The sequence below is a fragment of the Rosa chinensis genome, chromosome 6 (genome assembly GCF_002994745.2).
Source record: "Rosa chinensis cultivar Old Blush chromosome 6, RchiOBHm-V2, whole genome shotgun sequence".
Lineage (NCBI taxonomy): Eukaryota > Viridiplantae > Streptophyta > Magnoliopsida > Rosales > Rosaceae > Rosa > Rosa chinensis.
In genome coordinates, this window is record NC_037093.1 from 59330257 (window position 1) to 59470569 (window position 140313).

A 140313-nucleotide genomic window follows, 5' to 3' on the forward strand; every position below is an offset into this window, starting at 1 on the left:
GGGTTTGAGCTAATTTTAGATCTGGACCCTTCACTGGGTTTGGGTTCTGGAATTGGCTTGGCTCTGATCTAGCTTAGGTCTGGAACTGGCGTGTGCAATTTGTTTCTTAATTTTTTTTCTTCTAGTTTTAGTTTAGTTTAGTTTTCAGTTTGTTGTTTGTGGTTGACCCTCTTTGGGTCTTGTTGTGCTTCAAATTTTTCCTACACACCAATGCCTATCGTGATATCGATTTTTAGAACAGAATCTATCCCTTGTATTCACTGGCCGACGAGGATGGGATGATTGTTGCGCATTCTTTCTTCTTGGGTTTGAGCCACGACTCAGTTGGTATGCCGGCGTTGGTTCGAATCATGTTGTGGCCTATTGCCGGATTATGGTCATTTGTTGCCTCATTGGTGTTCTGGAAAGTTTAGCTCTTTTTTTGTTTTTAGAGTTTAGAAGGTATGTTCAGATTAGTTGATCGGACTTTGAGTTAGAACTAGGTTTTTTGGCTGTTGTACTACATTGCATCCCTGCTTGTAACTTTCATTTTGCTAGAATGAAGTGTGGATGATGATTTGATCCAAAAAAGAGTCTTCGGTTCGGCAGCTGTGCTATTTGTGTGGTACGGTTGACCAATCAGTACACATGCATGAAGTATTTTGAGTATTTCATTTTAATAAAATATGAGTAGTTTCAGAATACAATAAAAAAAATTTAGGTTTTAATTTGACATCCATAACATTTGATGTGACACGACTGTCATACGTCTTACTATAAACCTAGCTAGGCTTCTTCAAGCTTACATTAACTTGCTGGTTGATCTGATGGACTATGTCTGGGTAAAGCATGGAGATTCTCTATCCTGGTGGACTTATCCATTGTTGGATGGACTTTTCCTATAAGCCCCTTGGTTGTAATTTTGATCCACTAGCTGTGCTCACGAACAGATTGTCGGGTCCTGTACTGTGATCCTCAATACCGTCTAGAGCTAGTATTTTCCAGTTTGATATTGATACCTTTTTTCTTTTATTATTATTATTATTATTATTATCTTTTCCTTCATACAGTCTGCAAATTTGCATACGGAAATTATATGCACATGAGACAAGCTATGGTACTATGATATTTATCATACACTCATTTTACATATATTTGAACAAAAATTACAATTTATATGAATCAAAATTACAACATTAAAAACAAAGTTACCATATTCATTTATATTATTTCTATATAATTAAAACAAAATTACAGTATTGACAACGAATTTATTCAAAAACTTGTAACAAGGTCGTAGGTGGTGTAATTACCATTAATAGAACTAAGATTACACAAAATAGAACTCAGGTTACCAATTTGACAACAAATTTGTTGTCAAATTTGTAAATGTATGTATGATTATAGAATTTTCCACATGCATAATATGCATTCTTAATTTTGTGAATCATGATGTAATTATACGTCCTTAATTCACAAACATGAGTCTTTCTACCCCCTTCTACCCTCTTTAATTTCAGAAACATGAACGTTTCTGGTAGGGCTGGCCTGAGTCGGTTCTACGGTTTTAAAATCAGAACCCGGAACCGGAACCAAGAAGAGATAATCGGTTCGGGTATGCTGATTTTTGTATCAAGAACCGAAATGGAACCAAACCGACCATTCTCGGGTCGGTTCCTCGGTTTTTCGGTTCTAGTCGGTTTTCCTGTTTTTCGGTTTCACACTCGGTTTTTCGGTTTTTAGTTCCAAGTTCGGTTCGGTTCCACTTTCGGTTCCTCGGTTTTTCCATACAGACAAACTGCTTTTCAGACTTTTCTAGTATCCAGCTTCTAGTTTTCCTGATTTCCATACATATATTCAAATGATTCAATATTGCAAATACCATTCACTCATAAAACTCAATCTACAATCTACATATTCAACAATCAACATCAACATAACAAATTAGAAATTCAAAGTCTCCTACTGAAACAAACCTAAAATTGAAATAGTTCAACATCAACATCAACATCAACATTCAACATCAACAATCAACAATCAACAATCAACATCAACATCAACATCAACATCAACATCAACAATCAACAATCAACAATCAACATCAAACTGAGCAATTCAAAGTCTCAAACTGAAACAAACCAACTAATATTGAAATAGTTTATGAATGATTCAATATTTCTTCAAAGTGCATTACTGCAAACAATCAAACATTTCCAGCATGGCTTCCTCAGTTCCTCTTCATCAATGCAACAAGGCTTCCGGCCTTCCATATTCAATACCAAATCTGCACAAACAAAACTGAGCAAAACAGAGCAACAGAGCACTAGCAGTAGTAGCAGTCATATAGTAGCAGTAGGTTCTTATATAATCTATACCGCAACAGAGCACTCAAAAGAAAACTACCATTTACTAGTTCACCTCAAATGCATAGTAAATACAAAAAATCCCAGTTTGCAATTCTCAAACCATCAATCCCACACAGTCCAATCAATCCCACAGAAAATGAATATCAAATCCTATACAATTTGAGAAGACCAGAAATGGATAGAGAGAAAACTACCTGTAAAAACTGGGTTTACTGCTCTAGGTACATACTTCTTCTTGTTGAAGCCATGGCGGAAGAATGAAAGTCAAGTGTCTCAGAGTTTTGGCTGCACAGAATCTAAAAAAAAAAAAATAGATTAGGTTCTTCTATATTCACAGATTAGAATGCACTGTGGCTTAACTAAGCAAGTGAGTTGTGAGTTCTAAAGTTAAGTCTTGACATAAGAAGTGGCACTTCTTAAATATTTCCGAATAAGGCCATAAAGCATGTGGTCCTCGACACTTTAGGGAAAAACAATCTACACAGTGAGCTTGGTCGATCCTCAGTGTAAACAGTTTTACTCTCTACAGCTAAGTACAAGTGGATTTGATCATGGACAAAACCCAATGAAAGTTGTATACTCAGTGCTATTGTATTCCAAAACAGCCATGTCAAGTAGCCCTTGAATACTTCACAAAGACAAAGATGAAAGGACAAGATGTTTATTAAATATTTTCCAAGCTGAACAGAAAAATGGTCTGATCGATAAGTTTATACACACATGTTTATCCACTATGCAGAAATAGAACAAGAAGAATGTAATCATACTCACTTCTGAAGAGATGATTTTCAAGACTCCCACGGGTCATAAACTCATAAACGAGCAACCATTGATCATCTTCAATGCAGTACCCAATAAGCTTTACAAGATTTGGATGGTGGAGCTGTCCCAGAAAGTCAACCTCAGCCTGCATCAAAGTAATGGAGACTTGTCATTTCCCAATTTTCACTGCCTATACAACAATCCTTTATCAACAATAACCTACTAACCCAAGGCAGATCATTTTTGTCTTTGAATTTTCTTGAGGTCAAAAGACTCAAAGCAATTGGTCACACTGTCATAGGGTGATGGAAATTGGAAAGCAGAACTTTTATCAGCAAGTGGTTCTCATAAAGATGTTAGTTTCAAGAGCAGGCACTCGCCCTTTAAATCTTTGAGAACTAAGGAACATTAGTGTTCATCTTTAATAGTTTTATAATAGAATTTGATAGTAGAATATCCAGCTCGTGATGCACATCCCCCAAATGCATATCATATTACATCCCTACCCACCACAATTGTTATATGATCTTTGTGAATTATCAAAGTACCAACCATGACCAAGTAATTGCCTAATCAAATCGAATACATGGGTTGCCAAATTAACCACATAGGATTCCAAATCGCACCAAGTAAGCAAAAACCATCAAAAATTGAAAGTTTGAAACAAACAAGAACAAAGTTTGAATTTTTATACCACAAATCTTTAGAGGCAGAGCCTGCACCTGCACCTGCTTTCCGGACTCCGATAGTTGTCGGATCTCGGACTCCGATAGCTGCACGCCTGCATCTGCTTTCCGGGTCGGCCTCTGACTTCAAGAAGAAAGACTGAAACTTGAAGAGAGAAGAAGAAGAAGAAGATGAAGGAGAAGGAGAAGAGAGGGAGTGAAAGAAAAGCATGAGACTGGGGTCCAGACTTACATTGATGGTGGTCGAAGACTAGGGTCCAGATTGCATCAACCAAATCGCAAATCGAAGACGCAATGGTCTTGCTCGTCTGGGCGATCGTCCGATCTTTGAGTGCGATCGTCTTGCTCGTTTGGGTTTTGAATCTTTCGATCGTCTGGGTTAGAGAATGGAGTGAGGGCAGAGAGTGAGGCAGTGACTCAGTGAGCGTGTGAGGCTCTCTGGCTCTCTGCGATAGAGGGTTAGAGACTTAGAGACAGATCAGATGTTAGGGTTTGATGACTTTGATCGAATGGATAGGAATTAGACACATCAGATGTTGGCGCCGGATCAAATGAGAATGAGTCTATTTTACAGAAATAAGCTCGGCCCTAATATCCACTTATACACTGACATCTGTATTTCGGTTCCAAAGGGGTTTTAAAAACAAGAACTGAAACCGAACCGATAACACTTCATTAGGAACCGAACCGAGAAAAATGCAAATACATATGCTCTAAAACGGAACCGAACCGAGTTTTTCGGTGCGGTTCGGTGCGGTTCCTTCGGTTTTACGGTTCGCCAGGCCAGCCCTAGTTTCTGGGGTTAGGGTTTTTCTGGCTGTTACACTTTTGTTATTAGAGGATCCATCGAAGATCATTGCTTTTTCAGCTTAAGTGAAGAGAGAATTTACAAATCATGCCCCCCATATATAAGTAGACGGACTTGCGTTGGTGCGATTGAAGGGTGGTTGATCATGGTTGATAACGTATTTTGGCGTCCCGAGGGTACGGTTTTATGAATCCTAGGTCATTCTACTTATTATTCAACCAAAGCCTTACTACTTTCCCCACCGTCAACTTCCTCTTGACCTCTTGAATCCAATTTCAGGTGCCCGAGTCTTTCTCGCTTCACAATCTACCATTTCATGCCACGACAGCAATCAACCTTCATTCTTCCGCAAGGTAATTGCCTCTTCAGCTCCAACAAGCTCGAATTGTGATTGTTTTGTGGCTGCACTCTGTTCAAATGGACGTTTGGCCTTTTCTAGACCTAGTGAAAAATCATGGAGTGCACTCTCATCGACCAAGAGTTGGTACTTGGTACGGGGGATCAATTTTGTGGATATAGATATAATTGATGGGAAATTATATGCTGGACCTTGCATACTTATATGTTTTTAATGGTGTTTGAGTGTTTGACATCCAAGATATTGCCAATGGTGACGGCCCTCCTACGTATAAGGTTGAGCTCATGCTTCATGCCTTGCCAGTTCCATTATATCAAGTGAGTCCTCTCCCGTCGTGGATTGGAGTGTATGAAGAGACTAGAAGTGAAAACATTCACCTAGCGAAAAGATTCTACATCAAAGGAATTGTTCATGATTTTTCGCGAGAACAGATTTGAATTGGAGAAGGATCCAGCTAGCAATTCCTTGGTCTCTTATCATAGGTGATAATAATTTCGAAATTCCACCCAAGACTCAAGGATTTTGAGTGTTCAAACTTGAGTATGATACTCAAGGGCATCCTCAATGGGTACAGATTTTCAACCTTGGTGATCGAATATTGTTTGTGAGTGAGGCTGTAAACAAATTCATAGTTGTCAGCGATAATGACGTCCACGAAAAGAAACTCAAAGGAAATTGCATCTATTTTGTTTTTGATAACCCGTCTTTATTATCATCTGCGTTTGATAATTTTTCAAAAGTATATTTAGACGCATCACCGTTACGTGAACTTGATTGTCGAGTGTTTTCCCTAACAGACAAGAACATCAGACCACTTACTAATTTCCCCAAGGATTATGTTCGTACTCAATTACACACTCGACCTATTTGGTTCGCTCCAAATCTTCAGTAGATTGATTAGCTTGTTCTCATTGTCTACACATGTGAAAGGACTGCATTGCTGGGCAGGTAGAATTGGGGTAAATAGTGGATTGAGTTATAAACGTCATAATTTGTTTTGATTTTTAACTATGTAATACTAGAGTCAACATATATAACTAATCGTATTTGGCCCAAGGGGAAGTAAATCTCTAACGAATAACACCTATTTAATCCTTACTAATTTGAAGTATGTAGTTTACAAGTACATTTCTCTTTACATTTAATATTCTTACCACATTCACTGAAACTGAATCTGGATTACTCGTCGTACATGAAAAATTGAACCTCTTTTCCTCTTTGATGACAAAAATTGCAACGCTAGTGTCCTGCCCGGCTGCCCCCGACACTTAAGTCAAGCCCATGTGAACCGTAATAGCATCTACACCCCATTGCTTTCCACTTTCCAGTATTTGTTGGAATATCTCATTACAGAACAAAACACAAGAAAATGAGAACACCAGAAGCCAAAGCTAGGTGCTTAATTAGCTTCATCTTTATGTCAACCTAGCCAAAGAGCTGTAAAGCCATCAGCGTTAATACCCCAGTGCAAGTTGCTTTGTACTACCGACTTAGTACGTCATTTTCCTGCACAATTTTATTTTTATTTTATGACAAACACCAAAATTGGTGTTGCTGTTGCTCCTGATCGATTCTTCTAATTAGATTCCGTTCCAGTATTGGCCTTTGTAGTTTCCTTTTCGGGTGTTACATTTCATGATGAGCTCCACATGGTGTGTTACCGGAAAAATCAATAGACACGTAATGTGTATATGTACAAATAGTATGATATCTCTTGCTAGCTAGATACGTGTCAAGTTATTTTGCCAAGTTTTACTGCACATGTTATTAAGAGTCCACTTTACCGTAAGTGTAGATTGATAGTCTATCTTGGATGTTTGTTAAAAATCTCATTACTCTCATTAATATTACCAGTGGATAGTTGCAAACCTGCTATATATATATATTTTCGCTAATTTGGGATCAATGCTCTATAGTCAGCTATGCCTACGGATACTCCTAAATCCTTAATCAACAAGGAGCTGAGGGTTTATCAGTTTATATCCGATTGGTGTGCTAAGGTTTTGATCGAGTTTTAGAACTTTCTCGCTCGTGCTGCATCACCTTTGGTTAATCGATCATCGTTTGATGTACAGAAATTTCAGTATTCAAAGGGTAGTGGGAAACTGATCGAGAATATCTAGTTTGGTACCTAAAATATCACAACTAGCTAGTCGACTAAGAAGAGCTAGAACCCAAATTAGATTGCTTCACTTCATCAACATGCACTAACTTACAAATAACTAGCTAATTTCAGCTGGTACAGTATCACCTCTTTTTTTCACTCTCTTTCAATCAATCAGATTCTCAAAACAACAAGTTCATTGCTAAACCTCACCATCTTCTCGCCTATAAAACAAGGCATCCCCTCCCTCCAGTGAAGCACCCAAACAACCCATTAATATCCCACTTCGATCACTTTTAGCAATGGCTTCTTCTACCAATCTCTCTGCAACCCTTCTCGTCTTCTCAGTCCTTCTCTACTCTTCAACATTCTCCAGTGCTTGCGGCACATGCAACCCTGCACCTAAAACCCCAAAACCACCAAAACCGGCACCAACACCAATAACACCGGTACCAACAACACCAGCACCAGCTATGGAAACTTGCCCGAGAGACACGTTGAAGTTAGGGGTTTGTGCAGACCTTCTGGGACTCGTGAACGTTCAAATTGGATCGCCAGTAACCAGTCCCTGCTGTGCACTGCTTGAAGGCTTGGCTGATTTGGAGGCTGCTCTTTGTCTTTGCATCGCGCTTAAGGCCAATGTGCTTGGTATTAACTTGGACGTGCCAATTGCTTTGAATTTGCTTGTTAGTGCTTGCCAGAAAACTGTCCCTCCTGGTTTTAAATGCAAATAAGATGATTATTCTTGTGCTTTGTTTCAGTGGTCTTAATGTTGGGGTTTGTTTGGGGAGTGATGCCTAATCTGGTACAATAAAGGCAAGCCTGTTTGCCTGAATAAATCTTCTGTAACGCTCCTTGTAATTTCGTAGTATTTATTATGCTTTGTCTACTTAAATCTCCATGACTTTACATATGATCATTTCTTCTCTTCTTTAATTTGTTTCTTTTGAGTTGTGAGAAAGACAACAAGAACAACAATAAAATAAACCCCGTAAGGGAAATCGGGGATTAAGATGAGTACTGATTAAAAGGAGATTGATTCTGATATCCTGTTCAGATACCAATTTGATATTAAAAATTTGGAACGAAAACTTATCAATTAACCGACCAATAAACAATCCAATCTTAGCTATAAATGGCACCAACTTTTACGAAACTTTTATGCCTCTCTAGCTCGAGAAAATACAGCTACAAGCATATCCCGGATCCTCTCCTTGGCTACTCCTCATCCTTGTTCTTGGCTTTTTGCTTCAACCGTTGATTCAATATTCGAGGGTCTGTAATAATCCACGTCAACAAATGACCGTTGATGACTCCAATTTTGGCCTTTTCAAGACTAACGACGTCTGTATCCGTCATCTGAGTCTCAATCCCGTTCCTGTACGTTCTTCTTCTTCTACTTTCTCTATTGTCGGTTTTTGTTTTCTACTGTAGTTTCCTGAAATTCAATCTATCACCTTCTGTCTGATCTGTTTCATATCTTCGCCTCAGACTATTATACTTGCAAAATCCCAAGCCACAATACCACACTTTAGCAACACATGGTTGATTTACTTCATCGGCTTGTGAATCTCACTCACCAGACGAGTGATCAGAAGAAGACAGGTAGAAGATGTTGTCTTTGAAACTTGAGTGCAATTTATATATCTAATTACAGAGAGGAGATAGAGTCATATTGAAAGTGAAATTAATCTATCCATTTACAGGGAGGAGATAAGAGTCATAGAGAAAAGCCATATATACCACTGTTAAAAGCTGCTTGGTTTCTTAAATTTGAAAGGATATAGAATCATTCCCGCTGATGGTTTCTCGCATATGATGGTGGAGATATGAATATTTGGAATGCCATCAACTATATTTACTAATTTTTTCAATAAAAATAAAATAATTGATAATCTTTTATGATAGAATCCAGGATTTCTAATTCACAATACCAGATTAATGGAAAATTACATAATAACACATGACCAAATATGTAAACACATAAAATAGGACTGTAAATTAATAGGCTCGATACAGCTCGTGTTCGACTCGTATTCAACTCGATTTTAGCTCGTTCAGCTCGTGTTCGTAAGATAAATGAGCTGAGTTTGAGCTCAATAATAAGCTCGACAAAATAACGAGCCGAGCTTGAACAATAATATATTCGACTCGTCTAACTCGTGAGTAGCTCGAGTTTGTTAAAACTCAACGTGTATTAAAACTCGACTCATGAAAATTTATAATATAAATAAAAATATAATTTTCTAATCTTCAATCTTTAATTTTTTTTATTATCTTTATTTTCAATTGGAAAAGAATCTGATCATTTAAGTATAACATATTACAATAAAGTCAAAAGGGATTTGTGTGATGGTTAGTCATCAAATTTGGATTATTATTTTAAATTTACTTTCTTCCTTTTTAAATTTTTTTTTTTTAATTTAGAGTCAAATGAGCCAAGACAAGCCTGTTCAAACACGAGCTCATCCAATAAATTGAGCCGAGCCTAGCTCGGGTTTAAGAAAAATATTCAAGCCAAGCCGAGCTTGAGCATGGAAAAAAAATTTCAAACTTTAGCCTGGCTCGACCTCGATAAAAAAACAAATGAGCTGAACATGATCACCTTGGTATTCGCTTCGGCTCGGCTCATTTACACCCCTAACAGAAAACTCATTTTCAAAAAGATTTATACAAATAAGGACATGAGTCTATGCCAAAAAATCAAATAATGCAAGTCTGACTATTAATTTTAATAGAAAAGGACCAAATTGCTCGGGTTTCATCACAATTTATGAGTATTGCCACTAACCCAATCATGAGAGAGAGGCAGGGGCCGCTGGGTCCCGTACCCCACTCAATTTCTCCGTAAAAATTTATATATATATATATATTAATATTATACTAGAATCAAATTTTGCTATATATTTTTATATTAATTTATCAACTTGACTAATGATGATGGACCATCTTCAGAGTACTTCACATTTTTTTTTAATGTTTTTTTTTTTGTTTTTGTGTGGGATTGTTTGAGCAGAGTGCTCCCAACATTTATAATTAATATCATATAATATTTTCCTTTTCCAAATCTTTTTGACATCCAATATATAACCCATTCTATATTAATGATTTCTATTTCTTTCTTATTTACATATTTTCAAGTCCAATACAGAAACGATTAAAAAAATATTTATTACATCAATATCGATAACCCAAAATGTTCACCTGGTCAGTTATTGACCAAGAAAATAATGCTTAACCACCATTGGATGTAAATCCAATGGCAGAGAGAATTATTATTAAGTTGAGGTGTTTTGTTTTCCACCATTGGATGTAAATCTAAGGGTTATTGAGCATAAATTATTTGGTCAGCAACTGACCAGGTAACCAACACTGAATGTGCGTCTATATGTGTGTGTGTGTGTGTGTACTTTGTCAAGTAATGATTCTCAGCTAATTCTTTTGAGACATTGATATTGATTTTACCAGTTGCGACTGCAAGTGTAGAGAGCATATTTTTTGTTATCAACATTGTGAAGACTCGATTCCAAAATCGAATGGGAGACGAGTTTGTGAATGATAGCTTGATTTTATATATTGAAAATACATTTTTACTAGCATAAATGATGAAACTATCATGCAACAATTTCAATGATATGCTCTGCTATTGTTCAGTGATATGATCTGCAATTTGGTTCAATGATATGATCTGCTACTGTTCAAATTGAATTAATTTGTCATTCATGGATTGACAGATCTAATTGCTCGTGATATTGCTACTGTAAATGAAGCTGCTACTGAACCAATGACACGTTTAGCAATAAAGAAGAAAAAGAAGTTTGAAGAAGAGTTCTGAGATTCTCTCTCTTAGCAATGTGTAAAAGGAAGAGATTTTTTTTTGCTATTGAGAAGTAACATAAAAGGATTGTTGACACCCAAAAATCCAGCTAACAAGCCCAATTCATGCCTTACGGCCCAATTCATATTTTGAAGCGAATTACACCCGCAAACATCACGCCACGCATGTGGACCCAAGCCACATTCACACACTTGGGGCTTACAAGAATGGGTGTGGTGTGGAAGGTAACGGAATAGCATGAAACCCGTTATTAGTTTTAGGCTCGTTGATAATTTTGGACTTGGGACCAAAATTCATGCCCAACGGCCTAACTCTTAATACGGGTAAGTGAAGAAGAGAAAGAGCCCAAAAACCCAAGCCCAAATCCTTTAGAACCAAACAAAATAGTAAATGCTAAACACAGGATTCTTGATCCTAGCCACATAGCATAATCCCATAATCCCAGCAGCACATAATCCCAGCAGCAGATTTCATGGCAGAAAATCTGCCAAACCTATTCCACAATCTTCTTTAGACAAAACCTGACAGGCCAAAGAGGCATTACAAAAACCAATACATGCATTTAACCCAAGCCAACTCTTTACCCAGCAGTAGAGACCTTCCACCGAGATTCCTTTAGCTGCTGGAATTGCATATAAATAGCTATGTTACTAACCAAGCAGAGGGGCAGAACGGGGTGTGCTAGCAAGCTCTCTAGCACTCTTCTTCCCCCATGCTTCCTCTCTCCCACATCCATCCATAGTTTTCCATCCTTTCAAACTCATCTTCTGTCCAAACCCCCTTATCTCACAAATCTCAACCAGTATACAACACTACTGGGACCTCTTCTTCTCAAACTCATGCTTTTCTAGCTCCCACGCCACATGCATCTTGCCAAGCCTATCTTGGAATGTTCAATTCACTGCCTGCATATACAAGGAGCTGCCGGGAAGAACACAACAACAAGCTTCCTAGGATTTTTAATCCTTCGAAGTTTGCTGGGCCTAGTCTTCGCTAACTCAGACAAAGGGGCAAAGTTTTGAGTCCTTACCCATGAATATCCACTGCCGTACAACTCCGATCAAAGTGCCCCCTACAAGGATTAGGACTTTACTTCGCTAACCAGGGCTGGTTAGCGAGTGCTGACTTCTGCCATAAAATGATTGACACGTGTCCATTCCAGAAAAGAAAAAAAAAACAGATCGACACAGCCACAAACAGATCAACACAGTTCCAGTTAACGTCAAAAATATCCTAACCCATAAATCCCTTTTCCTTTCCGATTAATGAATTACATCTGTTTTCAATACATTTATAGGAATTTGAAAGCATAGGTGCCAGTTCAGAAACACAACCGAATAGTGAACATGATGTTCAATTTGCTGATGTTTTGACTCAAGTAAGTGATTATCTTAATTGAGGAGTTCATGTAACTTATGATCTGCTGATGTTATGAGTATTACTATACTGATAATAAGCATGCATGTTCAGGGTGATATGACCCAGGGGGATTTGGATGGAACCTCAAGTTGACAAGGGGCATGTTTTGATGAAGGTTAGTGGAAGTATCTCATGTCCTGTTTTGATAAAGAGCTTAGTAGTCTATTTTGAAACAAACTAGTTGATTAATCTCATGTCCTGCTCTGTTTCTTTTGACATTGGTAATTGGTTACCGGTGCTTTTAGGGATTAATCCCTTACATTATGATGAATATGTTGCTATTGCAAAGTGAGGCTTGTGTCTTGTGTTATATGTCTCTGAGGTTTTTGTAGATATGTATTGTCTGTTAATTACCAAAATAAGATTGTTGGAATTGAATGAAATCGGAATAAACCTACTAAACTCCTCATTTTACTTTCTTTGCAATGACTATTTGTAAGAAAAGATGAAAGTGAGTTGGGACCCTTTTCTACATGAAACATAACAGGAACTTATAGAGGTTTGTAACTTAATTATGGCCATATTTTTTGTTCAAAGTTGCGGCTTAATACCCAGTTCATATGATATTCTTATTACTTTTCATAGAAATGTGTATTTTGAAACTTATGCCTGGAGTAGTTGCTCAAGAATTTAAAGTTGTAAAATTTAGCTGATTGTGTAAGCACTACCAGTACTAGTCAAAGACTTTGCAAATTGTTGTTGTACTTGGTTAATCTCAATGTCCTACTTTGTTTTTTTTTTTTGGACAGATTTTCATTGTTATTCCTAATCTTTCTACCCATATATATGGCCGTTGGTGTATGGCCGACCTTCATGTTTCTGAAAGAAGGGAAGATTGTGGACAAAGTGGTGGGAACAAAGAAAGAGGAACTGCAGCGGACTTTACAAAGAAAGAGGCCACAAAGCTTATGATCACTGCTATATAAATCTAGACATTTATATTTAACCTTTTGGCTTGTAAAAGTCTGCTGTGGTACTTGTGTTTTTCATCTGATATCTGCAAACCTGATCTTATTGTGCTTGTATCTATATCTTAGCTCTTTTCATGGTTGGAAAGAACTCTAGTAGGTGGTATATAAAACGGTACCATTGCATATATCACATCATGACCATATTACTGTTCCACAGAGCAACATAGGTGGTATATAATTTTGCTTATATCACTCAAATCATGAACTTGCTGCTAGTAATTCATGCAGTGATACAGATATTGCAAAACAAAATTGAACCATCACAATTAAACAAGTTCGAACAAGAGCATGCCAATTCAATTGCTCAGTAAAATTGAACATCCACACACTTGTAAAACTATGCAGATTACAGCAACATTCCTACTGAGTATAACAACCAAAATCCCAAGATAAACAAGAAGTCAAATTTCAACTCAGCATTGTTACACAAATTGCAAAGACAAATTCGAACAATCACAAAACAAAAATAGAATTCTACACTGAAAGTAGACTACTTTGTTCTTCAATGGAACCCAGCAACAAATACGACAAGAGCCAATCATCAGAATCAGACCATGGCATCGCTGGTCCATCAAAAGGCGAATTCCTTAGCGAGTGCTCCGATACTCCATTGAGTCTTGAATACCCCTTTTGTCAATGCAGACCCCAAGAAAAAGGGCCCGTCTTTGATCCCAACCAGCATTCGCCGGCAAAGAAGATCGACGTGGGTCACGACCTCATGACATCCGAGTAAGCTGGGTCTGACCCGAATGAGCTATTAAAATCATCGAGTCGCTGCTTCTTGTTCCATCTTCGTCGGGTTTAGAGTCAAATCGTACCTTAAACCCCATAAACCGAACAAAACTGATTGAAATCTAGTACCCATCGTCGAATTCCTATGGGTATTGAAGAAATCCAGTACTCATATTCGAAACCAATACCTAGGGGTCATCATTTGGCCCTTCGGCCCTAAGCCCGCCCGGCCCATAGGGCCGAAGCCCTACCTGGCCCTTGCATTAGGGCGGGCCGGCCCGACCCTTTCTCAAATAGGGTAGGGTAAGGGCCATGCAATTGAAACCCGGCCCAGCCCTTCGGCCCTACCCGTTTGAGCCCTTTAGGGCCAAGCCCGGCCCGGCCCTCTAGGCCCGCCCATTTAAGCCCTAATATTTTCTATTTTAAAAATAAATTTTTCTTTTTTATCTCTTTTTTGGTAATTGATTTCCTAAGCTTTATTTTCTTTAATTCTTGTTTCCTTTGTTAAATAAAAATTAATTTAGAGATTTAGAGAGATAGTTAATTAAATATAACCTCATTAACTAATATTTATAAATGTTATAACTTATAAGTTAATCTCAATATATATATATATATATATATATTAAATATGATCAACAAAAAATAATGAGTCTTATATTGCCTATATGACAATGGAGCCACATTTTAAGGGAAAAAAAAATAATGTATTTCTTTTTGTTAAACAAATTAAAGCCCTTTTAGGCCCATTTCGGTCCTATTTGGCCCTATTTGGAAGGCCGGCCCGACCCGGCCCTTTTGGCCCTAGTGACTCGGGCTTTTCGGGCGGGTAAGGGTTAGCATATTTAAGCCTCGACCCTACCCTACCCGGCCCTAAATTTTGTTGACTTTGACTAGGCCCGGCCCGGCCCTACCCTAAGCCCTAAAATTTAGGGTAGGGCCGGCCCTAGCCCGGCCCATGATGACCCCCACCAATACCCATCGCTTCAAATCCCTATGAATTTTACTGAAGAATGCAGCAGGAAACCCAATTTGGAAGGAAAAGGAGTTTCTGGGTGGGGATATTTTTGACGTTAACTGGAACCGTGTTGATCTGTTTGTGGCTGTGTCGATCTGTTTTTTTTTTTTTTTTTTTTTTTTTTTTTCTGGAATGGACACGTGTCGATATTTTATGGCTGAAGTCAGCACTACGCTAACCAGCCCTGGTTAGCGAAGTAAAGTCTAAATGATTATTCTCAAGAAAAGAAAAAGTAACATAAATGGATTATTCTCAGAAAAAAAAAAAAGTAACATAAAAAAAAGTTAAAAGTAGTTAATGGTAAAAAAGTAAATTAACTCATGAAATGTGGCGAGTGGAAAGCATATTGTCCTTATTTGTAAGATTTAGTCCTTATAAAGGGATAAGAAGTCAACTTTTCCAAAATATACCAAGATCTGGAACGCGCCTCACGCGCCATCCCAAAGCGATTCCTCCTGTGAGACTCATCGTTCTCTAATACTCTCTGTTCTTCAGTGCCGGTAGCTGACATGTATTCTGCTCATCGGCGACGGAGCAACAACATGTCTTTGCTTTCTCCGCCCTCCCGAATGGGAGTGGCGGAGAAGCCAATACTCCACCACACTTTAAACGAATTCGCACTGATGATGTACTCTGTGATAAATTCCAGGCAACCAAAATCACGTCTACGGAGTTGGATGCTCCACTTCTTGGTGGCGATACTAGTTCACAAAGCTATGCTTCGAAGCTCTTAAACCAGCTAAGTCAGTACAGAAAGGCTGCTATCGAGGATTTTGAATTTTCTGATGAAGATTGTGTGTACTCTCAAGGGAAATTGGGTCATAATATTTGCTTCTCTCAGAGGGTTAATGAAAAGCTTGACATTGAATGGCGTTGTGCAATGATTATAAAGCTTATGGGTAAGCCTAAATCTACCAATGCTTTTAAATTCATGTCTGATAGCTTAACCAGGAAATGGAAATTGCAAGGTCCATGGCAGCTAATCGATCTGCCCAATGACTACTTTATTGTGAAATTCCAATTAGATGAAGATATGAAAACTGCCTTATGTGGGGGGCCTTGGATAATTGTTGGGCAGACCTTGGTGGTTCAACAATGGAAGCCAGAATTTAACCCACTTGTTGATACTATGAACCATATGGTTGTCTGGATTCGAATATTGGGACTTCCTTGCAAGTATTATAAGGACTACACCATGCGGATGGTGGGGAAGATTTTAGGCAATGTTGATAAGGTTGACAAGCTCACTCTAGCACAGGCACGAGGTAAGTTTGGGAGACTCTGTGTTGAAATTGACCTGCAAAAACCTTTATTACATTTTGTTGAAGTAGAGGGACTTGCTTATGGAGTGGTATATGAGGGTATATCAATGATCTATTTTAATTGTGGGTGTTATGGCCATGTGAAAGCTGCTTGCCCTTACCATGCTGATACAATGACTACTGTTAATACTGATTCTATTGAGAAAAATGCTGATATTGAAAAAAATGGAGACCCTGCCAGCACTCCTATGAATATGGACTCAACTGAATCGATTTCAAAGATTCCTGAGACCCTAAATCAACCTGAAAATCAAAATCCTAGTGGTCATGGACCATGGATGCTAATGTCTTATAAAACCAGAAAGAATGGGTCTCCTTTTATAGGCAGTGCTAATCAACACTCTCAATTGGGATCAAGATTTTCTGTGTTGCAGAATGACTCTGACGACAATAATGCTCCTTGCACTAACCTTGTGAAGAATGTTGAAACATCGTAAGCAAAGGCCCCCAAAGTCAGTGAGGCTAAGCCCATAAAAATCTGGAAACTAGCTCAAAAGAAAGCAACTTCGAAAGATGGCAACATCAATCGCCATGCTTCAGTGAGTAAAACTACTCAAGATCCTCAAATTGCAACTGATCAAATTGGGGGTGGCAACATTAAGCCCCCTCTCAAGGATGTCACAAATGGCAAGAACTTAGTGGGAAGTGACAAACCAACTACCACTTCTAGCAAACCTAGAAAGATTAGTACTGGGAGTAGAATTTTCAAAACTCCAGCTACACTACCAATGCCTTTCAAAGTTCCTTTTCCGGACTTGAATTCGCTCATCAGCAGTACTCCATCCAAACCCATTGTCAAAAACACCTCAGCTAATTTTGGCCATACTCCTTCTGAGAATGAGCCAATGGTAAAGGTCACTAATGATTGCATCTCTAGGGCTATTGGTTCTACTAGCAATGTCAGGATAATTCTGATCTTGCTTCTGATGTTGATAAGCAGATATCTGCTATCGATCAAGATAAAGTGGCTACGATCTCTAGTATCATGTCCTCCTCATCTAGGGAGGATTTGGTTGTCTCTTGACCTTAGGGCTATGCCCTCTCCTTCAAACACCTGGATTATGGATAATCTTCTATTCTGGAATGCTCGGGGTGCTGGAGGTAAGAAATTTAAATCTGATATATCTGACTTGGTGAAATTACATAGAGTTGGTTTTCTTGTTATTTGTGAGCCTCGTGTTCAGTTTAATCCTCATAAAGATTGTTTGCTTAACTTGGGATTTGATAAGTTTGTAATTGAAGAAGCAAGGGGCTTCAGTGGAGGAATTTGGTTACTTTGGGATAGTAATATTGTTTCAGTGGATTTTATTGATTCAAATGCTCAGTCTATTACTGTTAAAGCTTGCTTTGGTGGGGGACAAACGTGGATGCTTACTGCCATTTATGCTAGTCCTTGCAATCAAATTAGAGCTTCATTGTGGAATTATTTAGACGTTATCTCTAATCTACATGATTTACCTTGGCTTGTCGCTAGAGATTTCAATGAACTTCTCTCCATGCTGATAAAAGTAGTGGGTCTATTGCTAGAAGAGTTACTGGATTTAAAACTTGGGTGGACATGAATACAATCATTGATATGGAATTTCAAGGCCCTGAGTTCACTTGGACAAACAATACTATCAAGGAGAGATTGGATCGATGTTTTTGCAATAGTGATTGGAGGCTTCTCTTCCCTGAAGCCAAAGTTTTTCATTTAGCTAAATGTCTTCTGATCATTGTCCTATCTTGGTGAAGTTTTCTCCTAGGTCTCATTACATGCGGCAGAACCCTCCTTTTCGCTTTCATGCCATGTGGATGCACCATGAGGGATATAAGGAGTTCATAACTGATATTTGGAAGACTTTGCCTGGGAATTTTGTTCAGAAATCTAAGGGCCTTGCTTCTGCTTTACAACATTGGAACAAATATGTGTTTGGCATGCAATATCTTTAGACAGAAGAAGATTCTGTTAGCTAGACTTGCTGGTATTCAAAAAGCTCTTTGTAGAAAGCATAATCCTTTCCTTGTCAACTTGGAGTCTGATTTGACTGAAGAATATGGGGTCCTCAGAGAAAGGGAAACTATTTACTGGAAGCAAAAGTCAAGAGAGAAATGGGTGAAAGAGGGAGATAGAAACACCAAATTCTTTCACCTCACCACTATGATTAGAAGAAGAAGAAACAAGGTTGATGGCCTCTTTGATGCTAATGGTAATTGGTGTGACACTCCTTCTGCTATGAGAACTATTGCAGTTGACTTCTTTAGGAATATTTTCTCTGGAGCTGATTGGCATGATCTTGGATTTTGTATTCCTATCTTATTTCCTAGCATTGATCAGCTCACCCTGTAATCTTTGAATCATGATGTGGATCTTGAAGAAATTAAAAAGGCTATGTTCAGCATTGGAGCTTTAAAGCACCCGGATTCGACGGATTTCCTGCTAAGTTTTTTCACCAACACTGGGATTTAGTTGCTGATGAGGTCTACTCCCTCGTTTCTCAGGCGTTCGAAACTGGTAAAATTCCTGATGGTCTCAACCACACTCTCATTACTCTGGTACCTAAAACTAACTCTCCTCAGCGTATGCATTTATTTAGACCCATCAGTTTATGCTCAACAGTTTATAAAGTTATCTCAAAAGTAATTGTTGCCAGATTAAGACCCCTTTTGTGTAACCTCATTAGTCCTAACCAAGTGAGCTTCGTTCTAGGCAGACACATATTAAATAACATAATGATTGCTCAGGAATTATTATATAAATGTAGAAATACCAGAGGAAGGAAGGGATTTATGATTTGGAAGATTGACCTTTCCAAAGCATATGATAAATTAAGCTGGAGCTTCATTGAGCAAAAACAATTGATCACCAATTTCTTGAAAAATTATCCAAACTCATTATGAGTTGTGTTACTTCAACCTCCTTTCAAGTTATTCTAAATGGTTCAGAGATTTTTACTGCTAGCCAACTAGCCAAGGGATTAGACAAGGTGATCCCTTATCTCCTTATGTTTTTGTCTTGTGCATGGAAAGACTGTCCCACCTTATTTCTTCTGCTATTGAGGTTGGTCAATGGAAACCTATTCATGCTTCACATACTGGTCCTGCTGTCTCTCACTTATTCTTCGCAGATGACCTGGTTCTTTTCTCTGAGGCCTCAACTTCCCAAGCTCGTGTTCTAAAATATATGGATATTTTCTGCAAAGTCTCGGGGCAATCTATCAACTTTGACAAGTCTATGGTTTATTGTTCCCCAAATATAAATAAGCGGGTTGCTAAGAAGATTAGCAGAATCTGTGGATCCCCTCTAAGTTCTAACTAATGACTTGGGAAAGTACCTAGGGATGCCCTTAATCCACTCAAGAATCACCAAATGTACCTATGCTTGTTTGGTGGACAAGGTTCAACAGAGGCTAGCTAGCTGGAAGAGTAAGAACCTAAGTATGGCTGGAAGATTGACTTTAATCCAAGCTGTTACCTCTTCCATTTCTACCTATGCCATGCAGACTGCTAAACTCCCCAAGTATACTTGTGAGGATATTGATAAACTTAACAGGAACTTCTTTTGGGGCGATTTGTAGACCCCGTGAAATTCCGAACGTCACTTTTTGACAGGAAAATTTTTCGCGACCTTTGTTCGGCTAAATACTTTTGGAAATAGTTTGGGCTTGGGCCTTGGGCCCGAGAATAGCGTAAGGTTAGAGTCCAAAATTTACTCTGGACACCCAACAAACGGGTATGCTAGTGAACCTAGCCCAATAAGTTAGTCGACCTTTGACCCAAACCTCTTCCTTGATCCAATATGGTTGTAGCTCATAATGACATCTTTGCATAATTTTGAAATATACTTGTGCGTGCGTTTACGATTTTCTTATTTTACCTCCCTTAATAATTGGCGAAATTTCTGCTCGCCTTACCCGAAGCTTACTCGTCAAGCATCTCACCGACTTTCAAAAGCACAATTTATTTACTCCTTATGTTTTTCAAACTCGAGCAAAACTCTGACAAAACTTGTCTTGCCATTTTTCTATCCAAAAATAAGTTTTGTGAGGCCCGATCCTTATTTGGCATTGTCAGTACACTTTAATTTGAGTTTTCTTGTATTTACTTATTTTACTTTTATTTTCCCCATCATTTTGGTTTTTACCACCTTATTTTTTTTTTACCCCAAATTTATCTGCCCAAGTTGAGCCTTCTCCTTCACACGCAAAACTAAGCTTTTCCTCTTTCCTTGTTCACGTCAGAGTTGGGCAGAGAGAAAGGGAGCCTCGTTCAGCTCTTCCCCTCCACGTTTCCATCATGCAAAGGCCAACTCCTTCTAGAGAACCATCTCAGACCTTCAAAAGAGAGAACCCAGGCCATAAATCGTCATTCACCCTTCTCTTCTCACCTTTCCTCTCGTCCCTGGACACATCAGTCTGTTTACGAGCCCCAAAACGCCTAGTTAGAGACCTCCGATCAAAAAACTTTCTACACCAAAGTTGTTCGTCTATGTCTCCTCTATCTAGCCTCAAAATTACAGCTCCATTGGAGTCGATTTTAGTCCTGTACACCCCTCGAAGCTGAAGCTGTTCTGAAACGAGCCTGTTCCGGATTTCTGCTTGAATTCCCTCTCTTGCTCTACCCGAATCCCCAACACCTTGCTTGAGACTGATACCAACAGTTGGTAAGATTCTTAAACTATCAAGTTCCTAATTCATTCCTCAATTTTTAGGCTCAATACGTTCAAAACAACCCATCTACATATAGAGCAGTCTCTGTTTCACTTTGCATGTTCGAGATTGAGCGAACTTCTTGGCTTGCGGCTGGACTCGATCCAACCAGCTCCCTCAGCTCTCTTTCCTGTTGAAATCCTCAAGAGAAACTCACATTTTTGGATTAGTCTTTGGTGAGTATCATCTTTTCCATAAAACTCTATGTATTTTTGGTTGTTATTACGAATTCTTGAAGAGTATGAACTTGTCACTGCTGTTGTTGTTATCTTGCTGCCTTAATTTTGACTTGTCATCCATTCTAATGTCTAGGGATTCTGCTAGGTCATGGCTACACCTTGAGTATTAGAATCGTATTTGGTTCAAAGGTTATTTGTTGTTTGTAGCTGTCCAAATATCATGTTTCAATGCATTTTGTCATCGAGCTACAACACCTGCCCATATAGTATTAGAAAGCAACCTGAGCTATAGATCATTAGGAGCATTAGACATGCCTCTTAAGTGTGTTAGATTTGTGCTAGAACATGGTTATTTTGAACATTCAAGTCATGCTTGATCATAGAGTTTATTTGTGTTATTGTTGTCCAAACACCATGTCTTCAAAACATCATGTTAGTGAGCTACAAGACCTTCCCCTTATAGTATTGAAGGGTGACTGAGACTTTAAGCTTTTAGAAGCTTTAGATACTTTCTATAGGTGTCTTAGAGTCTACTTAACCAGCCATTTTGGGTACCAAAAGAGCTTTACACAAAAGAACCAGTTTCTGCAGATTTTCAGTTTTCAGTAAAATCTGACCCAGTTTCATTCATTTCAAAACTGGAGCTAAACCGTTGAGAATTTGGGTCAGTTTCTTCTAGAGAAATATATTAGACGCATGTATGAACATTCCAGAATTTGAATCACCCCAAAATCATTTTTCTAGAATTAGTTATGCAATTTTGAAATAGGGGGACAGAAGCTTGTATTTCTGGAAAGAATCTGCACATTGTTTTACTTCATCCTTTAAAACCTTTACTCTTTGTTTGGTTTCACTTGAAATTCAATAACCATTTCAATCTTACTGAGTTGGTTGTCAAGCCATCCTTCTTTCAAAATTTCTCATGAATTTACCTCAAGTAATTTGAACAATTTCGTGACCCTTGACAGCTCCTTTAAAACTCTGTTTTCGGTTTTCGGCAACTTGTCTTTTAAAAAGTGTTCTTACCCCCTCTTCCTAACAACAAACCCCTTATTGGAACCCAAATGGTCTGGTTATTAGTTAGTAATTAGGTTAAAGGAAATGTTTTCTTCAGAGAGTTTGTGAGTGAATAGCTAGTCTCGTTTATCGTGATTAATGTCACTTATTTGGCCTAGGCTTGATATCTTGGTAGGATCTTGTGAAGTGGTGGTTGCTACAAGGTTGCATTGAGGCCAAGTGCTGCAAGAGAAAGCTCGAGTTCCAGGTAGGGGATGCCTTTAACTCTATCTATGCTTTTCTTGCATATACTATGTTTTATATGAGGCCTCTTGCATGTTTTGGAAATTATCTGTTTTTACAACTTGAAATGGTTTGCGTGGATTGGATTGTTGTGTTGGCAATTGATGGGGATGTAAGGAGAGGTCAGTTCCTCCCAGGGTCGGTCTTGAGGTTTTTGATGCCCCGGGCAAAAAAAAATTTGGTGCCTAACTACCCATATATATATATATATATATATATATATTCATATGTAAAACAGTACAACTTTAAACGATAAACATTCGAGCACAGAACAATAAAACTAGGATTGCGATGTAGCAATTGTAAAGACGTATGCATCAACATATCAACCTGCAACTTCTGACTTCCAATTAATGCATCTAAAGATGCTATGTTTGTAGAGAAAGAGAGCAAAAAAAAAAAAAAATTCCATTGTAGGGGAAAAAAAAAGTCGATCTTCTAGTGTTCAGTATAGATTGAACCTGTAATTAACTGATTAAGGATGTTGAAAGCTGCAAATTGAACATCAGCGATGACAGTATAGTCGAGATTTTGATATTACAGGCATAAAAATTTATAATAGTTGTTAGAATAATCAACAAATACCACAAAATGCCAGTAATAGAACTTATAATGTCCAAAATTTCAACGAATTTAAAAATTGAAGAACACCCACCATAAAAAATAAAAAAAATTTAAAGAACACCCAATTTAACTATACCTATTTTGATCGATCTCTATTGCAGCCTGAATCGATGGAATGCCAAAAATTGTGTCTGATCACCGTAGAAGAAGAGAAAAATATAGGAGAGAAAGATTGAGAGGAAGTGACAGATGATGAAAATAAATTGCTTGATTGAATAACCATTGAAACCCCAATATTTCAAGAGAAATTTGTTTGTTTTTAAAGTTTTAGAGAGAGTTAAGAGACTCTTGAAATTCGTCTGCTATAATTGTGTGTACAATTCTCAAAGTGAGGAGAAGAGAAAACCATTTCGAAGTGAGGAGAGGAGAAGAGAAGACACTGCGTTTGGGAACAAAGCAATTTTTTTTTTTTGTTTACCGTCGACATATACTATATATAATTTTTTTTTATATATATATAACCTTATTTAAAAAAAAAATTTGTGCCCCCCTCTCACTTGGGCCCTGGGCCGTCGCCAAGCCCGCCCTTGGGCAAGGCCGGCCCTGGTTCCTCCTTGAGCCACCGGTGGTGGGTAGTGTGCACCATGCCCTTGTTATCTCCCCTTTGTCTCTAGCCTTGTGATTAATGAATTCCGGAAAGTGATTGGCTAGATGGACGGTTGTGATGGAAGTGTGAAAGATGATCAATTGCCGTGGGATTGTAGTTACGTGGTGACGATCACGTGGAAGCGCAAACTGGTTTTTATCTACTTCTTTTATTCAAAATGATAACTCATGTTTTTAAACTTAGATATTGGGGCGGGCATGGGCAATGACTGGATGTAGGAGCCTAACCCCTACTTTAGTTTGTTTTGCAGGCTGTTGTTGTCGAAGCTTGGGTACGGAGGATAATCCTTGGAGGCCAAATTTTGTTCTATTTAAAGTTTATTTTATTTGGCTTGTTTGATTTCATTAATTTTTTTTGTTACGTTATGTATGGTTGATGATGTGTGTGATTGCTTACCACCAAAGTGGAACCCTAGGGTTAGAACCTCCATTTGAGTTTAGGTCCTAGTGGGCTAGACCTAGAAGACTCACATAAATTACCATTTAATGAACTTAATGCAAACTTGGGCTAAGAACTAAAAATTGACATAGGTTCTAAAACTCAACTCAACACCACATTCCTTTCCTCTTATTCGCCTAGTTCGTAATCTTGTGATTACGAGCCAAGCCCACTATACAAGCCCAAGAATTTCGGGCTTATAGATTTCTTGTTTTTCCAACCTAAAGGCCTTGTCTCTTTGAGGAATTCTAGGCCCAAAACACTTACTCCAAGTGTTGCGGGTGTAGGGTTCCTTGGGGAGGCGGCGCTGTGGTAATCCGGTCTCCGGGTCGCCACACGATTCCACTGAGAAAAAGAAAATACACCTCCTCAAGTGGGATACTGTATGTTTGCCTAAATGCAAAGGTGGGGTTGGTATCAAAAGAACTACAGATATGAACAGAGCTATGTTAGCCAAAGCGAGTTAGAGAATTATTAAAGGGGATGACGATCTGTGGAATAAGATCTTTTATCATAAATATCTTCAAAATAAATCCTTGACAATAATTATAATCATCATAATAATACCTCCAACACTTGGAGCAGTATTCTTTATGGTGCAAGTCTTTTGAGGAATGGGATTACTTGGAGAGTTGGTAATGGTCAGACCATAAGATTTTGGCATGATGAGTGGACTGGTTATGGTGCACTTTCTAATCTTGCTCTGGATGTTTCTTTAGTTGATATTAATATCCTTGTGCAGGATTTTTGGTCTACAAATGGCTGGGATATTCCAATGCTTCAAGCATGCATCCCCAATTATGTAATTGATAAAATCCTTATGATCGCAATCAGCAATAATCTCAACACTGAAGACGAGATCATATGAAAGCATAACTCTAATGGTGATTTCATTGTTAAGAGTGCTTATGCTAGCATCTCTATTGATGACTCCACCCCTGATCGTGCCTGGAAGGGAGTATGGAGTTTTCATCTTCCCCCCAAACTAAAACTCTTTGCTTGGATTATGCTTCAAGGCAGACTTTTAACTAATGCTCAAAGGCATAGAAGGAATCTTACTACTGATCCAAGTTGTAAGTTCTGCCCTGGTATCACTGAATCCATGCTCCACTTACTTAGGGACTGCCCTAAAGCTCAACATGTTTGGTCTTCTATTTATAGGCCCACCAGAATGCTCGGTTCCTTCCAACTTAATTGGAATGATTGGATAGCGGCTAACACTCTTCAGCAGAATTGCAGATGGAATTCTTTCAAGTGGCAAGAGATCTTTTTGTTCATATGTTGGTATATACGGAAGTGGAGGAATGAAGGGGTTTTTGATGTTCATTTCCAGGGTCCTATCTACCCTCTGAAAGTCATTCAAGATTATGTGACTAAATGGTACAAAATATCTAAGGTTTCCAGTCCTAAAGAAGGCCAAAGCACAGTGCTTATGCATTGGGTCAAACCCCATAGAAACTATTTCAAATTAAACATTGATGGGGCTCGTTCTTGTACTGGTGTTATTGGGGCCAGTGGAGTTATTCGCAATAGCTCTGGAGAATGGATTAATGGGTTTATTCATCATGTTGGGACCGGTGAAGTTATTCAGGCTGAGGCTTGGAGTCTCCTTACTGGCCTAAAACTTGCTCTTGAACTCCATATCAAAAATCTTGAACTTGAAAGTGACTTTGTAATTGTGGTCCACCTCATGCAGCTGAATTCGTATGACACTCATCCCCTTGGGACTCTTCTCTCTAACTGCATGTCCATGATGCAACTCTTTGATTCTTATACTCTCCAACACATACACAGGGAGAGGAATACAGTTGCTGACATCCTAGCCAAGGAAAGCTTAAATTGTTGTAGAGGAACCCGCTTTATGAACCAACCTCCTGTGCATGTTATCCAGGCTTTGCTTGATGACATTGCTGGGATTGCTAGAGTTAGAACCTTCAGGCTTCGGCCAAGTTGGATCTCATATTTTTTAATTTTCTTTCTGCCTAGGTACTTTGGGCCTCTTTGTAACCAAAAAAAAAAAAGGGATAAGAAGTCGAAAGAAATGGTTAAGGGTAAAAAAGTAAATTAACTCATGACATATAGCAAGTGGAGAGCAGATTGTTCTTATTTGTAAGATTTAGTCCTTATATGTTTAATTCAATGTTTAAATGATGTATTTGTTAAGTCATTTTTTATCAATAACTTATATGTAATTTGTTAAAAATTTAAAACCTACACTCCATCTCAATCCAATATATCCTAGTGATCCCCGAGAAGTATTATATGCACCGACGAGCGACGGTGTGCCTTACACCTGCATTTTGACCGTTGATCGGTGGGCCATGGAGGGGCCCGTTGGTTTGTCTGTCACAAAACCGTGAAGCTACCATTTGTAGTAAAATTTAAAGAGAAAAATGCACCAACAGTCCCTCAACTCTTGTGCACCGGCCAATTTGATACCCAGACTCACAATGGTATCAATGTGATACCTAGACTCAAAAATTGTTATCAACGACATACTTCCGTTAATGTTCTGTCAATCGTCTGTTAAATATGATGATGTGGCATACACGTGAGACAAAAGATAGGGGCAAAAATGTCTTTTAAACTTGTTAATAAAAAAATTGAGTACACTAAAAAAAAAAAAAATCGTTGGTGATAATATTGATTTTTTTTTCTTCCTTTCTTTTGCTCCTGCTTGATTTCTGGAACGATTGTTTTTCCTCTCTCTTTTGTTTTGAGCTTCAGCATGAATTCTTTGTAAACCCAGCAGGCTATCAAACCAAAACACAATTCACACCTCAAATCAAAGAAAATAATCTATCGATGGCCTGTACGAAAGTCCACCACTCCACCAGCTGCAAGGCTCCCAAGAAGCAACTGGCGACGAAGGCTGCACGGAAGTCGGCCCCGACCACCGGAGGAGTGAAGAAGCCGCACACCCTGGAACGGTGGCTCTCCGTGAAATCCGATAATATAAAATCCTTTCAGAGGCTTGTTCGTGAATCACACCTCTGCGCAATTGGGGAGTAGTATTACCATTAGTATTACTCTTGCCTCCAGCCATGGTTATTCAAACTGGAATTACAATTGGAATTAAAATTAAGATTGGGTATTGATAATAATAATGGATTGAGGGCTTTCTTCTCGAATTTTAACAACGAAAGAGAGGCAATGAGACTTATAATGGAGACTAAAAATCAAGAGACACGTAATGAACTGATTGGAATTGGAATTCGATATTCTCTTTATAAAACCCAGCGTCCCCAACCAGCTCATGCGCCTCTCTTTGGCTTGACGACTACGATTTCAGAAATTCGCTCTTCACTTTTCAATTTCCGACTAGAGAGGCAATGAGACTTATAATGGAGACTAAAAATCAAGAGACACGTAATGAACTGATTGGAATTGGAATTCGATATTCTCTTTATAAAACCCAGCGTCCCCAACCAGCTCATGCGCCTCTCTTTGGCTTGACGACTACGATTTCAGAAATTCGCTCTTCACTTTTCAATTTCCGACTAGCCGCGATCGGATTTCGGTTCCCGGACAAGCTCGAAGCCAGAAGAGTCGCCCAAATTGCGAAGATCGGGAATCGGAAATATGGGATTTAGGATCCTACTCGGGAATCAAAGCTCGGATTGTGAATTCGCAGAACCGAAGTTCGAGGATTTAGTGACGATTTGGTGAATAGAGCTGCTAATCAAGAAGCTTCCCTTTCAGAGGCTTGTTCGTGAAATCGCTTAGGACTTCAAGACGGACCTGTGTTTCGAGAGCCACGCCGTGTTGGCGCTATAGGAGGCGGCGGAGGCCCATCTTGTTGGGTTGTTTTGAGGAGACTAATCTGTGCGCCATTCATGCCAAGAGTGTCACAATTATGCCCAAGGATTATTCCACGTGTTAGGAGAATCAGGGGTGAGAGGGCTTAAGCATGCATCTGTGTAAAGAGTAGGGTTTAATTGTTTGAATCTGGCAATCGATCATGAATACATGATCAGGGAAGTGCTTTTGTTTTGAGGAGGAAGAAGAAGAAGAAGAGGAGAGAGAAATTTTTTTTTTTTTTAAAAATCATGTAATTAAATAATTAAGCTGTTGGTAGAAGTTGAGGGTTATTTTGGTCATTTGCCATTTTTGTTTTCTCCATGTGTCTGCCACGTCAGCTTTTTAACGGAATCGTTATGAAAATTTAACGGAAGTATGTCATTGATATCAAATTTTGAGTCTAGGTATCACATTGATACCATTGTGAGTCTGGGTATCAAACTGAGTTGAGGGACTTTTGGTGCATTTTTCTCAAATTTAAATGCAGAAGGTAGAAAAGGATGAGTTAAGGTGAATTGAGTTTAGGGTTGGGTAAGTACAGATCCGATCCGGGTAGCCCTTCTCGGAACCCATCCAAGCGGATGTGGAGGACGATAGTGTTGGAGCGACATAGACTTTGATCGTCCCTCCCCCCTCTCTCTGCGATTTCATTTCAGATCGGCCAGTGGGGCAGATCTTGTAAATTTTCCGATCGAACAAAATGTACGGCTTCAAAGCTATGACCTTCAACATTCACAACGGCTACTTGGAGGCCATCATCCGGAGACACCGTGCCGGTTTTCTCACTGCTGCTAATTACAACAATCTCTGCCAGTGCGAGACCCTCGACGACATTAAGATTGACCTCTCTGCCACCGAGTACAGCCCCTACCTCCAAAACGGTGCGCTTTGGAACTATATATATATATATATATATATATATATATATATATATATATATATCTCTCTTATCTTGGATTTGTGTTCTAATTTGTTCGTAGCTGAGGAAATTGGTGATTCAGTTGTGGATTTTATGGTTTGATTTGATGTATTTTTTTGCTGAAATGCTACTTATTGATCTGGATGTTTAGTTTTTGCTAGGTAATGATTTGGCTTCTGAATGGGTTTTGTGATTCATCAAGTAGAATAGATGAGTATTTTGAATGAGTTTTGTGATTCATCATGGATCATTTTTGTTGCTGTGATGCTATTAACAGTGGATTCTATAATTAAATGTCGTTATGACATGGATTTCTGTTTCATATTGTATAATTGAAATAGGCTACTCTAATGAGATTGTAATTTGATATGAAACAGCTTTGATTGCTTTAATTTGGGTCCGAGATTGTATTAAAGAAGCTTCAGTCTTTGCAGGTTTGATCCAATAGCTTCTTGATTTTGCTTTATTTGGTTATCTTTGGAGAAAGTAAAGATTCTAACTTTGTTTTTATTTCACTTTTCCTCTCTGTTTGATATTCATATTTCTGTTACTTGTATTGTGTTTTTAGAGTAGTTAGTAGCCAGTAACTTAGTGATCAAGAGGCTTTGAAGAAATTGGGAGAAGTATATGAGAAATCACAAGAGGTACATTTTGAATCGTCTGCAATATCCTGCTATATATTAGCTTTATTTGAATGATTTGTGTACTGTATGTAATCAACTAATCATAAATTGATGTGGAACTGGATTGCTCATCATTACTCAGAATGTAGAAGTATGTATCTGATTTAGACTCCTTGTGCAACTTGTGTGATTCCTTGTAAAAGTCACATGTGAGTGATTGAATATACTTGAAAGACTAGTGGAAGGTGTGAGTCAAAAACAAGAACTTACAAAATGAGCCTAATTAACAAATAATCATGCCCAGTATTTAATGCCTCCCCAATAATCCCTTGCCTTGAAAATCACAAAGGTTCAGTCTTCATTTCAAATGCATTGACTTGTATTATTATGGGAAACTCACTAGGGAACTAACATCCCATTTCAATTCAGAATTGTTAACTTTAAATACGTTCTCTGGTCTATTTGTTTTCTATAAGTTCATCTGCTAGGTGAATGTGATAGGTGATATAAGAGTTGTAATACCTTTTTAGTAAAGACCAAGTAGATCTATGCAGGATTCAAATCGAAGTAAATAGACAACTGAAGGAAGGAAAGTTCTCAGAAAGAAGGGTTGAACCTAGTGTCATTTCATCTTTCACTAGTATGATTTTCTATAGAAAACTCCTGTGGTGGTCATAATTTAGGTTCGTGAAGTAGTGAATTACTATTGGAACAGTATAGTCAGTACTCAGTCTCACTCCCCCATACACTTGATGCACTTATAGTTACTGAAAAGTCATACCTAAGGTGCTATTCCTGCTTTCCTAAAATCCCATGTCGAAACAATGGAAGTTCATGAAATCCCATAAGATATGTCTTCCCATGAACCGCCAGTTTCCGGCTCTTTACTTAATTTTTGTAGACTCTGATTTAAATTGTTTTCCTATATGGTCTATTTGACTTCCTTTCACATATTTCCATAATCGTTTCCTTATTTCTCAAGTTTTGTGTGTCCTTTCCTTTCTACTTTCAGGTGGATACATGTATGTGGTTGTAACTATTGAACATATAGACCTATAACTGCATTGTCCTTTCCTTTATTACAGTAGAAAATATATCACATGGAATGCATTCACTTAATTGTAGTGTTCACTTTTTTTCCCCGCATAAGTATCTACATACAAGTGTAACTTATAATGGCCTCGGAACTAAATTTACGTTTATGCAGATTTGCTTATCTATCGTGAATAGTGAAAATTTTAAACTAGAGATCTATACACTGTTTCTCATTGTTCTTGACATGACTTCTTATCAGTGTTTGGCTTTCAATTTCTGTCATCTACACTTGATGAACAACCTGAGCTATCGTTTTCAACTTCCAATATGATAAGTAGATGGTAAAAGTTCTTATCCATTTTCTTTGTCTTCTTTTTCAGCAGAATAATCCTCCCACATATCTGTGTTTGGCTGAAGTATATGTTGATCTATACCATACATCAAGGTGACGATGAGGGTTGCCAACTCACATCCAGGTACAATAGTCCTCTCTATTATTCTTTTTAGCTAGTTCAATATTTGTATTATGTGGGTCTTGCAGAAACTACCTACAACTAAGTAGTAAAGTTGTACTTTAACGGTAATGAATGCTCATACGTACAAGTAAATAAATTTTGTTGCCTTTCAGGTTCTGTGTTATTGGAAAGAAATAGAGGAAACTATAGAGAGTTAGGCTCATTTCCGGCAATGATTCAACTAAGCTTCTGAACTTGTTCGAATATTATTCTTTTTAGCTAGTTCAATATGTGTATTATGTGGGTCTTGCAGAAACTACCTACAACTAAGTAGTAAAGTTGTACTTTAACGGTAATGAATGCTCATACGTACAAGTAAATAAATATTGTTGCCTTTCAGGTTCTGTGTTATTGGAAAGAAATAGAGGAAACTGTAGAGAGTTAGGCTCATTTCCGGCAATGATTCAACTAAGCTTCTGAACTTGTTCGAATATTATGATTCTTGAAGAGAAAAGAATAGGGTTGTTCCACATTCTAAAGATGAGGAACTGAGCTTATTAATAATTTTAGAGAAACTATAAAAAAAATAAAAATAAAAAAATAAAAAAATTCATTTAGAGTTTTCTATAGAGGACAGAAGATGGTGAACTTGGAGTTTTAATACTTTTAGATATAGAAGGGGCATAACAGTTTTTCGGAAGTGATCTTATGGAACCTGAAATTATATTTTCAGAGACAGGTTTTCATTATTACTCGTTAGCATATTCTCTAGTTTATGTCAATTGATAGGTGGATAAATAGGGTTTTTAAAAAAGTTCCTCGATTTAAAATGCAAGCTTAACCAATTAGTTCATTAACACGATAGAAATTTTTTTGTAATCCCATGAAGTGAAGGAACTCAATTGTTGAGAGGGTGACAATTTATAATGCATTTATTCAATGGTACTTTCTGAGAGACCATTTCTTATTCTAGAAAGTAACATCCCGAAATTGCAGCCCAAGGGTTACTTTATCTTGACTGATAATGAATGCATTGAAATAAAATGTGAATTTTTGTAGTGTGTGATTTAGTAATAAGCTAATACTCCTTTCAATTCCTCTGGATCCTCTTCCTTCTTGTCATTTTATTATTTATGTTAGTATCTCTATACATATGCAGGCTTGAAGAGGATTGAGCTGTGTGCATTTGGAACCAAAATGGGCGATACCAGCTCCTTTGGCATCAAATGATCATGTCAGTAGAATGCTTTCTTCCCAGGCCTTGATTCAACTAAATGGCAAGAGATATATTCTTTTTTATAAGATTTCTTCTTATTGTTGCTGCCAAAATTTCAGGCAGAGACGTCTGGTGAGCTTACTAATTCAGGGGAGAAGGTTTCCAAACCAAATATGGTCTTAATTATTGTTATTTTCGAGTTCTAGGTACTTGGTATGCTACTAGCTTATGATCTTCGAGCGCTAGCTTTTTGTTGTTACTTTTCTTTCTGTTACTAATGTTCTTGTCTCTAACATGTCTTGCTGCCATTTTTTTTTAATTGGAATCTTGCTGCCATGTTGGATGGAAAAAATTTCGAGATGTCAGAAATTGCAAAGTTTTTCCTAGCATCGCTTTATGTAAGTTTTTGGTGGTTACTGACCATGGCTTGCAGGATACGGATACATCTTAATAGGGGAGCCAAAGAGGGCTTCAATCACAACTTGATGCTTAATTCAGACACCTTGGGCTGTTCAACGTTCTCTTCAAATTTCTTGAAAAGCTACCACCTTTAATTTCTACTCCAGTGATGACAAGAGCTCTGGATCTGGTCACCATGTCATCTCTCTACAAGGTGTTTCAACATCCAAATTCCTTCCATGCTAAAACAAGACAACAAATGGCTTTTAATGCGAGTCTTCCAGATTGGAAGAATTTATCTGGATGAGTTTGGAATTATGTTTTGGAGAAACAGATAATCATTTCAGAAGGTTGCGTATTTAATTGGCTCTAAAAGAAACTTCAGTGTAGAGAGTTTCCGCTTATTGTAAATTGTTAAATGAAGCTGAGAGTTCGTTGGTCGTTAATATGTTTCTTATGTTCAAGTTGATGACATTAAGTAAACACTTTTTTATTGTATTCAGTGGGATATTGCAATGCAATGGCATATAAAGTCGCTGAAATATGAATAAACACAATTTTACAAATTCAAATACTGTCAAACAGGCCATTTTAATTTCTAAATGGTGATCACAACTTCCTTTTCAGACGGTTAATATTTACAGGAGGCTAGTTTTCAAATTTGGAAAATTTTGTCATAGTTATGAGTTCGATCCACTCGGTCAACCGATTAAGGCTTAATAACCATATTTTTGTTCACTACAAGCTTTAAAGGGCAAGGGCGTCATCGGATCGTACGTTTTAAACACATACCGTTAGATGTACTAAGTACATTATTTTAGTTTTCGAGTTCAAAAATCGGAAAATTTCGTCATATTTATGACTTTGATCCACTCAATCAACCAATTAAGTCTTAATAACCCAATTTTTGTTCAATACAAGCTTCAAAGGGCAAGGGCGTCATTGAATCGTACAATTAAGACATCGTTCATTAGATGTGATAAGTAGAATATTTTAGACTTTTGGTTCAAAATTCAGAAAATTTTGTCATAGTTATGACCTCGATCCACTCAGTCAATCAACTACGGCTTAATAACCCTGTTATTCTTCACTACAAGCTTTAAAGGGCAATGATGTCATCGGATAGTACACTTGAGACATTGACCTTTAGATGTGACAAGTACATTATTTTAGGCTTTCGATTCAAAATTCATACAATTCCGTCATAGTTATGACGACGATCCACTCAATCAACCGACTAAGGCTTAATAATCTTATTTTAATTCACTAGAAGCTTTAAAGGGCAAAAGCGTCATCAGAACGTATACTTGAGAAACCGACCATTAGATGTGACAAATACATTACTTTAGGCTTCAGGTTCAAAATTTGGACAATTTTGCCATAGTTATGAAGTCGATCCACGTAGTCAACTGACTAAGGCTTAATAAGCCTATTTTTGTTCACTAAAAGCTTCAAAGGGTAAGAGTGTCGTCAGATCATACACTTGAGACACTGACCATTAGATGTGACAAGTATATTATTTTAGGCTTTGGGTTCAAAATTCGGACAATTCTGCCGTAGTTATGACTTCTGTACATACACAACACTTGCCGGCTATAATCAGCACTCATACTTAACCATGTCACCTTATCGGAATGACTTCAACGGTGTGACCCCTGGAAACACAGCAAGACAACCTTCACCGGCAAACCAACTCCAGGCCAAAATATGCCTCGACGAGCCAACACACGCCACCCAAAGTTGTCTCTGCATAAAGGACCAAAACTCAGCAAATTGAAGTATATCAGTCCCACATCGAAAACAAGAGTAAGGTAACTCACTATTTCACCTATATATGTCCACTTCTCTCTCTTCATTCATTACGTATTTAATAGCTATCTACTGCTACATTTGTCAATACAAGTACATCGTCTAACTTTAGCATCGGAGGAGCGAAGACCGCCAACCGCGGTCTCCCCTCTTGACGCCATTGTATTTCTCTTGACAGATTAGTGGGATTTCGTGAACTCTATACATACCGGAAGATTGGACCCCAGTCCACGTTATCGGAAGCTGACATCATATGGCGGTATTATGAACATTAACAATTTCGATCCACTCAGTCAACCGAATAAGGCTTAGTAATCATTTTTCAGTTCACTAGAAGTTTCAAATGACAATGGTGTCATCGGATAATACACTTGAGACACCGACCATTAGATGTGACAAATACATTATTTCAGGCTTCGGGTTCAAAATTCAGGCAATTCCTTCATAGTTATGACTTCGATCCATTCAGTCAACCGACTAAGGCTTAATAACCCTATTTTAGTTCACTAAAAGCTTCAAAGGGCAAGGGCGTCATCGAATCGTACACTTGAGACACTGACCATTAGATGTGACAAGTACATTATTTCAGACTTTGGGTTCAAAATTCAAACAATTCCGTCATAATTATGACGTCAATCCACTTAGTCAACCGACTAAGGCTTAATAACTCTATTTTAGTTTACTAGAACCTTCAAAGGGCAAGGACGTCATCGGAGTACACTTGAGACACAGACCATTAGATGTGACAAGTATATTATTTGAGGCTTTGGGTTCAAAATTCAGACAATTCCGCCATACTTATGACTTCGATCCACTCAGTCAACCGACTAAGGCTTAATAACCCTATTTTAGTTCACTAGAAACTTCAAATGGCAATGGAGTCATCAGATCGTACACTTGAGACACCGACTATTAGATATGTCAAATATATTATTTTAGGTTTTCGGTTCAAAATTCTGACAAATATATTATTTTGTTTGTGATGTATAGATTGTTGGAACTCTCTCCATGTTAATTTACAAAACTTCTCAATATTTTTTTGAATAACAGTGAGTAGTTCATCATAATCATAAACAATATATGAGAAATAAGTCAAGAGATAAGAAGGAATAGTTATACTCATATTTCTCAAATTGAGATCTCCCATATTGTCTAACGGTTTCTCTTGAGTACGCTCTATCTTTTTTGAATCTCCTTAAAATTGTTGGTGAAATTACAATAAAATTATAATTTTTATTTGAGAAACTCGTTGACAATAGGCTGAGGCGCGGGTATCTCGATCTCTTTAAGGAGATTCATGCCATCTGCGAAACAATGTCGGTGCATCAGAAATCTCTTGACTTGTCCCTTCCAGGATACAACAGCCCAACAACAAGTTGTACAGCTCACACTAATCTGCACAAATTGGAGGAACCCAAAGCTCCACCAAAAGAACACATTTCTTTGGCCAAAAACTACACAAAACACTTTGGGGGATTTTGGAAAGAAAGTTGATGGGTGAATAGTAGTGTTTTGTAATAGTATTACATAAAAGTAAGAAAATTTTTTAGCATGCAATAAATGGTGCTATTTATAGGCTCTTAGGACACTCCCTACAATTAATAGGGTAGTAACCAAATGTCATAGGTTACAAAAATTAAAAACCCAAAATAAATCACCATGAGTTACAAAATAAAATTCAAAATATATTCTGAATTTAAACACACAAATAAATTCAGAATTTAAACACAAAATAAATTTACCCAAATTTAATTTCAATAATAAATAAAATATTAAAATGTTACAAGTCACTTGGGGAGGATGGGTTCTCAGCAAGATTTTACCAAACCTACTGGCAACTGGTGGGTAAGGAGGTGACTGATATGTGCCTAAAAGTGTTAAATGAAGGAGGTGATGTGGTTGTGCTTAATCATACGTTAATTGCTTTGATCCCCAAAGTGGAGATGCCCCAGCAAGTTGCAGACTTTCGGCCAATTAGTCTGCGTAATGTGATGTATAAGTTAATTTCCAAGGTGATGGTTAATAGGATGAAGCCAATCCTTCCAATGGTCATTTCGAACTTCCAAAGTGCGTTTGTTCCTAGCATAAGCATACATGATAATGTCATTTCAGTATTTGAATTGATTCATTCTATCAGAGCAGGGCAAACGTTGGGGGAATCTCATTGTGTGCTAAAGTTAGATATTAGTAAAGCCTATGATAGGGTGCAGTGGAGTTTCCTTCAAGATATGATGTTAAAGTTGGGTTTTGCTGAAAAGTGGGTGGAGCTTCTAATGAGGTGTGTGTGTTCTATTTCCTTCAGTGTGCTTTGGGAAGAAGAAGCTACAGGTTTTATTAAACCTTCAAGGGGTCTGAGGCAGGGTGACCTGCTATCACAGTATTTGTTCTTGTTGTGTTCTAAGGGACTAACAAGGTTACTACAACCAGTGGATAATGATGGAAGTATACATGGGGTTAGGGTGGCGGAGAGTGCACCTACTATCTCACATCTCTTGTTCGCCAATGATAGTTTATTATTTGGTAGAGCGGATGTTCAGGAAATTGTGTGTATAAAACAGTGTTTGCTTCTTTATGAGAGTGCAGCTGGTCAGAAGATAAACTTTCAGAAGTCTGCTCTTTCTTTCGGTCCAGGTGTCTCAGAGATGGTGAAGGAAGAGATTATGAGAATGTTAGAAATTTCAGAGTTATCTTCTTAGGAGTAAGGTGATTGTCCACGCGGATCATGCGGCATTGAGATATTTGTTGAGCAAGAAGGATGCCAAGCCCTGTTTGATTCGTTGGGTGCTATTGCTTCAGGAGTTTGATATAGAGATCAAGGATAAGCCGGGTAGAGAGAACCTTGTTGCAGATCATTTGTCTAGACTTGAGTTTGGCAGAGACTCTTCTGATATACCATTGACTGAGCATTTTCCCGATGAATACTTATTTCATGTAGACACTGAGATGCCTTGGTTTGTAGACATTGTGAACTATTGGGCTAGCAATTATACTTTTATTCCGGATAACTATGATGCACAGGCCAGGAAGAAGTTTCTTAGAGATGCTCGGTCATATATTTGGGATGACCCGTACTTGTGGAAGGTGGGTAAAGATCAGGTGATTAGACGTTGTATTCCTCAATGGGAAGCCCCTGAGATTATATCATTGTGTCACTCATCTCTATGTGGAGGACATTTTGGTGGAAAGAGGATAGCTTTTAAGATCCTTCAATCCGGTTTCTTTTGGCCTACTTTGTTTCGAGATTGTCATTCTTTTGTGCTTCAATGTGATAGATGCCAGAGGACTGGGAATATATCCTCCAAGGACCAAATGCCTCTCACTAACATTATGGAGGTTGAGATTTTTTATTGTTGGGGCATAGATTTTATGGGACCGTTTCCAAAATCTCATGGGAATGAGTATATCATAGTCGCGGTTGATTATGTTTTGAAGTGGGTTGAAGCTAAAGCCACACAGAAGAATGATTCTAAGGTAGTCACCAAGTTCTTGAAAGAGCACATTTTCTCTCTATTCGGGACTCCTAGGATTATTATTAGTGATGGTGGCACACATTTTATCAACCGGACTTTTGATGCTTTGTTGAAGAAATATGGGGTCAAGCATAAGGTTGCCACACCTTACCACCCTCAAACTTCCGGTCAAGTAGAGGTGTCAAATAGGGAGATTAAGAAGATTTTGGAAAAGACGGTCAACTCTTCTAGGAAGGATTGGGCTATTAAGCTTGATGATGCTTTATGGGCCTATCGGACCGCATATAAGACTCCTATTGGCATGTCTCCCTTTCGCTTATGCTATGGAAAGAATTGTCATCTTCCGGTTGAACTTGAGTACAAAGCTTGGTGGGCTATCAAATTTTTAAATTTTGACTCGGAAGCTAGTGGTGACAAGCGGAAACTTGACCTTTGTGAGTTAGAGGAAATTCGGGATGAGGCATATGAAAATGCCAAATTGTTTAAGGAGAAGACAAAGGAGCTACACAATAGAAAATTGGTGAAGCAGGCCTTTGAGCCCAAACAGAAGGTTCTCCTATACAACTCTAAACTTCATCTCTTTCCCGGTAAATTAAAATCAAGATGGAGTGGACCCTATGAAGTAGTGGAAGTGTTCTCTCATGGTGCTATTGAAGTAAGAAATTTGAATGATGGGAGAATTTTCAAGGTAAATGGGCACCGGCTTAAACCATATCATGACTCCACTTTTGATTCTCATCATGAGGTGACTTACCTCGATGATGCTTCTTGAATAATGAAAAACTCTATGGACCGGCAATGAAGTCCTTAAACAAAGCGCTCGCTAGGGAGGCAACCCTAGCAATACTTGTGATGTTTCCTTTGTTTGTGGTAGTTTGTTGTAGTTTCATTCTTATCGTTTTTGGGAGGTGCTTGAGGTGGGGATAATAAGGAGATATTTTGAGCTACAATTCTTATATGGAGGTCATGGAGGACAATTTTGGGTTGTGAGTTGATGGGATGAAGAATACGAGCTTAATGGAGGACCCTTGTCCCTATTCCTTGATGGGCTATTTGTGATTCATTGCTCTTGGACACTACACATTTCTCAATGGAGTTTATCTTTTCATGAGCACCTAGAGCTATTATGGAGCATACGTAAAGGAAGTCAAGGCTTTGTGCCTTGAGGTTGGTGTCTCATATTGGTCTTCTCCAAAGGTCATGAGCAATTGAGGTGTCTACAAAAGGGGTTTCCGTATCTTTTCTCCGCATTTAGTTTGGTATATTTGTGTAGGTTTTTCTTGTGCCTTCGCCCGGACTTCACTCTCATGCCTAAATCCAACATGGATTTTAGCTTTTGAGCTCACTTTACAACATTGAGGACAATGTTGGTTTTAAGTGTGGGGGTGAGGGCTCGGGTGGCCTTATCAAAAAACAAAAAAAAATTAGATTAGCTTTTTGTAATTATATTTTAGTGGTTAATGCCTTTTCCAACCCAAATGACGAACTATGGACTTAACTTGTTATGATTGTGAATAGATTAAGCATGATCTAAGACTTTGAATTTGTTTTGTAATTGAGCGTATATGTGATCTATGCTTAACTATATGTGTGCACATAGCCTATGGTTAGGTTGGTTCATTATAATTAGAGAAGCATATAAATGATTTGATTAACTTGCATGCCTTATTTGTGAGCTTTTGAGCCTAAAATAGTGTATGCATTGTTCATTCACTTTTTATTTCATGTGTGTACAATTTCATGACATTGCGTATCTAGAACTTGCTTAAGACCTCTCGAGGCTACTTTTAGCTTGCGACGGGATAGAAAGGATTGAGGCAATTAGGTTAATACCACCATGGCCAAAGAAGCATGTGCCCAAAAATATTTACCACTAGATTGCCACTTTGAGCCTATTTATATATTTAGCCTTTTTGTTCCTTACCACCACAAATTCCTACCTAGCCTATACACTTTTATCCTACCCTTCCATGGTAGTTGATGAAGCGATTCGAGAGAATGACTTTATGTTTGAGTGCTTCAAAAGAAAGAAAAAGTCAAAAGTGTGAGGTTACAAAAAAATAAGTGTGGGGTGCGTGATATTGTTTAGAAAAGAAAGTTTAAAAAAAAAGAAAAAGAAAGAGAAAAAAAAAGAAGAGTTGTTTGAAAAGAAAAAAAAGAAAAAAAGAGAAAGTCAAATAGAAGAAAATCCAAAAATATAAAGAAAGTAAAGTATTGTATATAGTTTAGCGTGGGTTGTATATTGAGTTTTAGAGTGAGTGACTTAGCATTTGAAAGCAAAAGTCATATATTCTACAAGAGAGAGTTGCTTCACCGATTTCCATGGACTTTATATTTCCTTATCCTTCATTTCTATTAGCCACTTGCCCTTAGCCCCTTTACAACCAAATAAAAGATCTCTTGATCTTGAATGTTGTGGGTTACCTAGCGGAGATGAGATCGAAGAGCAAGCATATGGCGGCGCATGTTGTGAAATTGCTTTTGAGTGAAACACATATAGCCTCTAAACACTTGTGCGGTAATATTTAGTGAACCTATATATGTGAGTTTAGTGAGTTATATTGGGTCTTCTATGTGCCTATTTAATAGTGGTGGATTGATTTGACACATGGTCAACACATGCATATACTTGAGCATTTCTCACATGTGCATCTTAATTGCCTTACAAATCCAAAAATCTTATGTTGTGCTTTGTCAACCTCATGGTCATATACATAATTAGTTCTCCGAGGGTTATGGTTGGAAAGGCTAATGCTACACTATCTTTATGTTTGTGAGTTATTAGATTTTCGGATTATATTTCATTTTGTTTGCTTGAGGACAAGCAGAGTTTAAGTGTGGGGGTGTGATTACACGCATTTCTATGCATGTAATTGTATCTAAAATACTATAACTAAGCTAATCCTCGAGTTAATTATTATGTAATTAATCCATTTTTATTTATTTTGTAGAAAATAAGCTGAGTTGCGGAACTAAGATAATATGGTGCGAAATTGGAGAAAATGAGAGTTTCCGATAAAAGGACAAAAAGTCAACGCCAAGTTAACCGTGATCAATGGAATCGGATTACCTCCGATAATGCGCGAAAGGGAACCGACATGAGAAAAAGAAAAAAAGAGAACGAAATAAGAGGAAGCACAGCTTGATTAATTAAATAATTAATCAAGTGGTTGATTAATTACCTTAATTAAGTAAGCAAAAAAAAGGGAACAGCATGCACACCCCCCATTTGCATGTGATGCGGCCAATTAAGAAAAGAAAAAGAAAAACATTTTTTTTCTTTGTTTCTTTTTGTCATCCAACCAGATGCTAGCATTTCCTATCCCTCCTCACCAACTAGCACGTGGAGACTATCAATTATCCTCACCACCTATATATATATAAATATATATATATATATATATATATATATATCCCCTCCTCTCCAAACAGCCGGAACCACCCCAATCCTCTCCCCAGATCCATTTTCTCTTTCTTCTTCTCTACAGCCGCAGATCCATAACTCTCTCACCCACTCTCCCATTTCACTCACTCTTCCACATTAAATTATTGGGCTCTTCTCAAATTTCATCAAGGAAGATTATCAAGACCTTAATTTCATCTTGGTAGTTAGGAGGACTCAAGCTAGCTTAGTTTTCTTTGCTTTCTAGCATTGTTGAAATTAAGCAAAGCTTATCCTCTCTCTTCTCATCTATTTTAATTGTGTATGGTTTTGATGTTAAATCTTGTTTCAATTATGAGTGAGTAGTTCAATTTTGGGAGTTAGGGTTGTGAAGCCCTAACTTATCTTGTATAAATATTGATGCTTTAATTTTAATAAATGCAATTTCCATTGTGTATGCTTTAAATCCGAATTTATTGGTCCTTAGAAGCATGTTTCTAGGGTTTGTCACCCTTTGAAATTATGTTGTGGGCAATTGTGATGAGTAGATTGATAAATTGACAACTTATTGGTCTTGTTGCATCTAGGATTTAAGTGTGGTGACCATTAGCTAGCTTAATTGTAGCTAAGCTTGCTTGGGTCTCTATTATCTTGCTCTCTAGGCCTCTAATTTTGGATATTGCAGCCTTAACCGGCGTAATGCCCAAGTTAGAGAGTTGATTGTGGCCTTAACCGGCATAGTCAATACACCGAAAGGATAATTGGTTTAGTAGCCTTAACCGGTACTAGATACGGGACTCGACACATTTAGGAAATGCATGCATTTGTGAAATTGGCGTCGATATTTGCAAGATAGTTAGTGAGAATCACCCGACACTCCTATGTTCCCATTAATTTGAAAATCCAAATTTAATTTCTTGCTTGATAATTAGTTGTTTGCTTTTATTTTAGTTTGTATTTAATTTAGTTAATTCTCAATTCAAAACTCCCAAACAAAATTCTACATTCCATTGTGCATAACTCATTTGGGCTACAAGTTAGTGGCTTTGATTAGGCTTAGTGTGGGCTATGCCGAGCATTGCCGAGGCTTGGTGCCTTGTGAATATTATTTTACTTTATTTTATTTTTATTTTTCATTGTATGCATTTGAGTGATTCTAGCGCCTATTACCTCGGTTAGGTCCAACACCTAATCCTCGAGGTACGATAATCAAGGTTTTAATACTTCTCTTACTTGACAACGATTCGTACGCTTGCGAGAGTTTATGAACCAAGTCAAATAAATGTCTTCTTTTTGGTTTTATGGTATGGATGGATACATGAATGCTACATCTTTTGGTACATTAGATGGTTGAATTAGAGTATTTCAATGCCTACATCTTATATTGTGCATTATTTTTGTGCAAATATTTCAGGTAAAGAACCAAAAATAATCAAATAACAATCAATTATATTACGTAGTATGAATACGCATATATCGTATCACACAACAAATCAATTTTAATCACACAACGTACTTGTAAAATTTTGGCGTCTCATTAATACTCACACAACAGAACAAATAGATATCAGTTGTCCAATGTTAAATCACACAATGGTCCCTATAAAATTTTGTTGTCTCATTAGTACTCACACAACAGAACAAATATGTATCAGTTGCCCAATGCTAAATCACACAACGGTCCCTATAAAATTTTGTTGTCTCATTAGTACTCACACAACAGGTTCCATATTTTTCTGTTGTATGATAATTTAACCAACAACAGTATAGTATTACTTTCGTTGTCTGAGTGTCATAGTGGATGGAGTGGCCCAAACCCTTATAAACCCACAAGCAAGGTCCTATTTTTCCCATATGGGATGTATATATTCTCAACACGCCCCCGCACGTGTGGTGAATTTTCAAGCCATACACGTGGACAACTTTTGGGTGACGTGGAGCCTGTGTGACCGTTAGGCATGCACACGTGGGATAACCTGGCTCTGATACCATGATAAAGTAATTTGGGGTTCACATCCAAAACCAATTGGTAATGGATGGAGTGGCCCAAACCCTTATAAACCCACAAGCAATGTCCCATTTTTCCCATGTGGGATGTATATATTCTCAACATTGGTTGGGAATGGAAAGAAAGCAGATGGAGATGAGTGCAAGCAGTAGAGGTAGGAATGGTGAATCAAACTCCACCAACATTTGGAGTATTCTTTGGAATCTTTGAGTTCCTAACAAAGTCAAGATCTTCCTTTGGAGGGCTTGCCACACATTTCTACCATGTTCTGAGCGTTTGTTTAAACGCAGGATTGGTGCTCATCCGGGGTGTGGGAGATGTGGATACTCAGAGGAAACTGTTATGCATAGTCTCTGGGAGTGTGATTATGCTCGTCAGGTCTAGAAGTGCACTTGGTTATGGCCGGTGGTTAAGAAATGGAGGGAGCCTAGTTTCGTTGATTTATTGCTGCATGTCGCTGCTGAAAGTCAAAACAGGGAGGTTGAGTTGTCTGGATTGTTGGCATGGTGGATATGGAAGGATAGGAATAATGTCTTGCATGGTAAGAAAGCTACTGATCCATTAGTCATATTTACAAGATGTGTGGAATGGCAGATGGAGTTTGAGAAGGTTAAAGTATCTAAGCAGGGAGGTCAAGTGAATTTGGGTGCCAGGTGTTTGGCTCCAAAACCAGTTGGCTTGCAAACTGTCTCTTTTGAGCGAGTGTGCGCAGGAGTGCCAGCACCGTGGGGTGCAGTAGTCGGGGGAGTCCCTTGACCTGACTTCTTCTTCAAGCGGTTGTGGACGAGGAGAGCACCAACCTCGCCACAAGGTTCTTCTCTAGCCTTCCGAGAAAGGACTTTTGCCTTACGGATAAGGACTTTGGTTGTGATCTCTTCGCATTCACCGTATCGATACTTAGTGTTGTAGACTAAGCAGAGCAATCACTGGGAAGTTGTGAGAAAGCATGGGTTTTGCTAAAGCGTGACTTTAGCTTCACTGGGTTGCGAGGGCGTTACCCTTGCTTCGCTGGTTGTATCGGTGGCAGTAGTACTGGCAGTCGGCTCGCGAGGAGACTAGGACTGGAAGCACGGTCGCCGGGTTGATCTGGTGAGGCTGACAGTCGGCTCGCGGGGAGACTAGGACTGGCGCGCGGTCACCGGGTTTCAACGAGGTTGAAGGTTTGCTCCGGGGAGGCTTTGTAATCGCTGGGATTGATTGATTCGAGAGAGGTCCTTCCTTTGTCCTTGAAACCTAGTATTTATAACTAGGGTTTCGACTGTTCCTTTCCATAGAAGGATTATTGATTGAAGTTTCCTATTCAATCTCTGCTACTTGACTCCAATAAGGTTTCGTTTTCCTTATGGATTACGGAATGGGCGAAGCTGTAACCCAAACCCAAGCATGCTTATTTTTAGGCCGCCGGTATCGGCCTGCTATGCTAAATCCACTAGAGGATCTTGCCAAAATTACTTTTGGGCTCAAACATTGCCCCCAGGCCCCGAAATAAGGCCCACGAAGATGTAACTGATTGAAGGGGACTAAAACGACGCGTCGGTCGCTTGAAACGATGTCATTAATGAGGGTCGCGTCCCTTCGTTTGCAAAACGCCTTTCTGTCGTATCGTTTCCCTCACAAAATTCCTTATTTAAACCCACGACCTCAAGACCTGTCACATCAGAAGCCCTTCCAGTCTCTTAAACCCAGAAAAAACCCATTTCTTCCGATATCTCCTTCGCAGAAACCCAGAAATGGCTCCCCCGAAGAAAATAGTCATCGATCAAGAGGAAGAGTTAAACGAAAAAGTCGCCCATACTTGGGGAACCAACATCGGTGCCCGCATTCATCTCCAAACATCTATCCATCGACCCCTGCTCCTTCAATTCTCCGACCACCAAACCGGACTGGGGCCAGCACCACAAGATGCTATTCCAGCCGATGCTGCCGCTCTCTACGGCCTACCCATCCGGCGGCCTATTCCAGTCCTCCGAAGGACTCTTGGAGATTTCAGTAGCTGGGGCGCCCAAAACCATATAGCCAAAATAGGGCATTGGCCGTCCTCCATCAGTGCAGCGGAGACCTCTTGGTATCGGAAACGCGGGCGCAGGATCTGGCTCGCTGGAATGCAGCAGGTATCACACACACCATCGATCTATGTTTCCATCTTCCACGAAGCGGCAACCCTTCGCCGCTCGCTGCCTTTCTTTGTTTCTGGAATACCGCCACCAACACTTTTGACTTTAGATTCGGTCAAATAAGTATCACCCTGCTGGATATTCTTGCCATCACGGGCTTGCCCATCGATGGCGAGCCCTATTTGCATGGTCAATTCGATTCTGTGAACTTTACCTCGACCATGGCCCAACACGGTCGCAGCGCCCACAGTGGCTCCTACCCACGATGGTTGGCGTATTACAGCCGGGAGCACAATGCGACCGGCCGAATCTCTTTCCTGGAGTATTGGCTCTGCAAGTTCATATTCTGCACCTCTTCCTGCAAGCCCACTGGTACTTGGACTCTTCTGGCGACGGCCCTCTACAACAGCCGCAACGTCAGGCTCAGGCAACAGGTACTAGGAGCCCTCTACCGCATGTTATATCAAGCCACGATGCATCCATTTGAGACTAGCATGTCTGGCCCCTTTTGGGTCTTGGACTTCTGGATCCAAACTTACTTTCCATTCTTCCGTCGCGATGACATCCCGCTACTTCAGCCGGCCGACCAACTCATGGGTCAGTGGTTCAGCCGCGAGGGAAGGTACTCATCCCCTCCTTACTCCGAGTGTTTTTCTTACCTGTACCTCCTAGATGAGATCCCATACTGCGATATAATTTTGGATAGAAGATTCCCACCTTTACTTGAATATGGCTTCCTTCCTGGTGATCCTCGCTACAGTGATCGCCCGCGCTTGGCCTTTCGCCGCGCGATCTCCTGCTCAGATATCAGGATCACTGCTGAGGAACTTAGTTACGAGCTCTACGCTCTGAACCATTTCGCTTGCCAATTCGGCCTCGTCCAATTGGTGCCATTTCCTCTGTACGATGCTTAGAACTACAACACTTCTTGGCGTAGATTCGGGCCCCCTTCTGGGCCTGTGCCAGCACAAAGTATGCTCGCACTGGTTGATCTTCCTGACTGGGCTCAGGTTATAGACGCCGTGGACGGGACTGAGGAAAGATATGAAGCATGGTGGGAAGAGGTCTCCGTTAATTGCTGGACTCAGCGGGATGATGAACTTTTTGCGGCCATCTTCGGAGAACTGAAAAACCCCTATCCTGCCGATGTTGAAATGCTCGCTCGCTTTTCTGAGGACGCTACACGATCCCAGCCTCTTCCGGCAACACAACCGGCGCGAACCCCTCGCCCGGCCCAGGCTGGTATCGTAATCCGCGAACCCCCTCTGGAGGTAAGTATCTTAGTTCTATCTTATGTATCTTTCTTCATTACTTTTTTTTTACTCACCCTTCATTGGATCAGGGAAACGCGCCACGTTCTGGCAGCCGCACAATCCGCGCTTCCCCGGCCGCTGGCCAGCCTAGAAAGCAGAAAGCGGTGATTGAGGAGCCTGAAGTTGAAGATTCCTCCTCTGACGATGATAATCCGCAGACCGTAAGAACCCTCTATTCTTAGGATCATGCCTTCTCTATGAGCTAAGTCTGACCCTTTGATTTTGGCAGGTCGCCGCTGCTTTGGCTCGCTAGCGCAGCCGGTCGGATCCTCGCGCTGACCCATGGGAAGAGGATGAACCAATCGCTGATCGACTGGTAAGAGATGGGAAACCCACGTTAGAATTTACTCACCCTTTATTTTAATTCCTATAACTGTCTTTGCTCGCAGGTTCGTCGCCGGTCTTCTGGACAAGCTGGGGAAGGCTCTTCAGCTACTGGTGAAGGGACATCTGCCTCGCAGGCCCAAACACCCACGGATTCGAGTAATCTTCCACCTCCTGCCAGCACCGTGAGCGACGCGTAATTGGCCTCAATTCCGGTGCAAGTCATAGCCAATAGTTCGCCCGAATTGGAAGAAGGAATATCCCTTTCAGACGCGCCGCCTGAGGAACCGATCGCCGCACAACCCTTAACGCAAATAGCGCTTGATCCCCTTCCTGATGAAGCAGCCCAAGAGCCTGCACCGATAGCAATCCTGCACGAGCCTCTGGCCGCAGAGGTACACTCTCCCCTGAGCATAATGCCTTAGTCCTTATTTTATTCTCTGTGCACTCTAATAATTCTTCCTTACCCACAGAGTCCTGATCCTGTCGGGGAAACAGCTATCGTTGCGGAGGTACCTGTCGCTGATCCATGAAGATATGGTGATCCAGGAGCCTGCCCCCCATGTTCCTGAAGTGGGAGAGGGAGCGAATGCCGAACCAGAGCCGGAAGCGGTCCCTGTTATAGAGCCTCAGGAGGCCCACGCTGCTGCTGCTCCTCTACCTGAGCCTCCTTCCAGATTGGAAAGGCTTGTTCGCATACTCGAAGTGGCCCCTCCCAGAGTTATAGATGAAGCGAAGGATGGGCTACAACGACTTCTGAGCCCTGACATCTTACTGTCGGGAGCGTCCGCCAGAGCGCAGGAGTACTTGATGGTTCTTCGCCGCGAGCGAACTATCACTGAGGCCGAGTTCACCGAGATATATGAGCTGTTACAAAACCTTCCTGAGCGGATCAATGAAAGAACGACCTCGACCGCACAAGCTAGGCAAGCTCAGGCCCACTATCGGGGCCTTGCACAACAGACAGAGACATCTCGCGACTTCTTGGGCGATAGAGCTATCCTCGTCAGAGATTTGCGGATCACACAGAATCATCTTCGGACCCAAATCTAGGAACTGCAAGCCCAATTGACTGCGGTGACGGCCCGGCTTGAGCATGAGGAACCTCTGCTAGAGCAACCCCTAGCGGCCTTCGAAACGATGTCTCAAAACTTAGCTTAGGCTCGCGAAGCAGCCCGACAAGCGGAGCGAGCTGCTGCCGACGCTAGTTTTCGTCTGGATGAACATTTACTTCGCTTGACCCATGCGGGCCGAAAACTTTAGGCCTCTTATGTTTAGGCCCTTTTTGTTTTGTATGAACAATATTATAATTAATATTTATGTCTTGGCCCACTTTGCTTGGCCCAAATATTACTTTAATTCCAGTAGTTACTGACATCGAAACTATTGAAAAGATAACCCCAATTTGGGCGGTTATCTCCTTGAAGACTGCCCCGCTTCCCACGCGTTTTCAATTCCTTTCATTTCCGAGATTCTAGCATTCAATTCCATTGATTCTCTCATTGATGGCGTTGAAAGTACTTCAACTGCCCATCGCACAGTTGGGATTACTACGACTGGCACTATAAATACCTGCCCTCTGGGAGAATAGGAAACTAAGCAATCATGTCTTTTCCAGAGATAACCTCGCAAGCCTTGCTGCTCTTCCTTCAGTTTCTAAAATCTTCTTCCCGAGCTCTCACCCTTAGCCACAAATTCATAGGCTTCATGGCTTAATCTCAAAACCTGGGTAGGCCTCATGGCCTAATCTCAGGTCCAATGGCGTGTCTTTGGTTTCTGGGACTTTGGACGAACTTGCCAGTCTCAGTTAAACCGAAGAACACGCCACGCTCCTAACGCGGCAGAAACAGATTTTGAGGGATTCATCCCCTTCAATTGTCCGCGTGGGGCAAGGGGAAGAAGGGCGGAAGGCCACTTTGAAGTCAACCGTTCTTCTTCTACGGTCTACCTCCGGGGCCTGATTACGAGGCTTCTGTTTTTCCCCTAGAGGTAGATGTGGTTGTGAGTCGCGCTTGCTCTGGATACCAACTCCATCCCGGAGGATATTCAACTAGAAGGGTTGGGATGGATTATTTCCTTCCCTATTCCTCCGGTACCGACGATAGCAGCGGCGACTCAGATCGGAGGAGGATCTGGGTGAAGAGAGGAAGAGTGCCAGCGGTACTGCCCAGATCCTTCTTACCGCAACCAGATCTAGCCACTTTTAAACTTCATGTTTCTCGCGATCTTCAAAGCCATATTTGGCCTTATAATTGCAAGTGTAACTGTTTCAATCTGTATTGCTTTTGGCCGCAAAGCCACTTTATGAATGAATGCTTTTTGAATATAGGCAAAAAATTATTGTTATAAAATAAGGCCTCATGCATAGGCCACTATATATATATTCTTAACACACATTGTCAAGGAAAAATGGAAATTATTCAAAAAATAAGGCCTCAAAAGAAGGCCTGGAAATTAATCAGGGATAAGGCCTCAAAAATAAGGCCTCATGTTACAGAGTGTATAGAGTGTTGCCCCCCTAGTGTTCGTAGGCGAAGCAAACATTAGAGATGATGCGAGCTGAGGAAAACTATGATTGCCCCCCAGTCTGGGACGAAGGTGGATCCGGTGGATCTTCGAACTCCCAAACACTAGGGTAATATTTTTTCAGGAATCGCCCATTGATGGGATTGCGATGGATTTCGCCATCCAAATCCTTGAGATGAAAAGCTCCACATTCCAAAATGCGGTGGATAATAAAGGGTCCTTCCCAGCGAGGAGTCCACTTACCGAGACCGGTCAATTTCTCGCCAAAGGGCAAGACTGCTTTCCAGACCAGGTCTCCTTCTTTGTAACTGCGACCACGTGTCCGCTTATCATAGGCGCAGGTGATGCGCTGTTTTTCCATTAATAAATTATCCAAAGCCACTAAGCGCTGCTCGCTTAAGTCTTCGTGTTCTTGCCACATCGCCTGGACATAATCTTCACCTATCAAGTGGTGCTGATCTTGCACGCGTAAGGAATGAACATTGATTTCCAAGGGTAGAACTGCATCGTGACCAAACATTAGTGCATAGGGTGTAGTAGCAGTGGGATTCCTCTTGGAGGTGCGGTAAGCCCAGACGGTCTCATACAAAGTATCGTGCCATTGTCGCGGGTTTTCTACCAGCATCTTCTTTAACAGGGTAATAATAATCTTGTTGCTGGCTTCCGCCTGACCGTTGGACTGAGCATAATATGGAGTACTATGGATAAACTGGATGCCAAAATCATTGATAAGTTGCTCAACAGGACCTCCCATGAATGCTGCCCCCCGGTCTGAAACGAGCACTTAGGGATACCAAACCTGCAAATAATGTTACGAAAGATGAACTGGCGGATGGTGGCACCAGAGGCCTCCTTCAAAGGTTCAGCTTCAACCCACTTGGTAAAGAAGTCAGTAGCCACCATGATGAACTTATGTTGGAGAGAAGAATGGGGGTGAATCATCCCAATCAAGTCCAATGCCCAGCCTCGTGCTGGCCAAGGTTTAATGATAGGTTGCATGGGAATATTAGGAATGTGCTGGACCGGACGTGTGCTTGACAATCTTGGCATCCTTTAGCAAAAGCGATATAGTCCTTCAAGATGCTAGGCCAATAATACCCATGTCTTCTGATGAGCCATCACATCTTGGGTCCCGCTTGATGGGCGCCGCATATCCATGTGTGTACTTCGCGCATCAGTCGTTTTGCTTCGTGGCCATACACACATCGAAAGTCTATGCCATCCTCTCCACGCTGACGTAGCTCGTTACCCCTGAGGAAGTAATTTAAGGCAAGAAAATGAGTCCTCTTGTCAGCTGTTTGGTCTGGTTGTTTGAGGTAATTGATCAATGGAATGCGCCAATCAACATCAATAGGCTTGAGGACTGCGACGACTGGATCATCAGGAGGATCGGGCCGTAAGAGCCATGAAGGTAGGGTGCGGCGTTCAACTTTCAGAATGCGTTCGCGAACCCCATATTTCAATGTGATGCCTGTAGCCAACTGAGCGAGTTCATTGGCCGCGAAGTTGCGCTCGCGAGGGATGTACTCCAAGCCCACATCATCAAACTGATCCAGCAACTCAATAGGGTGATTCAAATAGGGGACGAGCAAGCAGCTTGCACATCTATATTTTTCTTGAAGCTGATTTATCACAAGTAGGGAATCGCCGCGGACTTGAACATCTCTTACCCCCAGTTCCTGTAAGACTTCTAGGCCAATAATTAAGGCCTCATATTCAGCTTGGTTATTTGTACACTTAAACTCCAGTTGGAAAGAGTAAGAGAAACGATCGCCTGCTGGGTTTTCTAGAACAATTCCTGCTCCGGCTAATGCGTCAGTTCTTGAACCATAAAAAAACAATACCCAGGGCTGCAAGGAGACTGTGGCTTGATACTATATGGCGTACTCTAGAATGCACGCCAAATCTGGTCGGGTGGTAGTTATGGTCGCTATCTCTAATTCTCTCACCATCGGGATATCCAAGGTAGGGTGATGTGCCAGAAAGTCTGCAATGGCCTGTCCTTTCACTGCTTTCTGGGGAACGTATTGTAGCGAGAACTCGGACAGGGCCAATACCCATTTGCCAATGCGGCCTCTCAGGATAAGTCGCGATAGCATGTACTTCACCAAGTCGGTCTGAGCGATGATGCAGGTAGTAAAAGATAACATGTAATGCCGCAACTTACAGGCGGAGAAGTACAATGTAAGGCACAGCTTTTCCATCGGAGTATATCTGGTTTCGCAGTTTGTGAGTGTCCTGCTGAGGTAGAAAGTTGCGTGCTCAACACCTTCCGCATCATCCTGGGCGAGCAGGCTGCCAATGGACGCCTCAGCTGCTGATATATATAACTTCAGTGGAAATCCAGCTCTCGGGGGAACAAGCACAGGCGGACTTGCTAGGTAGGCTTTGATTCTGTCGAAAGCCTGTTGATGTTTAGGCTCCCACACAAACTCAGCCTGACCCTGCAGTCTCAGCAAGGGAGAGAAGGGCTGGATTTTACCTGCAGAGTTAGAGATGAAACGTCTCAGAAAGTTGATCTTACCCAGCAAACGCTGCAAGTCCTTTTTCGTTCGCGGGGGAGATGCATTGATGACTGCGCTCGCCTTGTCTTCAGGGACTTCAATCCCTCTCTGATGGACAATGAATCCCAGAAAATCGCCTGCTTGAACTCCAAAAACGCATTTAGCGGGATTCATCTTGAGCTTGTGTTGCCGCATGCGCTCGAATACCTTTCTGAGATCAGTGATGTGGTCACCTTTCTTCTGAGACTTTACCACTACGTCATCGATGTAAACCTCTAAAATCTTCCCCAGTATGTCGTGGAAGATCAGGTTCATGGCTCTCTGATATGTTGCTCCGGCATTTTTCAGTCCAAAAGGCATAACAACATATTCAAAGACACCCGCAAAGCCAGGACAGCGGAACTCGGTTTTATGTCTATCTTCTTCGGCGACTGGAATCTAGTGATACCCTGCGGTGCCGTCCATGAAGGACAACAATTCATGTCCTGCAACGGCGTCTACTAACATATCCGCGACCGGCATGGGGTAGACGTCTTAAGGTGTAGCGACATTAAGGTCTCTGTAGTGAACGCATACCTTCATCTTGCCATTCTTCTTGCGGACAGGCACTATATTAGATAGCCACTGATTGTACTTGGCCACTCTGATAATGCCTGACTTATGCATTTTTTCGACCTCCTTTTTGACTAGGACTTGGGTTTCTGAGTTCATTCTTCGCGGCTCTTGTTTCACAGGCCTCTTGTTAGGGAGTGTTGGCAGTTGATGGCAAACCAAGTTCGGTGACAGGCCAGGCATGTCCTCATACTTCTCCGCGAAGCAGTCTTTGAATTTATGTAATAGAGCAATGAGCCTCTGTTTCTCGCTAGGCTCTAAGTATGAGCTGATGACTACTTCAATAGGCTCATCAGCTGTTCCGAGATTGATCTTCTCGGTAGGATCTCTGACTTTAGGAGGTGTATCATCCAGCGCTGCTGGGCCGAGCTGAATATTAATCTCCTCATCCTGTTCCTGGTCAGAGAGTGTCTCATTCACGGCCTCTAAGGTTGCGATCCGATCATAGGCCTCTTTTTCCACTAAGTATGACGATAATCTTTCATACAGCGAGTGAAAGGCCTCTATCCCTTCCTTTGGAAGGTCGTAATCCATTAATCGCTTAAAGGTTTGGGCACAGCGTGGCCAGGCCTTTCCAAGCCTTCTTTTGCGAGCGTGAGCCCCCACTGTGCCAATTTAGAGGCCGTCACCCCTGTGGGGCGGCCTTTGTCATCGATGCCACCGACCTGCAATGGAGTGATAGGCTCCAAATAATACCTGGCATCTACATAATTCGCGGAAACAGGGAATGGCCGAGGGTCTGCTTTAATCACCTCTGCCTTATCTGTCTTCCTGTTCCACATAACGAGCTCTTGATGAAGAGTTGACGGAACACAATAGCTCCTATGGATCCAGTCTCGGCTCAAGATAGCATTGTAGGCTGCATAGCAATCCGTCACAAAGAAAGCGTAAACCCCCTCAGCAGGGCCTACCTTGATGCGCAGGAAAAGTAATCCCAAGGTTTTTGTCACAGTCCCTGCGAAGTTCTTGAGCGTAAGGGATGTGGACTGGATCTTCTCCCTCTTGATTCCGAGCAAGTGCATGGTCCTGGTAGTAATAACATTAACAGCCACTCCCGTGTCAACCATGATCTTGCTAACCTTGGTGCCGCTCACTTCTGCTGTGATATACAGAGGTCGCATATGTTGGACCATAGCAGGTGTTGGCTTGGTGAAACTCATGAAGAACTCGGTGCTGTGAGCCTCCCCTGTTTCTAGAAGCACAACTCCGTTCACAGGCGTCGTGACTGCCGACGTGATCTGCAAGGGTTGCAAACTACTTTCTTCAGCGTCAATGCAGTCCTGAGCCATGACCGGCAGTGCATACCGCGCGGGGAGTACGTAAACCATGTTGCAAGACATGTCAGTCATATCTATCTCTTCCATATCATCTTCCAGATTAAGCTTGGGTTCGTTGACGGGTATGTCAGTATTGAACAGCTTAACCAATCGATCTACTAACGACTCCTCTGTAAGGCCTGTCACCTCACACTACTCGGGCTCTTGTATCACAAGTGTCTGCTTGGGTGAGTCTGGCTTCGGCTCTCCTTCTGCGCTTACCTTGGAGGAAGCGACCACTACACTCTGGACTCTTTTTGGTCTCCATTGTAAAGTATTGGCGGTCCTATCCTTGCCCCCCAATCTCTCAAAAACCGAAGATTTAGTTTCTGGTTCTTCACGGAATAACCTGCCCCTGACATGAGGTTGCCTTGTCGGCGTACTCTCGTTTCGAGCTGGCAGAGGTATCCTTTCTTCGGTGATCCTGCAAAAAACACTGGGCTTATCTGCCCCTGTTGCTTGTTTCTGAAGGCTGCGGGGAGCCACTAATGGTTTGGCAGCAAGTGCCTCCATTTCCTTCTGATACTGCTCCGGTGATTTGACCAATTGCGAAGGCTTGATCAAGCCCTGATCCAGAGCCTCTAGAGAGCGCTTGGCTTCCCCGAACGTGCGTTGCAGTTTCCTTTTCCTGGAAGAGCTTATTTCCACTGCCTTCCCTAGTGTACCACTTTCCTTCCTTGATGGTGGCAGCTGGAGCAGGTGGGATGTAGGGCTTGGTTAGAACGTCCTTTCGTTCGTTCGTGGTCTTCTCCGCTTGTTTCTGATCGACCGCGGCTGTTTTCAGTTTCCTGAATAAGTTGGAGTCTTTTGGGGATGGTGGTGACTCCATTTTCTCTTTTCCTCTTGGGCTAGAAAGCTGATAGTTCCGCGATGGTGAGACCCACTTAATGGGCGGGAGAGAGCTAAAACGAAATGTCTGCTCGACCTCTTCATGTGACACTTGGATGCCACACTCTTCTTTACATCGCGAGCATAGGATCACGGGTGAGGCTTTTCCAGTCGCTGTAGCCTTCTGCTTTGCAGGGGTTTCACCCTCGGCAGATTTTCCTTCGCTCCCCTTGGTTCTCAAATCCAAGGTCGTTTTCCTCTGATTCTGCTTAGCCCAGCTCACATCGACCATGTTGATCCTAGTGTCGGGAAAAGGGTTTAAGTCTACGAGCGCTGCCGCCGTTACTGGGGCTTCCACCTGCAAACTGCCATTATTAAACCATACCTGAATCTGATCTTTGAGCTTCACACAGTCTGCGGTATTGTGGTTCCACAAGTTGTGGAATTTGCAATACTTCTTCCTTTTCAGCTGGTCTGGTATAGGAAAAGGTCCAAAATCAGTCTTCACCATCTTCGCGACAATCATCTCATCCAAAATCTCATGTGCCTTATTGGCATCGTAAGTATATGTCGCGAACTCAGGTTTGGTGAAGGCCATTGATTTGAGCTTGACAGGTTCCTTGGAAATCTTCAGTTGCTTCATGGCTAGATTCTTCCTCCCGGTCAGCTCATAAGCAGCGATATCATTCTCATCTTCCTCTTCGTCATCCTGAACCAACTCTTCACTGTGGTGATGGTAGTAAGGGTCATAGGTGGCCAGCTGGTAGCTCAGGGCCGCTACAGTGCGATGTTTTCCTGGCACATATGTCCCTTTAGATGCATTCTTTCTGGCGTCTGTTTCTCTGAGGAGATGTTCAAAGCTGCCTACCTCTGTGATGAGTTCTCCCATTGACTGGATCATGCTGCCATGCTGCTTCTTTCATTGACGCGGTTCCAAACCCTTGACCGCCAACTTGACTAACTCTTTCTCAGGCAGGATGACGTTCAGCTTGGCTTTCTGGATTTGGAAGCGCTGAAGATAAGCCACCGCGGACTCTGTAGGCTGCTGGGCCATCTGAGTGAGAGAAGCCAAGTCGACTTCAGGCTCAATGGCTCCGAAGGTTTCTCTGAATAATTTCTCCATCGCGGGCCAATCTGCTACGGTTCCCGGTCGAAGCTTCGAAAACCACCTAAAGGCAGCTCCTGAAAGAGAAGTGCCAAAGATCCTGCATTTAAGGATGTCATCATTCTCGTACTGGCCACATTGTACCCTAAACCTGGCCAGATGGGTAGCCGCATTCTCTGTGTCTTCTCCTGAAAAAGTAGAAAAAATGATATTTTTATAACCCCTGGGAAAGGGTGCGAGCATTACATGCGGTGGGAAAGGTCCCTCATAGACCTCATCCACTTGGGTTCTGGGGTTAGCCAGCCTGATCATCTCCTCAACCTCTTCACGTCTCACATACTCCGGACCCGGAGGTGGAGGAGGAGGTGTTGCCACAGTATGGCGAGCAGCCTGTAAGGGTAGTGCTTGGTTCAGAGTTCCTGCCCCTTCTTCTACATGTACAACGTGGGTTGTAGCTGGTTGCTGAAGAGTTAATGCTGGTATGGGCTTTTCTTTTGCCAAGGCTGTTATCTTAATTGGGTTACCCGCCTGGTCAATACCATAATAGCTTCCTGGCAGTTCCTGATATACGTTTTCGGCCCCGTCGCTGTCATATTGAACAAAGGTGGTAGAACCAGATGCGGTTCCACCGACTCTCGGTGTCTGATGCTTCTGCTTGGTGGTCTGTCCGTCTACCGAGGTGACTTTCTCTTTGTTGCCACCGATAACCAGAGCTTGTTCTTTGCCTTTCTGTGGCGTAGCGCCAACGGTTGCGGCCGGTGTAGCAGTGCTGCTGCTAGCTTTCTCTCGCTGATTAGGCGGCACGTACTTGCTAGAGCCAAATGGCTGGCCAAGTGAACCGAGGAGAGCATTAGGGTCTCCTAAAGCCTTGTTCAGCACGTCTTTTGCCTGGTTCAGCTCGGCTCTCTGCATGGCCACCTCGGTTGCGAGGCTAGCGCCATCCTTGTGAAGACCTGCCATATCTAATGCAGTCTGCTTGGTTTGGTTCGCGATGGCCTCCAGGATTTCTTTTTGGCACTGATTCTGCTCACTAGCGACACCCGTGACATGAGCCCTTACTGCACTTTCTGATTGTGCGATCTGTTTTGGGTATCTGCTGCATGTCGGGTGATGCGTTGGTCTAACTCGCGCATGAGCCGGTCTGTCTTCGCGGTTTCCCTTTCAAAATCAGCGGCTATCTTCTTGCGATGATTTTCAATGTTCTCCATGATGATCGCGAACCTCACCTCCGAGGTCGCTCCTTCTGGAATAGGCTTCGCGACGAAAGCCTCTCTTCCTCCACTTTCCACTGTATTAGGAACAGCGGTAGGGATAACAGGCTCGCTGGCCTGATGAGCAGTAACACTCGGGCCCTCAGTAGTGACCGGGTGATTCTCTTCCCGTTCAATTGACATGTTGGATGATTGAGCAGGATCAGAAAATCATTGAGTCACTTGTTCTTCAGAAAGACCACTACAGTCCGCGCGAGAGTGCGGTCTGTAACTGGAGGTCTTGTGTTTTGAGCAGTTAGCGTAAACCTTTTGGTAAGGGTTTTCGCTAGACTGCCCAATGGTTACGTTCACGAAGAAACACTATTGTAGGTCCCACTGGGCGTGCCAAAATGTTTGGCTCCAAAACCAGTTGGCTTGCAAACTGTCTCTTTTGAGCGAGTGTGCGCAGGCGTGCCAGCACCGTGGGGTGCAGTCGTCGGGGGAGTCCCTTGACCTGACTTCTTCTTCAAGCGGTTGTGGACGAAGAGAGCACCAACCTCGCCACAAGGTTCTTCTCTAGCCTTCCGAGAAAGGACTTTTGCCTTACGGATAAGGACTTTGGTTGTGATCTCTTCGCATTCACCGTATCGATACTTAGTGTTGTAGACTAAGCAGAGCAATCACTGGGAAGTTGTGAGAAAGCATGGGTTTTGCTAAAGCGTGACTTTAGCTTCACTGGGTTACGAGGGCGTTACCCTTGCTTCGCTGGTTGTATCGGTGGCAGTAGTACTAGCAGTCGGCTCGCGAGGAGACTAGGACTGGAAGCACGGTCGCCGGGTTGATCTGGTGAGGCTGACAGTCGGCTCGCGGGGAGACTAGGACTGGCGCGCGGTCACCGGGTTTCAACGAGGTTGAAGGTTTGCTCCGGGGAGGCTTTGTAATCGCTGGGATTGATTGATTCGAGAGAGGTCCTTCCTTTGTCCTTGAAACCTAGTATTTATAACTAGGGTTTCGACTGTTCCTTGCCATAGAAGGATTATTGATTGAAGTTTCCTATTCAATCTCTGCTACTTGACTCCAATAAGGTTTCGTTTTCCTTATGGATTACGGAATGGGCGAAGCTGTAACCCAAATCCAAGCAGGCTTATTTTTGGGCCGCCGGTATCGGCCTGCTATGCTAAATCCACTAGAGGATCTTGCCAAAATTACTTTTGGGCTCAAACACCAGGAATTTGGAGGATGAGGTTCAGTTAGAAAATAGTAGAATGGATGGTTTGAGTAGGCTAGTATTTGATGGGGCTTGTGATGGGGCTTGAGGTATTAGTGGAGGTTCCCTAATGGGAGCTAATTATCTCCGCAGTATTATAATCTTTTCTAAGATTAATAAAGTCATTCATTGTGATAAAAAAAAAATGTTACAACACAACATCTCAAGTCTCAAGTCAGTAGACAAGTATTTAATCTGCAATGTTCATTGCGTCAGAGTAAGCTTTCCCACTGGGCATTGGTCATTTGTAAACTCCCAAGCCTCCGACAGTTGTATCAATCCCATGTGAATTTGATTCGAGTATTTGACAGAATACCCCATGACAGAACAAAATACAAGAAAATAAGAACACCAGAAGCCAAAAGTGGTTATCTTCATCTTTGTCTCAACCTAGCCAGAAGCTGTACATACAAGAAAATATCCCATTACAGAACAAAATACACAAAATAATAGTGATGATACCCCAGTACCATTTGCTTGCTATTACCGACTTTGTAGGTCATTTTCCTGCACAACCACCAAAATTGGTGTTGCTGTTGTTTTTTATTTAATATTCATTATTTGATTCCATTCCAATATTTGCCTTCGTCGTTTCCTTTTCGGGGTATTACGCTTGATGAAGACTTGAAGAGCACACACGGAGTGTTACCGGAAAAACATTGGACAAATCTAAGATATAGAAACAAAATACGTTTTAGAGAAAGATTCAAAACCCACTAGCACAATCAATATACTGGATTCAATTCAGAACACAATCTATCTGTGTAAATGCCATCCACCATAGCAGTTTTTCGTTCTTTTTTTCCTTTCTTTTTTTCAGAAACAGAGCCCCCGATCGATCAGACCCATATTTCTTCCTCCAAATTCTCTGTTCTGTTATATCTCTTATCAGCAGCAGGAACCAACTTGGGCAGGAAATCAATATGGTATAGCCAAAATAAATAAATAATAATAATCTAGGCTAACACGAGAAACAGAGAACTCTCTCTGTCCAAATTTGCTCAACTACCGGAAAGAGAGAAGATGCATTGGTATATTGGAGGATAATTTCCCTAGTTTAGATCTATGTTTCCTATTGTGCAAATGAAAATATGGGAGCTACCACCACCACAACCCCAACAGTATCTCAACCTCCTAGTGCGCAGAAGATGACGGTCTTATTTGATTTTGTGAGGTCGGAGACCATGCGGTTCCGGACTTCGGAATTGCTGGAGGCCTCGAAGTAGAAAAGGGTGGATTCCGGGATCTTTTGGGTGGTGTTTGAGGGTTAAGACCTACGAGGGCTAATGGATTTTCAGTCATATGACTCGTATCAGAGGCGTGGTGGTACGTGGATGAGTGAAGGAGGAGGGGATGAACAACGTGGCAGGTGTTAATTGGGTGGTGAAGTTGGGTTTTTGACTTTTTTCGATGGTAGCAGAAAAGTGAATCTGAATATATATTTTGGGAACTATAACAAGCTAGTCGACTAAGACGAGACACAAATTTCATTGCTTCACTTTATCGACCTGCACTAACTTACAAGATCTTCACGCAGGTACGTACAGTATTACTTATCTCTCAATTTCACTCCTTTCTATTCACCAAAAAAAAAAAAAAACCAATTTCACTCTCTTCCAGTCAATCAGTTTCCCATAACAGTAACATCACAATCTGCGCCCCTATAAAACAAGGCACCCCCTCCCTCCAATGAAGCACCCAAACAACCTCTCATATATCCCACCTAAACCCTAGCAATGGCTTCTTCTACCAAGCTCTCTGCAACCCTTCTCATCTATTCAGTCCTTCTCTGCTCTTCAACATTCTCCAGTGCTTGCGGTACATGCAAACCTGCACCAGAACCTCCAAAACCACCACCAACACCACCACCATGCCCCACACCACCACCACCAACACCACAACCATGCCCAACACCGGCACCAACATCAATAACACCAGCACCATCACCACTAACACTGGCACCAACATCGACAGTACTAGCACCGGCACCACCAGCACCAGCACTAGCACCACTGACCCCGGCACCAACACCAGCATTAGCACCATCGACACCGGCACAAGCACCAACACCACCAACACTAGCACCAATAACACCGACACCAACACCAATAGCACCAGCACCATTAACACCTACACCAACACCAATGATACCAGCACCACCAACACTAGCACCAACACCAATAATACCACCGTCAGCACTACCAACACTAACACCGGCACCAACACCAATAACACCATCACCAGCACCACTAACACTGGCACCTACACCAATAATACCAGCACCACCAACACTGGCACCATCACCAATAACACCAGCATCAGCACCGGCTATGGAAACTTGCCCGAGAGACACGTTGAAGTTAGGGGTTTGCGCAAACCTTCTGGGGCTTGTGGACCTTCAAATTGGATCGCCAGAAACCAGTCCCTGCTGTGCACTGCTTGAAGGCTTGGCTGATTCACAGGCTGCTCTTTGTCTTTGCACCGCGCTTAAGGCCAATGTGCTTGGTATTAACTTGGACGTGCCAATTGCTTTAAGCTTACTTGTTAGTGCTTGCCAGAAAACTGTCCCTCCTGGTTTTCAATGTGCATAAGATAATTATTCTTGTGCTTTGTTTTAGTGGTCTTAATGTTGTTTGTTTGAAGTCTGTCTTCCTTTGCCTTTTAGTCATGTAGGGGCACTGATGCCCACTTTGGTACAATAACAAGGCAAGCATGTTTGTCTGAATAAATCTTTTGTAACGCTTCTTGTTAAAATTTAGTTGTATAATTATGTTGGAAAATGATTGTTGGCCTCAATGAGGTCTAAGATTTGTGGTATCAATTTTAGGTGTCATGCATGTCACCCGCACACATACATTACCTATTTACCAAATCATGTCATGTAATATTTGAAAAAAAAAATGAAAAAAAAAAATCATCTTATCATTCCACAATCTAATTGCTCTAAATTATTATGGCTTTTAAAAAAAAAAGTTTTTTTTTTCTTTTCAATACACTCATGCTTAGATTTAGACAACAATTTTTTTTTCTTCAATCAAGAATAGAAAATATCTCATGTAATTTGATCAATAGATTTGCATAACACATGTATATGAATTCAAAGTTTGTTGAGTTCTTGCAAATTATGAGAATATAATGTGAAAAATATATATTCATTTGTCTATACACAACACACAGTCTTTCTATGCTGAGGATCTCCTTAGATTTTAAAATCTAAGAATTTCCTTGAATAGACTCACTTTTCGATCGCATATCCACATGTCGACCGTTCAGTTTTTAGGTCCTAATATATAGATCACTTCAGTAAATTTTCAGCTAAATTAATGATCGTTATCAAACTAGATTAAATCAATGAACAAACTGAATCTGTCCAACCTCAACCGTTTGTGTTCATAATTGTAAATCACAGTTTTGAATGCTTTAATGATTATCAATTTGGCTGAAAATTTGCAGAGATGATCTACTCATATGTACCTAGATTAAATCAATGAACAAACTGAATCTGTCCAACCTCAACCGTTTGTGTTCATATTTGTAAATCACAGTTTTGAATGCTTTAATGATTATCAATTTGGCTGAAAATTTGCAGAGATGATCTACTCATATGTACCTAAAAACTCATGAACAGTTAAGATGTAGATATGCAATCGAAAAGTGAGTCTATTCAAGGAAATCCTTATATTTTAAAAATCTAAGGAGGTTCTTAGCATAGAAAGACTGTGTGTGTGTGTGTATCATCCAAAAAAAATTATATATATTTGAACGTTATATTTGAGTTTATTACTTTTTCCTTATATGTACATTGTAGATGATAATGAATGACTGCTACTAACATAGAATATTTTCTTACCTCTTAGTTTGGACATATGTATTTTCCAAATTTAATTTATTAATACTTTTTTTTTAGACGAAATTAATTAATATTTAAATAGAAAAGTTAATGTCTAATTCCTGTCACCTAATTCATTATATTAATACTATTTGGAAAGAAAATTTATGGGAAAGAATTTAATTAAATGAAGAAAAATATTGGTCAAAGAATCTGTAGATATATCCCTTAATTTAATACATAATTAATGGTTGTTATTAACACGCAATATTTTTTGCGTCACATAATTAAATTCATTAATATCATTGATTCACCTTCCAACATCTAAAAAAGAAATATAAAATGGTAAAATTTGGTGTTGCGAGATCTTGATTTGGTAAGATATATTATGTGGAATTGAAAATAAAATTTTGTATTTGCTTACATTACATAACAGTTAGGATTGAGGTCACAAATTTTAGGCCTCATTAAGGCTCCCTATCATTTGAAAAATGATTGTTGGCCTCAATTATGTTTTGTCTGCTTTTAATCTCCATAAATTACATATAGTTATTATTATTATTTTTTTAATTTTAAGAAAGAGATCGAACGGTCAAACGAGCCCTCTACCATAATGAAAGATGTTCAACAAGAGAGAACTAGGGTTGGAGAAAGTTAACGAAATTTGTCAACCTGTCCGGCAGTGCCTCCACGTCGGCCGTGCACGTCGGCCGTGGCTCCTTGCCTCATCGACAAGTGGTGGGTGTTGCCGGACGGGGTCTTGGGATCTCAGGGGTCCTACTCTATTCTTCGTTTCGCTGATCAAGGTTGGGTGCTTTTCTTCGCTCCTCTCAGGTGGCGTCGTCAGTGTAGAAGACGGATGGGTGGCGGTCGACTCGGAGAAAGTGGTCAGAGGCCATATCATGGCAGCGACATACCATGGATCGTATGGTGCTGACTTCTAATCTACGGTGGGTCGCTAGATGGAGGTGGCAGCTGTAGTGGATCTAGGCTTTCAAGTTGGTGGGCATGGCGGAGGTAAGGCACAGTGATTCTTTCATCGATTTCTTGGTGATAGATTTGGTGTGGTTTGCTGTATGGTTCGGGCACCTTCGACCTAGGGAGCTCGAAGACATGGGGCTGCGGTGGTGGCCTGCCGGTAGGTCACCTAATGAGAAGGATGAGGAGTACTGTGGCGGCGACTATTTTCTTTTGGTTAGAGTCTTGTTTTTAGTTAGGTTGTTGGTTAGGTTACTTTGGTCAATAGTTGGTCCTTACTCGTTTGAGCTAGGGTTGGGTCAAATTGATGTGCCATAGATGTGGTGTCTTTCCTGGGGACGAGTTGGTTTATTTTCGGTTTTATCTTATGGTCAATATGCTAACAAGCATCCTTGCATGTGGTATGGTTTCATTGGGACGCAGTGTGGAAGAGGGCGTCGGTTTCTCTGGCTGTTGTCTATGAGGTGTTATCGAGTTTCTCGGGATTATCTGTAGCCTGTAAGGTTGGGCGATATGATTGGTTAGGGGTTGAGCTCTTTTGGCTCATGGATGTCATTCTTGATGATAGTCTCGTAACTAGTTTGGTTTTTAGGGAGGAGAGTGGGGAGTTCACGTCCACCACCGGTCATTCCCATATTATGTAATCTTGGTTATTTTCAATAAAGAATTCTTATTCTCAAAAAAAAAAAAAGAGATCGAACAAGCACAACCAATAATTATTGATTCCATATAGGTCATTAACGTACAGGTACAAGCATATCTAATTTTGCTTCCTCATTTTTTTTTTTTTATGTTTAATTTAGTGAACATGAAAATGTATCTATAATATGATCACATTCACTGAAAATGAAATCTAGAATCATTCTTAATCTGGACTTAACAACATCTATATCTATACCCCATTGAGCTCGATTAATTTCAAGTAATATTATTCATCCACCTCTCGCGATCTATAATCCAAATCTGTCCCCCAACTCATTTATTTGTCTCTATTATATGTTAGCTAGCAGCATGTAATCCACCAATTCACAACTGAAACCACATTCAAGCATCACGAAGACTACAGTAAACAACATATTAAGATTCACAATCCACACACAACTGACGTAGAGTATCTCCAACCGTGATAGCTATATTATTAGCTATACTTTGCTTAAAGTGAAATATAGCTAGCTAGTTTTTTAGTTCTGCGTGCTCCAGCAAAGTATGAATTATCTCCAACAGTGATAGCCATTTTATTAGCTACATTTCGCTTAAAGTGAAATATAGCTAATAACTAGTTTTTTAGTAAGCTAAATCTTACAAGGTGATCCCCTATCACCTTATCTGTTTCTCTTGGGTGCGGAAGGATTTTCTACCTTGCTACAACAGAAATAGGAAGTAGGTTTACTTTCTGGTATTGAGGTATGCCCTCCATCTGTAAATCATTTATTGTTTGCTAATGATAGTATGCTTTAAGCTCAAGCTTCTTTAGAAGAGTGTTATCAGATTTAGGAGGTGATTGAAACATATGGTAGAGCTTTGGGACAATTGGTGAATTTTAATAAAAGTTCAGTGGTGTTCAGCAAGAATGTGTCGGCTTACATGCAGGAGGAAATTTTGAGTTATTTGGGTGTGGAGATTGTTTCTTCTCGTGAAAAATACTCGGGACTTCCTACCTATGTTGGCTATACAAAGACAACAACCTTTCAATATATCAAGGACAATTTGGCAAAGAAATTGAAGAATTGGCAAGGTAAGTTATTAAGTGGTGTTAGCAAAGACATTTTAATTAGGTTAGTATCTCAGGCTCTCCCCGCTTATACAATGAGTGTGTTCCAACTTACAAAGAATTTTTGTGAAGATTTGGATCAAATGTGTGCTAGATTTTGGTAGGGAAGTACGTTGGACAAACGTAAAATCCATTGGAAGTCTTGGGATTTTCTTTGCAACTCTAAGGAAGGACATTGTTTATCAGAATTTAATAGTGCTTTGCTTGCAAAGCAAGCGTGGAGGGTGATGAATAATCCAGATTCCCTAATTGCTTTGATTTATAAGGCTAGATATTTTCCGGAGCATTCTTTTTGGTCAGCTATGCCGCATAGTTCATGGCGGAGCACCTTCTCTACAAGAGATTTAATCCGTCAAGGTTCATATTGACAAATTAGAGATGGAAATAATGTCTCTGTATGGAGTGACCCTTGGATACCGAGGTTAACCTCTTTTACACCTACTTTAGATACTTCGGTGGTGGATGCAGATTTGAAAGTTAGTCAATTTATATTATCTCCTGGTGTTAGGAATGAAACTGAGGTACGTAACACTTTTATTCATGGAGAAGCCGAGGCAATTTTGGCCATACCATTAAGTGTTCGTGCATTAGCTTGTCTTGGAGACTCGAAGGGAATGGTAAATTTTCAGTTAAGACTGCATACCATTTTGCCTATAGTCACTCTTTCTCAAGTGTTCCTATTCTTCTTCCTATTGATTCAGACTTTAATTTGGAAGAAGCTTTGGAAAACTCTAGTCCTAAATTCTACTAAAGTTCACATTTGGAAAGTTTGTCACAATATATTGCCATCATTGGACTGTTTAGCTTCTAAAAGGGTGGAACTGGATTCTATGATACGTGTTCTTTGTGAAAATGAGGTGGAGACTATGGTGCATCTGTGTAGAGACTGTTCTTTCACTAAGCAAGTGCTACAGCCTAATGCTTCTTTTAACCAGTGATATATGCTACTCATAGGGGTCATCATTTGGCCCGCGGGCCTAAAAGCCCATGGGCGCCCGCCAGGCCCAGTGGGCAAAAGCCCGGCCCGGTCCGCAGCAAAGCCCATCTCGGCCCTGCCCATTGGGCACTAGGCAGGGCTCGGGCGGAGGGTTCAAAGCCCAGGCCCGGCCCGGCCTTATAAGCTCGCCCAAAAGCCCATTCAATTTTTGTATTAATATATTTTTATGTAGTTATATTGAACTAATTATTGCATTAGGCCATATGTTTTTTTAATTTTGTATTTTATTTTGTTCAATCATTAACATATCATCATTTTTTCATAGCTTTTTGTATTTTTTTAACAAAATAATATGACATATAAATATAATGGGCTCAGCCCTGCCCACCCAAAAAAGCCCGGCCCGGCCCGGCCCTAAAAAGCCCTTAAGGCCCTGGGCCTTGATTTTTAAGAGAAGCCCGGCCCGAAAAATTAAAAAAAAAATGTTTTGGCCCTGCCCTGCCCATTGACGACCCCTAGCTACTCATATGCTATTGTATATGTGGATGTGGTTAGTTGGTTAGATTACAGTATGAAGAACTTGTCTTCTCAAAGTATTGGAGAACTGCTCTACTTACTTTGGGGTGTGTGGAAAGAGAGAAACAATCAAGTTTGGGAGAATAAGCAAGATTTGGCAAGTGACGTGATCATCAGGTCTATATCACAACTGTCTGACTTCCGTTTTCCAAATACCAAGGCTGGCAATGATCGAAATGCAAGAGTTCAGAAGTGGAACTGTCCTCCTGTGGGTTTTCTTAAAATCAATTAATTTTGTTGGCTCTTTCAATCCGAGCTCTAGGAAGGGTGGTATTGGATTTGTGGTCCGTGATTTTGAAGGCAAGATGTTGGTAGGAGGTGGAAAACCTGTTGATAATTTGCTTTCACCTGAACATGCTGAAGTACTAGCATGTAAGATGGTCTTTGACTATATTGAGGATCGCTCTTGCTACCCTGTGATTGTGGAGACGGATGCTTTGGTGTTATAACGCCAATTAATTGCTCCTGCTGGACCAAATTGTTATGTTTTGACCAGAATCTATGACAAACTAGTGGAGTTCGCTTAACTACAAGGTTGTGAAGATTGCTCATGTTCAACGCAGCGCCAACAAAGTAACAATATGGTTTAGAAAAAACAGGTACTTTCACACGGATGGATTCTGTGTGAATACATTGAAATACACCCGAAAATCTGTGTGTATGGGCAGTTTCACACAGTACAGTCACGGATTCACAATTTGTATGTGTTGCGAGCGTTGCTAAATCACTTTCACACAGAAAACTTGTCTGTGTGAGCTATATTAAGTGGTCCCATGTGAATCAATTATATTAATTTTCAAATTTACAAACATTTAATCATTAATTTGCAATTTCCAGGTTACATATAATTCATCAATTTATTGAATTATTCAAATATTTTGATATTTATTTTTAGGTCCTCCATTTATTTTCATGTTGTTTTGGGTCCTTCATTGAGATTTTGCAAATCTGGGATCTTTCCTTCATCATTCTTCATTGAGATTTTGCAAATCTGGGATCTTTCCTCCATCGTTCTTCATTTAGATTTGCAAATCTGGGATCTTATGGCAGTAAATCATACACAAGCGTTGTTGCAAATAAGATCCACTTTTAGAATTCATCTCGGCTACTTAATCGATCTCTGACGCAATATGGATCAGTAAGTTTGAATCCAAACAAACAACAAACCAAAAGTGATTATATATACCTTTATGAATCTCGATCTATTTGCCGAGATCGATGGTGTTGATCTGTTTACTGAGGTCGATGGTGTCGATCTGTCTGAGGCGAGAAAAAATCACAAGAAATAGCAAAGTTGATCACGAGCTCGAGACATCAATTGAAAACCCACAATAAACTTACTAGCAAAGTCGATCTGTTTGCCGAGGTCGATGTTTAACCAAATCGCACCTTCCAACCATGTCAGACCCAAAACCCAGACTAGTCTGTTGCATCGGCGACGTCCACGGCTTCCACACCAAGCTCTAAAATCTCTGGTCCAATCTCGAAATTTCCATCCCTTCTTCAGACTTCGCCACCGCCCTCATCATCTTCCTTGGCGACTACTGCGGCCGCGGCCTGGACACCAACGAAGTCCTTGACTTCTTCGTCGCTCTCCCCTCCAGATACCCACATCAGAAAGACTTCTTCATCATCGGAAACCATGACTTCGCCTTCGCCGCCTTGTTGAGAGTCCTGCCTCTGCCACCGGACGGGTCCGAGTTTCGCGAGGGGTGGAAGGAGTTCGAGGACAAGGAGGAGAGAGAAAAAGATCTGGAGACAGAGAGAGGGCAAGAAGATGTAAAAAGAAAAAGAGAGAAAAGAAGATAACAAAGAGGAAATCGGAGAAAGATATGTGAGAAAGAGAGAGCGATGGAGAGAATAAAACACAGAAATCTGTGTGAAAACAAAAATAAGAAAAGGATTCACACGGTAGTTTGTGTGTAAACTGAAAAGAAAAATATTAGAATCTTATGCTTTTACATATTCACACGGAATACTGTGTGTAAATTAAATTTACACTTATTTGACATGACTAAAAACTGGTACCGGAATCTTATTAATCATATTTTTACACAGATATCCGAGTGAAACAATATTTCACACGGAAAACAGAGTGAATTTTTAATTTACCCTCTGACAAATTTACAGAATTTTCTGAATTATACTTTATTTCACACGGACTCCGTGTGTAAATTGACTTGAAAAATATTGGGTCCCAGTTTGAACCTTATGTGGCCACAATAGTCTATGTGAAAAATATATACACACAGATTTTCGTGTGTACTATAGCACTTTATAGACAGATAATCGTCCGTGTGAACCTCTGTGACAACATTATCCGTGTGAAAGGACATGTTTTTCTAGTAGTGAATATTGCTGCACATTTAATGGCAGCTTATGCTTCAAGTGCTAGTCAGGAATTGAGTATCATGTAATTTCCCCTATTTCAATAAAGAGTTGACATCCTTCTTAATTATCAAAAAAAAAAAAAAACTAAATCTCAAATTAAATTAATTTGAATGTTGGAGAATTTGAGATTTAGTTAAAGGGGTTTTGTCCATTTACCCCATTTCTAGGGATTTTTTTCCCCCTTACCCCATTAAGTTTTTTTAATTCCCTCTTACCCAATACACTCTAAGAGAGTCTTCCCTAATACCCCATTAAGATTTTTTTTTTTGTTTTTAATTTTTTTAATACCATTTTACCCCTCACCCCTTTGTTACTTAGAGAGAGAGAGAGAGAGAGAGAGAGAGAGAAACTATAGGAGACTTCGCCGGAGCTCGTCACAGGCAGCCGGATTCCGGTCACCGATCGCCGGATTCCGGTCACCGTCCGCCGGATTCTGGCCAACTTTCGCCGGATTCCGGTCACCGGCTGCCGCCCACCTAAATTTGCTGAAAATCTCACCGAAAAGTTTTTTTGCCCCTAATAGACATCTATTGCCCTCTAATATAGAGGGGCAATAGACGTCTATTGGCCCCCAATAGACGACTATCAGCCATGTATTGCCCCTTAGTAGACGTCTATTGCCCCCCAATAGACGTTTAGATTACCAAAATGGTAATTAATCTTCCTAAAACTACACAAATAAAACTTTGATTAAAGAAAAAAAACGAAGAGATTACATCAATTCAAAACGTCTATTGCCCCCCAATAGACGTATATTGCTCCGCAATAGACATTCAAAACTTTTTTTCCTTTCCTACTGTCCCATTACTTAAAAAAAAAAAAAAATTGATTTGGCCATCCAGTCTTCTCCCTTCTTCGCTGGTTGTAGAGCCTGGACCGGACCCCTAAGTTTGCAACTGTGATTCTTTACAACCTATGAACAAATCGATGATCTTCTTGTTCAAAACGACGACGATTCGATGCCGGAGCTTGAGTCCCCTGACCTCAGACTGAAACGACATGTCGTGGATGCCCAAGGGACTAGAGGTCGTCCCAGATCATGACTTGTTGGCCGGGGAGGTCGGGTCGGGTCCGCCTCCGACTATGGCGAAGATTTGGGTGGTGCCGAGCATACTGATTCGAAAGCATAAGTGGATTAAGAAGAAGAAGAAGATTGCGAGGACCTGATCGGCGATGGGAGAAGAAAACGAAGGCGGAGCAGGTTGGTCGTCGGAGCAGGAAACTTGCAGTAAGCGAGGCTGCGTCGGAGTCGGTGGTGAGAGAGATATGAGAGAGAGATCAAGGTGAGAGTGAGCGGAGGGATGTCCGGCGAGATCGTCTTGGTCAGTCGGTGCCGGAAGTCGTTCGCCGTGGTGACCGAGTTGGAGAGAGAGAGAGAGAGAGAGAGAGAGAGAGAGAGAGAGAGAGAGAGAGAGAGAGAGATCGAGGTTACTCAGGTAAGAGAGAGCGCGTATGCAGATTAGGTTGATGGCACGATGTAAATTCATTAATTAGCTTAGGGCGAAATTGTCATTTTGTTTTAAAATGGGCAAGTGAGAACAAAAATCTCTTGCTGGGGTAAGTGGGATAATTTTTTGGGGCTTTGGGTCAAGGACCCTTAGTTAAATTCTCTCTCATGTCTAGCTAAATACAGCTAGAGAATTTAACAAAAGTTAAATTTTTTTTTTTATCAAGGAAGAACTTCATTAATAATGAACTGGTTACAACAAGTTTTGGGCAAACATCTCTTACACATAAATGACCACTACACTTCACACTGGAACTCTATAATGACTAACTGAAGAGCCAACAGGCCCCGACTCCAAATAAAGCCATTTTGCCAAACGATGAGCAATTTTGGTGCCATCACGTTTCACAAAAAGGCGACTACAAACTTAAAAAAGACTGAAAGAAAACTTGCACTACGACTATATGCCAAAAACAACATGGGCTGGAACAATGAATCCTTGACACTCAACTTTGTTAACACAAAAGTTAAATTTAATTTTTGTTTAGGTATTCTACTGAAGTAAAATTTTATCATAAAATTAGCTAAATTTTAAATTTATTTTGAAATAAATAGTCTGTTGGAAATGTCACTAACTTACCTAAAGCAGTACGTCCTCCTCCCTTTTCCAACCTAATTCAGCCTGCCATGTGGCTAATTGGCCATTACAAACCTCTGATCCATGCAGTATATTTGTATATACAATACAAACTATCTTAATTGACAATCCATTAATTGAAAGTTACTGTGGCAAAATGGTTCCAGGTTAATAATCGAACCCTTCTGTAGAATCCCTAGCTCGTCAAACTTTTCGCATCTCTGGCAGGCCCGGCCTTGCCTAAGGGCAGCCTTGGCGACAGCTTAGGGCCCAAGGGAAGGTGGGGCACCCCCCCCACACACACACACATATATATTATATAATTTTCAATAATATATGCTGCAGAATATTAAAAAAAAAATTTATTTTAGAATTTTAGATGCAATAATTGTGTATTTTCTTCTTCTTCTCATTCTTCTACTATTCAAGTCATCGAGAACTGCAAAAAGTCAAGCACCATTATAATAGAGTCTCTCACTCTCTCCAAAATATTGAAATCAAACGAATTTCTCTTTAAATTTGGGGTTTCAATGGTTATTCAATCCCTCAATTCATTTTCATCATTTGTCCCTCCAGTCTTTCTCCTGTATGTTTTTCATCTCCCAATCTTTCTCCTCTCTATTTTGTTAGTTCTTCTAAGGTGATTAGACAAATTTTTTGACATTCCATGATGCAACTGGTTGAAGTATATATCAAAATAGGTATTGGGTGTTCTTCAATTTTGAAATTATGAATAGTAGAAGTTATATTTCTTTTTTTTGTGGTTCTAATAATTATTCTAAAAACTTGTTAATTTGTAACTTTACGGAGTCAAATTAATCTTAGAATCATCATCAAAAAATTCTCCACACCGGCCCTGAACACCAAAAAAAAAAAATTTCGCCCTGGGCATCAAGAACCTCAAGACTGGCCCTGATCTCTGGTATGATTGGCATAGTTAATTAGATATTTGGTAACCCAATTAAGTGCTTGGCAGTGGCGGATCCAGGATTTGAAACCTATCTAGGCTAATTATAAGTGCCCAAAAATTTCTTAATCATTACCTTGTGAATTGTGAAAGAAAGAGTTATTACCTTGTGAAGATTGATAGCTGAGGTGGGTTTGATTCTGAAATTAAGCTGTAGCTAAGGAAGAACATAGACTTGTGGCATTGGTTTGCAATGACCATCAAGAACCTGAGACACCCACTCCCACTCATCTGCCTTTCTTTTTTGCTGTAAATGAAAGAAACCCAAAATTTGATCCTCTAATCCAAAGAAAACGCCCCAAAAAAGAGCAAACTTCTTTCAAAAATAAACAATTGCTTTATTTTGGTTGCAGAAAACACTACAGGAGATGGAATGTTGTTGAGTTAAGAACTTTGCAAGTTGCATTCTTTTTCAGCTATAACAAACTCAGCCCCACAAATCCAAATGATTAGTTCTTTTCGTGTTGGTGTGTGTTTTTGGGGTTTATACCATACCAAATTTCAAGGCCAAAAACCCTGATCTCATTTGGGTTCCTAACCTTCTCATAAATCAAACACAAATTTCTACAAGAATCACAACTATCACCATCATAAAGACTCCAAATTTAACTCCCCAATTTGGTAATTGAAAAAGTTTCAACATAAAAATCCCATCTTTCTCTGAAGTTTCTCACAAACAAAAACAGAAAGCAAACAACTGAATCCAAAAAAAAAAAAAAAAACATACCACCAAGAACAGCACCACAACCACCACACTGATACACAGAGTAATAAGCTAGCTCAGGAAGAAGATTCTCACACTTTGGGCACCGAATCAACCTCACTTTTCCACCTGAGTCCCCCATTGCTCATAACCAAAGCTACCCAACAAAACCCAGAAACCTAAAACAAACAAAACACCACTGTAACTCACACCACTATTTCCATCAACAAACCCATTAAACCAATCAAGAGACTTAGAAAGAAAGAAAAGAAATACCTCCTGTTTGGAGCAACTAAGAAAACAAAGCAAGCTTGGATGGGGAAAGCCAGAGAAGATGACTACATGACTGCAAGTCTGCAATGAAAATCAATACAGCCATACAAGGAGAAGAACTGGACTCAGCTTGGATGGGGAGCCGCGGAGGAGGGTCTGACCATAGAGGAGAGAAGTGAGCTGCTGTGGGCTGTGACTGGAGAAGAACGGGACTTTTACCTCCTAATGTTTTTTTTCCTTCCCTTTGGGTATGGGCTGAAACTGAAAGTAGATATATACTTAGTGGTTTTTTGCCCAAAAAACTGTCTAAGCTTGAGCCCATATAGCTTTCTATTTAGATCCGCTCCTAGTGCTTGGTGTAACTTAATTAAGTATTCCGTCTCCGTTTTAGTATCCGGCGGACTGGAACTAAAAATTGGGTCTTAAGTAATCCTCAGTGACAGAAAAAAAAATTGATAGAGGTAGAAATGGTAGAAAGGAAAAACTTTAATTAACCTAAGACCCCAACATTGTAGGAGGTCAATGTGCGTATAGGGTCAGTTTTAGAGAAAATTTAATCAATTGTAAATCTTGCAACGATTCTCTTTTTCGGAAAACACATATTTGTTATTCGTACACAGTGATTAATCCTATGTCACTAGTCTTTAAACAATTAATATTTTTGTCAAACTAGCAACAATATTTCAAGTCTGTAGACAAATCTTTTATCTTCAAATCTGTAGCACAACAATTTTTTTTTTTTTAGGAGTGAAATCTTTTGATTTTCCTTTTAAAAATGAAAAAAAAAAAAAAGCTTTTTAGTTGGCTTTGCGTGATCGAGATCATTATATACTCATATAAACAACACATATGCATTCAAAATCTCTTAGACATCTTGATCTAATTTTTGTACTCATTAGTTATAATGTTGTAAGCATCAACGATTAAAACTAGTTATTAATTTCCTCCAACATTTCACCAATTAATTTGTAAATTTTTGTCCTGCTTGGCCACAATAGAAGATTACAATCAACGCAAAATAAAGATTATATGGTTCGTATTCATGTATGTATACTATATGAATTGTGTTCTTGATCTTCCATTTTATCGTAAACTAAAAAGCATACTATTCACAAGGTCCCAAATGACGGTATTTGATACCCACTACCACAAAACTGGCCTATAGCTACCATTGAGAATGGTGTGTGTTGATCCTATAGACACCAATGATTGGTGTGGGGATAGCAATAGACACCAGCTTTGGCACTATTAGTTTATGGTTTCTATTGCTGCTGTGACATATATTTAAAAAACCACTATCAGATTTTTGGTGACTGAGAAACTGTGGGCCCCATCACCAGAAAACACACTTTTTCTAGCAATGGTGACTGCACAATTTCATATTAAAAAAAAAACAAATTAAAATTAATATACCTATTCTTAATTGAAAAGCCCTATACTCTATGAATTGCACTTGCTGCTGCAAATTTGATGGATGAATGAAAATTGCACTTGCTGTTGCAAAGGGTCTTGATCAATGAACTGAGCCTGATCAAAAACCATGTTATAAGGGTTAGCATGTGATATGTTTAATCAATAAACCCTGTTATAAGGTAATGTCAGTTCATGATCATTTGCTAATCTACAAAGGGTCTTGATCAATAAACCCTTCACTGCATATCACATTAAAAGGTATAACGGAATCAATAAAGTTGTAACTAGCAATTGATATAAAGTATCTAATGATGACTCCATTGGAAGACCAAACCAACTCATTCTAAAGGAAGGGCAAATAACATGTTGTTCAAATTTCGGCAAACGAAATGAACAAAAAGTGACTACAAATGATACATGGAGATGAGTAATTTGGCACTTGGAGTATCATCTTTGCTATTTGTTTATGCAATATAAAAGAAGGTTTTGTTGATAGCAGTTAAAACAATTGAATCCAATGGTGATTAACATCTCAATAAACCTCTTATTAGTTTTGGTGAGATGTTGCAAGGACAAGAGAGAGAGAAAAAATAATGATAATAATAGAAAAGTCAAAATAAAAAGTCACAACCTGGAACTGAAGTAATTGAAAAGAGCAGGACTCTTGCTTACACTTATTAGAAACAAACACAAACAAACATATCAGGCATTTTTAATATCTCAAACAAGTGCACATGGTAGATATCTATAAAAAAAAATGGTCATGTTTGACACAACTCTAGGAACCATACAATTTAATGAAGTGATAAATGTCACAAGTATACCAAAAATGGTCACCTACAGCCTACTGAGATACTTAAGTTTGTGTAAACTATAAACAAGTGAGAGGTAGAATTATAAGAAGTCATCGAGCTCCCTTATTTCAAATTTTGAAAGACAAATTCACGAATCTTCTTGGTAACAGAGTATTCCACTATGTATGCAAAGGAAGTAAGCAAAAGAGGGTATCTCAATTTCTTATTTAAATTGAAGCTGAGAAACTCACTTGTTCACAATTCTCGAATCTTCTTGGCACAACAAAAATTCACGTTTACAGTGGCAATCACCACTAAGATGGCCAGCACGAATCTGTTCCAGAAATATAGTATGTAAATAAATAAACTTGAGGTTCAAATTTAAGGAAAAGAATCAATTTCTATTTGACTCACACCTCGCTACAATCATGATGAGGGCAATTAGCCCAGTTCACCATCGGAGCAGCCCGACAATCATCAAAAACATGAATTAGCTCATGTATCACTACTTGGTTGACCTCATCTTGCATGTTCATGTGATACACACCATTATCTGAAAGACAAATCATTCACAAAACACAACAAAGAAATTAGCCATTTTGTTCAAATCCCCCAAATTTCTTTCTATTATGAACCGCCACAGAACACACCCTTACAGACACAAAAGGAGAAAATTAAAAGAGCTAGAGAGCAACCCAAATGACACAAACACTCATCCTAGGAAAGACTTTAGTTCATTCCTCAACTACAAAGTGAAGTTTGTCACATTTGTAATAATCAAAATCATTCCAATTTCAACACAAAGTAGTCGAAACAAAGAGAAAAGGTAAAATGTATAGTACCCATCCGCGGCGGGTGTATACTCTGGCAATCTTCCTCTCGCAATGAACGGCCCAGCAAGACCCGTCTAATATCCCACACCCAGATTTCTCCAAATGCTCCAGCAGAAACTTCACCATCGGAGCAGATCCAAACTCGATTAAGACTGATGCTCCAGCAAAAACTTCACCGTCGGAGTAGATCCAAAATCGATTTCTCCAGATGCTCCAGCAGAAACTTCACCATCTGAGCAGATCCAAAATCGATAGTGGGGGATCTGCATGGATTTTGGATCTACTACCTTGTTCATGATTGAGAGATCGAGAGATACAGGAAGGAGAAGGAGGACGAGAGAGAGAGAGAGAGAGAGAGAGAGAGAGAGAGAGAGAGAGAGAGAGAGATCCAAACTAAGTTTCTGAGGAGAGGGCTTTGCCCTTGATTTCACGTTTCACCTTATCTACACAAAGACGCGTTTGGTGAGTTGTGAATAGTTAGACAAATATTTGTTTTAAATTGCAGGGACACGTTTATGGGCTTTGGTGAGTGTCAGACCAAAGAAAAAAAAGGAATTGTGAGTATTTTTTGGGTGCTATCACCATTGATGTAATTGTGGGGATTGAATGGTAGCTATAGGCCATATTTGTTGTAGTGACCTCATTCAATTGAAAATTTCATTAATCTTAATGTATATTTAGTATCAAATTTCCATCATTCCTTCATTACAATGATTGAGAACTTAAAGATGGCATCGTAGTTGTGATTAGTTTATGAAGCTAGGTCCTTGTGATTGCTTACAACATTAAATGTCAAAGGGTTAATTGCATTCGTTTCTTATATTGTGTCGTGTCCATTACATTTCTTTACCAGATTTTTTATGCATTCTATATAATAATTCTGCGAACTATTTCCTCGCGCAAATTATCTTCATAACTTAACCGTTCTAGCATGTTATCACATACACTAATCCTCATGCAACTTACCTTTTCAATAATCATGCAACCAATTCCACAAGAACTCAAAAAAAAAAAGAAAAAAAAAAGAGAAGTTTATCATCCTTTTTGCAATGAGCTGATTATGTACAATATATGTATTGAACAAGTCTCTCTTGTTCATTTAAGAGACAGTTTTTAAGGAAATATGAGAGACAAGCCTCTCTTGTTCATATATGTATTGAACAATATATGTACAATACATTTGTTCATTTAAGAGACAGTTTTTAAGGGACTATGAGGGACAAGCCTCTCTTGTTCATTTGCAATATTGAGCTGATTATGCACAATATATGTATTGAACAAGCCTCTCTTGTTCATTTAAGAGACAGTTTTTAAGAGACTATAATGGACAAGTGAATCTGACGGCTGAAAATAAATACATAGTTTTAAGTTATTATAATTTTATATTTTAAATTTAATACATGTGGTTGAGATACATTTACCCTTCACAATCCCTTAAAATTCTCTTAGGTGAGCAAGAGATCAATATATACTATTCATTAAATTTCCAAGACATATTCCATCTCAAAGTCTATTGCAATTTGCAAACCAATTTAATAAAATTAACATAACTCTTGAAATAAATGTCGGAGTAAACCGAAAGTAAGGAGGTTTTTCTATGGATCCAGTGGCAAAACTAGAAACTGAACTTTGGAGGGGTCGAAAAAGCTACAATAAAAAAAAAATTGGGTTCAACTTAATCATGAACCTAGACTTTTCAAACATGATCATACCAAATAGTAAGGAATACACTAAAAATCTAAAACTGAAATTGATAAACACAAATTGTTCAATGGTTTATACGCACCTTGAGCTCATTTGAATGAATAATATTGCTTAAGAGTTGAGAATGGAGAGATAAGTCCTCAAAAGATTTTGATAATTTTTGTAATTTGAAATTGGACTATAGACTTTTAGAAGAAAATTCTGAAGAAGATGATCTTTTGCTTTCTAATTTCTACACTAATGAATATTAATAATAATAAAAGATGTAGAAGCTATAGGACTCTTTCAATAGAAGGATGAGATTGGAAAATCCTAAGACATCAGTCGTGTGGGAATAACAAAAGACAACAGCTAGAAGCCTAGAAAGTAGGAAATTTTATTTAAAATAAAAAAAAAAAGCTAAGAAGTTTAAAAATGAGAAATTTTGATAAATGACCTATTTTAGACTTCCAAATTGACTTCTAACCTTATTTTATCAAATTATTGAAAAATGACCATATGAAGAGATGAAAAGTCTTAACTGTCCCCATTAAAATTCTATGTAACCATATGCCAAAAGCCCAAAACTCTATTATCTATCTCAATTCTCACAACTGCACATGCAGCTCATCTTTTCCACTCATACTCATCACCCAAGGTATTGTTTGACTCTCAGACATTCAAACTCCCTTGAAAACGACTCTGTTAGCGGACCACCCTGAACTCTTGTTATGGAGTTTGGTGTTGTAATCAAATTAGGTCAGCTTCGTTTAGATGATAATTGCTGAATTAAGAGTTTGGTTCGTTATTGCAAACAAGAGTCCAGAAATATGACTCTCCATAAATACATTAACCTCAACTATATATGAGTTCTCAACACAATTAGCATAATGTATTTCTGCTAAACACCAAAGCTTTTAGTCAAACCCACTCCAGTACTAACTAATTCTTTATTTATCTATAGAGTAGAGAATGATTAGGCCAAAAAAAAACGAAAAGGAAATAGAATTAGGGTTGGGATGAAAAAGGGGATTATTGCTGATTTCTGTTACTTGGCAGTTTCTCTCCTTCAAATTGTTCAATTGAATTGATTTGAAGCCCTAAACTCTATTATCTTTTGCGAGTTTCTCTCCAACGATTGTATGATTGAGAGTCCAGCACTATGTTGCATGAAGTATGAGAAGAGAAAAGAGGAGGTGCGTAATCATGACTCATGAGGATTAAAAATTCAAAATAGATAAGAGCATGATTTAAGCATATGGTTGACACAAAATTTAATAAGGATAGTTAAGACTTTTGATCCCTTCTTGTAGGGGTCATCATGGGCCGGGCTAGGGCCGGCCCTACCCTAAATTTTAGGGCTTAGGGTCGGGCTGGGCCGAGCCTAGTCAAAGTCAACAAAATTTAGGACCGGGTAGGGTCGGGCCGGGGCTTAAATATACCAACCCTTACCAGCCCGAAAAGCCCAATCGCTAGGGCCGAAAGGGCCGGGTCGGGCCGGCCTTCCAAATAGGGCCGAATGGGCCGAAAAGGGCCTTATTTTGTTTAACAAAAAAAAAATACATTATTTTTCTTCTTCTCAAAATATGGCTCAATGGTATATATAGGTAATAAAAAACTCATTGTTTTTTATAGAGCATATTTAATACACACACACACATATATATAGGAATTAACTTATAACATTTATTAATATTAGTTAAGGTGGTTATATTCAATTAACAATCTATATGAATCTCCCAATATTAATTGTTGTGTAACAAAGAAAATAGAAATTAAAGAAAACAAAACTTATGAAATCAATTACAAAGAAAGAGATAAATTGCATATTATAGAAAAACAGAAATATAATTAAAAAATAGAAAAAATAAAGAATTATTAGGGCTTATTTGGGCGGGCCTAAAGGGTCGGGCGGGTTTGAGCCCGTTATTTGGGCGGGCCTAAAGGGTCGGGCCGGGCTTGGCCCTAACGGGCTCAAACCCGGCCCGGGCCGGGCTTCATTTTCATGGCCCATACCCTACCCTATTTTAGAAAGGGCCGGGCCGGGTCGGGCAGGCTTAGGGCCAAAGGGCCAAATGATGACCCCTACCTTCTTGTGGTCATTTTTTAACTATATGATAAAATAAGGTCAAAAATCAATTTAAAGGTCTAAAATAGGTTATTCATCAAAATTTATCTTTAAAAATTGATTGTTGAATAGATTGGGAGGGCCACATATATATATATATATATATATATATATATATATATGGATCCTATCCAGAGCGGAGCTCCACTTTGAAACTAACGAGTGAAGTTCAAGTTTTTGGTCACTTTTACGTCACATATCCACATCTCGACCGTTCCGTTTTTAGGTACTATTGTATAGATCATCTCTGCAAATTTTCAGCCAAATTGATGATCGTTAAGGTATCTAACTCGCTTAAACCAATGGACGAACTAAATCTTTCAACCTGAACCGTACTAGCTTTAAGGAAATTATCAATGCCTTAACGATCATCATTTTGGCTGAAAATTTGCAGGGACGATCTATACATTAGTACCTAAAAACAGAACGGTCGAGATTTGGATATGCGACCGAATAGTGACCCAAAACTCGAACTTCACACGTTAATTTTCAAAGCGGAGCTCCGCTCTGGATAGGATCTGTATATATATATATATATATATATATATATATATATATATAATTTTTTACTATTATAATGATTCATGTACTATATATATATGGATTGTGGAGAAAACTCATAAACGTTAGGGGGGCCGGGGGCCATGGCTCACTCCGTCCTCCATAAAGATCCACTGCTCCATAAAGATCCACTGCATATAGGATCGATAGAGATCCTAAAAACACAGGGGGAACTCTAAAGTTTAAATTATAATATATATAAACCTTACTCATGGCTGTGAACTATGCGCATAGTGTCAACTGTCAACATCCATCCACTGCTACTGATTATAGAAACCAAAGAGATGGTAATCACGAACAACCATGTTGTGTCGTTTGCAAAAAAAAAAAAAAAAAAAAAAAAAGTGCTTAAAACTAGGGGTGGGCTCGGGTCGGTTTTGGGCCCAAACCGAATTCTACCTGTTTCTGTCAGTTGGGTCAAATTCTGGGCAGAAAACTATTTCTAAATAGAGTGGGCCGAAATATTTTGAAGGGCTGAAAATTCAGTTCGGCCCGGTTTGGGTTCGGTCTTAGTTGGGCTTTTTTTATTTTTTATTTACGGCCCAATTTTTCTAGATCAATTAATCCATTAAAACAAAACCTTGAACAGAAGCAAGCAAAAATTCATGGCCCAAGTTACTTGGAAACAACCATAAACAGTTAAAACATGGCTGAACTTAAGAGTTTATAAAGTCTAGAAATGCAGAAACCTAGTTCAATAGTCCATTAGTCATTACAGAGCTTCACAAATTCAACAAAGTCTAGAAACCCAAAGCCAAAAATCTAATTGTATCTCTACAAAAGTGTATTTCATATGAACAAGAGGAAGAGTAAGCAAAACAAAGAGGAAGGTTAGGGTCGATAGAGAGAGTGGGTCGAGAGGGAGAGAGAGTGATGGTGAAGTGGTTCACTACCAAGTCCATCTATAGAGATGGTAAAGGGAGATCGTGATGATGCAAAACGACGATTGTGAAGGGAGACCGTGATGGTGTGATAGTGAAGTCGAGAGATAGAGTGGGTCGAGAGAGTGAGAAACAGCGATGGTGAGGTCAAGAGAGAGAGTGTTAGAAAACTGAAAACGACTGAGAGTGAATGAGAGAGGATAGTGGGTCGCATAGGTTAGGTTTTTTTTTTTGTGATCAGGTAAGGTCAAGCTCACATGAAACCTGTTACAAACCAATCAGAAATTAACATCTATTTAAATTTAATTAAAATTAATATATATTATATATAATTCGGCCGGTTCGGTTTATTCCGGTCGGTTCATAGAAAGAACCCGGTTCCAACCCAGTTAGATCTGGTCTGATGCGGTCCGATGCGGTCCACTGTTTTTTCCTGAACTGTTTCTTCCAGTTCGATAACCGCAACCTATTTTCAGGTCCGGTTTGTGCCCCCTACTTAAAACTAGAGAAACACAATTCGTAAAGTCTTTGTGTTTGATAGTGACAGAGGATGTATTTAAAAGTCTTTTAAAATTTGGTAAGAGGTTCACCTTACATTACCATAGTTATGTTGGAATTTTTTATATAATATTTCAAAATACAATATTTGTTTATTGAGTTCGTAGCCAATTAATTGGTGCTTGGTTTTCCAATAATACTTCATTCCATAAGTTGATATATTTTATTGCTCACTACATCCGTTACAATTGTGAGACATGTTAATTGCTTTGTTATCCATTGTTGACCAATAAGCTTTTCCATATCAATTACAAAAGCCAACATTATGAATATTGATGATCATTATCATACCTCAATTACTAGTCTTCTTTGCTAAGCCATATATATACTCTCGTTCCTTCCTATTAGGGATGCTTGTGTATGATCACCATACATTCTCCTCAAGAGTTCTCTTATTATCAAATTCTAGTCAATCATAAGCTCTCAAATTCCACTTTCAAATGCCAAAAGAAATTATCAAGCCGTTCTAGGATCCAAATATTGTGAGTGTACGCTTACAAGGATCAACGGTTGTTGTACCCTGGAGGGTATGGCGCCATAAACCTGCTACACTGAGACATTGTCTCTGATGGGCGAAATTTACTCTTAAAGGCAGTGTTTACATGCATCAATCTTAAACTCTTTTCGAATCATTTGTCTTCCTGAAGCTTACAAATCTAAGAGATAATTAAGTTTCATATTACATGATTTTCAGCTTATTCCAACATCATTGTGATTATGTTTATTTGTTAATAATAAAATGTATTTGTTAAACTTTGTAGGAGCCAAAACTTGGTGATAAAAGTAGCATCCATCGACCTAAATTTGATAGAAAACCTTGTCTAACTTAGTTATACATACAAATATTACAAACGAAACCTAGTGAAATTATTGTTACAAGTATGGGACCATTCTTGAATGAAAGAAGGGATTGAGTTGAAAGTTGAAAGTGCAAATTTTCTCACTCCATGACTCCATGTATAGGTATCAGTATGATGTTTTTTTTTTTTTTGGGAATTCTTCTATTCATACCTCCAAAATTAGTATTTAGACCTCCCCACTTAATAGACCTCAAACTTACTTTTACAAATAACCAATACGCTATCTACACCTCCCTAATTTTTCCATAATACCCATCATCCAATAATATCAATAAAAACTTTTTTTTAGAGTGTTCTATTCATATACCTCCAAAATCGGTAGTTAGACCTCCATCAATTTTTTAACATTTCACAATATTATTTTACTCTTGATATAATTAAGCTGAAAAAAAAAAATCAATTGATATCTCTCTCCCCCTCCCTCCTTCCTTGCTTATTGTTGTATTTTGTAGGCATATGCACCTTTAGAGACCAAGATCAGTTCATTTCTTCAACTTCCTAAGATTCCCTCGTTTCATATATTTGCTCGAACAGTACGCTACAATGGATGAGTATGATTTTAAGAGAAAGTGGTATGTTGGTGTTTTGGTTAGAAAATATTGCATATCCGAAATTGAATCAGGAACTGCAAAGTAAGGAACTGGTCTGTTGATTTCTCCGCTGCTTGGTAAGGATAAAGACCATAACAAAAACAAAAGGGAAAAAATGGCATGAGAATGACCATTTGTTGATTTCATACCTCTAAAAGGGAAAAAAAAATTAATTATTTTTTCTTTTTCTTTTGTGTCTTTATTGGTAGTTTGATAATCACTTGACAAAAGAAATAGGTCCAAATGCCAATTTTGAAGGTATGAATAGAAGCTCCCTTCTTTTGGCCCTCGTTAAAAATATATAGTGAAGTAAGTGACATCTTAATTCCAAACTTAATTAAAATCTTACCACATTCACTGAAACTGAAATCTGGATTATTCGTTGTACATCAAAAGTTGAAGCTATATTTGCCTCTTTGATGATCAAACTTGGAAGAGTAGTCCCCAGCTCCCGACACTTCTATCATCCCCATGTGAACGTTAACATCTAGATCACATATATTGGTTTCCAATAATTTATAGAATATCCCATTATAGAACAAAATACAAGAAAATGAGAACACCAGAAGCCAAAAGTGCTTAGCTTCATCTTTGTCTCAACCCAGCTACGAGCTGTAAGCCATTTAGTGATAATAATTTGCTGTCAATAAAAACTTAGTACGTCATTTTCCTGCCACAACCACCAAAGTTGGTGTTGCTGTTGCCTGTGATTGTTCTGATTGGTTCCTCATCCAATATTGGCCTTCCCAGGCCAGTATCCTTTCGGGTGTTACACTTCATGATCGAAGAGCCTCACATGGTGTGTTACCAGATACATCACTGGAGATGTTGACACGATATATTTTGTCAACTTATATTGTACATTTGAACAAAAGTCTACTGCATCCTGGAAGGTAAAATGATACTCTGTGCGTCAACATAACATGTTAGATAATTTTGTATATATTGTTGTGTTGAAAAGTATAGTGAGAGCAATTTCTACCACATATTCGATTAAGCATCCACTTCATCGCAAGTGTAGATTGATTGATAATTTATTAACATAACATGTCAGACCTTTGGTAAATCAGCATGCAGTGTGAAGGACTTTCCGTCGAAAAAAGGGTAGCAGCAAACTGATATTATCTCGTGATGAGACTTGGACATTAATATTAGAGGGTTTTGTCCTAATTTCAGAATCAACTTTACTACTTGACACTACATTACAAAGAACTTCCTGCTGTTATATTATCATTTATCTCTCAATTTCACTCTCTTCCACTCAATCAGATTCTCAAACGGCAACCTCACAATGCGCCTTTAAAACTAAGGAACCCCCTCCTTCCAGTGAACCACCCTCAACCACTTAATATCCACTTCACTCTCAGCAATGGCCTCTTCCAACAAGCTCTCTGCAGCTCTTCTCATCTTCTCAATCCTTCTCTACTCTTCCACATTCTCCAATGCTTGCGGTACATGCAAGCCTCGCCCCAAGCCTACACCACCAACTCCAGCTGTCGCAAAGTGCCCAAAAGACACGTTGAAGCTAGGAGTTTGTGCAGACCTTCTAGGGCTTCTGAATCTTAAAATTGGAGACCCTCCAACCAGTCCTTGCTGTGCATTGCTTGAAGGCCTGGCTGATGTGGAGGCTGCGCTTTGTCTCTGCACTGCTCTCAAGGCCAATGTGCTTGGTACTAATTTGGATGTGCCAATTGCTTTGAGCTTGCTTCTTAGTGCTTGCCAGAAAACTGTACCTTCTGGTTTTCAATGCGAATAAGTACTTCGACTACAAAGCTAGCTTCTCCATTGGGGTAGCGGTACTAATTGATTGGTATTTTGTTGTGCAATTTGAGATAATTATTGGTGTGCTTATTTGGTTTAGTGATGTTAATTGGGGTTTGTTTCTCGATCTCTATCTTGCTTTGGTTTTTTTTCATTTGTGGATAATAGTCATGTAGGGCAGTGATGCCCAATTCATTAGAATAACAAGGCAAGCCTGTTTGCCTTATTAATTTCTTGTGTAATGCTTGTTCTTTCTTGTTCTTCTACTTTAGTGGTCTGAATAATGCTTTGTCTGTACTAAATCTCTGTAACTCACATATGGTTCTTTTTATTTTTCTTTAATTTGAAGAACAACAACAAGAACAAAATGAAAAAATCTGATGGAGATGAGCACTGAAAAATTGATTAGAGGGAAATCTGATTCTGATATCCTGCTCAGATCCCAAGAAATAAATGGACATTAAGACTTGGTACGGAAACAGTAGCAACCAATAAAAGATATCCAATTTTGGCTATAAATGGCACCAACTTTTATGCCTGCCAAGCTCAAGAAAGAGCCATCACCCACTTATTTCTGAGAATACAGAAAAAGCATACCCAGAAGCTTTTCTTTTGAACTCTCTTTTCTGGTAAGATTTTTCTTTTGGACTTTTCAATTTTATTATTATTATTTTTTTCTGATTGCAACCCTTCTAAAAAAGAGGAAGAATATTCAACGATGTTAATTATGTTCTTCATCTCATAAGTAACACTAATTGATCTTGAAGCTCAGGAAAAGTAGCATCACTAACATCACAATTGGTAGAACATATATTATTCCGTATTATACATGAAAACAACCCTTATCTTGAAATTTCTTCAATTTTCTAAAATTTAGATTGTATACATAATGTATTATAGGATACACACGAAATGCACTCTCAAAATCACTTTGTTAACAACGTGACACCCACGTGTAATGTATTCTCGAAAATGTTTTTCCATGCCCTTATGGGCTAATCGATGGGGAAGAACAACGTCATTTCAGACTTGATTATGTAAGCAAATCCACCTTGATGCAGGAAGATTTGATAAAATGAGGGAAAGAATGGGGATTTCATTTCGTGTACTGTTAAAGTTTGAGATATGGCTTCTCTTTCATGCATCTTTTCCAGTACTGTACAATGATGGCACATAGAAATACAGAGAAAAATAAATAAAAATCTATTAGCTAAGCAGGAAAACATTCCCAAAAGTTTTTTCTTGTAAAATTAATGAAAATATCTAAATAGATTACATAATCAACTCCCTTTTAATTAATTAAGCATATGTATGGGAAAGATGGTATTGCCAAGGTGGGTCCAAATTGTTCTTGCATGTGCTGATGTGCCAAAATGTAACTGGTGGATCATCAGAACTCTATGGCCTCTTGTTCTATAAATAGCCTCTCAGTTCATCAAAAACAACCAACTTGCCTCCTCTAAATTTTTCTTCATTTTCTCTTCCAAATTCAGCAGAAAATATCAGATACATTTTCTTCTAGATATATAAGAGGAAATTGTTCAAGTTTGGGTATTATATATGATCCTCCTTGTGATTTTCCACAGCTTTCTTGAACTGTAAAGTGACTTATGAACTGAGAGATTAACCTCCATGCAGCTCGAACAGAGCAAGAACAGTTCGAGAAAGCTGTGAAAAATAACAGGCAGGATCTGAATTCTGATCATAAATCCTTCTTCTTTCTCCTACTTGTCTCCCTGCAATAGAAAATCCTCATTGTAGCTCTATGCAACCAAGGTTTTGGATTGATTAATTTAGCTCTTTTGGTTTTTGATGCTGGTAATGATTTGCCTCTTTTTTTTCTTTCTGTGTCTCTTTTCTTTGAAAATTTGCAACTCTGAGAATTGACTGATTTTAAGCTTTCAGTTCTTGTTGCTGGAGATGTTGGTGGGAGATGAATTATTAATGGGTTAGCTGGGTCACTTTTCCTTTGCTTGATTGATTTAAAATGATGGCCTTATTCAATTTTAATGGCAGACTAGCCTCATCATCCTAATTGTCTTGTTCTTCCTGTAGGCTGTGGACACCTAAATTTGGAGTAGTGCCCCATCAGAAGTCAGAAAGGACACAATCACACTAGCTAGGCACTGCTTAAACGTCATTGTAGTACCTGGCACTGAACAATAGGCAGAGTTTGAAGTTAAGGGATAGCTAGTATTTCTCAGAGGCTCAGAAAGAAAGGCAGGTAAAGCCTTATTATGAGATAGCTACCCACCATGGATTAGGCATCGTTTTTAGGCTTTTTAGGTCTGCAGCTACCTAGGCATGCATGCAATCTGCTTCCAATTGTGACCCTATATATGCACAGATAATTAATTTTCATTTCCCATCCAATTAATTAAGTTTCTCTGCACCATTGTTCCCTTGTTGGCCAGTAAGTTTGCCCTTTTCTTTTTTGGTTGAATCTTTATTTCCAACTGATACTGTGAAGTTAGGATATGAGGGTTCAAATTTATTGCCATAAGGAACAATAGTAGGACAATTTTTATTTTTGGTGGTTTTCAACAGCGTGTTATTTCACACTCTCAATTTGTCATTTTGTACCTCAAAATTAAATTGATAATTTTTGGGTCAATGTCTCTTCCATGTAGAAGTGTTGTCAGTAGCTAACATTCGAACTTGAATTCATTGCCTAGAAATTAGATGCATAATATCTTTGGATGTTTGTTTCTTAGCAGATTGTGAAGATGTTGAATGTAACCTCTGTTTTTTTGAAAGAGCGCTCTGCTCATTCACGTTTTATGGGGGTTGGTCCGGTTTTCATTACAGGCATGACGCATGAGCTTAAGAATCTGAATACATTGCATGTTAAATGCTTGATATATTTTTGTGCTTGTTTCTTAACAAGTTGTACAGATAGCACTCCATTCACGTTTTAAGGGGGGTTGTTCAGGTTCTGTTACTTACATGACGCATGAGTGCATCAGTTATTAAGAAACTCGCAATGGTGTTTCGCTATTTTTTATCTTTCTTTTTTTTATCTTTCTTTTTCAAGATTATTTTATATATGACAACAAAAATGTAATATATATGCTTATGTCTTGAACTCTTATCCATCAAGTTTCATCCAAATTCTACAAGAAACTTATTGTCCACCCTATTTTCATGGATGTGCAGAACTAGCCATGATTCCTATGTCATTCCCAAGCACAAATTTTATTCGTTTCATTCTCTCTTAAGCAATGCGTGTGAGTGTGATGGATTGTTTGTGTGGCAAACTAGAGCACCACAGAAAGTTTTATGGTCCTTTTGCTCAAGCTCAGGAGACATGTGGTCTTGTCTTGCCTCTCCTCTTTTAGAGATTAGGGTGAGTCTATCATGACTCATTTACTTTTGATTGATTAATGGGTAGGTACAAAGAAGGAAAATGTTAAGATCATGTTCTTTGTAGTAATCCATTCAATTCATACACCCAAAAGAAGTCGAACAAATCTGTGAGATTAAAGATTTTCTGGGATCTTATATAAGTCATTTTGTAAAGAGAGGTGAGTCAATAACAGAGAAAGGATGGTCTCTTTTTGCCATCTGTAGAGGACTAGAGGAAAAACCGAAAAAGAAAGGGTACATATAAATCCTTGAGATTTCTTGTTGTCTATTTCAGAACATTGCTTTCTCTTTATGTCAATGAAGAATCAATTTCATTCATGGGAAATCCATCATATCCTTTTTTACTCCAAAAAAAAAAAAGGGAATAAAAATACACGTATCACATTCAACTTTAATGTTTTATATTTTTAAGACCAAACTTAGTTTAGCTCTTGTATTCAATAACTAGAATTTTTTTGAAGGAGTTTTGAATATCTAGTTTTTGAACATCTTACTCGGTTGTTTTCATGTCATGAATAAGGCGCAACCTGTGAAAAATGTAATATATATTGAGTTTTTATCATAAGTGGGATCTGAACATTTTCGGACCGGATAGAATGGTATATGGACTTTCAAAATGATCAAATAGGTACCTGAACTTTCAAAACCATCAATAAGGTGCTTCTGTCTATATTTCGTTATCCCTCCGTTAAATGCAGAGGCAAATCAGACATTTTACTCAAGTTGAGCACTAAAATGACTGTCATAACCTCAACACTATTCATGTGAAACTTTCCATCATATTTTACCTCGAATTATTGTTTCCCGATAAATAATAACGGTAATCATTCCAGCATCATGTTTTCTTGAATAATTTTTATTGGTCTTCAAAAATTATTGCAATTAATTTTTACAAAGTAAAATTAAGGAACAAAAAAAAGTGATTATACAACAAAGTATTTATTAATCTTTACTATAATACTATTTTTATATATAAGAATTTGGTATGTCTATTTGTGTTAAGATAATCACTTGGTTGAGTTACCGTAATTTTTGTTGTTTTATTATTTTATTGTCAATTAATATGCATGCTTGGCTATTAGGGTCATTATGCTTCATTTGTTCAGAATATTTTGTTGTATAATCACTTTTTTTTTTTTTTTGGTTAAACCCCGACGAAGCGAGGACAATTTATTAAAAAAGGGAAAGAAGAATAGTACAGAAGGAGGGGCCTAAATCATAGCCCACCTGAAACAAAAAACCAACCTATAACTTACAACTAACGAAGAAAACTAACAGAATCGAAAGTTGGGAAGCCCCAACCAATCGCTATTACAAAAAGAGAGAATCGAATCAGGGGGCAAGTCCCACCACGTCAAACCTGGTGAATTTATCCCTGCATTTGCCAAAGCATCTGCAACTCGGTTACCTTCACGAAAAATATGAGAAGAGCGAAACTCCATCTGCGAAATCCGGTATAAGCAGTTCCTCCACTCTACTCTTAGTTGCCAAGGCACTAAGGTAGGAGAGCGAAGGAAGTGAAGAACTAACTTTGAATCCACTTCCAACCAAATATGCTTCCACTCCCTTACCCAAGCTAATTCAATAGCTTGGATAACAGCCATAACTTCAACGGCAACAGAACTAGCAATGTCCAAATTAGAACAAAAAGCACCTAGAACCTTGCCCCTATAATCCCGAAACACCCCGCCATAGCCAGCTTTATTTGAGCTAGTTTTCCATGCCCCATCAGTGTTCACCTTAATATACCCATAAGGAGGAGGATGCCAGTTAACTTCAATTATTCGTGGAGCACGACGAGGTTTACATTGCACTAGGGGTCATCATTTGGCCCGCGGGCCTAAAAGCCCATGGGCGCCCGCCCGGCCCAGTGGGCAAAAGCCCGGCCCGGCCCGCAGAAAAGCCCATCTCGGCCCTGCCCATTGGGCACGAGGCAGGGCTAGGGCGGAGGGTTCAAAACCCAGGCCCGGCCCGCGGCCCGGCCCGTTACATGCCCATTAAAGCCCGCCCGGCCCGGCCTTATAAGCCCGCCCGAAAGCCCATTCAATTTTTGTATTAATATATTTTTATGTAGTTATATTGAACTAATTATTGCATTAGGCCATATGTTTTTGTAATTTTGTATTTTATTTTGTTCAATAATTAACATATCATCATTTTTTCATAGGTTTTTGTATTTTTTTAACAAAATAATATGACATATAAATATAATGGGCTTGGCCCTGCCCACCGAAAAAAGCCCGGCCCGGCCCGGCCCTAAAAAGCCCGTAAGGCCCTGGGCCCATGGGCGGCCCTGGGCCTTGATTTTTAAGAGAAGCCCGGCCCTAAAAATTAAAAATATATGTTTTGGCCCGGCCCGAGCCCATTAATTTTGGGCAGGGCCGGCCCTGCCCTGCCCATTGACGACCCCTACATTGCACCCCAAATTTCTTCAACACCACAAGCTCCTCACAGGAATTAAACATGCAGCCTGTAGCTATCTTACTTGATGAAATAATATGGCTAGAAATTAGAGAACATGCACGAACATCATTCACTCTAAAGCCATCATATTTAATCTTATTCCTTGAACTCCAAATAAACCAGAGAGAAGTAACAAAGCATGCTGACCACAATTCCCTTAATTGTGGACTACGAGAAGAGCTTAGACCAAGATTCAACAAATTTAATAATGAATTGGGGAAGCCACGGATGCCAAAATTGGTAGTCATGTAATGCCAAATCGCAGAAGCAAAAGGACAAAAAAGAAAGATATGATCAATTGACTCACTTTGCTGCCGACAGAGAACACAACATGAAGCTAGCGATATCCCCCTTTTTTTGAAGAAAATCATCAGAAAGGACCCGACCCTTTAGCACCTTCCAGGCCAGTAGCGACATACGGGGAGGTATGAACTTCGACCAAATGAATTTACTCCATGCCACGGGAGGAAGGTGAGAGCGCAGACAAGAATACGCATCCTTTGCAGTCAACACCCCAGAAGCTGAAGGCATCCAGATTAGGTGATCGAAAGACAGAGGCTTAATTGCAATTGGGACATGTTTTATGATCTCACACAAGTTCGGAAAATGCAATTGCAATAACGGAGGCAAATTCCATTTACCATCCTGAATGAAATCTGAAACCTTGTGCTCCATATTCTTAGCAGTAGCACCAAAAAAATCCACAAGGGGATGGCCAATAAAATTGTCTTTCCAAAATGAAACTTGTGAATTAGAACCAAGAAGCCAGCACCCATTTTCAAGAACTTGTTGCCAAAATCTCTTAATACCTGGCCAGATAGATGACGTTGCATAGGATCGACGTAAGACCCCGTTCTTCCAGAATTGATCTCTCAAAAAACGACACCCTTCTGAGGGAGAAGAGTAAAACTCCCATGCCTTCTTAAGAAGAAGAGAACAATTAAGAACAACAAGTTGTTTCAGACCCAAGCCTCCCTCCTCCATTGGAACACAACAAGTTTTCCAAGCAACCAAAGGCACTCCTCGCTTGTCTGTTGAACCTGACCACAAGAAATTACGACACCAAACTTCTAGTCGACGAAGCAGGTTGACCGGCCATTCATAAATCTGAAAACTGTACACCAACATGCTTGACATAACCGATCTAATTAACTGTAGCCGACCAGCCATAGACAATAAAGAACCTTTCCAAACTGAAAACCGAAGACGAATCTTGTCAACAATAAATTGGAAGTGAGAAGCCTTCGGTTTTCCTCTGAATATTGGAACCCCCAAGTAAGTAAATGGAGCTGTGCCTTGAGGAATACCCAATAAGTCTACAATAAGATGGTGCCTGTGAGAAAGATGCTTGCTAATAAACACTTGTGACTTAGCCTTGTTGATAACTTGCCCTGAATTGACCCCATACTCTCCCATAAAATCCATAATCACTGCCAGGTTTCGTCTATCACCACGACAGAAGACAATGACATCATCAGCACTCAGGCACCTTCTCATGCGTTATTTGCTGGTCTATTAGTTTTTGATATCATTTAAGGACCTCTCTCCAAAACCTAGGCCGCTGCCCCTAGCTTTTTCAATTTTCTTCTCGTCCGGCGGCGCTCGAAATCAGCTTTGGTTTCGCCGCACCGGTATTGGGCGGCTGCCGGACGAGTACTTGAAAGCTATGTTGGTAGTTTCATGAGTGGGATGTGGCTCAAGGTGCTGTACGGATTGGGTGATGCCCTCAATCGGATTGTGCAGGTATGGTGGTGGTCGACCGGAGTCCATGACCTATGGCGGTGGGCATCTTCGGCAGGGAATTTCCAGGACCAGTGGCGGCGTGGCTATGGCGGTTTTTGGCAGATTGGTGTGGCAGCAGGGCTTTGGTGGTTTGGGATGATCGCTGGAGCAACGTGGCTATGGTGAATCTGTTTCGGAATCGTGATGGCTGCGTAGCTGAGTAGTTTTTTTTTCTGGCAAGTTCCATGGGGAGGTCGCGGCGGTTGAAGGTCGGGCGGTGTGGTAGGCTGCTGGAGGTGGGGATGGTGGCGGACTCGGGTCATCCCTTTGTTGCTGGGCCTTGAGCTGGACCCTTTCCTTTGGGGTTGCTCTTTATTTGGACTAGGATGTTTGCCCTAGGCCAGTCTTTTGTTTTTGGCCCTCTTATTTAGTCATTTTGATTAAAATAATTCCCTACTTTGTTAGGGAGCTATGCTTCTAGTTTTTTAGTGAGTGTCATCGAGTCTTGTTTACTCGGCCTATTTACTATGTAGTAGTTAATAGTCTATAGGCTTCCTTTCGGAGAATGGAACCGTCAAATGATTGGACTTAATTTATGTATCACTGTGCTACTACCACAAACTCTTTATCTACTTCTTGATGGTAGAGAAAGGATATGTAATGGCCCTTTATGGCTTTCGATGAATAATAGTCGCCCTATTTGGGTTTGTTCTTAAATTTACTTTGTAAAAATTATAATCACTTTTTTTTTGTTTCTTAAATTTACTTTGTAAAAATTAATTATAATTTTGGGCTAATTTTTTAAGAACAATAAAAATTATTCAAGAAAACATGATCCTGGAATGTTGGATATTGTTATTATTTATCGGGAGACAATAATTGGACGTAAAATCTGATGGAAAGTTTCACATGAATAGTGTTGGGAGAAAGAGTAAATTGTTTTTGGAGGAAAACTAAGATAGAAAGGATGGAACCACGTGGTGTGGTGTGCTGGTCGAGCGGCCTAGTCTAGAACCCCTAGGTCTAGCGTTCGATTCCCAGCTCCATCCCTTGGCCAACAGATTTGATGGACCTTTGTTTGTTAACATGAGGGTTTGTGCATCTGCGGTGCAATGATTAGTCTGGCAAAGCTGGGATACACTGCATGAGGGTGCGTGTGTGATTCTATTGACATCTTCCCCCTCAAAAAAAAAAAAGATAGAAAGGATGGAAATGTGGTTATTCACGTCAGATGAGGTTATAATAGTCATTTAAGTGGTTAATTTGAGTGAAATTTTTGATTTGCCCCTGCACTTAATGGAGGGATAACAAAATATAGATGAAAGCATCTTATTGATGTGTTTTTGGAATTTCAGGTACCTATTCGATTACTTTGAAAGTCCAAGTACCATTCTGTCCAGTCTGAAAAAGTTCAGACCCCACCTATGATAAAAACTCATATATATTTGTTGAGGTCGGAAGTCACTAAGTTGAGTAGATGCCATTTTCTTCCTTGGTGTTGTCATGAGAGCATATTCATGTAATTTATATAGATAATTGAGTATGATCCAATAAATTTGTATAAATAATTGAGTATGATCCAATTTGTAGAAGGGTATCCAAGAAATAGCCATTCTCCATGTAGAAATTTTTTTAATGTTAGACATATTGATGCATTTGTTGGGTGCAAGTAGAAGTTCCTATAGTGGTTATAAGAGCTGGGGAGGGGAAGCGAGGTAAGGATTCACTCTCGTGTGGCAAATCGCGCTTACAATCAATTCTAGCTTTTTTCACAAAAGTTGCAACAAATAATTCAAGTTGGTAACAAAATCAACCCTAAACACTAAGCTCTGAACCCTCAACTCTCAATCTCAATCTCGAACATTGAACCCTAGACCCTTGCATTTAATCTCTAGATCCTTAAATCATAAACTCATGCAATCTTGAACCATAACCCCAAAATCACTAAAATCAAAAGCTACTTTCTTACTTTTCATTGACACTTTTGAGTTAAGAATGAGTTCTTAAAGGCGACGATAATAGTTTCTCTAAATATATATGTATAGAATGCGTTTGAGAAAGCTTATAAGCAGTTTAAATTAAAAGCAATGGACTATAACGTGTTTGATAAAACTGAAAGCAACTGTTTTTATTTTTATTTTTTGGGTTTTTGTCTATTTACCCCATTTTAAGAGATTTTTTTCCCACTTACCTCATTAAGTTTTTTTAATTCTCTCTTACCCAAAACACTCTAAGGAGATCTTCCCTAACACCAGTGTTCTAAAAATAGGCCGCCCAGGCCGCCTAGGCGCTGGAAGGCTGCTCTCCGACTCGACTAAGGCCAAATCGGAGCTATTGGGCGGGCTGGGAATGGGCGGCCGCCTAGACAGCCCAGACGGGCGACTAGGCGCTTGGGCGGTCGGGCTAGGCAGGTCTGCTACTGGATTTTTCTGGGCGTCGGCGTGGAATCTCTCCCTTCCCCATCAAATCTTGGAATCCGATCGTCGAGACATCGCCGTTTCTTAGCATCGTCATCCCTTTGGATCATGACACACATCGATGAATCCCTTTAAAACAGCAGCAAACAAGGTTGCTGACATAATTACAACACCACAACCACAATCAAAGACTAGAAATTTAAACCAAAAACTGAAAAACCATGAATGCCCAAAAGCAACAAGCATTATCAAAAGACAGTAATAGAGGAAAATCGTTGGTGAAGGCCATGACGGCGAGGGAAATTGACGCCGGCGAAGACAATCTGGCAAAGACGTAGAACAGATCTTAAACCCAGCAAAGACTTCACCTTTTGATCTCTATTGGACAATTGGGTTTGTTGGGATTTTGATTCTTGAACGAATTGAAAGGTAGAGCAGATCTTAAACCCAGCAGCTGTAGCAATGATATTAGAAGTGAAAAGAAGAAATGGTTTCAGACTTTCAGGTTCTCGCCTCCGATATGAGCAATGGGCAATTAGAATTAAAGATATATTTTTATATAATATTTATATTATTCTTATTTATGAATTAAAGATATATTTTTATATAATATTCTTATTTATGAATTATAATAACTCATTATATATCTATGTAAGTCTTTGTATATTCATACATATGTATTAAAAATAAATTATAAATAAAAAATAAAATAAAAAAAAACCGCCTAGGCGCCGTCTAGGCGCTAGTCGCCTGGCCACAGCCCAACTAGCGCCTAGCGATTTTTTGAACCTTGCCTAATACCCCATTAAGATTTTTTTTTTGTTTTTTAATTTTTTTTAATACCATTTTTCCCTTACCCCTTTATTACTTAGAGAGAGAGAGATAAAATAGAAAAGAGAGAAACCATAGGAGACTTCGCCGGAGTCTGGTCACCGACCTCCGGATTCCCGTCAAAGTTCGTCGGATTCCGGTCACCTGCTACCGCCCACCGGAATTTGCTGAAAATCTCACAGGAAAGTTTTTTTGCACCTAATAGACATCTATTGCCTCCTAATAAAGGTCTATTGCCCCCTAATATACGTCTATTGCCCCCAATAGACGACTATCAGCCATGTATTGCCCCCCAATAGAACTTTCGGTAGCCGGAATAGGAACTAATCTTCCTAAAATTAGACAGATAAAACTTTGATTAAAGAAAAAAAATTATATCAATTTTAAAACGTCTATTGGCCCCCAATAAACTTTTATTGCTCCCCAATATATGATATATCTCACTATTGCTTAAAGGCTGAACCCATTATTCCCTCCCCCCGTAGCTCCTTCATGATGATATGCTTAAAAGTTATTTACATCTGAGTCCCATTACAATATGGGGAATTGATTGTTATCAGTAGCAGTGGGTCCTGCAATCTTGAAACAAACAACCTCCAAAATTGCAACAAAGCCGATCCACATTCCCAAAAACAAAAAAAACAAAAACAAAGGCAATGCATAATAATTTCAACCGGATTACTGGAGGTGAGGATCGAACCACTTATGTGAAGAACTCAAACCCAGATCTCCACCACAGCAGCACCACTAAAACTCGTAGCCGTCGTCGCCATGTCAATCACTGAGCCTCCAAACGAAACCCCAAGCACTGACTCCAGCTTTTGAACCAAATCCTATTTCGAACTCATTGTGATTTCGTCGGAAAATCTTCGAGCTCGAATTCCGATTCCCTCTCTTGGTCTCTGCTAAGTGATATCGATGGAGGAGCTAAGCCCGTCCAATTACAGAGCATTGCAACGATTTTTGGTCTGAAGCAGTTGTGTTTTGTCCAAGCTCCGGCCTACTTCAGACGATGCTCCGACTTCGATGGAGAGAGAGAGAGAGAGAGAGAGAGAGAGAGAGAGAGAGAGAGAGAGAGAGAGAGAGAGTGCTGCAGATTGGGGAGAGAGACACAGAGAAGACCACATGTAATTAATTAATTAAGTTAAGAGCAAAATTGTCATTTTCATTTAAACAGGGTAAGTGGGAATAAAAATCTCTTACTGGGGTAAGTGGACTAATTTTTGTTCATTTTGGTGCTTTGGGTCAAAGACCCTTATTTTTTATTTATTAAGCCAGAGCTCTTTTAGAGCCCAAATCAAAAGCTCATTCAACATAACTTATGGAAGCAGCTTATTTTTATATTTTTTACTGTAGCACTTTTAGTTGCAAGTTAAGTAAAACACTTAGGGCTGGCATTTTGGGCCGAAGCAACCGAACCAGCCGATTTTCGAACCGGCCCGAACCAATTTGGGCCTAAATCTTGGCCTACCGACTTCCGGCTTGGCTTAGCCGTACCGTATGGCTCCCTTCGAGTCGGCTACGGTATGGTGTATGGCATACCATTGGTATACCATACCAACCGAGTATATGCCATACCGGAAACATAATGTATATATACACAATATATATACAAAATGATTTGTCGAAGGCGGGACTCGAACCCCTTACCCCTCATACAGAGACTCTGATCCCAACCACTGGACCACGAGTTGCTCTCGGTACTATATGTACATATTTTATATTTATCAGTGTCTTACACAACATATATATAAAATGAAAATTGGTAGAAGGCGTGACTCGAACTCCTCTTCTCATAGACAGAGATTCTAATCCCAACCACTGCAATACGAGTTGCTGTCAGCATATTGTCTACAAATTTTATATTTATTAGTTTCCTAAGCGATAGAAGTAAAAAACCAAAATGAAAAGCGAAAACCCATCGTTCCAGCATTGTCTTCTCTCTCATTCCAGAATTTCTTTCTGGAAACCAGCAACAATTCCAGAATCACACAAGCAATCATTTCAACTCTTACAAATAAATCAAAACCTCAAAAACCCAAATCACCAAAATCCCGTTTTCACCATGGATTGTTAGTTCTTCGATCTGTATATTTTTTTTGTTCCTTCACTGCCGTTATACTAGATGACGGAGCTGGGTGAGAGTGGTGGGGATTGGCGTCGAAGTAACAATGCTAAGCTTGGAGCGTGAGCCTCAACAGCCTCTGCTAATTCAATGGAGGAAGAACATGCCCTCTCAATTCTTCTCTTTCTTCTTTCTTCTTTCTTCTTTCTCTTCCCTGTTTTTTTCATCATCTTCTCCAACAGATCTGCAAACCATCTTCTTCTCAATTCATGGAGTTTTCTTGTAATTACCGGTTACCTACCAATACCAAACAGAGATTTTCGGTTACCGACTTGTCGGTATACCGATTATTCGGATCGGTGGCGGTTTGAAAATACTGATACAGACGGAGGTCGGTTCGGCAACGGTTTGGGGAAAAATGGATCGGTTTAGTACCGAATCCAGCCCTAAAAACACTCTAAGGCCTTTGCCACTGTTTTTAGTACTATATATAAGATAATAACAGTAAGACTTTTAAAAATCTAGTTGACCAAGTTCCAAAAAAAAAAAAAAAATTAGTTGACCAAACACTCAACAGTTTTACTTAGGGCTGCCACTTGGTTTGGTAATTACCAAACCGATCGAATACCAACCGATATTTTAAGTTTGGTAAACTGACTTTTGGTAACCGAGACCGATAGAACTAAAATAAAAAATTACCGAAAAAGTTGGTTTGGTTTTGGTAAATATCGAATCTATCGATAAATATAAATAATAGTTTTATATACTACGGTTTTCAATACACATACATGTATATTAAGAAATAAACATAAAAATTTTCATAATAGTATGAACATTACTACATCTACTACATTAATAGTATATGTATTTTAAGTAACCTAGTCAAAGATGGTTAAATAACCTAGTTTTAATGAAACTGGCTAAAACTTGATATCATATATACAAAATAAAGCTAGAATTAGCAGATGAATACAATTTTTACAACTATAAAATTAAAAAATCTAGTTTTGTTCATTATAATTTTTATTACAAAGAATTAATTATTCTAAAGTTGGTAATACCAAAAACCGAAAATTTTGGTTGGTAATTGGTAACTCAATTTTGAAACCGAGAGCTTTGGTTTTGAAATTGGTAATATATTAACCGACCGAGTGACGACCCTAGTTTTACTTAACAACCACTTATTCTCGTATATGATGCTATAAGTCAACTTATCTTATAAGCACAGCGGTACCAAACTGGCCCCTAAACTCACCGGGTATTCGGGTAATGGGCAACAATAGCAGGCCGACCCAAGGTTTAACAATAGACGGAACAGCAGGCGGACCCAATGTTAACAACGGACCCCCTATACGGCTACGCAAAAGTCCAAAATAGCCTTGTGCATCTCTATCACCGCCGTGGAGCTTAAGCCTCAATGCAGACAGTTTGGTGGAAGACACTGTTTCATGATTTTACCAAATAAAATTTAAAATTTTAAAATAATAATAATAATTAAAGAAAAAAGAAAAAAGAAAATTATGGTGCGATCGGTGTCGTTGTTGCGAAATGCGAACCAAATTTCTTTTCAGAGAAACAAAGAGAGAGAAGAAGACGAAGACTCGCGACTGACAATTAATCGGCGCAGGTGACACGCAACCGCTCCCGGCTCCGATTAGCCACGTTGCCTCATTCCCCTGCTAACGTGCGCCATACTTTGCTCTGCAACCCAACCTAACCTAACCTCTACGGAGGCCACCTGTTCGGGTCCTCTCTCTCTCTATCTCTGTATGACCGATTCGCCTCGGCCGGGTCGCCCGATCCGATCACCAAAACCCTAGCTCCCTCTCTCCCACCTTTGCTCAATTCCGGATGATCGATTTCGATTCTTAGAGAGAGAGAGAGAGAGATCGGAGAAGAATGCAGCAGAGACGGAGTCCTCCGAAGCACAGACACGATGGGACTTCGCCGCTGCCTCTTGGCATGGATTGGAGTCCTCCTCCCCGAAAATGGGTCCGTTCTTGCTCTTCCTCCTCCGCTTTCAATTCTCTAATTTCAAGCTCATTGGTTATTACCTAGCTTTCATGTTCATGTCGGTTTTCATATACAGTAACACATCACTTTAATTTCAGTTTCTTCAGCATCTATATATGATTTGGCTGAAAGGTTATCTTAGAGCTCAGTTGCTTTTGGAAATTTTATCTACATATTAATTGCAACTTATAAGATTCTGATTTGTTCCATCAGTGAAGAATATCCTTAGCTTAAGATTATCTTGAGGTAGAGCTACATTGCGGGATAAATGTATTACAAACACAGGAGAATAGATTGCTTTCTCTACAATTCCCATTTCTTAACGTGCATAGACTTTTTTCTACTCTGCCACTATTTAACTATTTGCTGTATATCGGGAAACAACTACTGCCGGAGTATCATCTCCCTGATCCAAAAGGTTCACATTCTTTTTGCAGAACGGGAGGGGCACAGTTTGGCCGCACGATCCTCACACAGGATGGAGTTATTGTGTCACCATTCCTTCCTGGGTTGTTCTTCCCAAATCAAGAAATTCAGACCCCGTTGTGGTACTCAAATTGAATGACTCTCCAGTCTTTATGCATGCTCAGGGTTAGATGTTGTTTTATTTCATCTTTTTGGGATATAATTAGGAAACCAACATCCATGGCTGATCTTTTTTGAGCTTCAAGTTTTCACATGTCTGGTGTTGCTTCAGTCCACAATCGGATGTTTAATTGCTTTTTATAGAATTGCCGTCGTTGGTATTACATTCAGTTTGATGAGCCAAGTTAAAGGTGATCCTATAAAACAATATGCATTGTCATTCTTCATGGACCAATTTTGATATATGTAGATAATCAGCTTTCCAGTCAATATTCGGATTCTTATTGGGATAAGTCCAACTGCTGTAGTTCAATAGGTATAAACATAAATAGATATAATATAATACTTTACTCAAGTAAACAGTTACACTACCTGCACGCACTACTTCAACCGGATCCGTTTCTTAGAGTGTTACATTTACAGCATACCAGTCTCTTTCAAGTTCTATTATAACATTTTAAGGGACAGTTCTACAGGGTTCAGGTGGGACTGCAATCACCAGATGGTATTACAACTACAAGTGGAGTGCTAAGAAGATTTAATGATTTTCTGAAGTTATTTAATGACGTAAGTAATACTTAAGATTGTTTTGACGAAAACCAATCTTGAGTTTTATATATTTTGAACTAATAAAAGGACATTCTTATTTATTTTCTGTCATTTGCAGCTTAAAAAGGCATTTCCCAAGAAAAATCTCCCACCAACTCCACCCAAGGGACTTCTGCGGATGAAGAGTCAAGAATTGTTGGAAGAGGTAGATAATGTGATTTTTAATATAGTAGTGTAAACATGAGTGTCATCATATGGAAAGAAGAAACTCTGATGAGTGTTGCTCATGTTCATATAAGGGATTCCTACTAACCAAAAAGTAAAATTTATTAGACAGAATGTTTTCCATCACTCAAACATGTGCTGCATGCAGACCCATGCACTTGTGTGGGAGTGGCTAATATTTCTAAGAAGTTTCAGTTTTGTTGCAGAGAAGGTGCTCTTTGGAGGCCTGGATGATAAAGCTGCTATCTGATATAGATATATCAAGAAGCGTTGCAGTGGCATCCTTTCTTGAATTAGAATCTGCAGCTAGGTCCTGTATGTCATTCTCTTGTACTAAGTGATGTTATGCATCTTTTTTTTTGTTGGACATGCTCGATTTTGTAATATCGGATCCCTAGTGTATCCAGATATCTTTTTCCTCTTGAACAATTTTTGGAAATTAGAAACTTGGAGTAGAGTTTAATGTAGTAATTCCTTTTCATAATACATTTCAGCATTCCAAGACACAAGTCAACACAGTTCAGAAGCGAATTCACTTCAGTCGCCTTCCCATCCTACCTTACCTGCCATTCTTGGTAGCTCGTCCATTACATCAGATTATGGAAGTGATACTGCTTATGAGACATCTGACCTGGGAACACCAAGGCTAGGAAGGGATGATAGTTCAGAACTGGGTATCGAAGATCTGGCATTGGATGAAGATCTAACAAGTCCAATAGAAAAGCTTGTGAAGTTTGGCATGACCAATATTGATGAGGGACTGTTTATGGGGCAGACTATACTAGAGCAACTGGAAGGCCTTCCTAAACATAAAATGCATGGGAGACATGTCAATAATGTTACAGGGAAGGACCTGTATAATGGAAGTGCTTCTAAACCGTCAATACTAGCTCGTAATGGAATGGAACTTTTCTCTCAGCCAGAGCATGGTAAAGTTTTTAGTCATGCTCGCAAGCTCTCAGATGAAAGTGTGGGAAGTGATGTAAGTTCTCTAAGAGGTAGTGATATGTCTAACTCTGGGGTTCCAAATTCAATTGGTGATGGCACCCTCGACCTTCTTGGAGGTGCTGATGTTTCAAGGATCATGGAAATGCTTGGAAGTACAGAATTACAAACTTCAGGCAGCACTCAAGTAGTTCTTCCATTGGATCAGCGTCCTAAACTGAATAGGGTTATGTTGACCATGCAGCAAAGACTAGTCACAGCTAAAACAGACATGGAAGATCTTATAGCGAGATTAAATCAAGAAATAGCAGTCAAAGATTACCTCTCAACAAAGGTATGTCAAATTTTATCAATCGTGTTATTCTTGATTTCAATGATTAGGGTCATATTAGTTTCATTTATAGATCAATCCTTGATTTTGTTTATGTTGATTATTCAGAACTGTAACTTTCAATATAATGGATGCTTTAGTAAAACGGTATATGAATAACTTGAAAGAAAATGATTGTTTGTTCTGTAACGTGTGCCAGGTGCATTAGCTTTGTAAATTCATTTTTGACCCTCTTGACTTGGAAAGAGTATATATTTAATACTTAATTGTGGACTCTCAAGGTTTCATTACCCATAGGAAGAACATGATCTCATATACAGATTGTTGGAAACCAATTCCCATTGTTGACGGGCATGAGGTCCGTGTGGAGTTCATGTAAAACTTCCATGGACATAGGTCTCCATATGATAAGCTGTTAAGAACTTACGATCTGCGAATAACTAAGTGCAATGATATTTTTGTCCAGAAAGGCAGTAGCTGCTGGTCGTATTATGAAATAATAAATGCTGACCTTTTGCTTTCGCTGAAGGATTTCATGGCCATTATTATTTGGGTCTTTGCAGGTCAAGGATTTGGAAGTGGAACTTGAAACTACTAGACAGAAGACTAAGGAAAACCTTCAGCAAGCTATTTTGGTTGAAAGGGAAAGGTTTACCAAAATGCAGTGGGATATGGAGGAACTTCGTCGGAAGTCATTGGAAATGGAGTTGAAGATGAAGTCTGAACAGGTTATATTTCCTTGAAATTTTCTTGTCTTGTGTTATCTCATTGCATCTGCAATTCATAATGATTGAATTTGCATGAAATGGTATTAGGATAACACGTCATGCCCAGAGGCAAAAGATGATTCCACTATTCAAGAGAAGGACATATCTCCACCAGAGTTAGATTCTTCTAAGGAGCAGCTTGAGAATTTGTCAAAGCGATATGAAGAGCTAGAAGCAAAATCAAAAGCAGATATTAAAGTTCTCGTGAAAGAAGTTAAATCCTTGCGTAGTTCCCAAGCAGAACTCAGGCATGAGCTTAGTAAATCTCTGAAGGAGAAATCTGAATCTGAGGTAATGTGTTACTAAAATATGTGCACTATCCGTACTATTTCAAACTAGTATTGTTTAGTATTGTTCTCTATGTTAGGTCATTTGTTTTCTTTTCTTTTTTGTACTAGGGTTTTCCTTCTATTTTTGTTCTGTTCTTAGTTATACTCCCCCGGCCCCCCAAAGCTTTATGTTTTTGTGCTAAGACGTGTTATTCTAATCAGAAAAAAAGGAAACAGATTATGCTTTTGCAGTCTAAAACGCAATAATTTCTTTCCATAATCGTCTTTAAGTTCATTTAATTGAAATGTTGCATATGATTCCCAGAGTGAATAATCCAATAATCATGATGCTTAAAGTTGGTTCTTTTCTTTTCAGAAGCTTCTCCAACGGGAACAACAGAGGAGCAAACATGCAGAAACTGCTAGAGAGAAATTGTTGCAGGAATGCAAGATTCTTCACAAACAGCTTCAGGAGTGCAATACCAATTTTCCTTCTGAAGGTGAAGATAACTTCGTTTTGGGTTCATTGATACAAGAGGCTTCAGATTTGTTGACAACATCAGACAACCGAATTAACCAACTACTTTCAGAGGTACGTTTTGTTTCTTTCCTTGTGCCTGTGACCTCTTATTTTTTGCCTTCTGCTCTCATCATTCAACACGTTGTTCAGGCACAACTTTTGGAACAAGACAACAGAGATGATGTTTCTGACGTTGGTGAAGCTGACGATGTTACAGATGATACAAGGACAACAGACGATGAGTTGAGGAAGATGCTCGTAGACATTTTTACTGAGAATGCGAGCTTGCGGAAACAGGTGAACTCTGTTATACGACACGCTCTCAAAGTGGACATCCAGTGTAAGAAAGACGATGTCCCCAACGACAAACTTCACTAGTGTAAGTAGAGAGATGTAGGGATGAATTTTGTAAATTTTCAGTTTTCTAAAGAATAATTCGGCCCAGTTGATCATCTGATGTTTCATATAGTTCTCATTAAACACGACCATATGTAAGCTTGTTACACATATACAAGTCCTGAAAAATTTATGGAATCTCTGTTAATCTCTGTTTTACCGCATTGTATTACTTGTATAATCCTCTTCTTCAATGTGACTTGTATGTTAGATAATTTTGAAAGCTATTTTTATTTTCTTGTCAACTTCCCGTCAATAGTGGCAGTGTATTTTGTACGGGGATTTAGAAGAAGATTGGCCCCTGAGCCAAAAAAGAAAGTGTATCATAACACATGGCAAATGAGCTTTGCAGATCATTGGACAGATGTTAAGTTCATGCTAAAACTGCTCACCATTTCTTGAGGTGATTTTAGACATGAAAGAGTTCAATCCAAACGTCATGTCGCGCCCAAACGAAGGCATATTTTTACAGAAGAAATATCACTTTGGTCATCGAACTATGGTTCGCTCGACACTTTGGTCAACCAACTTTTAAAAACTTCATTTTGGTCATCGAACTATATCACCGTATATCACTTTGGTCATTCCGTCAGTTTTCTCCGTTTTCTCTATTAACTCCAGGGGTATTTTGGAGACGAAATGTTTTACCCTCCATTTTTATAACTTAATCCAATTTTTCCCACCTAAACATAAAACTTCATCCAATTTTGCCAACTTTTCCCTTCTTTTATTCATGCATTCATCATCAGTAATCAAAGCATACAATGGAGAAAAATGATCAGTCAGAGAATAATAATTCAAAGTGAGAGAACATAAGAGGAAGAAAAAGATTGATTCAATACATCGAGGAATTATAAAAGGAGGGAAAAGTTGGCAAAATTGGATGAAGTTTTATGTTTAGACGGGAAAAATTGGATTAAGTAATAAAAATGACAAGTAAACCTTTTAATCTCCAACATACCCCTGGAGTTAACAAAGAAAACAGACGGAATGACCAAAGTGATATACGGTGATATAGTTTGATGACCAAAATGAAGTTTTTAAAAGTTGGATGACCCAAGTGTCGAGCGAACCATAGTTCAATGACCAAAGTGATATTTCTGCCTATTTTTACTATCAGCCAAATTTAACAACTCAACTAGGCGAAAGAAAAGACGTGCAGCTGTAGGATTTATGTTTAGTCCCTTTGAGTACTCCAGTTAGATTTGGTTTCTTAATCAGCCAAAAGATGATAGAGCAGAGATAAAATTTGAAAAAAGCTGCACTAATGCAACAATAAAGGTTTCACATTTCAAGAATAAACCAATAGCTCGGAACATCTGTTCATGCTTTGTTTGAAACTACTAATGTTACATGAAAACCTACAAGGGATGCAGACCTCACAGAAAGAAAAGTTAATCCACAATGAGCCTTGTGCAGCAGAGTTAAGTAACCCAATACATCACAGCCTCTGGCACAGGTCAGCATAAATGTTTCTGTAGTCAGCCCAAGCAGAATTGAAACAGATCTGCACGACATGATAAAAATAAAGAAATCATTTGGCGAAATTGTAAGCATGGTACAGAGGAGGTGAGGAATCCATTAATCTACGTGATTTCGTAAGATAAAATGGATAGTGGACCTAATTAATATGCTCCATGAAATGTGAAATTCAGGTTTTTGAGATCATGTTCAAAAATGAGATTCATGACGTCACAAAAAGGGACTGAAATCTTCTAAATAATGAAAGTGTGTCTAGTTCTCAGAATTCAATGATATTTCGATTGCTAAAGCTTTGATTGTGATTGAGGGCAATGGGTAGTACCTCCTCAGCAACAGTTATCTAGCTCTCGTGGCTCCACAAGGATATAAAGTGGCTTTCCATTAAGCCTGCACTGTCCCTGAAAGGTCACAATCATCAAGAGCAGATTAACTGCAACAGCACTTAAGATGAAAAAGAGTACAAGAGCATAGTGGTTTGCACTCGATACACAATGCTTAACAATATGAAACAAAATGATTTGACACTCGATGCACTCAATAACAATGCTTTTACATAATGATTACCATTAAATCTGGGCTCATGATAGAATTTTATTGTAGCAGTTAGTTTTCTAACTGACCTACATCAAGAGCTTGTATTTTGAAAAGACCCTTAATACCAGTTTTACAGTTCACCAGCCAATAAGTTCATAAAAGGTTCAAACATTACCTTAACCTCAGGCAACCCAATAACACATGCACATTCGACCACTTCAGCTCCCACGCGCTCTAGGAAAACAAATTTTTTTTTTTTTGGATGACACAAGTTAATTTTGAAGTAGGTAAACTAGTAGAAGAAAAAAGGAAACTAAATGGGACGTATCAAGAGCAACCACTTACCTAAAAGGCTTATTGCTGCCGACAATGTCCCTCCTGTAGCTATTAAATCATCAATAACCAATGCACGTTCTCCAGGCTGAACAGCACCAACATGCATCTCCAAGCAATCAGTTCCATATTCAAGTTCGTATGCTTCTGAAATTACTTCTCCTGCATAAGGAGTATCAGAAGATTCATGTTGAGCGGAAAATTAAATATAGGCACTCTGGTTAAACCAAGACAACTTCAAACATAACAATGAGGAATCCAGAGAGAAAGAGTTTGTAATTTTAATTTAGCTTGATTTAATTATTTTGTAAAAAACCTCACACCACATATATGCCTCTACTTGTAACTTTTGAAGGAATTTTTTTAAAAGGAAAATTTTTTTCTTAAGATGGTAACAACAGTAGACCTAAGAATGTATGTTAACACTAAAACTCTTGAGTTTAATAGAAATGAAGGAATAGCTTGTTTTCATATCCAGATTGCCTTTAGTTGATCTATCATAGATTAGCTTGCTCAGGCATGACCCTTCTAAAGACTTAAATGAAAGTGAGCAGTAGATAAAGTGATATTATCATGTAGCTCAACTTGTTATAGTAGCCTACAGCTTAATTTCTGTAGGCCTAATCAGCCTTTCAAACGAAACCAACTTTAACATCTATTTTCAGTAATTGATTGAGCTGGACTGGGTGGACCAGAATCAATTAGCTCCTTGACTTCAAAAAGGCACCAAAAATTAAAGTAGCATACCGGGCAACTTTCTGGGTTTACGTAAAGGAACAAACTTGGCACCAATAGCTAAGGCAATTGCAGGACCAAACATGAATCCTCTGGCTTCCACTCCTGCATATATTATTCAACAGATGAAAAAATATCCAAGCAAACCACAAAAAAGAATCAATATAATAGATCTCCAATCCAGGTCATTTTCATAGTACTATTCAGTAAACCGTATAAATTATCAACAAATAATGATTAAGGCCAATAATAGAGACAATCCTCATGTGCCTGTTCATGTGTTTTGAGGGAAGCAGCGATATCTTGGGAGTTAACAGTCAACATCATAGCTAGATTCCTCCACACAGTTAAGAGAGAGGTGAACAATAGAAATTGTCAAGGATAAGAAGGATTGAATCCTGGAAAGAAAATGTTGTAGCCCAGAATCCTAATCTGAACTGTTGTGAACTTGTGATAAAAGAACTACAAGGGGAAAACTTGAGGGTCTAATCTTCTCTGTTCTGTAATTGTCACTACAATGCATTTCAGAACAGAAAATCTCGAGCTTCAAAATAATTTTTAGGGAATAATTTGAGATCAAGTTCCAAAATTCAGAAAATTGGTCATATTTGAGAATCACAGTTCTGGAAAGAAAAATGGAAAAAAGAAATTAGTTTGCTAGGATGAATGATGCCAAAGACAAAGAGTAGTATACAAGTTGTATACAGAATATAAACAAGTCCTGGAAAGGTTTCCATACTCGATGAATCAAAACCCTTAAAAATGTTCATAGAATTGGAAGGCACTGAAGCTCCAAATTCCAGAAAGGAAAAAACCAGTTAGTAGGGGAAAAGGAGCGGCAAATCCCAAAACCAAAGAGGCAAAGATTTATTTAACCACCATTCTCTGTACACAAAACTATAAGAATCCCATAACTTAATACCACACCACTATTAAACTTGAAAAAAGAAGAAGAAGAAGAAGTAGGACTAAAATATTTATTCGTATATATATATATATAGAAAGTACCGTACCGGCAACAACAGAGATGTCCATGTCTCTGTAGCGATCAACAAAAATGTCGACAGTGTGCTTGAAGGCCTTGTGATCAAGCAACAATGTTGTAATGTCCTGAAACATTATTCCTGCAAAAACACAATAAACAAATCCCAAACACAGCCTTGTGTCAACAAAGTCCCCAAAGAACCAACACTGACAGCTAATTAAAAACAAATACCCAACAACAACAACCAAAAGAAAAGAATGAATGGAAGAACCTGGTTTTGGAAAGTGAGGCACAACCCTGATGGCTTCAGATATGGCCTGAAGCCTTGGGTCTCCTTTCAGTCCATTTTCTGAAGCAAACATTTTCTTCTCTTTTCCTCTGGTTTTCCCTCTCACTCACTTCAATGGTTTTTTTTTTTTTTTTTTTTTTTTCAGCTTTGTTTGCAGAGATTGAACTCGGGGTTTTGGGTATTTGGTGGGTTTCTTTCCCTCCCAAAACTGACCTGAAAGCTTAAATCTTCTTCTCTCTTCTCTTCTCTTCTCTTCTGTGGTTGCTCTGTTTCTGTAAGCTAAGCAGAGAGTAATTGCTGGCTAGTGGGTTTTTTGTGTCCTCATTTATTGTGTTCGCCAAACCACAGCACTTTGGAAGATACGTAGGAGATACTGATCGCGACGCGCAATTTAATGGCACGTGTTCCTCACGCTCATGGATTTGAAGACTTGAAGTCATGGACCCCTAGGAATGAAGGACACCTACCCCCTCCATTTACTTCTTTTGAGAGAGTTTTTTTTTTTTTTTTTTTTTTTTTTTTTATGCCTTTACCCACACAATGTCACAAACCAACAAATGCAAACTATTCAAAATTTGAAATGCCATGCAACTAAGATGCCTCCATACATTAATAGCAACTGTACTGCAAAAACATAAGGCTTCATAACTTTAGGTCATGTCACATCTCTTTACCCTTCAAGCCCAAACACCACATATTATCTCCCTAACTCTTTTTTTCAGGGCGCTGTGTCGCTTTTTTTTCTGTGTTTCTTATCACGGCTGTAAAATGGACCTCAACAGCTGCATAACATATTATTCATGTGTCTATTTGACCTACTCAAAGTTATTAATGTTAAGTAGACATTGCTGTTTAAAATTTGAATAATCGACTCTTACTAATAATGATCACTTGCATGTTTTTCTATCAGAATAATCTTATATATTAAAATAAAAATTTGATAGTCCAACACATGTTTTACTATAATGGTGTTCACCCGGTGAGTTACTGGTCAAATAAACTATGTTCAATCACTTTTGGGTATAAATTCAAAGGTTAACAACAAAGCAGCTCAACTTAAAAATAATTTTTTTCCATCATTTAATTTACATCCCCAAATATAGTTGAACATATTTTTCTTAGTCAATTATCGACTATATTTTTCTTAAGACCAGGTGAACATACTCGTGTTTTACTAATCATCATTTTGGTCTAAAGTTATGTTTAATAAATTTTGGAGTTCAAATTTAATCATTAAAAAAATAAATTTATCCTGCACAATTCCACATTAGTCTTTTCATATGCTCTCGTCATGGTAAGTTGTTGGAACTTGACAAATAAAGCATAAACTATTTAATTTTTTTAAGAAAAATATACTATTATGCTTGAGAGAATCTACTAAAAAATTGCTTTGAAAGATTGGCTAGGAAATAAAAATGGCCTAACCAACTGAAAAAAAAAAAAAAAGGGTCACGCGCCTTAATTGGAAGTAGGAAAAGCAGATATCCTTCTGACTCCTCGATGTTTTTCACTGTTGAGTGTATCTAGCTACTTCACCTACGCTTTCCAAATCCGAGAAAAGAAAGATTTTATGCCCTCCACCAAACCACCCCCCCCGCACCCAAAAAAAAAAAAAAAAAATCCTAATTTTAATTCCACGCTCCCATCCGACGGCCACGATCCACTCTCCGTTTTGAATACAAGACGCCACCCACTGTAACTTTTTCCCCACGGCCTCTTCCCTCTTCCCCACTTTAACTTTTGTGAATAACGAGGTATAGGGGCATTCCCGTCATTCCAACAAAATTGACGGCTAACTATAGGCAGAGAATCCAGCCGCAGGAGATTTCGGCAGATTTTGTTGTGGTCCCTCCCGCACGGTGGTCCTCCCCTTCCCGTCCTTTTCTCACGACTTACGTGGCTTTTATCCAATCCAACCCAGCCCCCCGTGCGCCGTACACGTGTCATGATGAGAGGCTCAACAACCAACTCGCCCCCGGGAAAGTGCCACGTCCCCGCAGATCCCAGACCCATCAGTTTTGTCTCTTCCCCTCTCTTGACAACATATTGTTACTTTTTAATTTCGGTGGGCCCCGGTAGTTGATACGCGTGACGTCGTGGTTTCGGACCGGTCAAAACCTGACACAACTCGGCAGAGCGCGTGGTGGGGAAGCGCCCGTGATGGGGAAGGAGCGAGTGGGTGTGACGCGCGGGGAGTGGGAGTGGTACGGAGAGTTTCCGGTCCCTACAAAATTAAAATCAGCGTACAGGATTTCTCTGTTCATATGCACGCGGGTGTGTACCAATCGGAAGAACATGATAAGATGATCATTAAGGTCTTTAGATATTTTGGACGGACCACGATCTCCATCTCCAAAGTCACCACCATCATATCTCTCTTCTTTTTACATTACTACGTTACAAATTTCATATGCTTTTTTCTTCTTTTTTGCTACATACTATTTACACTTAAAGTCAAAATGTGGAGGTGAAGAGAAGGTCCCCTATCTACGAAACTCTTACCTTTGCGTAACCCTATTCTAGAAAAAAAAGAACAAAAGAAAAAGGAATCAAACAACAATTTTCAATAATAAACTCACACGTACAAATTTTATTTAGTCCAAATACCAAATTGTACAACATTATGAGCCCCACGTATTATGTTGATCTAACGTACGTACCCAGCTAATAGGGGCGCACGTTTCTCATATATCCTAGCTTTTCATTACAAAGCGGCCTAAGCCTAATTGTCAGTTTCATAATTAAGTGCATGAAATTATTGCCTTGCTAGTTAAGCACAGTAAAGGCAGACGGTGAGCAGCCGACTCTATAAATTTTGAGTGAATTAAGTGGTGTAGCCTATACTGTTAAAAGACTTGGTTGAGAGTTGCATCCACCAACCACAATTAAAAAAAAAAAACAAACAAACAAACAAACAAAACTCCATGTCTAAGTACTTCCTGTATTTTCTCTACGTTTAGTCTGTTGTTTAACTATTATGATTCGACGACTTGACCCAAGATTTTCTTCTTATCTTTTTTGAAATTTCGTGGTTGAGAACTTGAGATGAAATCAAATCCCTTTAGGAATTTTGGGATTGGGGACCCGCTAATATTTAGCGCATGATATAGGTTTACTACTAGTTAATCCATCGGTCATGGACCTCGTACCATGAGGTTATGATGATGCTTATCTTTATAATGTCACATCCCCTTAAATACCTAACCTCAACCAAATCTCCAAGCATATAATAACAAACCAGCTACAAGATACAGTTGCTACCTGTTCCTTTCACTTTATGATGATTATCCACCATATCACAAACAAATTTATGTGTTTTGATTAATAAGTGACACTCCTAGCTAATAGCTACTTAGAAAAGTGATTATTTGGGTCCATTTATATACTACGTAGCTACTCAATCTAATCTAATAAAATCAAATTAGATAGATCCAACTTGGTTGGCCAGCCCTTCTTTCTGCGGCAACTAAATATATGGGTTTTATCCACCAAATCTGAACAGATTGATTCATTCATGTCATTTCTTATCATCTGGTTACAAATTAGGAAAAGGTGACTACTTCTTTAGGTGGCTATTGGGTCGTGTAGCTATCTCTTTTGAGATGTTCCAAAATAACAAAGTGATCTCCTTTGAGATTTCATTATTGGATTGTGGATTTATTGGTGTGCTTTATCAAATAATCAAGCATGGTTATGATTTGTCTATTTACGACTCAATGTGCCAACTGGAAGATCTGTGGGTTAGGGTTGTTTTTTTTTTCGGACAAGTAGATCACCTTTCCAACAATTATGTGGCTTGGAGTTCCTAGTTGGGTATTATATTATAGCCATGTTGATGTGGAGATTAGTTAAGAAGTAATAATTGTTTATGGGAAAAGTTGGAGACATAATTTACAACTTGGAGATTGGAAAATCTATTATTGTTAGATTGTATGAGTGTTTAGAGTTTGCACTAGATTACAACAAGACAACTTAGTATGATCATATTAGTAAGGGATACTATAGATGCCAAATTTTATTATTTTGTTTATTAGTTGTCGAGGATGACGGAACGGTGTACATTTTTTTAATAATTAAATACGTGTTTAGTTTAAATTGCTTAGAGTTTGCACTCATTCATGATAGTGGATGCTTAGAATTTCACATTAGACAACAATAAAACGATTAAAGATAATCAAAAATCACGATCACTATTGAAGATGCCAAATTCTATTATCTTGTTTATTAGCCGCCGTTGCGGATGTAATGAAATGACCTACATTTTTTTATTGAAGGGATGACCCTAGATTCTTATAATTAAATATGTATAGTTTAGACTCTGCTTATAGAATTTGTACTTATCTATATAATTATTAATAAAAGAGGTTTTATTAGTCAAAATCAAAAATTTTGACAGAAATGACCTTAAGAGATTAAAATATTTTGAGAATTAATTAAATCACAATGACTATTACGACAATTACAAATTATATTTTTATTAATAAAAATAAACAAAATAAATCTCACAACCCACTTTTCTCTCTCACTAACTTCTCTCTGCAATAACCGTTTTCTTCCATTATCTTTTCTTTTTTATTTTCTGAAGAAAAAAAAATTTACTTGCTGTGGAGCAATGCTAGTTTACAATAATGGATGTTTGGATTTCGCAGTCCATGACAATAAGACGAATTAAGAGGATAATCATCTAGTTCTGAGTTCCGAGTCTTCTGACCAAGTAGAGCAATAGTCTATGGGCTTCGTAGTGTTGGCAATGGAGCTGTCATGGGCTTCGTATTTTTTCACTGCATGGGGGCCCAAGGCGGAACAAGAAAAGCAACAGGCCCAGATTTGGACAACTAAACCAATCCAAACCTCGAATGCTAAACATGATCCATAATGAACATAAGTCCAAAATTTCAATTGAGTCGATAAAATTTCCAAATTTGTTCTAGGTCTGGTATGGCCACGTGTCACTGGAAAAGCAGAAGCTTTTCAAGTCTCACTTTCGTGCGAGCGGGGGGATCAGCAGAATAACGCCAAGTGGCAGGTAGGCACCGCCCAACACTCGTGAGTCGGCAAACACAGAATCACTCCTTTTGCCACGTAGGAAGGAACCCCTTTTTTTTTTGTTGGAAAAAGATCACGTAGGACTCTTTGTTTATTTATCCACAACTGTCATCTATTTTCTTTTCCTTTTTGTAATGTGAAAAGCCCCTGAAACAGTCAGGACGCGTGGGTCTATGCTAACGTGCGCATCCAAAAGGTAGAAGCTTCGTTCTCGGAGAGATTCTCCGATTAATTTGTCGGAAATTGGTGATTGACGATTGGTCAGAGGCATAAATTGATCCAACGGCGATGGTGGAGTCACAGAGTTGAACCGTTTCCATCATGGCCTTGTCAGCCGCCACCCGCTCCAATCTCGCCGCCACCTCTTCTCAACCCTACTGCAAGGTTCTCTTTCTCTCTCCCCCCTATATCTACATCTACATCTATCTATGTATACTGTGTGTGAACGAGAGTAGAGAAGAATAGGTGGTGAGAAAGAAATTTAGGAATTTATACTGTTGAAATGAATAGTACCAATTGCTGTAAATTCTAGGGTTTATAGTTTCGGTGAATTTACCTGGCCAGCTACATTTTCTGTCTAATCCAGCTATTTTGAAATCTTAGGCTTTTTTTTGACAATTATAGGGATTCAAATTAATGTGGCTGGGTCCAACCAATTCCTCTGTTTATGACATCGCTGCTTTATTCAGTTTTGACTCTAAAAAAATGCATCTTCTTGTGGCTTGATTGGTTCCTAATCAGAAGGCTAGTTAGTGTCACTGACATTTCTGCAGTTGTGTGCTGTTAGAGTCAATGGGAAGCAGAGTAGAGTAGCGTGTACAACCAGTGCGAAACGAAGAGGCGCTTCCTTGAGGATCTGTAAATCAGTCTTAAATGACAGGAGGTCGAGTATTAGTGGCAATGGAGCGTCTGAACCTGCAAGGATTCTCCTGGAAAGATTGTTTGCGCAGACACAGAAGCTGGAAGAACAGATGAGCAGAAATTCTCGTCATCCGCAGGATGTCCAGCTCGGGTTCAATCTTGAAACCCTGGAGTGTGACCTTCACGCGGCATTGGCCGCGTTGAAGAAGAAGGAAGAAGATTTGCAGGATGCTGAAAGACTGGTTTTCCTGGAGCACCTTGAATTGAACCGCACAAAGGAGGGGCTGGAGCGGCGGGAGAAAGAAACTGCTGCAGCTTGTTCTAGGTATGAGAAAATGGAGGAGGAACTGAAGCGGGCTAATCTGGACTTAGCTTCTCAAGCCAGCTATATAGAAGACATAAAGCTTCAGCTTCGAGAGAGAGACCAGGAGGTTGCGGCTACGCAGTCAGCACTTTCTTTGAAAGAAGAGGAATTGGATAAAATGAGAGATGAATTGTTGAAAATGAGTGAAGATGCTGCCAAGACTGACTCTGAACTTAGATCTAAGGCTCAGTTGCTGAATGAAGCCAATGAAGTTGTCAAGCGACAAGATGTGGAGATTCAAGGACTCCGGAGAGCTATACTAGAGAAAGAAGAAGAGTTGGAAGTTTCTCAGACGCAGAGGAAACTTGAAGAGGAGAAGCTAAAAGTTTCACAAGAAAACTTGGAGAAGCAGACATTGGAGTGGTTATTGGCACAGGAAGAGCTTAAGAAATTAGCGGAGGAAGTATCTAGACATGCTGGAAAAGCCAATGAAACTTTAGAGGATTTTAGGAGGGTGAAGAATCTTCTCATTGATGTGAAGTCTGAGTTGGTTTCCTCCCAGAAAGCTCTTGCTTCCTCTAGACAGAAAATGGAAGAACGAGAGGGTCTTCTGGAAAATCAATTGGAAGAACTTGAAGACCAGAAGAGAAGTGTTATGTCTTACTTAACAACTCTGAAAGATGCTCACATAGAAGTAGAGAGTGAAAGAGCAAAGCTTAGGGTTGCAGACGCTCAAAACAAGGAGCTTGAGAGGGAATTATCCATGGAGAAGGAGCTTATGGAAGATTTAGAGGAGGTGTTGAAGAAAGAGAGATACTCTCTGCAGCAGGCCATCAATGAGATTTCCGCTCTCCAAAAGAAGCTGCACAAGAAAACTGCTGAATTTGGGGAAATGCGCGATCTTCTTCAGGTTAAAGAGTCGGAAGTGGTGGAGGCTAAACTCGAAATTCAGCATTTAAAATCTGAGCTGGCTACTCATAAGCTCATTGTGGAGGAAAAGGATTTGGAACTTCTAAATGCAAAGAAGAAGCTTGAGGAAGTCAACAATGAAGTTGCAGAGCTGAAGATGCTTTTGACTAGTAAAGAGGAGCAGCTTATTCAAGCAACTGCCTTGCTCAAGGAGAAAGATGAACATGTACACACAATGCAAGATGAGTTGGATGATACAAAGCTGAAATTTTCAGAAGCCGAAACTGTGGTAGAACGGATAGCAGAGCTCACTGATAAATTGGTTAGATCTATCAAGGATGAAGACTACAATGCATCCAAATCATTTGATGGCATGGGCCATGAGTTTCTGCACCAACTACTGGAGAAACCAACTGATGAATTTAGGTTGCAGATCTTACAGCTCGAAACTGAGCTGGAATCAGCTAGGGACAGCTTAAGAAGAAAAGAAATGGAGGTCCTAGCATCTCAGGGGGCTCTCACAATGAAAGATGAGGAGCTGAAGATGGTTCTTAGAAGACTAGAAGCAAAAGAAGAAGAAGTAAAGAAGATGAAAGAAGAGTTGGAAGATGCTAATGATCTGAGAAAGCTATATGCTTTGGTTCAAGAGAGATTAGGAGAGAAAAGTATAGGAGAGTTGGCAATAGAGAAGCTTCAACTCGAGGCAGCACAATTGGAAGTTGAAGCTGCAACCAGCGCACTTCAGAAACTTGCAGAGTTGAGTGGGGAGTTTCTGAATAAAGCTAGCCTGAGCATTGAGGCTGATGGTGATACCAGTACAAGTTCCGTGGGGAATGACAAATGTTTAGTTGAGGTTACAACAGAAGTGGCTCGGATTTCAGCTTTGACTGATACGCTAGTGAAAGAGGCTGGCATTGTTGTAACTGCAGGACCGGCATGCCAATAGAGCTAATTCAAAGCAAGTGACCTAATTTTATGTATAGATTTCCAACTGATCTATTTTCTTAGATTTGCTAGAGTCATAGATTTTGTTCTACTGTTGTAGCATTATTTCACCATTTAAATTTTTATCCAGATGATGTATAAGCCGTATCTCTTCGTTCTTCGTTGTACAACACAGCTTAAGAGTGGTATAATGGTGTTTGGGCCTTCTCCAATTTATTTTTTCCCTTCAAATGTATAGAACACTTGTATTTCTTTCAACAAGATTCTTTTATATATCAAGTTCTCACAAAAAATTTGAATGAAGCATTATAGATATCCTTTTTTTGCAAGCAAATTCCAAGGAGAACGCTGAAGCAATGATATACATATTCTGGTGCAGGCCAGGGAAACAAACAGAGAGAATCGCTTCACCTCCAATTTGGGTTTGGATTCCCCCGAAGTTCAGGAGCATGCATTGAGCTAAATTAAACAATGCAAATAAACTGATAAGATATATACAATTATATACACAACAGAGCGAAACTTGTTTGCCCTAAAGTTGACATGATACTGGTTTATACTGCTCTTCACATAAGTTAAAAGAGTAAATTGCCCTATGCTAACCAATAATCTAGTTACACCAGATCTGGATGACCTATTATAGCAAGTTTAGCTAGCTCTGGGCAGATGAACGGGACATAAAGCTACCGAGCAAGACCTGTGGCAGAACTGCCACCTTCTCTGAAAAGGATCTTTGTCACCGGATTCTTCCAAGCTGGATTTCCTGAATTCTGACCATCCAAATGGTGACTCTCATCCTGTATAGCTGCACTCCATCGTTTCTTCGCTTTACACTTCCCAATTTTTGTACCAATACAGATGCCCATCTTCATAGCTGTAAATAGGCCCAATGCAATCAGAATTGGCCTCACTGCCCAATGAAAATCCTCAAGATGTTGGTACTTCTTCACCATTCCTGGACAAGTCTCAAATGTAACTGATTCGACCTCTGCAGGATCAGCCACAAATGTTGAGTTTTCATGCCCCAAAGTCAGTATTCCTGGGAACTTCACAACAAGGCACCCATTTGGTAGGATCCACCATATCTTACCAGTAGCCCATTTCCCTCCCGTCTTACGAGGCCATTCGAATCGAGGACTCAGAACATTGGCTTTCAGCCTAACAAATTGACCCACACAATAAGATTCTGCCATCTGAAACTCTGAAGAAGTTCCCTTCCAAAGAGTTTCCAACCCTATAAATCCAACAGCTACACTACCGTCTCGATTGATGGAATGGAGAATACCTACTGGCGAGTGTTTCTTGTCTTCCTGCTTCAAGCGTACCCAGTCACCAGCTGCCAAGCCAAAAGTAACCCGCTCCAGAGTTGAAGCATGAACCCTCAATGGGTCATGGATGCCATGGACCCTCACCAAGACATACCCATGTTGCTCCGTATCATGTTCTATACCCACCACTGTGCCTTCCGGAACATCCATGTTTTCAGGCTTGCAGGAGTTTGGTGACTTTCTGGAACGAACTATGTCACCCACCAGCAGATGATCCTTTGAAAGAAACCACTCAGTGTAACCAGTGCTACTCGATTTCTCTGTGATTGCTCTATTCCCGACATATGTCCAGTCTACGTCACTGACTGCATTCTGCAAGCTGTTAACATGGTAGCAATTAATAACATATGAGCACAAGTGGTAAACAAGAAAGAATCTACATGACCTTTTGATTAGATAACTAGCATATCAACTCAAACAATAAGCAATCACCACACTATTAACTATATAACCGCATCTGCCTACTTTTGTAATATTTACCAATCCTGTGTTTTAAACATCAATGTATGCACAGTTTATACATGCAATTTTCTTTCTATTTTCAATGATGACAAGAAATGTTGCCTTCAGTTGGCATACATCTTCACATCTTGTTTTAAAATTCTGCTTTGTATACAAGTAGTTCATACAGCATTATTGCTTCCACAATAATATATTCTTGCCTGATAATGACGTATTTAAGCAATGGGCATGTTGATTTGACCAGCACAAGATCAATAAAAATTTGTCTGTAATTTGTAAGGCACTTGTCTGTTCCCTAAATGAAGATGGCGTTTAACATGGACCTGAGTTCACTGCTTACAATAAGAAAAAGTACCCATAACTTCAATTGAGATACTAAATTTTAGATCTCTCCAAGTTTAAAGGAAATATATGAACACGAGAAACAATGACAGGACTTCTTCTGCACAAGACATTCCCAGATATACCTTAAAAGTCAATACTAGATATTGTCCAACCCTGTGTATTGTACATGCAACTTCTGATTTGGGTAATTAAGAATCATAATGCTTAACCAAGTACATGGCACCAAGACTTCATCCTATACTAACAAACATATGCAAGCATGCAACATGAGGAGAGCCTCACATCCTAAGGTGTTCTATAATGGCCACAGCATAATAAGTTAATCCAACAATCTAACCCTTCAGTAGAGTAGAATAGTTAGGCAATCAGCACAAGTCTAAATACGAATTGTTCTCTCTACTTATCAAAAAGCTAAAAGGAGACACTGTATACCCCTGAACAAACCCAGGACCTGAAGAGAAACATAAGAAAAATGCAGCCTAGAGGAGCACCTGCAACTACCTAGAAAGGCAACCTATTATATGAAAAGTACTTTTTGTCTCAGAAACTCAAATCAGATACAGATTCACACCTTTTGAAAGCATTCAATATGTCCATTATTGAAGGACGACTCCGTAAGTCATACTCAAAGCAGCCAAGAAGAATATTCTCAATTGCAGGAGGAAGGCCACTAGGTATGTCTGGTTTTTCTTGCTTTCTGACAACTGAAAAATGTATTTCATCAACAGATTTTCCACACCATGGCCGTACACCAGTCAACATTTCTACAATGACACACCCAAAACCCCATGAGTCAGTCTCAAAGGATATTGGACCTCTTACTTCTGGTTGCCACTGTTCAGGTGCCATGTAGTTTGGAGTTCCAATCCTCCGAGTCATGTCTGAGCTTACCAATGGAATGCCAAGCAATAGATAAGGAATGCCAAAATCTCCAAGAATTGCTTGGTCATTTTCATTTAAAAGAACATTACAAGGTTTGAGATTAAGAACCAAGATCTCTCTAGAGTGCAGTTCGGAAATCCCCATAGCAAATGTGATTCCATACCTGTGTAACCAATAGCACAAGTAAGGATTGACCGACTAAAGCTTTGACAGTTAGTAAAAAGGAGCATTATTTACTATCTCATCAAGACAAAAATCACCTCAAAACATCAAGAAGTGAGAGCTTCCCTCCTTTGAGGTGAGCCATTTTGTCACCAATGGATCCCTCGTATAATTTCATTACAATGCATACCTGAGATGAGATGACAGCCCAAAATGCTCTTAGCAAGCCAGAATTCATACAGGTAAGAAAATCTTCATATAGTGTTTAATACAAAAAAGTTGACTTACCTTTCCATTGATAATTGAAGTTCCATGTAGCCGACACAGACCTTCTACCCCTTGACACTTATAAAAAACATCTTCAAGTTTATCCAACACAGCCTTCATGTTGTCCTCTTTGATTGGTTGAAACATCTTGACAGCCACCTCATGATACTCATCATAATCTTCAGTTGACTGATGATGGGTTGCTAACCAGACATCACCAAAGGGTCCCCTCCCAATCCTGTGTCTCAGTTTCAACTTTGCAGGTTCAATCCATGCACTTTTCTGGTCTGAAGAGGCTACAACAGTTCTTAGACGATCAGGATTAGTATCCACGTACTCATACTCAAATGATGCTAACGGTTGAGCAGGAACAACATGTTTATCCATCTTTGATCTGCAGTGAATTGAATTGATCATTGAAAAGTTTGCAAATAAATAAAAACCTAAATAAGAAAATGAAAATGCAATTATAAATGATTGCTATAAATCTGCTAACCTTACAAATATGACAGAAAGACTTTTGACATCAACATTTTACCTCACACCCAAGAGTTGCACATAACTAAGAAAGAAATCCAAACACTGATCAAATCAAAGTCACATGCATAAAACATGAGATCACAGACCTTTCATTAGAATTTTAACCGGAAAACCCAGATAGCTAAACAGTTCATAATTTTCCAGGTACCCCTGTTTGGCTCTACCGATTTGATCAGTATATACGGGAAGTCCAAAAAGCTAAAACTGGCTTCAACTGATCAGCATATGAGAAACTAAGCAGAAATTTAGAGTAACCCATTAACAAAAAAGGCCAACTGGGTTCTACCCAACAGGACAGAGTACAAAGTCAGTACACAGTTGAAAAATTTCTCCCAGTTTTACCTTTGAAATTCTTGAATGGAAAGTAAAAACAAACAAACTAAAACAGCAAATAAATACAGAAATGGGTCAGAAGCAGAAAACTAGTACTACTCACTGAAACAAAGAAGAGAGAAGTCTGAGCTGAAGAAGGGTATCTAGAATCCGTGAGAACTGAGAAGAGTAATAATGGAAAATGGTCTCTGTACCCCCTCCTCCTCTGGTCCTTCCTTTCTTTATGTTTAGCCGGTACCGTGAAACTTGGGCCTGGGCCCCTCTGATTTCGGAGCTTTTTCTTTCTTTTTTTCTGATTCATTTTACTAATTAGCTGAAATTACCGGCCTGTCCCTCCCAGAAGTGTGCACGCCAAGGAAGTGCGTTAACTTCTTCGTAAATTCACAAATGCGGGAGAGGTGGGGGAGTTTGAGAAGCAATAAATATGATGGATTGAATTATTGAGAGGGTGGTGGATTGTCTTGTGGGCAAACAATTCTGCGAGGATTTGATTAGTTATAATCCGTTTCTATAAGAGAGAGATTGGGGAAGGATAGGTCACTAGAATTTGAAGGTTTTGGATTTGACAATATTATTGCCTAGCTTTCTTTTATACTTTCATAAAGATTAAGAGGTTACTTTTGTTTTTTTACCCCCCTTGTTAAGGAAATCCTGTATGGAGATAGAGAAAGAAATAAAACATTGAGAGTGACCTAAGCTATTGATTTTGAAAGACACATGTGGTCATGTTCTAAAATCTACCATGTGCACAAAGAAAAATTCTAGACTTGTTTCTCTATCTGAAAGAACAATTTCCCTAACTTTTACTATTCAAAATGTACAATGCATGAACATGAGGATTTAAATGAAGTGATCTTATTTAAACTCTAGCCGGAGATAGAAATGCATATCCGATACAAATAAGGTGTGATTTTAAAAATACACATAAAATATAAAAAGGAATGGAATATTATATGTTAGTTAGAAGGTGGAACTAAGTTGTCTCAATCAGTCAATCATCACTATCAACCGAACTTGTGATGAAATATATAGTAATAAACTGATCATCCCGCTTAATCTTTAAGCCAAACGAATAACAACTTTGAACTCAACTCCAACACACTACCACCAATTTTCCATTTCTCTCATTCCTTTCAACCTCAAAAACCTGAAAGCAAAATTGCCTTGGATTGGAAGCAAAAGCCATAAACATGTCAGCTACAAAGTCAGTTGCTGACCCAATTACTATTTGAAGAGGAGTCTCTGAAATACCAGTTCAGATTTGAGTGATTCATTTCTTCAAAGGGTACTTCACTTTGAACCATTAGCCAAAACAAACAGATAAACCTAGCTCAGAACTTGCGGAACTAGTTTACTAATATATGTAATCTTGATGCATCCATACTTTTAATGTGCCTTACACACCTTCAACCCCCCCCCCCCCCCCCCCAAAACAAAAAAAATTAGAGAGTCTCCATTGCTACAAGTTACATGAATACAATTACAAAAAATTACACTCACACCCAGTATTGAAAAGCCAGAACAAAATCAAGAAAGAATATTGATTACAGCAATAAGAAGAAGCACAGTAATTTTTCATTTAACCTGGACATGGTCCCCAAAACCATACACAAATATATTCAATTCTTACATTACATATAGAACTCTTTTTGACTCTGCTATCACAGAGGAAGAACCTTCTTGACAATTTGGTCACTGAGATTAGCAATCTGGGCGTCCAAGGACTTCAAGGTCTCCTCCTTCTGCTCCTCCAGTTTCCCCAAGGCCTCCTGCAACTCTGCCTCCACCTTCTTCCTCCCCTCCGCCAGCTTCACCTCCACCTCCGCCTGCGTCTCCTTCTTCATCTTCGACAGCGCCGCCGATATCTCCGCCCTCGCCGCCCTCATGATCGCCACGCCCTGCTCCTCCAGCTGCTTCACCTCCGCCGACGTGTCCTTCACGCTCCCCAGCTTCTCCCTGATGTCGGCGTCGCGCTCGTCCATGAACTTACCGAGCGGCGAGTAGTAGATCTTGTCGAGGGCCACCATGAGGAGGAGGAACTGGACGGCCTGGATCGGCAGGGTCAGGTCGAAGTCGAAGAGCGCCGCCTTCTCGATCTCGGCGGCGAGGGACGGCGGCGCGACGGTGAGGGAGGTGGCGGCGATTAGGGACAGGGATTTGAGGGATTGGAGGAGGAGGGGTTTGGTGAGCTTTGGGATGGAGATTTGGACGGGGAGGAGCTTGGGCTTGGCAATGGGGGAAGGGGCCGCCGAGGAGATTGGGACCTTGGACGAGGCCATTATCATGTTGGCCATGGCGAGATGAGAGCTTGAGCTTCTTCTTCTTCTTCTTCAATGGGGATTAGTTTGTTTTGATATTATGGATTTTTTTAGAGGGTGTGTAATTTGTGTGAGTGGAAATGTTGGAGAGGGGGGGGTTTATCCAATCTCATTCTTTGCCACTCATTTTGGTATGAGGTTCTCATATGAGCTAGGAGTGGAGATCAGTGAGTGACTGGGACTGGGACTGTGACTCTCCCCGCACGTGCCATACGTGCCGTCTGATCAGCCTACTCAAATCTCTAAAACCCAACCCTTTCAATATAAATTCATCGATGAAGTTGCGAGAGAGTGAGAAATTGGATTAAGACTGGGCAAAGTCAGGATTAAGGAATTTAAGTTTCCTAATGACTCTAATCGTTGTAGGGGTTAGTAGGGCATTACGCAGGAGCCCAATTCGGGTGATTGGGGTTAACGGGTTCCAAAATTCTTAAGAAAAATAACTTTTTGGAAGAGCAGTAAAAGAACAACAACACACTGAGGCAGTGGGATTAAAATCATACTTTCGCCGAGCACTAATCTATTCTCCATATATCCCTCCGAGTATAGCGTTTCTCGCGTTTCTCAAAGCAAAGCCCGAAAATCTTCCTAAAGCCAAGCAACAACCCAGTGGCTATGCCTGGGGAACAAGAAGAACCTCTTCTAGATTTTCCTCCTCCTACAGGTGACAGTGATAACCTGGAGTATGGAAACCACTCTCCCAGTATGCTCGGAAACCCGGTCTCACTGTGTTCAACACAAAGTTCATCATCGTACTCTGGGACCCTTGGATTCTCAATGTCATCACTATTGTAGTATACCTTGTCATCCTGTTCTACTCCTTTGTCCTTCTGTTCTTCCTCTAGGTCACTCTGTTCTTCCTCGTCAAAACTAAATGACCTGCATATACCCAATTGAATCGGCATGAATTACAAAGATGAAAGACAACTACACAGGCATTGCTTCTTACCAATGCTTTGAACATATGAACCCAATACACAACTGGGAATTGTACTAGTCCCATGATTTTCAGCTAAAACATACTTAATTAGATCCACAAAAGATAAATGGTAACAGAGAGAGCCTTACCTCCTGTGATGTTTTGGGCCAGAGAGCCTTTTTGATTGCTTCCTTGTCAGGATGTAGCTGATTGAAACATGCCGGACAAAATCTAGCTGCACATACCCAAAAAAAAAAAAATGAGCTGACATAAAAGAAGGGACTTCCGAAAAGAAAGAGTGAAGTACTACACAAAGGAAGTTTAAAGTCAAAATGACAAAGGAGGCCAAGCCAAATGTTAGAGTATTGCGAAGAAGTGGGGGTTTATAGCTCCAGTAAAAACTCTTTACCACTACACTCATGGCAAGAGCTCAGAGCTGGACTTTTGCTTCCTCCCATGAATCCAGAAACAAAGAAACAAGGATGGGGAAGAACAAAGATGTAACTATACGTCAAACACACGTTTGAGTCAGCTTCTTAATGATGACAATATGTCACCATCATCAACTAAGAATGTGCCTTTGCCTTCAGAAGATCAAATTAAAACAGGCTAAAACACAGAAGACTTGACAAAAGCACTTGTTAGCAAGAAAGTCTAGAACTAGATGGATCAACGAAGCTATAAACAGGCCATAGAACCTAGAGTTGATCAACAAATATAAAGTATATCTCAGCTTAATGAACCACAAGTATCATTATATCAACCTAGTTCAGGAAAATTGAAGGGAAAACAATTGATGCTTAAGAGCTATTTAAGATGAACCTTCAATGTTATTACACCTCGAAATTATAGACATGCATCATGCCTGCGGGGGCAGCCTAAAGTCTCAGTCATAAATTTCAATCAAATCAGCATAAGAGTGACAAACTGCACAAAAGATAATTTTAAAAGCTTCAAGGGACCTGCCATAAACCTGATCGCCGTCTTTGATGCCATAGTCTCTGATATGGTCGGTTTCAACGAGTAGCTTCTGACCAGCATATCCCAAGCAGAAATGCCCCCACACGTGTGGCCTCCATGAACCATTTTTGAACAAGGAAATAATCAAGTGTTAAAAATACATGCGAAAGAGTCTGATAGTGCATTGGGACTTCTCAACTGAAGAACTATAACCAATTCAATTTTTCATGGTAAGCAAACCACTTCAGGTACATTTCATAGAACAGATATCTGAAATTCATTTGAGTGCTAATATTTTCTATTACTCCAAAACATACAAATGATGATGTGAACATACCATGATATCTTTCCAGGTCCCTTCCGTGGCATGTGACTGAAAACCGCCTCCACCGCCCGCTTCAGTTCTGAAACAGTGGCCGTCTTGGGAACCTCAATATCTGTGCAAATTTGAACATCTTAAGTCATGCAAATCCTCAAGAAAAAGAAAAGAAGGTAACGAGATTAAGGTTGATATCCTAATCTTCATTCATATGGTTGACATCCAACATTCTCACAACTATTTTCCTTCTCACCAATGAAACACGAAACAATGAGAACAAAATCTCAAACAAGAAGTAAACAGACAAAAATAGAGATCAAAAGAGATGCCAAGACAATTAAATTGGAAACAATTCGCATGACACCAGGGTGAAAATTTCGAAACCTTTCCACCAATCTTTCGCATTGAAACCAAAATTTAACTACAAAAATGACTCAGAATTCATCAATGCACCACAGGAATTCAAAATCAGAGGAGTAATCCTTCCAAATTTAACTACATTCTTGTAAAACTGAACCAAATTTTACCTCAAAAGAAGAAGGGAAAAAAAAAAAGAGAAGATCAAATATCACAATTCAGCAATGCACCTCAAAAATTCAAGAGAGAAAGATTACCGAAGCTAGAGCCGTCCAATTTGAGAACGGAGAGCTTGAGAGGCTCCTGAGGGAGCGCCGAGTAGGAGAAGCTCTTCCGCGAAAGGCCGTCGATGATGAGCAGCGGCGAGAAGGGCATAGAGCGGGAGCGCCGAGGCCGCTCCGACGAGGATGATAACCTAGGGGCAAAATCGTCATCTTGGATGTTCAACGCGCTATAAGACATAGTGGCTGAACCTCACAGAGAGAAGAAGAAGGAAGAACCCTCTCAACCCATACGAGCGAGCTTATAACAAAAAAACAAAAACAAAAATTAAGCCACCGGAAATAGAGAGAGAGAGATTCCCATTGGAGGAGAACACGCTTCGCAATTGTGAAATTTACAATTGAAAAAAATGGTGAATTGCAGGAGAAGGAAGGAGGGCAAAGCCAGAAGCGTCTGGGTTAGGGTTTGGCTTTGGCTTTTGGTATCGGAGCTTGTGTCGGAGGTAATTCCAGAGAGAATAGAAAAAGAAAAAAAAGAGGGAAAGAGATGAAAAAAAGAGGAGGGAGATTTCCTCTCTCCTTCTTTTCCCTCTTTTTTTTTTTTTTTTTTTTTATTTGGGGTTTCAGAGGGAAGGGACGACAGTTGATGGAGAATTTAGCTACATGAAGTCTCGCCTTTTTCACGCTCCTCTCTATTTTAGTAAAACAGTAATAAAAAAAAATATCTACTCCAAAAAATAGAAAGTTACTATACCAATTACAAGAGAATCATACTGTCTTGGTGACTTGTCTACCGTCCGAAGCATTGTACTAGCTGGCTTCTAATTTTCGGAGAAAAGAGGGTTCGAACTTATACCTCATCAAACCATGTAGATAAGAAATATTATTCGATCGCTAACAGTTTGTATATCGTTAATTATTTTTTTCATTTGTTATCTTTTTACATAAATATGGCGCGTGGCAGATGATTTAACAGGAAATTTGTAAGACTACACAATGCAGTCATTTTCGGAAGTGCAACGATTAAAGTCATTGCATCCAAGAATTTTGACACTCAATGAAATTAAACAGTTGTTTTCAGACTCTGCAACTGGCCAACTGGGGGCTTAAACCACAGGTGACATGTAGCTCACCGGCAAATGCCCAAGGCCGGTGTGTTATAGTTTCGCAGGAAAAACAATTGTTGCTATATATGAAGCGATAATCTGTGGTTAATATACTTTTATCCAAAACTTCATCTCTTCAAAATTTGAGCATATAATGTGTCTGGAAACATTGGAAGCAGAGAGAATCATCATATACAATGTCAAGTCTAACAAATTAGATCAGCAAACAGCTGCCAACACTAAATTGCCATCATTGTTTCTAATCTAATACCTATCCTGTAGAAGAATAACTACAAGACCAAAGAAGCAGGCTTTGTTTCCAGTTAATGGTTGTGTATCCACTGAGCAGAAATCTCCTATCTTTAACAGTCGCCTCTCCCTTCTAAGAATCCATAATCACAAACCCAAAATTGGAGCGGGAACAAGGGGCAAAGGCAGCAACTAATCATCTTCAATGGAGAAAACTAGCCATCCATTGATTATGCTACTTCCCTATGAGCTTATTGTAGGCGTACAAGCCAGAACCAAGAAAACCGAGAAATTGCCCAATGACATTCAACTGCACATACAAAGAAATATATCAGTTTCCATTCATAAAAAAGAAGCAAACACTTTTCTTCTAACAGTATTGTTTCACTGTCAGGATGAGAACCGGTTGACACTTACAATATCAAATGGAAGGCCACCAAATATCACCCAGCCAAGTCCAATGGTAAAGAAATCCTATACCAGAATAATAACCAGAAAATATAAGAGCCCAAATAAAGAACTAATATATCAATTAACAAAACATTGTACACAGGCTGCTAAACTATGTTGTAATACATCCCGGAGATGCAGAAATTTAGTGGATACAAACCTTCAAGTTACCGCAAATTGTCTGCGTTAGTGCTGAATTTAGTGTCGTATTAAGAAATATACAGTAATTCAGGAAGAATGCCAGGACACAGGAACAAAGCAAGACAACCTGCCATATTGAAACAATATATCTCAATCAAAACCCTCTCAAGTTACTTGGAAGTGTACTTAAACAGTAAAAGACGCAAAATAGGCATGCTATACTTTAGTCTGTTGACTCTGTTCCTGTGATATCAGTTGAACCCATCATCCATGTGATGCGGCTGATGCCAGGTTCCAACAATCTTACAGTGACTATATAAATTCTTTATAAATTATTTCAATACTCATTCTGTATGATCAGAATTTGAACAGTCAGACAGCTGAACTGGCTGAACATGACAAGATAAATCTGTTGTCCAACCCCCCTCCCTCCACGACATTCCAAGTATAAAATCCAACCACATAGACAGCTAGAAGGGAGAAGGGGAAGAACAATGAAATGCTACATGAAACATGGTACATCTACTTCAAGTCCAAGTTCAATTGAACAACAGGGCAGCATTAAATTTCATTCAATTATATAGCTATTAGTAGAGAAGAGTTGGTGAACAAGGTACCATAAAACCAGGTGACAGCAGATAAGGAAAATCGATCGTCGTCTTCAAGTCACCATGAAAAAAAGTCAAAACAAGCAAAGCTGGTCCACATATGATTCCTATCAAAGACAAAAAGTATCACTTTATGTCAGAAAGGAAATTTAATTAATTAAGTTCTAATTATGCGCAACGCCTAAATTAACAAAGTTTCCAATTAGTTGTGCTTGGATCTTTTATCTTACCATTACACCACATAAGGCCAAAGCTATTGAGGCCACTGGATTTCCCTGACAAAGAGATATTATCAGTCAATATCTCAAAAAATGTCGAGCTAGAAAAGAGGAAATGCAGTAAAAGAATTCCATAAAGTCCAAATGTACTACCAATACGGGCTATAGTTGCAAGATATATTGCTGTTGTGATGTTGGATAAGAAGACAACAGCATAGCCATAGGCATCAAATGACAAATCCCGAGCTCCAGCAATAAATGCACCAAGAACGATCAGTCCAACACTGATAACAACCTTAAAAATTTCAGTTGAATGAGGAAATCAGGTAGATGGCCAATAAAGTAAAATCTAACTAAACATCACAAGTTTACCACTCAATTTTTCTGCCAATCATGAATCTAATTTAGTGCAGCCAGCATGTGAAGTTGCAAAACGAAGAAGAATAAGGAAAGATCTGAGATCAACTCAGACTGTTGGACACAAAGCTGGGTCCAGATTTCATCTGTACAATTTCCAAGCTTATGACTCATGCAGCGATCTAGGAATCCCAACTAGAGCCTTAAGGAGTCATGTTATCTATCATCCAATACTGCAGTGTCACTCATTCATTTTTCCCCCTCATTTATTGTATAGCAATATATAAGATACTAGATCTTCATGGTGGATTGATCAAATTTACAAATAGGAAAATAAAGAAAAGAAGTAGTGTTGAGGTAGATACTGACGTTCTCATAACACATATTCTCATCTCCTAAGAACCTTAAATAAGACCATATTTCTTATGTGACCAACTATGAACTGCTGAAACATTGTCATCTCATCCACTCTCACCTTTCCAACTCTAATCTACCAGCATTTAAAGACCTAATTTACGAACCTTAGGGAAGACTATGTATGCAGATGTGTATAGAAGACCTAATTTAAGAACCTACGGACATCAACATACAAAATATATACTTCATCAAAATGGCCCAATTACCTTCCAACAATAGGAGATGTATATCTCTGCCCAGCCAGAAAATACTCCATCACCATTGTGAAAACCACTGTAGTCCTCCTGAGGGTAGTGTACATTGGAACATTTACTCCACGGACAGACTCCATGGAGGCTAGCTTTCAAGGAGAAATAAATAGATGGGCAGACATTAATAACAAATATAACTAAGAAAACTACTGATTAAGAGTTAACGATAAAAAATAAAAATAAAAACATGTTCAACATTAAATTACAAATATATACCATGTATAGCAAATAGGCTCCAGCAAGAGGAAATGTTTTCTTCAAAGTCTTCAACGGTACAAGTGTTGTGGTGTTGATATCAGAAAAGGCTGAGGATTCCCCAGCTGTGAAAGTAATCATCTTCCAGCGTCTCAAGGTATATAGAAAGAAACATGAACATATCATCTGCAGTTGCAATCAAATATTCAAAAATCTTTAATGTTTTATTTCTTTTCTACATTTACACAAGGCATACCTGGATATCATACATATACATTGTAACAAAACCCTCTTAACTCTTTTTTTTTTCTTTTTCTTTTCTTTCTGTGAGCATATAGCTATATACAAAAAACAGATGTCAATGCTTTATAAAAATTTATAGAGAAAAAATAAGCCCTCCGGAAATTTTCTGTAACGTCAGTATTGGCTTTTTGAGTTTCCTTTGCAAAATTGTAAAGCTGCGCAAGGCGTGCCCCCCGCCCCCCCCCCCCCCCCCCGCACGCGGGGCCAGGGTGAGGGAACTAGAGTTGTCACGATAGGAAAGATAAATGACTATAAGGAACCAAACACAGTTTTAGATTGCTTAAACAGAATCTTTCATGCCTTTTGAGGCTGTTTAAGCTAGCTAACTTAGTTAGGTATCGAGAACCGCAAAGCTGGTGGAATAGTTATACTTCACATAATTAAAAGCATAATGTCCCCTAAAGAAACACTTAATTTCAAAGTAAGCTGCCACAAAATACTTTACATCAGAACAGCACAAGGAAGCAGGCAGTCACATCAATACTGACTAAGAGATCAAAGCTATTCTTCGGAATCGTGCACGACATACCTGAAAGAGTGTGATGACATTTGCACTAGGGAATCGATAAGAAGAGAGTGCTGCTTTGTTGAACATCACCAACAACACTACATAACAAAATATGAACAACTAAGCATTTAAACAACATCAAACCTTTAAAAAAAGGTATAGCAATGCAGAAAATCTAAAAATTCACAACAAAAATCACAGAGTCTCCAAATAAAAAAGCTAAGAACAAAAAACAAGCAAGCAATTCAAATCAAAGCCTTCCGATTCTCTTCAAGATTCTGATTTCCACCTCTGAAAATTTGAAACTCGAATCAAGAGCGTTGCGGTTGTGTACCTGCACAGGCCATGTAAGAAATTGCAGCGTAGGCTCCACGTCTGGTCATGGCCGATCCTTTAAAGAGCTTCTCCTCATCCTCATCGTCGTCGTCTCCGATGAGCCGGCCTAGCTCTTGGTCCCGCGGAGGATCCGATACCGGCAGCATCAAATTCTTGCCGGAACTCGACGCCCTCACAGGCATCGCTAAGCTCTCGGCGTCGCTCTCTGGCTCCGTCGTTTGTGATCGGCGAGTGAGTTCAACGGTGAGGGAAATGAATAGAGATAGTCTATTCAATAAGGAATTCAAATGTGGTGGTTATCAAGGTCATCTGGGGCGGGTCGAAATGGCCAGGTCCGATTTATGACCTAAAGGTGAAGGACTGAGGAGGAGAAAGAAAGTCGGGTCAATCGGTCCCGAACCTAACAAATAGCGGATCCGGTTCGATGTGAGTAGGGCATTATACGGGTCGACCCGATCAATATTACGAGTTTGACCCTGCAACGTGGCGCATTTACGAAATTTCTTCCGCGGAAAAGTCTATTTCGTGAAACGTCGTCGTATGGCTGTTATTGGTCCCCCTTCTGTTTTTTGGGTTACAAGCTGTTATTGGTCTTTGGATGGTGACACCACCCCATATTCAAATAGGATTCATTTTTGTTTAAATCGAAGGTCCCTTTTTTTTTCTTTTTTTTTTTTGAAATGTCACATTGGGCGACTTGGAATATATAGAGTAATTCGGCCTAATGCATTGGTTGGTCATTGACTCTATTGTATACATTTTATTGTAATAAAATTATGAAACCAACTAGCTATTAGTTTAGTGATATTTCTCTTCACAATACTTTGTTGAGATTCTAAATGTCGAACAACTTTTTGACTAAAAATAAAATGTCATTCCATTAAAGATATTCAAATTCTGTGTAGTTTTATAACTCATGATCAATCATACAAAGATTGAAATTGTGTAATGAAATAAACGAATCTAGACCCATTTTGAAAATAATTTCTACTAATTCTCTCTCTCTTTCTGTTACTTCTTCCTCTCCAGTCTCCTCCAGACCGGCAGACCCCGTTGAAACAGAAAAGGATTTAAAACAAGAACTAATGATGAAAGCTTGGTGTCCTTGAGTAGTGAGTTCAAAGCTTTTGATGACGATGATTGTAGAAAACAGAACTTGAAAGAAAAGTTGCACACGAATATGATTATATCTTATGTCATGTTTTAGAACATGGCAAAGAATCTTAGGACGTAAATTACCCCATGGTGTGTAAAAACAAGACATGATAGTTAAAAGTTTGTTGTTGGTGTCCCAACTACCCCTCAATGAAATGACCTTTTGCGGCCATTAAGTTATTCAACATGCTGCGTCTGATTACCGTAAGGAATCTAATTATCTAGTTCAAGTTCACATGATCGAGTATCGATCTGGTTCAAGTTTTTTTTTTTTTTTTTTTTTTTTTTTTTGAAGAAGAAAGGGCCGGTGCGGCTGCCCTCAAGCCTTATTGTGTCATTGAAAAATTCTTAACTGTTTTTAGTTATATACACCGACATAAATGAATGGTTACGTGCTAATTATGTGAAGAGGTGCTTGTGAGAAGAGATAATGTACATAATCTATGATATCGATCTAGAAAAGTTTCTTATATCAAATTCCAATACAATTTCGATAATATTTATCACAGAACAGCAAGTATAGACTATCAGGAATAAAAACTTTTTTAATTTTTCTTTAGGGGTGCACATAAAAGATAAATAATATGATGCTTCATAAACTCAAAGTAATTAGGTATGTGTTTGATGCTTAATTTCTCTTACAAATGATTCATTCCGACATTTGACAAAATTAAGTTAATGAATCCATCAACTATTGTTACACCCTAGCTACTTCCTTTGAGTAGAGTTTGATAGATCATTGATCGCGAAACCGTACGGGAAAGTTTGATTCTACATTTTCATCCAAAGGGACAGACATGTTCCTCTCCATGATCTTAAAGGAAACCAAGCAAAGTGGTGTGATGATTCTCATGTCCCCAGATTACAAAGACTGCTTCTGCTAGGCTGCATAGCTTAGATTTGGAAATGCCATTTAGATAGTGAACATGCAGGACATGATGAAAAACACAAGTACTTTGATTTGAGAGTTGAGGCCATTAATAGTCACTATCACTAGAGGCATCTCTTGCCCCAAAATCCAAGGAGGTCGAATTGAAGCATCTTCGAATATCTCCAGCCATGGAAACTTCATTGGAGTGAGTGCGAGGGGACCTCTCTAAAAGATAAGAATAAGAATATGAACTAACATTGAATAGTGCTGCTTCGAGCCAAACCTTGCTTCCCACTTCCACTAACATCTTCAAAGTTCAAAGCACGCATGCCAGTGGGGCAATATTGTTGCATTTTTCTAAGGGGAGGGTGACATGAAAATGGACCGGACAGACTTTAGACTTAGTTAGCTAGCTAAGGACGAGTGATTGAGTGCTACCAGTAGATTATTGCACGAATTAAGGCTCCAATTTCACCAAGATATTCAAATGTCTGGCTAATTCGGGTAAACTGGTGAAGTTCATGAACAGCTGCATATATATCTAAAACCATCAATGCCATGAATTTGGTCCCCTGGTTTTATGGAGTTGGCCCTCTCTAGCTAGGCATGCCTAGAACCATTTTATTCAAACCCTTGACGCTATTGGAGAGGAAAGCTAGGTCAAATATTAAACTTTGGCATATGAATTATTCACATATGATGTCATTCCATGGGTACATTGAATGAGAATTCGTCAAGGTTCTATACTAGACATAGAGCTTGTGACAATTCCTATTCCATCTACGTCTATCATGTGGGTATTTTAGTTTTACTTTTCCTTATTATCAAACCGTTTAACGTACAAATTAAATGTAAATAATAATAAAACTAGAGAATCCGAATCACAATCTAACAACAAAATATATTCAAAATCGAGTAGTCTAACATTGCAACATATTACTCGATATGCGCCAAAGGCCAAACTTGAAAATCAATTAGTTAGGTATCCACACTCGAGTAAAATTGTTGTGAATATTATCAACTTATGTCACAAGTAACCCATTGCTAGGATATTTTTGTCATCAACGTATGCAGTACTAGTCATCAACTTACTCAAACTTGATAAATCTGACGCTGGGTTAATGTGTTCGGATCAGATCATGAATGCCAGCAAAAGCATGATTGAACAGGGACTTAAATTGTGCTACATTATCGAGTCCCACTAGGGTTCCACCATCACTACACACGAGCGCAGTCCAGACAGGACTACCGACGGTCATTGAGGGCTGTGGGTTCAGCCACATTGAACAAGCGGGGTTCGAACTGTACGTGAAGACCCCAACATGTCCTGCCCCATGCTCATCGTCACGTGGACTTCACAAGGGGGATACCCTTTCCCTGCTTCGAACAATTAAGCAGCAGCACTACTAGTACTGGTACTACTGCCCTGAGTTCCCTCTGCAAAGGGCAAACCCTAGCTACAGACGCAGTTCGTCGAACAGGTTACCGGCCGGCACCAAACGTATCCTGTTTTGTCCAATTGTTGAGGTCATTTCCGATCCTCTGTGCTTCTTGGTTTCTCTCTCCAATCTTCGATCACCTAGAGGATTATTGGGTTTAGAGATGTAAACTCCGACAAAGAGAATCCTTTAGTAGTTTAATGGGAAAATGAAGAGGTGTTTAACTGGTGAGAGTATCGTAATCATTGCAATCAACGAGGTCAAGGGGAATGTTTCAGGAATCAATTAATACCCATTATTATGGAAGTTTTGATTAATGATTCATAGTCACATAGAGTGATCATGCATGCATCATCACGATTTTGATGGCTGTTTGCCGACTTTTATTTTGGTCATGTTTAGGAGATAACAATGGTTAATCTAACAATGGTTAATCATGCATGGGATGAAGAAACGTCATCTATATCGATCTCCATCTCTATTTGGTCGCCATCTAACTAATTACCAACTAATTATTAGTTCAGTGATATTTTTTGTTTAAAATGTTTTAACGATTTCAAAAGTCTGAATCACTTTTTATTACCTTATCCGAATTTAATTAAGTTTGTGAGGGGATACACCTTTCGTAAGTAAGAGTCGATCAAATAAACCATTGAAGTCTTGTTTCTTCTCCTTATATTTTCTTTGAAGCAAATAGCTGTTTGAAGAAATGCCTAAAGTGTCATATAAAGCGCTCATGGTCTTTCTTGTATCGTCTCACTTCTACGAGTTCATAAAAAAATGGTTTTTCAAGTGTGATTTTTATTTTGGAACAAAAATATATGAAAACGTAAGCATGAACCTCGCCAAATCTAAAAGTTTCAAATGGGTTCCAATTAAATATCATTGCCGATAGAAACTTATGAATCCATTACTATCGAGCTCAACTTCTCTACAATTCCTCTAGCTAATTACATAAATTGGATCGCAAGTACTTAACTCTGCAAACATAATTTTAAAAATTCACCACGCTTTTACACACGCATAAATTTCATATTAAAGAGAACTCTTTAATCAACGAAGATTTCCCTTCAATCATCTTAGCTCTCACAATGTAAGCTTTGCAGCTGCACAAATCATCCAGGTGAAGTGCACTACTATAAGCAGTAAGTAGCGTAGTAGTTGAGAAAAAGTACCAAAAATTTCAATACCCTAAAAATTGATAAAAAACAGCATAATTAAATTTTCAATGCACTTAGTGAGCAATCTTTTTTTTAGCTTTGCGCTCTTTACGCCTTGTTTTACGACTCATCGCCTTAGCATCAAAACTGACTCATTTTGAGGTGAGCTTTACGCTTTTTGCCCCTCAAGGCGCGTTTATTAAAACATTGGCTTTGGCATTGTAAATAACTCTGTAGGTACAATCATTCCGCCTTGAGGCGCGTTTTTTAAAACATTGATTTTGGCATTGTAAACGACTCTGTACAAACAATCATTCAGAATTTGAGATGCTCTACTATAACGAGTAAGAAGTAGAAATTATATAGTTTAGTAGTCGAGGAAAAAGTGGTAAAAGTGAGCAATGAAAGAAAAAGGAGAATCCATTAGGCAATGAAACAAAGACAGCTTGAGACTAAACAGAGTATGGGTAATAGTCCTACTACTTCTGACTAGTACTGAGCTTGGCGGTCATGGCACGTTGGCGTAGTCGTGTTGCTCAGCTGTCACTATCACTGCTCTTCTTTTAGCCGACCCAAACTTCCATGCTGTCTCCAACTTCCTCTCTATCGCAAGACATTGCTTCTCCACATCTCCATCTCAACCTTAATTTCACAAAGCATGTATAAAACCAATCTCCTTAATTCACCTTCATCACCCAAGTTAAGCTTTCTTCCTTTGCTTTGCTTTAGCTTCCGTCTTTTCTCTCCGGCCACATTTTAGTGTTCTTGTTGGTTTTGAGTTATGGAGCTTCAACTGGGTTTGGCTCTGTCGCTTCCGGTTCATCAGAACGCTCCTGTCAAAGGGTTTGATGTAACCAGTCATGGGGTGATGGGTTTGGATTTATGGAGCTATGGATGCTGCTTGGAGAGCAAAAAGAAGCGTAGTCACGACACGGCTTTCGAGAAGATTGGAAATGACGATGAGTCGAAGATGTTGCCTTTGTTGTTGTGGCATGGCCAGCCGGATGAGGAAGACGATGATGGCAAGAGGCAAAAGAAAAGAGACTCTTGCAGTCTCATCGATACCAAGTAATTTCAGCATACGGTTTTCTTATCACACGTTGCACACTTGAGAATTAGAGATGCTGTGATATACTCTTTTCTGTAATTTGATTCATAGTCTAACAACATAACACAATTAGGATTAGCGTCCCAGAGATCATTTTCATGTGCATACATATTATGTTTTGTGGAAGTAAATTAAATATTGCTTAATTAGCTGATCATGATCATGATTTTTAAGCTCAAAGAAACATCTTTTGTTGGTAGGAGTAACCAGATTAAATAATCAAGGATATTTAACTGAATTGTGATCTTGTCTCAAATGTTAAATAGTGATGATGGAGAAGGAAACCAAGTTGTTGGGTGGCCACCAATTAAATCATGGAGGAAGAAGATGTTTTTTCCTGATCATCAACACCATGGTCGTGGCCGCCACGATCTCCAGAATCATCAGAATATAGTGGCAAAGGAAAATGATGGGGCAGAAAATTCCATGTACGTAAAGGTGAAGATGGAAGGAGTGGGAATTCTGAGGAAGATAGATATAAAGCTGCATCACTCTTATCAGACACTTAGAGACTCCTTGATAGCCATGTTTGCCAAATGTAAGTGCTTATACTTCGCTCCTAACATTCCGAAAGAGGCTTAATTTTTGGACCTTAAGTTAATTTTTGTACGTGCTTTAATATATTCTTGGTTCTGATTTGATGCACAGGCAAAGGATGTGAGAATGAGGATACTGCAGATTTTACTTTGACTTATCAGGACGTACATGGAGATTGGTCGGTTGCTGGAGATGTTCCCTGGCAGTACGTACTTTTACCCTTTTCGGTTTCTCATATTCGATCTGTATGGTTTTTACTTCTTACAGACATAATTAGAAAAAAAAAAAAAAAACATGTGAAATTATTCGTACCGCTCTTGCTGAAATAGAAAACAGTACTAATGAGAGCTCAGATCCCTTTCTATAGTCATATTGTACCTTTTTTTATTTTTATTTTTTTATGTACGTATATATGTATTTTTTATTTTTTATGTACGTATATATGTATGAGATGTTTTTAGAGAATAATACAAAACTCTTTGTGACATATAGTAACAATGTTGTGGGAATGATGTTGCAGAACTTTCGTCAACTCCGTGCAGCGCCTGGAGATTGTAAAGAATGGTGGTTGAGCCCATGAACTCGGTTTGATAGGGTTGCTAGCTACTATTAACTAGTTATCTGATAGATCGATGATGATCAGCTTTGCCTAGCTAGCTACTAGTAGAAAGTATATGATAATATATATATATATATATATATATATATATATAATGCTTATATGGAGAACCAAAAGATCGGCTTTTGGAGATTCCATCACAGCTAGAATAAGTCAAATGATCCAAGTTTGTACTACCGCACGAACGGTAAAGAAAGACGATGAATACGAAAAGTAAAAGAAAAAAGCACGTGGAGTACATATAATGATCTTAGTACTCTCTATGTTAGCCCCAGTTTTATTTTGTAATGGATTCTGCAAACTCGTATATTAATTAGCAAATTACCATTAAATACACTTCTAGCCCACATTTTACCACTAACAGGCCTGTTTTCTTGGTTTCCCATGCGGTATTGTTTCAGTTTCACGCCCAAGCCCATGCGGCCTAGTTCATTTATTTTTGAATTTCTTTCAGTTAACAGGTAATTGCTAAATTGCCCTTTTTATAGTTTAACCAACTGAAAGATCAATTCAGAGTTTTTGACAGCTCCAACAAAATTGAAGACGCACAACTTCTTCACGCTCAACCAAGCCCATCCTATGTCTATTGCAGCAGTCTTCCTCTTTGCCATTGCGATTAATCTGTGTATATGATAAATGCAAATATATGAGTACTGATCCTCAGTAGTTTACTAACTCTTAATAGTGTACTAACCCTCAATAGTTTACTGACTCCAAATTTTATTAACAAACCATTATAGCTTACAAGAATGCAAAAGAACTTATCAAAAGATCCTCACAGTTGCAGCAGATCAATGACCAGAATTTCAAGCAAAAAATATAGACTAACAATAGTAATAAGATTAAATATCCACAGAGTCTATATGTAGACATAATTGCAATGACCCTCCCATAAAGTAAAGCTAAGAAATCTGTCTAAAAATACAAGCTCAATTGAACCGATAATAGATTTGAGTTGAATACCTCATGCAATCAAGCAAATGCAATCATGAAGCTAAAGTTATTGATCCTCATAAATAAACATAAAAATGAGGTTGCAATACACATACGGTTACTGACCCCCAAAATCATACTGATCCTCAATAGTTTACTGACACTCAATGGGATTAATAAACCATTATAGCTTATAAGAATGACTTCCGTATTGGAAAGTGATAGCTTAAAAAGAACTAATATTTTTCACCTAATTCCATTACCAACCACTGGTTTCATTACTATCAGGCTAATAGCAGTTTTCGCCAATTATATTTAAAAAGAGTACAAGCTATTCACCTAACTTAAAATGCAACGATTGAGAAGTCAAAACTAATTAAGAAACTAGAGCACCCAAAAAGCCATGCAAGCAACTAAAAAGAACAAGAAAGCATAGAATTAGAATCACATTTAATATAGCAAAAGAGAACTGGATAACAATGGAATTTGTAAATTAGAATGGCAAAGGATAACATGGAGGAAAGTAATTATTATCTGTGAAGAAGCATATCCAACAAAAAGTAGTTCACTAAGTAAAGAAAAAGCAGTTCATTAATAGACAGACCATAGCATTCATAAAGAGTAGCAAGCAACAAAAACAAGTTTCTTCATATTTATGACCTTCACTCAAAAGCCCATTGGTTAAGGCTACTGACCCTTAATACCCTACTTATAGAGACAAATATCTACAGAAATCAAATGATACGTACAAAAAGAATTTGCAGAAATTTTCAAGCAAAAATTTGCAGAACTCTCAATTGCACCATCAAATTAAGTATATAGGAATCAAACAAAGGATTTCCAAATAGGAATCAAACAGTTCACACTAAGAAAAACAGTAACAGTATTCACAACCAAACTGAGCATAATCAGATTTCTAAACCAAAATCCTTTATGTGAGGGAGAGATTGTGACAAGATGAGGCTGAAGGAAATTGGAGGATCTGAAGGATTCGACAATGTTGATTGCAAAGCTGTTGACTTCGATGGAGGCAAAGAACCGATTGTTGTGATCGAGGCCCTACTTCA

At 39.3% G+C, this 140313-nt stretch overlaps 14 protein-coding genes and 3 long non-coding RNA genes across 29 annotated transcripts; 10 read left to right on the forward strand and 7 right to left on the reverse strand.

Annotated features, from left to right (window-relative positions):
* The first annotated feature begins 7159 nt into the window (after positions 1–7159).
* On the forward strand, positions 7160–7981 carry LOC112174000 (14 kDa proline-rich protein DC2.15). The gene has a single exon (XM_024311685.2). It carries the CDS (start codon positions 7366–7368, stop codon positions 7795–7797), a length of 432 nt encoding a protein of 143 aa, XP_024167453.1. The 5' UTR covers positions 7160–7365; the 3' UTR covers positions 7798–7981.
* Positions 7982–12106: 4125 nt separating this feature from the next.
* On the forward strand, positions 12107–13412 carry LOC112168858. The gene is made up of 3 exons (XR_002924448.2): positions 12107–12279; positions 12372–12435; positions 13070–13412. It is a non-coding gene; the product is annotated as an uncharacterized LOC112168858 (long non-coding RNA).
* A 4857-nt stretch (positions 13413–18269) lies between these two features.
* Positions 18270–19149, forward strand: LOC112171680. The gene is made up of 3 exons (XM_024308826.1): positions 18270–18648; positions 18732–18898; positions 19108–19149. Exons 1-3 carry the CDS (start codon positions 18270–18272, stop codon positions 19147–19149), a joined length of 588 nt encoding a protein of 195 aa, XP_024164594.1.
* A 1396-nt stretch (positions 19150–20545) lies between these two features.
* Positions 20546–24308, forward strand: LOC112173971. Its single transcript, XR_002925804.2, has 3 exons — positions 20546–21227; positions 22406–22494; positions 23999–24308. It is a non-coding gene; the product is annotated as an uncharacterized LOC112173971 (long non-coding RNA).
* Positions 24309–28415: 4107 nt separating this feature from the next.
* LOC112173640 lies at positions 28416–33212 on the forward strand. 3 transcript variants are annotated; one of them, XR_002925645.2, is made up of 5 exons: positions 28416–28880; positions 29296–29352; positions 29487–29562; positions 30960–31052; positions 32191–33212. It is a non-coding gene; the product is annotated as an uncharacterized LOC112173640 (long non-coding RNA). The 3 variants fall into 3 exon arrangements; XR_005802495.1 differs by having other exon boundaries at positions 29492–29562; positions 30957–31052; XR_005802494.1 differs by having other exon boundaries at positions 28417–28880; positions 30957–31052.
* A 16423-nt stretch (positions 33213–49635) lies between these two features.
* Positions 49636–50346, reverse strand: LOC112171682. Its single transcript, XM_024308827.1, has 2 exons — positions 50023–50346; positions 49636–49941 (listed from the first exon to the last, which is right to left on the reverse strand). Exons 1-2 carry the CDS (start codon positions 50344–50346, stop codon positions 49636–49638), a joined length of 630 nt encoding a protein of 209 aa, XP_024164595.1.
* A 9787-nt stretch (positions 50347–60133) lies between these two features.
* On the forward strand, positions 60134–61253 carry LOC112168725 (pEARLI1-like lipid transfer protein 1). Its single transcript, XM_040509530.1, has one exon. It carries the CDS (start codon positions 60151–60153, stop codon positions 61003–61005), a length of 855 nt encoding a protein of 284 aa, XP_040365464.1. The 5' UTR covers positions 60134–60150; the 3' UTR covers positions 61006–61253.
* Positions 61254–74069: 12816 nt separating this feature from the next.
* LOC121050182 (mitochondrial inner membrane protease ATP23-like) lies at positions 74070–76331 on the reverse strand. 2 transcript variants are annotated; one of them, XM_040509532.1, is made up of 4 exons: positions 75973–76331; positions 75547–75683; positions 75382–75464; positions 74070–74450 (listed from the first exon to the last, which is right to left on the reverse strand). In XM_040509532.1, the coding sequence occupies exons 1-4, from the start codon at positions 75974–75976 to the stop codon at positions 74357–74359; spliced, it is 318 nt and encodes a 105-aa protein (XP_040365466.1). In that variant the 5' UTR covers positions 75977–76331; the 3' UTR covers positions 74070–74356. The 2 variants fall into 2 exon arrangements, with proteins under 2 accessions (XP_040365466.1, XP_040365465.1); XM_040509531.1 differs by having other exon boundaries at positions 75547–75597; positions 75973–76330.
* Positions 76332–84490: 8159 nt separating this feature from the next.
* On the forward strand, positions 84491–85287 carry LOC112169053 (14 kDa proline-rich protein DC2.15). The gene has a single exon (XM_024305996.2). It carries the CDS (start codon positions 84594–84596, stop codon positions 84978–84980), a length of 387 nt encoding a protein of 128 aa, XP_024161764.1. The 5' UTR covers positions 84491–84593; the 3' UTR covers positions 84981–85287.
* A 14087-nt stretch (positions 85288–99374) lies between these two features.
* LOC112171980 (PX domain-containing protein EREL1) lies at positions 99375–104613 on the forward strand. 7 transcript variants are annotated; one of them, XM_024309121.2, is made up of 10 exons: positions 99375–99841; positions 100300–100410; positions 100916–101014; positions 101115–101201; positions 101428–101536; positions 101716–102500; positions 103061–103225; positions 103313–103555; positions 103910–104125; positions 104204–104613. In XM_024309121.2, exons 1-10 carry the CDS (start codon positions 99749–99751, stop codon positions 104429–104431), a joined length of 2136 nt encoding a protein of 711 aa, XP_024164889.1. In that variant the 5' UTR covers positions 99375–99748; the 3' UTR covers positions 104432–104613. The 7 variants fall into 7 exon arrangements, with proteins under 7 accessions (XP_024164889.1, XP_024164890.1, XP_024164891.1 ...); XM_024309122.2 differs by having other exon boundaries at positions 103913–104125; XM_024309123.2 differs by having other exon boundaries at positions 100924–101014.
* Positions 104614–105692: 1079 nt separating this feature from the next.
* LOC112172840 (adenine phosphoribosyltransferase 5) lies at positions 105693–109109 on the reverse strand. Its single transcript, XM_024310337.2, has 7 exons — positions 108790–109109; positions 108547–108657; positions 107546–107638; positions 106811–106960; positions 106641–106699; positions 106254–106329; positions 105693–105956 (listed from the first exon to the last, which is right to left on the reverse strand). Exons 1-6 carry the CDS (start codon positions 108878–108880, stop codon positions 106258–106260), a joined length of 576 nt encoding a protein of 191 aa, XP_024166105.1. The 5' UTR covers positions 108881–109109; the 3' UTR covers positions 105693–105956; positions 106254–106257.
* Positions 109110–113957: 4848 nt separating this feature from the next.
* LOC112173150 (golgin subfamily A member 6-like protein 22) lies at positions 113958–117096 on the forward strand. The gene is made up of 2 exons (XM_024310721.2): positions 113958–114237; positions 114627–117096. Exons 1-2 carry the CDS (start codon positions 114175–114177, stop codon positions 116871–116873), a joined length of 2310 nt encoding a protein of 769 aa, XP_024166489.1. The 5' UTR covers positions 113958–114174; the 3' UTR covers positions 116874–117096.
* A 230-nt stretch (positions 117097–117326) lies between these two features.
* Positions 117327–121449, reverse strand: LOC112173151 (E3 ubiquitin-protein ligase KEG). 3 transcript variants are annotated; one of them, XM_024310722.2, is made up of 5 exons: positions 121295–121449; positions 120340–120712; positions 120150–120241; positions 119579–120052; positions 117327–118519 (listed from the first exon to the last, which is right to left on the reverse strand). In XM_024310722.2, exons 2-5 carry the CDS (start codon positions 120703–120705, stop codon positions 117556–117558), a joined length of 1896 nt encoding a protein of 631 aa, XP_024166490.1. In that variant the 5' UTR covers positions 120706–120712; positions 121295–121449; the 3' UTR covers positions 117327–117555. The 3 variants fall into 3 exon arrangements, with proteins under 3 accessions (XP_024166490.1, XP_024166491.1, XP_040365080.1); XM_024310723.2 differs by lacking the exon at positions 121295–121449 and adding an exon at positions 120945–121253; XM_040509146.1 differs by lacking the exon at positions 121295–121449 and adding an exon at positions 120815–120933.
* Positions 121450–122699: 1250 nt separating this feature from the next.
* LOC112172215 (ATP synthase subunit b', chloroplastic) lies at positions 122700–123617 on the reverse strand. The gene has a single exon (XM_024309469.2). It carries the CDS (start codon positions 123483–123485, stop codon positions 122853–122855), a length of 633 nt encoding a protein of 210 aa, XP_024165237.1. The 5' UTR covers positions 123486–123617; the 3' UTR covers positions 122700–122852.
* A 391-nt stretch (positions 123618–124008) lies between these two features.
* LOC112172214 lies at positions 124009–126925 on the reverse strand. Of its 2 annotated transcripts, none has more exons than XM_024309467.2 (5): positions 126322–126923; positions 125726–125825; positions 125402–125501; positions 124578–124663; positions 124009–124388 (listed from the first exon to the last, which is right to left on the reverse strand). In XM_024309467.2, the coding sequence occupies exons 1-5, from the start codon at positions 126524–126526 to the stop codon at positions 124025–124027; spliced, it is 855 nt and encodes a 284-aa protein (XP_024165235.1). In that variant the 5' UTR covers positions 126527–126923; the 3' UTR covers positions 124009–124024. The 2 variants fall into 2 exon arrangements, with proteins under 2 accessions (XP_024165235.1, XP_024165236.1); XM_024309468.2 differs by having other exon boundaries at positions 124246–124388; positions 125395–125501; positions 126322–126925.
* Positions 126926–127505: 580 nt separating this feature from the next.
* LOC112174427 (UDP-N-acetylglucosamine transporter UGNT1) lies at positions 127506–131796 on the reverse strand. Its single transcript, XM_024312196.2, has 10 exons — positions 131423–131796; positions 131110–131186; positions 130299–130463; positions 130038–130171; positions 129211–129341; positions 129070–129114; positions 128849–128946; positions 128251–128358; positions 128058–128114; positions 127506–127950 (listed from the first exon to the last, which is right to left on the reverse strand). The coding sequence occupies exons 1-10, from the start codon at positions 131604–131606 to the stop codon at positions 127876–127878; spliced, it is 1074 nt and encodes a 357-aa protein (XP_024167964.1). The 5' UTR covers positions 131607–131796; the 3' UTR covers positions 127506–127875.
* A 4895-nt stretch (positions 131797–136691) lies between these two features.
* On the forward strand, positions 136692–138581 carry LOC112169142 (auxin-responsive protein IAA29). Its single transcript, XM_024306122.2, has 4 exons — positions 136692–137117; positions 137424–137695; positions 137806–137899; positions 138215–138581. Exons 1-4 carry the CDS (start codon positions 136831–136833, stop codon positions 138264–138266), a joined length of 705 nt encoding a protein of 234 aa, XP_024161890.1. The 5' UTR covers positions 136692–136830; the 3' UTR covers positions 138267–138581.
* The last annotated feature ends 1732 nt before the right edge of the window (positions 138582–140313 follow it).

Excerpts from the sequence above, each read along its gene's own strand:
- LOC112171980 (XM_024309121.2), top strand. The coding sequence starts at position 99,749 with ATGCAGCAGAGACGGAGTCCTCCGAAGCACAGACACGATGGGACTTCG. Across the intron at positions 101,015-101,114 it reads TTCTGAAGTTATTTAATGAC|CTTAAAAAGGCATTTCCCAA; the intron begins GTAAGTAATACT and ends TGTCATTTGCAG. Across the intron at positions 102,501-103,060 it reads AAGATTACCTCTCAACAAAG|GTCAAGGATTTGGAAGTGGA; the intron begins GTATGTCAAATT and ends GGGTCTTTGCAG.
- LOC112172215 (XM_024309469.2), bottom strand. The coding sequence starts at position 123,485 with ATGGCCAACATGATAATGGCCTCGTCCAAGGTCCCAATCTCCTCGGCG.
- LOC121050182 (XM_040509531.1), bottom strand. The coding sequence starts at position 76,089 with ATGGTGAAGTTTCTGCTGGAGCATTTGGAGAAATCTGGGTGTGGGATA. Across the intron at positions 75,598-75,972 it reads TATACACCCGCCGCGGATGG|GCTGCTCCGATGGTGAACTG; the intron begins GTACTATACATT and ends GATGATTGTCGG. Across the intron at positions 74,451-75,381 it reads GATTCGAGAATTGTGAACAA|GCTCAGTTCATTGATCAAGA; the intron begins GTGAGTTTCTCA and ends GTTTTTGATCAG.
- LOC112169142 (XM_024306122.2), top strand. The coding sequence starts at position 136,831 with ATGGAGCTTCAACTGGGTTTGGCTCTGTCGCTTCCGGTTCATCAGAAC. Across the intron at positions 137,696-137,805 it reads GATAGCCATGTTTGCCAAAT|GCAAAGGATGTGAGAATGAG; the intron begins GTAAGTGCTTAT and ends TTTGATGCACAG. Across the intron at positions 137,900-138,214 it reads GCTGGAGATGTTCCCTGGCA|AACTTTCGTCAACTCCGTGC; the intron begins GTACGTACTTTT and ends ATGATGTTGCAG.
- LOC112171680 (XM_024308826.1), top strand. The coding sequence starts at position 18,270 with ATGTGTTTGGCATGCAATATCTTTAGACAGAAGAAGATTCTGTTAGCT. Across the intron at positions 18,649-18,731 it reads TTGGCATGATCTTGGATTTT|GCTATGTTCAGCATTGGAGC; the intron begins GTATTCCTATCT and ends GAAATTAAAAAG. Across the intron at positions 18,899-19,107 it reads ACCACACTCTCATTACTCTG|AAATACCAGAGGAAGGAAGG; the intron begins GTACCTAAAACT and ends ATATAAATGTAG.
- LOC112173151 (XM_024310722.2), bottom strand. The coding sequence starts at position 120,705 with ATGGATAAACATGTTGTTCCTGCTCAACCGTTAGCATCATTTGAGTAT. Across the intron at positions 120,242-120,339 it reads CTTCAATTATCAATGGAAAG|GTATGCATTGTAATGAAATT; the intron begins GTAAGTCAACTT and ends ATCTCATCTCAG. Across the intron at positions 120,053-120,149 it reads TCACTTCTTGATGTTTTGAG|GTATGGAATCACATTTGCTA; the intron begins GTGATTTTTGTC and ends TTGGTTACACAG.
- LOC112174000 (XM_024311685.2), top strand. The coding sequence starts at position 7,366 with ATGGCTTCTTCTACCAATCTCTCTGCAACCCTTCTCGTCTTCTCAGTC.
- LOC112174427 (XM_024312196.2), bottom strand. The coding sequence starts at position 131,606 with ATGCCTGTGAGGGCGTCGAGTTCCGGCAAGAATTTGATGCTGCCGGTA. Across the intron at positions 130,172-130,298 it reads GAGCCTATTTGCTATACATG|CTAGCCTCCATGGAGTCTGT; the intron begins GTATATATTTGT and ends TCTCCTTGAAAG. Across the intron at positions 127,951-128,057 it reads GTGGCCTTCCATTTGATATT|TTGAATGTCATTGGGCAATT; the intron begins GTAAGTGTCAAC and ends TTGTATGTGCAG.
- LOC112172840 (XM_024310337.2), bottom strand. The coding sequence starts at position 108,880 with ATGTTTGCTTCAGAAAATGGACTGAAAGGAGACCCAAGGCTTCAGGCC. Across the intron at positions 107,639-108,546 it reads GGACATCTCTGTTGTTGCCG|GAGTGGAAGCCAGAGGATTC; the intron begins GTACGGTACTTT and ends TAATATATGCAG. Across the intron at positions 106,700-106,810 it reads GGCAGCAATAAGCCTTTTAG|AGCGCGTGGGAGCTGAAGTG; the intron begins GTAAGTGGTTGC and ends TTGTTTTCCTAG.
- LOC112172214 (XM_024309467.2), bottom strand. The coding sequence starts at position 126,526 with ATGTCTTATAGCGCGTTGAACATCCAAGATGACGATTTTGCCCCTAGG. Across the intron at positions 125,502-125,725 it reads GGACCTGGAAAGATATCATG|GCCACACGTGTGGGGGCATT; the intron begins GTATGTTCACAT and ends TGGTTCATGGAG. Across the intron at positions 124,389-124,577 it reads GGCCCAAAACATCACAGGAG|GTCATTTAGTTTTGACGAGG; the intron begins GTAAGGCTCTCT and ends GGGTATATGCAG.
- LOC112171682 (XM_024308827.1), bottom strand. The coding sequence starts at position 50,346 with ATGGGAGGTCCTGTTGAGCAACTTATCAATGATTTTGGCATCCAGTTT. Across the intron at positions 49,942-50,022 it reads ACTTGATAGGTGAAGATTAT|CGCATCACCTGCGCCTATGA; the intron begins GTCCAGGCGATG and ends ATGGAAAAACAG.
- LOC112169053 (XM_024305996.2), top strand. The coding sequence starts at position 84,594 with ATGGCCTCTTCCAACAAGCTCTCTGCAGCTCTTCTCATCTTCTCAATC.
- LOC112168725 (XM_040509530.1), top strand. The coding sequence starts at position 60,151 with ATGGCTTCTTCTACCAAGCTCTCTGCAACCCTTCTCATCTATTCAGTC.
- LOC112173150 (XM_024310721.2), top strand. The coding sequence starts at position 114,175 with ATGGCCTTGTCAGCCGCCACCCGCTCCAATCTCGCCGCCACCTCTTCT. Across the intron at positions 114,238-114,626 it reads CTTCTCAACCCTACTGCAAG|TTGTGTGCTGTTAGAGTCAA; the intron begins GTTCTCTTTCTC and ends ACATTTCTGCAG.